At 38.9% G+C, this 144,179-nt stretch overlaps 2 protein-coding genes across 11 annotated transcripts; one reads left to right on the top strand and one right to left on the bottom strand.

The window, feature by feature from the left end:
• Positions 1 to 36,871: 36,871 nt before the first annotated feature.
• Positions 36,872 to 54,994, top strand: CDV3 (CDV3 homolog). 5 transcript variants are annotated; one of them, XM_063114092.1, is made up of 5 exons: positions 36,872 to 37,509; positions 38,210 to 38,286; positions 47,070 to 47,215; positions 51,204 to 51,357; positions 52,530 to 52,701. In XM_063114092.1, the coding sequence occupies exons 1-5, from the start codon at positions 37,270 to 37,272 to the stop codon at positions 52,678 to 52,680; spliced, it is 768 nt and encodes a 255-aa protein (XP_062970162.1). In that variant the 5' UTR covers positions 36,872 to 37,269; the 3' UTR covers positions 52,681 to 52,701. The 5 variants fall into 5 exon arrangements, with proteins under 5 accessions (XP_062970162.1, XP_062970161.1, XP_062970166.1 ...); XM_063114091.1 differs by having other exon boundaries at positions 36,879 to 37,509; positions 51,198 to 51,357; XM_063114096.1 differs by lacking the exon at positions 52,530 to 52,701 and adding an exon at positions 52,708 to 52,976 and having other exon boundaries at positions 36,882 to 37,509; positions 51,198 to 51,357.
• A 12,921-nt stretch (positions 54,995 to 67,915) lies between these two features.
• Positions 67,916 to 136,498, bottom strand: TOPBP1 (DNA topoisomerase II binding protein 1). Of its 6 annotated transcripts, none has more exons than XM_063114796.1 (28): positions 136,383 to 136,498; positions 135,686 to 135,776; positions 133,563 to 133,697; positions 131,776 to 131,919; positions 130,929 to 131,110; positions 129,554 to 129,750; positions 128,714 to 128,893; positions 127,917 to 128,086; positions 125,866 to 126,029; positions 125,465 to 125,715; positions 120,401 to 120,759; positions 119,388 to 119,560; positions 115,586 to 115,797; positions 114,007 to 114,293; positions 106,510 to 106,683; positions 106,311 to 106,420; positions 101,951 to 102,074; positions 101,078 to 101,224; positions 100,589 to 100,691; positions 99,090 to 99,282; positions 97,248 to 97,468; positions 96,524 to 96,690; positions 96,174 to 96,285; positions 92,625 to 92,788; positions 91,555 to 91,692; positions 90,160 to 90,249; positions 89,827 to 89,988; positions 67,916 to 68,661 (listed from the first exon to the last, which is right to left on the bottom strand). In XM_063114796.1, the coding sequence occupies exons 2-28, from the start codon at positions 135,767 to 135,769 to the stop codon at positions 68,518 to 68,520; spliced, it is 4,587 nt and encodes a 1,528-aa protein (XP_062970866.1). In that variant the 5' UTR covers positions 135,770 to 135,776; positions 136,383 to 136,498; the 3' UTR covers positions 67,916 to 68,517. The 6 variants fall into 6 exon arrangements, with proteins under 6 accessions (XP_062970866.1, XP_062970867.1, XP_062970869.1 ...); XM_063114797.1 differs by having other exon boundaries at positions 127,917 to 128,071; XM_063114798.1 differs by lacking the exon at positions 67,916 to 68,661 and adding an exon at positions 75,964 to 76,041.
• Between the last annotated feature and the right edge of the window lie 7,681 nt (positions 136,499 to 144,179).

Below are 144,179 nucleotides of genomic sequence, written 5' to 3'. Positions count from 1 at the left end.
ACCAAGGCCATGGGTTCAGATCCCATATAGGGATGGCCAGTTAGCTCACTGTGTGAGCATGGTGCTGACAACACCAAGTCAAGGGTTAAGATCCCCTTACCGGTCATCTTTTAAAAAAAAAAAGAATTAGCATTTAACAAGTTTGCAGGTGACACTAATACTGCTGCTCCAGGGACCACACTTTGCGATCCACTCAAATTTGATAATATTTGCTAGACACATATATTATCTCATTTAAACATCCCAAGAGCACTGTGAAGTTGGTTTCAGTATCCCCATTTTTCACATGAGGAAAGTAGAGTTCAGAAAATTTTCAGAACTTGCCCCAGGTCTATAGCTAGTGAATAGCAAAGCCAAACTTTGAATTTAGATCTGTCTCACCCCAAAAGCCATGGTTTTCTCACTATTTCAAACTGCCCCAGACACTTCCTAGAAAAGTGGACCTGGAATATTAACTGAGCTGGTCAATGTTATCAGAACTCCAGGGTTTGTGAATAAACAGGCATGGTGGCATCCTTTAGGGCCACATGCTACTACAATAATAGTTAACAGAATGGTTTAGAAAGGATCCAAAATGTAGGAATCAATGACCCTGAGCAAATCTTCCTGATTCTCTAACGCTACCCCAGAATGCAGAAAACCTCAATGCAACCGCCACGTCTGCTTTCTCCTTTCACAATGACAGAGACTGGTTCCAAATCAGTTTTTCATCTGACCATCCTCTTTCACCTTCCCATGGTCCTTCCACAACATTAATTCAGTAGAAGAAACAATTCCACGAAGATGTGTCAAAGCAAAGTCTTCAAACTTAAGTAGCTTTTCTCGAGGGAACAAAGGAATCCTATCTTCCTGTGGAATTTTTATCATTTAAAAGATTTTAATTCAGACATAAATTATCAATTTAAGAAATTCGAGAGGAGAGATCTATAGATTCTACAAAGATTAAAAGGACGATAAGGAAATTTATGGACAACTTTACACAAGAAATTTGGCAACTTAGATGAAATGGACAAATTCCTTGAAAGACGTAAACTACCAAACAAGTTCACTCAATGAGAAATATATACCCTGAATAGCCTTTTATCTATCAAAGAAATTGAATTTATAGTTTAAAACCTTTCCATGAAGAAAAATCCAGATCCAGATGGCTTCACATGTGAATTCTACCAAACATGTAAGAAAGAAATTACCACTTCTATACAAATTCTTCTGGAAAATTGAAGAGGAGAGAATACTTAACAACTAATTCTGTGAGGTAATGATTACACTGAAATTAAAAGACTTTCATTCAAGTTGAGACCAAAGACTGCTCTATTTGGCAGTGGAGGAAAATATCACAATTTTGGTAATGCTAGACAAGACATAATCTTGAGTCTCCTAGCAGCCCCATGAGGTAAGCAAGGTTCATTTATGTCTCTGTCATTTGTGTCATCTGTTTTGCAGATGAGGAAGTAGACTAGGGGAGCTCAGCCTGCACACCTCTCTTCAGGCGATCAGGAGAGGCAGGAGGACACCAGAAATAAAATTTGCCGATTTCACCATCTCCCTGTGAATGAGGTCAGAAAAAGTTGAGAGTCACCAAAGACTGTTAAAGAGGATCCTTAGAGAAAGGATCCCTTGATGGCAATTCACCTCCTGGGCAGGTTTAAAATTTATTTTCTTATTATATAAAGAGAATTTCAAGCTTATATAAAAGAAGACAGAATATAACAAAGCCCCATATCTCTTACCCAGCCCCAACCAACAACCATCAACCAGTCCTACCCATTCATCCCCCTATCTACTTCTGACATCACATATCGTTTTGAAGAAAAATCCAACCCATCGTATCATTTTACCCAGACATATCTGGATTTCAGCATCTATCTCTAAAACATTGTCTCTAGACCTCAACAATGTTGACATTGTGAGCCAATTAATTCTTTGCTGTAGGGGACAATCCTATGCATTGTAGGATATTTAGCAAAACATCCCTGGCCTCTACCCACTAGATGTCAGTAACACTGCCCCCTCCCCAGTTTTGACAACCAGAAATGTCTCCAGCCATTGCCAAATGTCCCCTGGGGGTAAAAACCTCGAAACTTAAAATTACTTCTGTAATAGATGAGGACTCTTAAAAAAAATACCTATGATAATATTCTCACATCAGGGCTGGCCAGGTAGCTCAGTTGAGCATGGTTAGAGCATGGTGCTGACAACGACACCCGTCATTCAATCCCTGTACCAGCCGGCTGCCAAATATATATATATGTACCATTATCACATCTAAAAAATTTATAATTATTTCTTAATGTAATTAAACATCCTGTCAGTGTTCAAATTTCCATTTGTTTCATAAATGTTTTAAGTAGATTTTTCTCAGCATTCTTTTTAAAATGAGGATCCGGATAAGGTCTACACATTGTAATTGGTTGATATGTCTTTTAGATACCTTTTTTTTTTTCCCTTTGGTGGCTTTTAATCTTTTATCTTTTAATCTATAGCTTTCTCCGCCTTTTTTTTTTTTTTTCAAAGAAAACAGGCCATGTGATCTACAGAGTTCCCCACAGTCTGGATTTTGCTGATTGCATCTCGAGAGCGTAGTTAACATTTTTTCTGTCCTCTCTATTTCCTGTAAATTAGTAGTTGGATCTAGAAGCTTGATCAGATTGAGGTTCAGATTTTGGGCCAGAATACTTCAAGATGGAGTTGTGTGCTTCTATCAGGAGCACCTGATCTAATCAGCCTGATGAGCAATGCCATTCCAAATCTTTCATTTTTCCTTCCTTTATTAACTAAATTCTTCGATAAAGAGAGATTTCCTCTGATGAGCAGTGCCTGAAAGACCGGATGAACAAGATTCTGAAGCTTTGACCAGTAGAAAGAGTGCCTAGATTGACAACTGATGCCAGGCATGGGCGTACGATGGAACGGTGGCAGGACTTTCTATCCCTAATCTAATTCGCTCCCCTCTTTTAGAATTGAAGGCTCAGTAGAAAGAAATCAGATCAGTAAGTGTGGGTTAGGGACGGAGTAATGTTGAATGTAATTATGCAATCAGGACAGGCTAAAAATCAAAGTGGGTTTTTCCTTTTTTGTTTTTAATAATTCCCATTGTTGATAATGTGCAAGGAAATGGGCACTTGCCGATATTGTTTGTGAGAATATAATTTTTTTTATTTTTATTTTTTATTTATTCTATAAATTGACACAACTTTTCTGGAGGACGATTTGAAAATATATATCAAAAGCCTTAGAAGTTTGTTTACCCTTTGGCCTAGAAATTCTACGGCCAGAAATTTATTCTAAGGATGTGGAGAGAGACTTAGCAAGGATCGCTCATTGCAAGGTCGGTGATAATAAAACACTGAAAACAACCTAAGTTTTTGACTATGGGGGATTAGCTAAATATTGTATGCTCTCCAATCAGTGACCTTGAGGTTATTTGAATACTACAGAATACACGAGGACATGGAAAGATGCTCATGACGTATTGTTGAGTGAAAAAAAAGCAAGTCATAGTCATATATTCAGTAAATCTCATTTTCTATTTTTAAAAGAGGAATTTATGCACATAAATATATGCATGGAAAAAAAGGTTACAATAGATATACAAAATATTAACAGAGCTTGTTGCCTGCTAGTAAAATTAAGGGTAATTTTTTATTTTCTTCCTTCTGCTTATCTGGCTTTTCAAAATTTCCCTTTTTTTATTGGCAGCTGGCCTATATGGAGATCCAAACCCTTGACCTTGGTGCTATCAGCACCTCGCTCAAACCAACTGAGCTAACCAGCCAGCGCCTTCAAAATTTTCTATAAGGAATCTCATATTATTGTTTAAGGGAAAAAAACTTTAATAACAAATACTTTCAGTTAGGGTGGCCAAATAAAATATACCATGGGACATATTTACACTGGAAAATTATTCGTTGTTTATCTGAGATTTAACTGGGCATCCTGTATTTTTAATTGTACATCTGGCAAACCCATTTTTTTTGGGGGGGGGGCAGCTGGCTGGTAGAAGGATTGAACCCTGGACCTTGGTGTTATCAGCACCACACTCTAACCAACTGTGCCAACCAGCCAGCTTGCACCCCGCTTGTAATGCAAAGTAATAAAGGAGAGTACAAGGTGCTGTACCACGATGGGCTGGCCCCTGTAAGGACAGGAGAGGAATGATTGTTCCAAGTCTTTTAAACCAGGAAAACAGAATTTTGTTGGAATAAGAAAGGAAAATCAATTGGAAAGGCATGCAGTCCTTGTCTCAATCTGGAGTCTACCACCACCATCACCACCACTGGCCGCATCCCCTTTCCACCTCCCAACCTGGATGTTCTGGAGCAAGTTACTCATCTCCCCAAACCTCAGTAATCGTGCCTATCCTGCAAGGATCGAATGAGAACATGTGTGAAGGCACTTGTGAATCACAAACTGCCAAACAGCATGTTATTATCATGTTAGTAAATTATACACACAAAGACATGTTAAACAGGAGCAAAACATCTGCCACAGACAACTGCAGAATTGTTCCTTGCAGCAGATTTTTGATGGCTCTCTGAGGTCAAAACAATTCAAGGTTTAGTCACTCCAGGACTGGACCCATATATTAACGTCTATCCGAATTGTTTTATGATCCTATTTATAGACGCTCTGATCATTAATTATTGTCGGAACACTTTGCTGCAAGTCGGTTGTTAAATTGCTTGGCGAGGAGCATGCAGTGCGTGGCTCAGAGGAAGCCTGTGTGGTTTACGAGTTTGGCAGCTCGTAACTCCAGGGCCTCACCTTATCCTCACACACTAGTCTTGGTCACCTTGGAAACTGCCCTATTCTAGATGCAGAGCACAGAACGCCCTGGCTGACACGGAATTAATCAGCAGCCGCCTTCTCTACTGGCCTCTGCTACCGAAAAAACATTAGTGCCTCTCAAGCCACTCTAAGGAGGATCCATAGTGGAGTTTTAAAGCTCTTCCGGGGGGAAATTAATACAAGAGCATAGGGTTTACAAGAAGATGGAAAAATGAAATGAGAGAGAAAAAAATTAAGGGAGAAGGAAAAAAGAAAGGAGAGAAGGAAGAAGAAAGAGGAAACCAAAAGATCAGGAGGAAAAAAATAAGAAGATTATTATTCTATTTTACAGATGAGGAAACAGACCCAGAGGCCAGAGGTTACATAACCAGTAAGTATCAGAATTGGGTTTCAAATCCAAGAGAAATAAAATTTCCTCAGGAGAAAAAATCCCCCAAGAAAATTGAATTTTCCAGATGTCCAAAAATATAAAGATATCTCCTGTGTTTATGTCCTTCAGCCAGAGGATAAATTCTGTGGAAGGATGAAAAGACACCCCAAGGGAGGGACACTTTTTAAGTGAAAATGCTCAAAGCCAGCAAAATGTGTTATTGAAACTGCGGCACTCAGACATTGTTGGTGGCAATGGAAGCAATTTGTAAAATGCACTGAGTCGTAAAAATGTTAAAAGTGTGTTCCAGTTATTATTGCTATATAGCAAATTACCCCAAAACTCAGAAGCTTAAAACAACCATGATATGATGTACATGGATTCTGTGTGTCAGGAATTAAGACAAGGCATGAGGGATGGCTCATCTCTGCTCCTCAATGACTAAGTCTTCAGCTAGGAAGGCTCTACAGCTGGGGGTATTCAAGGGCTGGGGTTGGAACCATCTGAAGGCTCAACTGGGCTGAAAGCCCAAGATGGTCCATTCACATGGATGCCAGCTGGTGCTAGCTATCGGCTGGGAGTTCAACTGAGCTGTTTCCTGGAGCATCTACCTGTTGCTTCTCTAAATTGGTGGTCTCAAGGTAGTTGGCCTTTGTGGCTGACTTCGCCCAGAGCAAGCATCTCAGGAGAATCAGACAGAATCAGGCAGCAGCTGCATGGCCTTTTCTGACCAGGCCTTGCAAGTCCAGAGTATCAGTTCCACTGTATTCCACCAATTAATGCAGTCACAAGCCCACCCAGAGTCAAGAAAAGAGGACATAGATGTCCCTTTTGATGGGACTATGGCAAGATCATGTGAGATGAGAGATATTATTGTGTCCACCTTTGAAAAATATAATCTGCCATATTCTTTGACCCAGTAAGTCTCAATTTGATCTTCAAGGAGGAATTCAATCTCCAGAAAATAATCCAAGGAGTAGAACAAGCTAAATGAATGTAAAGGTTCATTATGGCCTTATCTGTCATGAAGAAAAATATATGGCCTAAACACCCAACAGTCATGTGGGTAATTAGATTATGAAGTGCCTAGTCAATAGAATGCTAGGCAGCATGAAAAGATCTACCCTCATGTAGATTCTGACACATCCATTGGTCTGAGCTCCAACTATGCTCTTCCCTAACTCAACCACCACTGTGAGCTCTGCCCTGAGACAGCACCTGGGGCATGGTGGATACGCCCAAAATTCTGATGAGTGAATTAAACTATGTAGCAAAACAGAGGACATGTTTTCCATGTAAAGCTAAATAAAAGCAAGATACAAAAGTTACATGTACACTTTGCTCTATTAACAGTATACACTTGTGGGCCGGCCCCGTGGCTGCTCACCCGGGAGAGTGTGGCGCTGGTAGCGCTGAGGCCGCGGGTTCAGATCCTATATAGGGATGGCCGGTGCACTCACTGGCTGAGCGTGGTGCGGGCAACACTGTGCTGAGGGTTGCGATCCCTTACCGGTCACGAAAAAAAAAAAAGTATACACTTTTATACTTAGAGTCAAAGACTGAGAGTAAACAAATGATAAGTTGCAGTATACAGGACTGGAATTATAGGTGACTTTTTTCTCCCTTCTATGTTCCAGACTTACTGTTGCTTATCTTCTTTATAATAATAATTTTTTTAAATGCCAGATAGTTCAGGATGAAAAATAGGCACAGGGAGAGAGAAGAAGATGGATGTGTGGAGAGTATATCAATTATTGTACATGACAAAGCGCCCCAAAACTCAGCATCTTAAGCAATTGTAGTTGTTTGTTAAGTTCATTTGTATGATTCAGCTGAGGTGTGGCCAATCTACACTGAGTTTGCTCATGCATCTGCAGGTTGGTTGGTGGATCTTCTCTTCAGCGGGCTTGTCTGGGGCAATTCTGCTCCAAGTGTCTGTCATCCTCTTCCTAAGACCAGTGGGCCAGGAGAGTCCATGTTCTTCTCATGGTGATGGTAGAGAGTATAAAAAGACAAGCAGAAAATGAGGCCTCTTGAGACCTAAGCTCAGACCTCACACATTTTCACTTCTGCATTGTTGACATAAACAAACCCAGAGTCGAGAGATGGGTCCCATTCACAGACAGAAAGCCCTGCAAAGTTACACGGCAAAGGATGCTGATACAGGGAGCGGTGATAAGTAGGGACCAATAACATAATGTACCACAGGAAGGAAAAGGAAAATTAAGGAGTAGACTGGATGAGAAGCAGCTCGTGGGAGGAAGTTCAAGGACACAGTGGATAATAGCTGCTGTCCCAGCCTATTGCCTGCACGGACACACACTCCACACACATATGCGGGAAGCACCTGGTTGTCTACCCAGTAGCCATTGCATCATCCTTTTCAAGAATAGGGTTGGCTGGTTAGCTCAGTTGAGAAGAGCGTGGTGTTGGTAACACTAAGATCAAGCATTCAATCCCTGTTACCAGTCAGCTGCCAAAAAGAAAAAGAAAAAGAAAGAATAAATGTGACCCAGTCCCAGCCAGAGGGGATAGGGCCTGACTGGCCTAAGCCAATCATGGCAGTCCTATTTTCCTGGTCATTGATTGGTTTAGAAGAAGTCACATGATGCAGTTCTAGCCAATGAAAAGTGAGAGGAAACCTGCTGGGGGGGGGAAGGGGGTCCTAGGAAAGGTTTTCCGGCTCTTCAAAAAAAGACAAGCAAAGAGGCAGCCTTCCTCTTCTCTGTTTTGTGAGACCTGGACCCACCACTACCGTCCCACATGGCAAAGTAGAGAGAAGGAAAGAACCTCAGACTTAATGATATCGACAGCAACTGAATTACCCAACTGCCAGCACTGCCCTGCCTCTGGGTGTCCCGACGTCTGACAATTCTTATTTTCTCCAGTTTTGTCTTCTCCCCTACTCTACAAATAATTTCAGCTGCCTGCTTGGCCTCTACATGTGGATGTCTCACGTGAGTCCAAAACAGTTCCTCGTGGGATCTGGTGGGATTCCCCAAGGGCAGGACAGGAATCAGACACTCCGGAATTAGAGCATGAAAATGCAACTTGTTAGTAAGATGGCATGATACAGAGGAGAGAATACCAGTGCAGAGTCCCACGGTCCCCAGCCTGAATCTTAGCTCTGCCACATACTCACCTGAGTGGCCTCCTTATTTCACCTCCCTGGGTCTCAATTCCCGCATTTGTAAAATGGAGATAATAGAGTTGAGAAGAGAATTATACAGACGACTCTAGTGCATTGAACTATGTCCCCCCAACACTCATTGAAGCTTGAATTGTGTCCCCCAAGATTTCAATATTAGAAACAGCTCCCCCACTGTGACTGCTAAGAGGGTGGGAGATCCTATTATGCTAATTGAAAGGTGGGGCCTTGAAGAAGTGATTGGATTGTAGGACCGTGCAGTAGTGAATGGATTAGAAATGGTGGGCTGACCCCGTGGCTCACTCGGGAGAGCGCGGCGCTGGGAATGCAGTGGCGCTCCCGCCGTGGGTTTGGATCCTATATAGGGATGGCCGGTGCGCTCACTGGCTGAGTGCGGTGCGATGACACCAAGCCCAGGGTTGCGATCCCCTTACCAGTCACAAAAAGACAAAAAAAAAAAAAAGAAGAGACAGGAGAGTCTGTGTCTCCTCTTTCTCACTCTGATCTCTCTGCTCTCTCTGCTTCCACCATCTTGCAATGTGAGACCCCTGGATCACTTTCGCCACCACCAGATGGACTTTGGACTTCCCAGCCTCAGAAACTGTAAGCAATAAACTGTTTTCTTTATAAATCACCCAGTTGCAGGTATTTTGCTATAAGCAACAAAAATGGACTAATACAATGACATATGAAAATCTCCTACCACATGATGCTCAGTAAGTGTCAGCAGTTCTTTTGTTGGTTTGGAGAGAATCACAAAAATCTCAGTATGGGAAGGAGCCTGACAGGTACAATAAATGACTGTATTTCCTGGAGGATCATAGCAAGATTCCATATTGTGTGTCCTGCCCAAATAACCCATTGCTGTTCACTGCATAAGGGGCGAGACCAGCTCCACTAGACAATGTGGCAGTATTTCCCAAGGGTACTCTTGAAACTTGGCTTTCACAGGTTATGAATGAGTGTTACAAAGGGAAAAAAGAAATTCTGAGGTCAAGTAACTTTGGAAAATGCTGGGTTAAATAACACCAAAGCTGGTTTCTTTTCTGCAGGACTTCTCAGAGCACTGAACACAGCTGTGCACTTTAAAATCCTGAATGAGGGATGGAGTCTGCAGTGTTTCCTAAGCTTCTTTGTCCTGGGAGGCCTTTCCCAGCTGGGAAAGGCTGCATCAGGGAATGAGGCATCTGTCCTTGCAGCGGTGAAACCACACACAACCGCCCAAGGTCATCCTCAACCTCGAGTTCTAAACATTTACCCCCAACCATTGCATTGTAGAAATTGTCTTCTTTCCTGCTTTATCCCAAATGGTAACTTAGAAACTGCAACCACTGCTGCTCTGCAGCCTTCTTTAGCACCCCTTTTCATTCCCACTCTGTAAAACACATCTCCAAGTTCGAGGTATTTGTTAATCTTCCAAGGCTGAGAGAAGGGGGTCACCTCATCAGGACCCTGGGAATTGGTCCTTCCCATTCCCATCCTGAAGCAGGCCCTGAACACAGGCGGGCAGAGCTGGCTTTCCCTTCTCAGCTGGGTCTCTCAGCTGCTGAGTTCAGTAAATTTCTAGAGAGCTGGTTTTCTTGGGTCCTGCACTTGCCCTTTTGTATGTTAATGAACTTTAAAACCCCATGACAAGTTTTGAGACTGTAAAGAAGAGATATAAGGAGAGGTCAGGATCTGGGGCAGACCAAAAGCCTTAGCAAAATCCTGGGACACTGGGGAAGAGGTTGGGAGCATGGTTCCAAAATACCTGAGCTCCAAAGTTCACATGTAATACAAACGCAAATGAGTTATTCTCTTCTGTTGCCACCTCCCAGATGGTGAATATTTCCATCTCAGAAAATGACCTCTTATTTCTCATACAAGCTTACCCTGAGTCTTTTATTCTCAGGCGCACTGAGAAAACTATGGCCTTTTCCTGAAATCTTTTAACTAGAATGAAGAAGACATTCCCAGGATGACCCCAAGACAGGAACAAATGGCACCAATGAATCTCTGTTAAACACCTACCATGTGACAGATGCATATGTCCTACAGCCAAAGAGAAGGGCCAAGTGTACACAAATGCGTATAGCTGGAATTAATCCTAGCCAGCCCTGAGACCACCACCAGCACCTCCAGACTGTCTGCTCAGTTGTAGTTTGGGAAACCAAGCAATGTCTGCAATGTAAGGAATCTGATCCACCCAGCCTTTATCAGCCCACTCAGAGGGCTGCAGCTGCGGGTGAGGCCCTGGGGAAGGTTTACTTAAGTGTGAAGCTAGACAAGGGTTTGTTTTTCATTCAACATATTTGAAGGGAGCAAGCACTGAAGATAATAGAGAAGCTGGCCGTGTGCTCTGTGGGTGGACAAGGTGGACCTTTGCCTGAGAAGCAGGTGGCCTGGCTGCAGAAACTATGGAGTGGCATACAGCTCAGGCCTTGCATGCCCCTGAAACTGAGCTTTTTTTTTGTAAGGAGGGGGGTTTGAGGAGGAGTGGCAGCCTGCTGTGATGGGCTGGGGGTCAGCGACCCTGGCCTTAACAATGACAAGCTAGGTGATCTCACCAGGTCATTTTCCCATTCTGACTTTAGCTTCCTTGTTAGTAAAAAATGAGATGGTTGTTCTAGATCTGTCTACTGGGAATTTTTTCATTGTGGTAAAATACAATTAAAATTTACCATTACTGACATTTAGTATCTTCACAATATTGTACAATCATTACCACTATTAGTTCCAGGATGTTTCATCATCTCAAAAAGAAATCCTGGGCCAGCCCGTGGCTCACTTGGGAGAGTGTGGTGCTGATAACACCAAGGCCACGGGTTCAGATCCCATATAGGGATGGCTGGTTAGCTCACTGGGTGAGCGTGGTGCTGACAACACCAAGTCAAGGGTTAAGATCCCCTTACCGGTCATCTTTTAAAAAAAAAAGAAAGAAAGAAATCCCATATCCACTAAGCAGTCATTCCCCAGGACCCCGTCCCTAGCCCCTGACAGCCACTAGTGGGCTTTCTGTCTCTATAGATTTGCCTATTCTGGATTTTTCACATATAAATGGAATCATACAATATGTGGCCTTTTGCATCTGACTTCTTTCACTTTGTACAATGTTTTTGAAGTTCATCCATGTTGTAGAATGTATTAGTACTTCATTCCTTTTTATGGCTGAATAATATTCCATTGTAGGGCTATGCCACATTTTGTTTATCCATTTATCAGTCAATGGACACTTGGGTTATTTCCAACTTTTGGCTGTTGTGAATAGTAATGCTATGAACACTACAAGTTTTTGTGTATAAGTTTTTGTTTGAACACCTGTCTTCAATTCTTTTGAGTGTATACCCGGGAGTAGAATTGCTGGGTGTGAAGGTTAATTCCAGGTGTCAACTTGGTTAGATGAAGGAATGCTGAGAAACCCGGTTAAGCTATCTTTTTAGGTGTGTCCAGGAGCATGTTTCCAGCAGAGATTAGTATGAGAGTCTGAGTGGCCTGTGTGGGAAAGACCCACCCTCAGTGTGGGTGGGAACCATCCAATGTGCTGGGGGTCTGGAGAGAACAAAAGACAGAGGAAAGAGGTGAGTGCTCTCTCCCGCTCTCCGCCCCCCGCCTCCACTGGAGCTGGGATACACTCTTCTCTCCTGTCTGTGGACATCAGAGCTCGAGACTCTTCAGCTTTGGGGTTCCAGGACTCACACTAAAGACACCATCAGCTTCCCTGGTTTTGAGGCCTTTGGACTTGGAGTGAGCCATGCTACTGGCATCCAGTTTATAGATGGCCTACCTATCGTGGGACTTTTCTTCATAGTCACATGAGCTAATTCCCCTAATAAATCCTTCTCATATAATTATAAAATATCCTATTGATTCTGTCTCTCTGGAGAACCCTAATTAACACACTAGGTCACATGGTGATATAAGTTGTGTATGTTTGTCCCCCCAAAGCTCATGTTGAAACTTAATCCCCACTGCGGCAGTGTTAATGGAAATCCTATTATGGTAATTGAAGTGGGACCTTTAAGAGGTGATTAGATTACGAGGACCAGGCCCTAGTGAATGGATTAATCCATTGATGGTTTAATGGTGGTCATGGGCATAGTTCTGATGGCTTTAAAAGGAGAGCTAGTGGGAGGTTAGTTCTCTCTCTGCTCCTGCCATTTTTGCCATGTGACACCCTGTGTTACTGTGAAGTCACTCCTGCCAACAAAGACATCACCAGATATGTTCCCTAGACTTTAGACTTCCCAGCCTCCAAAACAAAAATGAATGTTGTTTCTTTACAAATTACCCAGTTTCAGGTATTTTGTTATAAGCAGCAGAAACAGACTAATACATAATGGTAATTCTATTTTTAACTTACGAGGAACTGCCAAACTGTTTGCCACAGTGTCGGCACCATTTCATATTCCCACCAGCAATGTAAGGGGGGTTCCGGTTTCCCCACATCCTTGTCAACATGAGAATTTTTTTAAGCAGGCAGAGCACTAAGTAATCAAACCTTTTGTTCTAATGAAACGTTTCCTGGAAGCCAGCTACAATTAGACAGATGAAAAGAAACGAATGGGGTAGAGGTGATAGCACTTCTGAGGAACCCTCTAGGGCTCCAAGAACACAATTTAAAAACCATGAACTCCCAGTAGATTTGTTAGATCCTTCCATGCTCAGAACCTGAAGACCCCAAATTCCCCTCACCCCCTGAGGTCCTAATGCTCCTCAAGATGTGGTATGGGGCCCATTTACAGAAGAATCCCCTGGTTCTTGATGAAGTGAAAATTCTGGGGCCTCACTATAAACTTATAGAATGGAAATCTCCTTGGGAGTAACCTTGGAATTTGCACTTTTTACACACTTTCCAGATGATTTTGATGCCCTGAAATTTGAGAACAACTAAGTCAGAAAGGACTGAGAAGTGAGGGGTGGGAGAGTAAATGACTGAAGTTCATGGAGGCCAAAGAGCCACCACCTTCCTGAACCATTGGGAGCTTCCTCCTTTGCTCTTAAGCGGAGAGAGGAGTTGGATTTTACTTTGGGATCCAGGTGTCAACTGGTGCTACCTCAAGGTCATCTTGGCATCACTCCCTGTCCACAGGACTGTGAAGCCCGGATCCCAAGGACAAGGACCCTCTTATGCCCCTCAGGAGCTGTGTACAGTGTTTAGGCATTTCCAAGTGCTGATTTTTTTTTTTTTTAATGATGCTTATTATGGTTACTTTTTTGAAATTATCCAATTTTAAAAATAGCAAATCAGTCCTAAAGCAATGACTGTTTATGTGAGTTTAAGCAGCGTTAGGCAATGCCTCCTTTGTGCTGAGAACCAACATCATTTACTCTGGGAATCTTGCCCAGATCTCTGTTAACTCATTCACACACAGTCTCTCCTCCCAGCCTTGTGACTCAATGAAGTTTTTCCCAGCTGGGACAGGGAACAAGGAAAACTATCATATGCAGACCCAGCCTTGGGCACTGAGCACATCAAGAATCATTGAAGGTCTCCTACTCCAGCCACTCCCCCAGAGCAGGAACCCCCCTCTTTCGGCTCTGCTGGGACTCATTTAAGAATGAGTAACTCCCCCGTTTTGGTTATTCATTGCTGTGGAACAAATCTTGCAAAAATTTAGTAACTTCAAACAATCACCATTTTATTAACTCTCACTACCATCTGGATTGACTGAGCTCCACTGAGCAGATCTGCTCCATGTGATGTCAATTGGGGCTGCAGTCATCTGAGGGCTTAAGGAGGCGTAAAGTCCAACATGGCTCATTCATACAGCTGGTAATTGATGCCAACTATCAGCCGGGAGATCACGAAATGTCTACACGTGGCCTCTTCATGTGGCTTGGGCTTCCCACAATATACCAGCAGGACTTTTAGAAAGAGTGTCCTAAGAGCAAATGTTCTAAGAGGGAAAAACGGGTTGAAAGCAGTGATTTTGGATTCAGTTCTAGCTCTAAAGCCTTGGACAAGTTACTTAATCTCTTGGAACCTCAGCTTGCCCATCGACTAAATGAAGATAACACTTTTTTCATTAGATTGACATCATGATTAAATGAGATAGTATATATACAACCCTTCACACAGTGCTCCAGAAGCAGGAGTGGGTTATGATCTTGGACACACTGACACTTAATCCTGGAATCGCCCTTGATAGTACATGCTGGATCTCTGTACTCTTTCCCAGGCTCATACAAATTCCTGAGTTGCCATCATAACTTGAAGAAAAGGGAGAGGTTCCTGTCTTTAATGGGATCCTGCAAGACTAGATGCAGAAATCAGAAACTATAACATGACTTCTTTGGATTTAGCTTCAAGGAAAAAAAATCTTACAGGTGTTTAAAGATATTTGTAGAAAAATGTTCCTTGCAACGAAGTATGTAACATGTTATCAATAGCATGCTATCAACATAACTACGTAACAATAGGGGATGGGATATAATACATCCGTATTCTTCTGGATAGTAGTTGCTTTTTAGGGTATCCAGCATCTGATCATCAATTTTTTTTTATGAGGAAATTTTAAGGCAGGAGGGAAGCACTCCTGCTTACCACTACAGAAGCGGGAAGGCAGAAATGCCCATTCCCTGCTCCCTGGCAAGCAAGATACAGGCATATGCACTGAGAGCAGCTGAGCAGGACGCTCCTGCCTAAGGCTTTGCCCACAGGGACGATTAGTGATTTTCGAGATTGCCATGTTGGTAGTGGAGCCTAGATTCCAGGGGCATAGATGTAATTGTGTAGTGGAGCAGAGTCACCTCTCTGACCTAGACTGCTTGCATTGAAACTGTGATGTGTGAGAGAAACAAGTATCTATATTCATTGAACCACTCCAGGTTGGGGTCTCTTTGTTGCAGCAGCTTACCTTACCCTAATTCTGGTGGTGTTAGAAAATGGCCACAAATTCTTTGTTGTTCCTCCCACTGAGAAGTGAAGTCTATGTCCCCTTCCTTCATACCCGGGCAGATTTGTGACCACTTTGATCAATGTAATCTGGTGGAAGTGACACTATATGACTTCCAAGGCTAGATCATAAAAGACCATGCTACCTCCTGCCTGTTTGCTAGAACACTCGCTTCTGGAACACTGAGCCACTTTGTAAGAAGTCAAACTGCCCAGAGGCTGCCACACTGTGAGGAAGCCCCTAGCTGCATGCAGAGGCCATGTATAGACACTCTGTTCAAGAGCCCTAAATCGGCCCAGGGTTCAGGTCAGCCCAACCCAGGCCCCTAACGTGTGAATGAAGAAGATTCCTTTCCTCCTACCCCCGTCCCAGCCTTTCATGTCACTCTCAGTTTGAGTCTTCCCAGAGGATGTTCCAGACATTGTGGTATCATCTCTGCTGTGCCCTGACAGAATTCCTGACCCACAGAATTTATGAGCATAATAAAATGGCTGTTGCTTTATTCCACCAAGTTTGGTGGATTGTTGCACTACAACAGCTAATGGAACACTAAACTACCGTGTCATAGATTTGGTAGACTGTCTAGGTGCCCTTCCAAAAAGTTCCTTTTTTGCTGATTAATTTAATCAGAATTGGTTTCTGTTGTTACAATCAAGAATCTTGGTTGGTATATATAATGAAATGCTGTGCAACCCTTAAACTAACAATGTAACTCTATATTAATTGTCATGGAAAGATGTTCAAACTGTAATTTTAAGTGAAACCAGTAGGTTCCAAAATAGTATGTACAGAATGGTTCCATTTTTGTAAAGTACAATTTTTTTTTTACATAAAATAAATTTGGGGATGCTATATATCAAAATCATATAGTGATCACCTCTAGATATTGGCATGATAGCTTTTTGCTTGCTCTCAACATTGTTTTCAACTTTTTCTATAATAAACATCAGTTTCTTATGTAATTTTTAAAAATTAAAAATATTTTTAAACAATAAAGCCAGGATTATAGATCCAAGAATTTGAGAGTCCTGGAAATGCCCCTCTGCCTTTGGGGATATGGTACATTTCCCAGTGAGAGACCCCAAAGCATGATCTTTAGGGAGTATGATAGCCCTGAACAATTCCTCCCTTCCATATGTATATTCCTCTCTTCTACATGTATACATGTGTGTGCTGCTCCTCATATCAAGAAGTAGTACTTACTTCCCTTCCCCTTACACCTGGGATGGCCTGTGACTGCACTGGCAATAGAAAGCATCATAAAATATTCAAGGACTTCTGATCTTAGGCCTCAGGAAGACCGGCAGCTTCTGTTTCCTTCCTCTTACAGTACTTGTTTTTGGGGTGCTCCCTCTCAGAACGCAGCCACAGGGAGGAGAACCGAGTCTCCCTGCTGACAGTCTCAACTGAGCTCCTAGCCAACAGTCAACACCAATTACCAGCCTATGAGTGACTCATTTTGGATTCCAGCCCCGTTGAAGCCCAGATGACTATAATCAATCAATGTCATGTGGAGCAGGACGACCACCAAACTGGGCCCTGTTAACCCACAGGTTTGAAAGATACTAAAATAGTGGTTGTTTTAAATCTAAGTTTCGGGGTAATGTGGTAGTCAGCCTCCAAGATGGCCCCAGTGATCCCCACCTCCTGATATTCACACCTGTATATAGTTCCCCTTGCACTTTTTACCAGGGCTCATCTGTGTGACTAATAAACTACAGCAGAAGTGATGTGTGGTATATGCTGTGGGTTAAATGTGTCCCTCAAAAGTTCATGTATTAGAAACTTGACCCCCACTGTAACAGTGTTAAGATGGTGGGAAATCCCATTACGGTATTTGAAAGGCAGGGCCTTTAAAAGTGCTTGGATCTGAGGACCGTGCCTTTGTGACTGGATTGAACAATTCATGGAGTAATGGATGTGGTTCTGATGGCTGTAAAAGGAGAGCAAATGAGAAGCTGAACTCTCTCTTGCTCCTGTGATACCCTGCCTTGCTGTGGAGTGCCACCACCACGAACAAGACCCTCACCAGAGGTGTTCCCTGGACTCCAAAACTGTAAGAAACGAATTCTATTTCTTTCTAAAATACCCAGTCTTAGGTATTCTGTTATAAGCAACAGAAACAAACTCATACAGTATGTTAGTCCCAAGATTAGGCTATAAATGATTTTGTGGCTTCTGTCTTGGTCGCTCTCCCAGATGACTCTTTGTGTGTTCTTTTCCTTCCTAAAAATCAGCCTGAGGGAACTTTGCTCTAGGGTTCCTGGAGAGCAGAGCTGGGTGGGGACCCTGGCTGCTGTTCGTGTTGTGAGCAGCCCCATGGAGAAGCCCACAAAGGGTCACCAACTCATCCTGGTGTTGCCCAGGACTTTCCTGGTTTTAGCGCTGAAGGTTTCACATCCTGAGAACCCCCTTAGTCCTGGACAAACCAGGATGGTTGTTCACCCTAGGCCAACGTGGTGAGGAACCAAGGCATCCGGACAACAGCCACATGAGGAAGCCTTCTTGGAAGCAAATCCTCCAGCCCCCCAAGCCCTGACTTGACAGCAGCTCCCCACTGAAGCTCCCCTGCAGCCTGTGAAAGACCCTGAGCTAGAACCACCATTTAAGATGATCCAGAATCCTGACCCTCAGAAACTGTGTGAGAAAATGAATATTTGTGATGTTAAGCATTTAAATTTGGGGTAACTTGTTAAACGACAATAGACATATTATATGGGTGTTTGTTACACCCCAATAGATAACAGAGGCAGAGGACACTAATGGATCATGTTCTCCACCCTGTTTTAAACAGCTGTGATGATATTTCTGTTTGGGTATTTCTTTTCCTTCCTAAAAATCAACCTGAGAGAACTTTGTTCTAGAGTTCCTGGAGAGCAGTGCTGGGCAGGGACCATGGCTGCTGCAGGTGAGCTCATTCCAACTATAATTGTTTTCCAAGTTTCAACTATGAATCCCTTGGGCTCACAAGGTCTTCTTACCTCTCTGTTTCCAAATGCTCTCTGAGGGTTGCCCTGATTTCCCTAAAGACCTGAAGTGCTTACCCGGGCTGCTTAAGCAACCTTCTCTGCTAGAAAGGATCTCTGGTATCTGGCAACATGGGATCTGTTGCAGAGCATGGAGCACAGGGTGCAGGGCCTACAGAGCCACAGATGGTTTGTGGGGGCCTGGGAGGGCCCCTCTCTGACTTCAAAATACCAGGCACCAAGGTGTCTGAGATTTCACATTCAAGTGTGATTCATTCACTTGAGAGGGATAGTGTATATTCACCAGCACCTACTTCTGAATGAGTTTATTGAAGACGTTCTTTCCTGCCCTGGGTAGCATGAGAGCAGTAGGTACTTAATCCAAGGGGAGCACAGAAGGCAGGTGGGACCTCCAAAAGCTGACCTTGGCTGCACCTCACAATGTCATGTTAGACTGACCCCATCTACAGAGAGGCAGGCTTCAGGGCTGCACAGGTGCATAGCACCCCAGATTCTCAGGGCAGGCCACTGTGCACACCCAGAGACAAAGTAGATTAAGATGCAATGAACATGCACTGAGTGTATTTGCTTCCTAGGGCTGCTGTAAGAGTACCATAAATTGGGTGCCTTAAAACAACAGAAATTTCTTCTTTCACAGTTCTGGAGGCTAGAAATCCAAAATTAAGGTGTCAGCAGGGTTGGTTTCTTATGAGGGCTGTGAGGGAAGATCTGTTCCGGGGCTCTCTCCTAGCTTGTGGTGTTTTGCTGGCAATCTTTGTCATTCCTCGGCTTGTTGTGGCATCACCTCAGTCTCTTCCTTATCTTCAGGTGGCATTCTCATTGCATGCATGTCTGTCTGTATGTCCAAATTTCCAACCTGAATTAGCACAACTTTACTTGGTCATCTGCCAAGACCCCATTTCCAAATAAGGTCACATTCACAGGCACTGGGGATTAGGGCTTCAACATCTTTCAACTGAATATTTAGTAAAAACAGTTAATATCCATGAAATACCATGATGGTCATTTTATGTACATTACTCTTAATCCTCACAACTATTTCCCTATTTTATAGCTATAGAAACAAGGATCAGAAAGATTATGGGCTTATCATAAGTTACATAGCTCAAAAGTACAGGTTCTGCAATCAGATAGCCTCGCTTCACCACTTACCTGTGAAGCCTTGGACAAATTATTTAACCTCTCTGTGCCTCAGTTTCCCCATTTGTAGAAGAGGATAATAATAATCATACCTCCAGCCACTCTAAGTTGTTTCAAGGATTTTAAAAGATAATGCACAGTGCCTGGCATGTAGTGATTACTGAACTCACTGGAGCTGTTAGTATAAGTAGTGGAGTCAAGATTTAAATCTGCATCTACTTTGCTCCAATACCTTCATTCTTTCCTCTCTGATCCAGCATAACTAGGTGTCAGGCATTTCTGCACCCGTGATCTCATTGACTCTTTATGATACCCCTACAAAGTGAATATTTCTGGCTACATTTCATGGATGTGGGAACTGAAGCACAGAGATGTAAGTTGTCTTGAACAAGGTTACCCAGCAAATAAAACATTCTAATCTAGCTCTGCTGACTCTAATATTTCTTCCACTGTGTTTACCTGTCATCCCAATGCATGAAGGGTTACAGACGTAACATACCAGAACATTTTCTTCTACCATGTTTGCTAATAACCTCTATATACCTAAGGTATTAGATTTTGAGTTCAGCCAGTGACCCATCCCAAGCCTATGACAGGCAAAGTGTTCTGTTTCCATAAGAGTCAGTTCCTGCCAGGTTCAGAAAGCTCAGGCCAGAAGATCTGCTGTTAATTCTTGAGAAAGTCCTACAGAAGAAAGATCTCTTTCTTTCTCTCTTAAACACACACACACACACACAATGCTTACAAGAGGCTTCACCCTTGGGATAAGCAACTAACCATTGAAAGGGGGTGAGTTTTATAAGATTTTTCAGGGGATGGCCAGTAAGCTCACTTGGTAGAGCACAGCACCAAGGTCAAGGACTTGGATCCGCATACCAGCCAGCTGCCAAAAATAAAAACAAAAAAACAAACACAACAGAAAAGATTTTCAGTTAGGAAGCCTGAAAAGTGAGAACCAGCTGCTAGGCCCAGACCAAAGCTGGCAAACCAGTACAAGGGAAGATTCCAAAAGGCAAAAATGAAAACAAACAGACAAAATAAATGCAAACACCTCAGAGATGATTTCTCTCAGGTTTCTTGGTGTGATGGTTTGAATGTCCCCCCAAGCTCATGTTGGAACTTAATCCTCAGTATAGTGTTTGAGAGGCAGGGCCTTTAAGAGGTGATTGGCCCATGAAGACTATGCACTCATGAATGGATTCATCCATTCATGGGTTAGAGCTAATGGATGAATGGTTATCATGGGAATGGCACTAGGGGTTTTATAAGGTGAGTGTGTTTGGAAGTTCTTGCTCAGCCCTCACTATGTGAAACCCTGTGTCATCATGGGACTCAGTAGAGCGTCCCCACCAAGGAGAAGGTCCTCACCAGATGTGACCCCTGGATCTCGGGCTTCCCAAGCCTCCAAAACTGTAAGAAATAAATTCAGTTTCTTTATAAATTTCCCAGTTTCAGGTATTCCACTATGAGTGACAAAAACAGACTAACCCACTTGATCAGGATAGAAAGAGGGCTAATGCAGCTAAGGCCCCTGGCTGGGCCTTTCTCTGGTCTTCCCTCTGCCACCTCTGTCCCGCTGCTCTTCTTCACCATGGTTCTGTTCTACAAATATCAAAGGACAGCCAGCACTGCCAAGTGTCTACCCACAGGCCTCATCTGGCCTTCAGACAAGTTTTGTTTAGACTGCACTGATTTTTAAGTATTGTTAACATATTAAACATGGCAGGTTTTACATAAGAATCTGGCTCTTTTTTTTTTTTTTTTTTTTTGCTTCTTTTGAAAAATCAGAGGTTCCTGCCAGGTGGCTCTGGATTCCAGAGTGCTAAGTGCGATCCAGATTTGAATACAGGCTGCCTCCAAGTTGATTATTTTTATACCCTGACCACTTGACTCATTTATCTTCCATGCCTGGCCCTTTCAGGAATTTGAATTTTTCTTTTCTTTTTTGTTTTTTTTTTTTTAAAAAAAGATGACTGTTGGGCCAGCCCGTGGCTCACTCGGTAGAGTGCGGTGCTGATAGCGCCAAGGCCCCGGGTTCGGATCCCATATAGGGATGGCCGGTTCGCTCACTGGCTGAGCGTGGTGCTGACAACACCAAGTCAAGGGTTAAGATCCCCTTACCGGTCATCTTTTAAAAAAAAAATAAAAATAAAAAAAAATAAAAAAATAAAAATAAAAATAAATAAAAAAAGATGACTGTTAAGGAGATCTTAACCCTTGACTTGGTGTTGTCAGCACCACACTCTCCCGAGTGAGCCACAGGCTGGCCCTGAGTTTGAATTTTTCACTCCAGACCTACTAAGACCTTACTTCTGCCTGTCAAATAAAACAGATCTTGCCTTAACCTAGCATTCAAATTTCTTAAAATCAAGGTGTTGGCAGCATTAAAATAACAATAATAATTATTATTTTATTTTATTTATTTTTTAAAATTTTTATTGATTATACATATTGATTATACATATTTTGGGGGTTCAACATTGAGATATGTTTATCAAATCAATATTACTAGCATATATATTGTTACAAATTGTAATTATTCTTTATGCCCCTTGTCCAATCTCTCCCCATCCCCCTCTTCCTCCCCTTCTCTCCTCTAATTGCCCTAGATTTCTTCTCTCCTTCTGAAAGAATAATGGTTACTCTGTTGATTTGCTGCCTAGATGATCTGTCCAATGCTGAGAGGTGTGATCACGTCCCCCAATATTATCATAGAGCAGATGCTTCTTCTGTCACTCTGGAATGGGCTTTGTGGAGAGAGACATCCTCTTCTTTTCTTTGGTATCTGCTGGTGACTCTCCTTGTGTCAATGTACTCTCGTGGCTGGCGGACCATCTGCGTGGTGGTTGTGGTGTCTAGCCACTTTCACGGCAGCCACAGTTATTATGGTGGCTGTCGTGGGCCACCAAATGAAGGTGATGTTTTTGGCATGCTCCTTGGAGCTGGTGGTATGCCAGGTTGTGGGAAGAGGGTCCAGTCCCCAGCTTTATGCCTTGGGACCCTGGCCGGGCCCTGAGGCACTGGTGCAGTGTGCCTTGTTGTGGGAAGGGGGTCTGGTCCTCTTCTCCATGCCTTTGGTCCCCGGCCTAGCCCTGAGGTGCTGGCGCAGTGTGCCTGGTTGTGGGATGGGGGACAGAAACAAAATTATTTTGCAGCATGGCTTATGCAGACTTACCACCCATGACTACACTTCATTCCAAATTTATCTACTCCTTCATCCTCTAACAGGTCATCGATTTTCCCACATTAATGGCTTTTGTAGTGCTTTTTCACTTCCTCTAAGATTGCCTCCCACCCCAACTTGGCCTTGGAACTCTTCCACATCCTTAAAGATCCATATGAAGGCCTTTCAGAATCTCCCAAACAGATATAAGCTTTCTTTCCTTTGATGCTCCAAAGCAACTTATTTTTTGAAGTGCTTGCTCTGGGATTTTCTCAACTTCCCAAATTTGCATATTTTAATTTCTCTTCCTGGAATTCACTTCTCTCTTCCTCTGCCTGTTGAAGTCCTAATTCCTCTCTTCTCATTCACAAGTCACTCCCTCTGGACTTCCCCCTCTATTACCTGAACAGAATGAATAGAGGGGAATTTGTATAAACATATAGTATGCAAATATATGTACCATCTGTATACATCATACATAACATAGCAGTTAGAAAATGGTTTTTGGAGACAGAAAGCCCTAGGTTCAAATCCCAGTACAACCATTTACTTGATTTTAAACAAATAAATGATCTGTCTCATTTGTCTGATCTATAAAATGGCATGATAATGATAAAACCTACAGCAAAGAGCTGTACTGAAGATTAGTTGCAACACAGCTAAACTATCAATAAAGGTTGACTAGTGTTTTTATCGTTTTGGCACTAGTTTCCTTGTGTGATTGTTTGTGGGTATCTAACTCAACTACCAGCATGTGGGCTTCAAAATGGGGACTGTGTCTTATTTCTCTTTCTAGTGCTCAATACACATGTACTGAAAGAAAAACCAACTTGCAATTATGTGTATATTGGCTTCATGACCTCTACTTGAGGTTGTCACCTCAGTCTTTCTTTTCATGATATAATTTCCATGTTCCTCCAGGGCCTGTTTCAGTGACTTTAGTAGGCCTTCATAAACACTTAGTGAATTATTGAATGGAATTCTTGAGGTGCAATTCTCAAAGACCAATGAGGAACAGGAATCTGTGTTGAATACCTGCCATGTCCCAGGCACTGTACATATATCATTTCCTTTATTTTTTATTTTTTATTTTTTTATAAAGATGACTAGTAAGGGGATCTTAACCCTTGACTTGGTATTGTCAGCACCATGCTCTCTGAAGTGAGCTAACCGGCCATTCCTATATAGGGATCTGAACCTGTGGCCTTGGTGTTATCAGCACCACACTCTCCCAAGTGAGGCATGGGCCGGCCCTATATTTATATATCATTTCCTTTAAAGAGACATGTCTCATTTAATCCTTACCATCGTGCTATAGGGTCATTATACTGTTTTACAGATGAAGACACAGAGGCTTAGAAAGGCCAAGTAAACCTATGAGGTGTCAGAGTCCTAGTTCTTTCCCTAATGCAAGAAGTTTTCTGTCATCATCCAGTAAACAGGATGAAATTTCTCAATCTGTGTTTTAAACTGGAGCTATGGTTGCTATAAATAGGGCTGTCCCTGCACTTCACTCCTAGACCACTGCTCTGCTGTTACAAATTTTGAAATGGTTTGTTTTCCTCCTTGTCCTTCCCTTTTTTCCTTTCCCAGGAGAATGGAAAAATCTTCCTTGCAAAGAGGCTTGGAAGGAGAAAGCTACGATTAACACTCTCAGGGCACAGTGCAAAATGTAAGTGTGGGGCCCCTTATTCAAAAATTATTAAGAATTTCAAGATGGTGACAGGAGAGCATTTAATCAAATGTCCAGGTGTAGAGCCTCTCTGAGAGCAGGGCCCTGGGCCATTGCCCATGAAGGCACGCCCTGCCCTAGGCTTTAACTCCCTCTGTCTTCAGAGATCAGAATCAAAAGCCCCTTGTCCTGCCCAACTTTCCAAATATGGCTGCCATTTATCCTCCCATCCCTGAATGCACTAGCCACTCCTCTTAAGTAGAGATGGACTTTATTTCTCCTCTCCTTGAACCTGGACTGGCCCTGTGGCATGGTTATGCCAATAGAATGTGGCCTACATAACTATGTCAGTTCTAGGCCTGGGCCATAAGAAGTCTGGCAGCTTTCACTCACACTTCTTTGAAATTCAGTTGTCCTGTAACAAAGCTCAGGTTAGACTACTAAAAAAAAAAAAGCTCAGGAGAGACCACATGGAGACAGAGGAGGCCACCCCTCAGCTGTTCATGCCACCCCAGTTAAGTCACCTGACATGTTAGGAAAGCTATCTTGGTCATTCTCACCCTAGCCAGGCTCCCACCTGAATGTGATCACATAAATGACCTGAGCCAACACCACATGGAGCAGAAGAACCACCCAGCTGAGCACAGCTAACCACAAAATCATGAGAAATAATGAATCCTTGCTATGTAGTCACTAAATTTTGGGTAATTTGTCACATAGCAGCAAAAAATAAAAATCTTCCCACCCCCAAGTCCTCTCCCAACTCTACACTCCACGTTATTATAATTTCCAAAAGTGCCCTGGGTGAAAGGAGAACTGTGAGGGAGAGAGATTCACTTGCCTCCCACTGGCACAGTCAGCCTAGCAAAAGCAGCCTTAGCAACCAGTTGCTGGAGACCCTCAGCAGGTCATCTAAGTTTGAGAAATTGTTACAGGGGCAGACATAAATCTTTGGGGTGGGGTCCAGGAGAGGGGTCCAGGGAGATGGAGTGACTACAACTGACCTTGTTTCCCACCCTCAGTCATCTTCCTCTATCTCAGCCTGATAAGCACAGAGGCTGGGCTTAGAAGCTTTAGCCAGCTCCACTTTTAGTTGTCCCTGATGGCCATCTGTTCCTTCCACATTTGATGCAATGCAGAGCAGGATTAGAGCCCACAACCATTGTCCAGATTGGCTGGGACATGCCAGGAATGATCAGGACAGAGGAAAACCCCAAGAGGCCTATAGCGTCTCCTCCCCCAACATAACACTTGGCCTGTGGCTGGGTGAGCCTGACTTGTCTTGCAGGAGTTGACTGAAGCACACCTGCTGTGTCCAGATGCTGGCCAGACCATGCTGACTGAGCATGTCCTGCAGTGGTTCTCAGCCTCAACTGCACATTAGAATCATCTGGAGAGTTTTCAGACATACTCATGGCTGGTGTCACCGCCAGAGATTTGGATTCCTTGGCTGAGGAGAGGCAGGTGAAGGGCAGGGGGATGGTCAATAGCACAAAATGGAAAGAAGGAACTGACTCTGCAGTCAGAACAGGCCTAGATTCAAATCCTGACCCTTCCTCTTAATAGATGTATGCTCTCCCTGATCCCCAGCTTTCTCATCTGTAAAATGGGTGACTATTATCTCCCTCTCCAGGAGCTAAGGGAAGTCAGTTGCTGTAGAACAGTGATTAAAACTAAAGACCCTGGAGGCAGAGAGAGTGGGGTTAAAAATCCTGGCTCTAATCCTTCAAAACTATGAGACAAGGGTATATTATAAACAACTGTATCCAAAAAATTTGTCAGCTTAAATGAAATGAATGAATTACTTGAAAGACACAAACTACCAAAAATCACTCAAGAAGGAACAGGTAACTAAACAGCCCAATAAATATTACATTGAATTTGTAGTTTAAAATTCCAGGCCCTAATGGTGTCACTGGTAAACTCAGCCAAAACTGTGGAAGAATCTAGGTTATATGTTTAAAATCTCAAAAGATGGAAGTAATCAACTTACCCCTGCCTTAGCTACAGGGCACTGGCATGGACTTTTTACCTTCCTTACATATAACTGGCTAGTGACATTGGGCAAATCCCTTCACTTCTCCGTGCTGCAGGATTCTTAGCAGGAAGATGTTAAGATTTGGAAAATTCTCTGCTGTGCCTCATTCACTAGGGAAAATATATGCCTGCTTGATGCTGGAGGGGAAGCAGGCAGACTCCTGAACAGCAGGACCTTGCCCGGGGCCAGTCACTGGGGGCCCTTCCACAAAAGTACAGCAGCCTAGCAAGAGAAAGACTTGACCAGTGGTTTGACTCTGTAGTTAATGATACAGATTATTTGGAAAGGGAAGGCACATTTCTAAGCACTTTTCATGTGTTATCTCTTTTAATAATCAAAAAAAAAAAAAAAAACCCAAAAGTGGGCAAAATTATTATCCTCATTTTAGAGATGAGAAAACTGCAGCTCAGAAAATTTAGGTGCCTACCTGGCGTAAGGTCACCAGCACTGTCTGACTCCAAGACTCTGCTACCTCCCATGGTAACTGTACAGTAGCATCACTTTTTTGTTTTCTAAAGTCCAAAGGCCAGGGCCGGCCCGTGGCTCACTCAGGAGAGTGTGGTGCTGATAACACCAAGGCCCCGGGTTCGGATCCCATATACGGATGGCCGGTTTGCTCACTGGCTGAGCGTGGTGCTGACAACACCAAGCCAAGGGTTGAGATCCCCTTACCGGTCATCTTTAAAAAAAAAAAAAAAAAAGTCCAAAGGCCATAATTTTACTCTCTCCCCTTTGCCCAGCTTGCTTCCTTCTCTACCAACATTTGCATCTCTGAGCATCGGGAGCTCCCTGCTCAGCCTGGAGACAATTCCAACCCAACCAGAAACCAATGGCTGGGCATCGTCCCCAGAGGAAAGCCTTTGATGATTTAACTTTATAACAAATATTAATATTAACATCACCTTTCAGGCAGTTGCTGAGGTAGGTCAAAGACGGATGCAAATTCTGCAATATTCCTCCCCTTGAGATGTGGGGGTCTATGTCCCCCCCTCCTTGAATCTGGGCAGGTTCTGGGACTGCTGGATTCTGTGCTGGTTTCCAGGCCCGGGTCTTAAGAGTCTGGCAGCTTCTTCTTCCTGTCCTTTGGGCACTCGCTCTGGAAGTCCTGATCTGCCATGTAAGAATCCAATTGCTGCAGAGGCCACAGGTAGGTGGTCGGGTTGGTAGTCACAGCTGAGTCCCTTTTCCAGCCACCCTCACTAAGGCTCCAGACCTGTGAGTGAGGAAGGTATCCTGACCCTCCACACTTGCCCTGTAGCCAGATAAATACTACTGAGTGCCTCAGTCGGTTCCACGCAGAGCAGAACTGCACAGCTGAGACCTGCCCAAATTCCAGACCTCCCAATTGTGAGAGACGATAATGAAAAAATGGTGTTGTTTTAAGCCACTGAGTTTTAGGCCAGTCTGTTACATAGCAATAGATAACCAAAACAGTTGGGAAAATAAGTCTTTAAACTCCTTGATTATTTTCTTCAAATCCTTTACAAAATAATTTTTTAAATATATACATACATACAAAAATTCACATACATAGCTTAGAGAAGTGAGAGGGAACTACTCTTTACTGAGCTCCTAATTTGATTCTGCCCAGCACTTTTATGTGCATTGTCTTATCTAACACTCAAGACCGTCCAGTTTATATTATTATCCACATTTCTTTTTTTTAAAAGATGACCGGTAAGGGGACCTTAACCCTTGATTAGGTGTTGTCAGCACCATGCTCACCCAGTGAGCAAACCGGCCACCCCTATATAGGATTCGAACCCATGGCCTTGGTGTTATCAGCGCCACACTCTCCCGAGTGAGCCACAGGCCGGCCCTTATCTACATTTTTTTTTTTTTTTTTTTTTTTGGTGGCTGGCCAGTATGATAAGACCTCATTTTTTTGTTTTGTTTTGTTTTTTTGGCAGCTGGGTGGTCCGGGGATCTGAACCCTTGACCTTGGTGTTACAAAACCACACTTGAACCAGCTAAGCTAAGCAGCCAGCCCTATCCACATTTTTAAAAAGGAGAAAACCAAAGCCCAGAGAAGTTAATGAACTTGCAGATGATCGCACAGCTCATGAGTGGGAGAAATGGGAACAGAAGCCCCAGTCTGCTCTATCCAGCTAGAAAATCGACGTTCTTGTCACCATCTCATGTTCTTGTCACCATCTCACATCCCACACCACTTCTCTTGGCTCTGGTATAACATCATATGTGGGTTTTCATGTTGCTACAAAGCCGTCAAAACCGTCCTTTTAAATGATCACATACGATTCCAACTACAGTTTATGTATCATTCTCCTATTTTGAGTACTTGCATTCCTTCCAAATCTTTTTGCCATTAAAAAGGAATGTTAAAATAAACAAGTTGCATCATGTTGATATAAAGCAAAAATTCTAGAATGAGGGGTGGGCCACTCTTGGGTTTCTTTGGTATTACCAGTAATCTCATCTGCACAACTCCTCTTTCAGCCCCCTCCCCCCTCATCAGCTCCCTCCGCCTGCCCGCCTTAATGAACCCGGTTACCCGGTCACCAAAGCACAGTGTCCTGGCCGTGTGGTGTTGCAGGGCAGAGTATACAGAAGGGGGAGAAAAACAACAGCCTTAATATTCACATGCCATTCAGGCCAGATGAGTTAATCACCTTTTAACAATTTAATGCAGAGCTCATCAATCTTAAATAGCTTGGACAGCCAGGGAAAAATTAAGATTGTCTCAGGATGCTTGCTGGTTTTGAAAAGATTGTAAATCCTCTTATCTCAAAAGGGCTAGGTGAAAGATCTGTAAATCCTGTTAAGAATTTTAGCTTTTATCCTGAGGGCAACGGGTAGCAGTCAAATAGTTTTAAACAGAGGAGTGACTGGCCTGATCAGATTTTTTGATCTAGAAAGAACACCGGGACTGGCTGGTTGGCTCAGTTGGTTAGAGCACAGTGTTATAACACCATTGTCAAAGGGTTCGGATCCCAGGACCAGCTAGCCACCAAAAAATAACAAAATAAAAAAAGAACACCTGGTTCAGAGAGTAGTTGTAGGATTTAGTGATTCATGGAATGAAGTCCTCCCAGAAGGGAGGACTTCAGCATGACCCTAGGATTCTGCACGTGTCAGCTGGGTGGGTAGGATGAGGAGCAGGAATGGGAGGGAAGACAGGGGAGTAATTCCCTTCTGGGCCAGTTGAATTAGGGGTGTCTGAAGGCAGGGCCCATGGCAGGCTGGGATTTGTCACAAAGAGGCTGGATTCCAGATGCTCATTCCCCAGGGCTCTTGCTGGCTGGCTACTTAGTTACATGGGCCCAGGCCCAGGAGGGAGATTTCTGCAGGCCAGGCCAGCCCAGGGAATTGAGGGTTCTGGGAGGCCATCGCTGGCCTAGCAGGAGAACTGGGGACACTGAGGAAGTGCATGAGGCCATGAGGACTGCTAAACCCATGAGACCGTCAATCTCTTCCTTCCTGCATAGGGAATTCTGGACTATCCCATCATCAGGGGCTGTTTGAGGTGAAGGTTATCAAGTTCATGGAGCTTTTCAATTCAAGGGTTCTTACTGACTTTATCCTTGGAGGTAAGCACCACCCCAGGTGTAGCCTCAGGAAAAAATCCCCTGATCCCTCCCCTTCCAAAAAGCTACAGCCAACAGGAGACAGGTGCCAAGGTGACCCATGGTGATATGGGTGGGCATCAGTGCTTTAAGAGGTGCAAAGACCTAGACAAACCTGGAGAAGGCAAAGTTTAATCCCAACAGTGGGCATCTGGGAAGGTGCACAAAGTGATGGGTTTTCCTCTGTGCCCTAAAGAAAAGTTGACTTCCACGGGTGGATAGGAGGGGGTGGGGCATTCTCAGAAGAGGGAATGGCTTATGCAAAGATCCAAAGATGGAAAAATACACGGTGAGGGAACTTTGCAGGGGTATGATACTTTCTAGATGTAAGGAGATACAGTTGTTCATATTGCCCAGATTCACAAGACTGTGAGGATCTGGGACAACATCCTAGCCCTGGCTCTGAAGACAACAACATCATCAGTTGCAAAATAGAAATTTCCTGGTGACATTATCTGGGGAAATGCTAGGAAGCTCAGTCCCTAACTTGCCCTGTCCCCGATGCCTAAAAGCATCTTTTCAGAGCCTTAAAACGTGCATCTTCGGCACTAGCCCTGTCTCTCCTTGTGTCTTATTTTCCTCCCTATGCCTTTCCACTTGCCTTCTTTCTATTTAAGCCTTTAGAAGAGGAGGTAAGTTGCGTACAAAAAAACAACCTTATAACACACTAAATGTATAATAATATCTTTCTAAACAAACCTGGTGTCCATGAGATCTTCAGAGTGGCCTGAGTCTCACGGGTAAAGCTAGATGGTACAGAGCAGGCAGGGTCCAGCAGAGGACCTGACAGGCAAGCCCACAGCCCTAAATGAAATGCAGGAAGGTGCAAGCCTGTGCAGGGGGCTCTGGCGACAGTGTTTAGAGTGAATTGGACTGAAAGCACAGGAAGTCCTCGGGGACCTCAGAAGGTTAAAGTCTACCTGCACACACAGAGTCACCTTCAATTAAGGCTGGTCAGACAGACCAGACGCCAGGTAATTTTTATCTAAATGTCATATTCAAGGGTAAGAGAGATTTTCAGGCTTCACATTTCCTGCACCCAGGAAATAAAGCTCCCTTTTGTGTGGGATATCCTGGGAAATAGGACTGAGATATGACGATAACTGGTCTTGCAGCAATTGCAGATTTGCTGTGATACGGCAGGACAGGGCAAGGGGAGGTTGGGGTCTGAGCTGCTCTCCACGGAAGTGGGGTGAAGGGAGGAAGAGACACAGCACCACTGAGAACATTTAATAGACTTTGTCATTTCACTGAGAAATTATAAGTTGAGTTACTCTTCATTGAGCTGTGTTTAGAAGCAGGTTCAATACATAATATGTAATTGTATCTATTGATTCACATAAATTCACAGTGGTTTACAAATACATGGCACACACTTTGTTCCTCTAGGGCCAAGACCCACAGATGCCCATAAGGACAAGATTTGCCAGCAACAAGGGAGAAAACCCCAGACAGCCTCACAAAAAAATTCCAATTTCTAGCCTTTTGGCATTCCTCAGGCTGGGCTTCCCGTTGCATGAAGAGGCCCATCTGAGGCCAGAGACAGGTTGCAGGCCAGATCCCAGAATCACACTATCTAGGATTAAATCCACACAAGCCATCAAAATGGGTTCGTCCTCTGTGTAATTATTCTACAGGAGGCTAATCAATGATTACCAGGGCTACCCTTGCCCTTCCCTCAAGCCCAGGACTGGGGAATAGGCCAGTAAGTCCAGGTCTGTTTGAGCTCCCAGAAAGTCTGAGTGAGAAAGAAGGTAGCAGAGTGGCCCTCAGGCCAGAGCTACAGTGTCACCAGGCAGACAGAGCACTGTGTAGTGGCCACTTTGTGGTTCAGCCAGGCTGAGGTCATGCACAGTTTCGCGTGAGCAGTAAAAACAATATGTAATCAGAACATTTGAGAGAAGAGCCCCAAGTGCCAAGCTATGTCATGTTTAGTAAACTGCAAATACAAAGCATGAACCTTTAATTCATTTTTTTGTTTTTTCATTGCCAACGAATGTTTATTGATGATCTATTATGTAGCAGTTACTCACTCAGAAGGCACTGAGGATCTATTAATAAATAAGCAACAGGGTCAAAGAGGACAGATAAAAGGGTTGTCATCAAAACCCCCCATATAATTATAAATCAGGATTTTTGTCACCATCATCCATAACATTCATTGTAACATTAATTGGGTTTCCTATTTGCCAGGCACTGAGCTGAGTGGTCTTAAATCCTTCCCCTCATTTAATCCTCACAACCTCACAAGGCAAGTGCGTTTATCATTTTCACTTTCCAGATGAACAAACAAGATGCAGAGAAGTTAACTGACTTGCTAGGAGGAGGCAGAGCTATGACTTGAACACAGGACTGACTCCGGAAAGCATGCACTTGAGCATAAAGAGTAGGGTGCCCCAGAAAAAGTAAAGGACTTGCCTTCAACTGGGCATGGGAAAGGTCTCCCTGCACTTGCTACACTCCCACCCTCTCCTTGCTTTTTTCAGCCCAAGGAAGATGACAGTACCATTGACCTACTGACCTGGTAACCAGGACTGGGGAGGCTTTGAGTCACAAGCAGAAAATGCCAGACAATTTCACATCTACTTGCTGGGTCATGAAGTAGGATCAGGAATGGAGTTGGGGTCAGGGGCAGGATAATCGTGCCTTGCCAACATAATTATATCCTTTGTACTCTGTGATCAAAATGATTGAGTCAGAAGGTTTTGCTTTGTGCCAGAATCATTTCACTGGCTCCCAAAGAGGCCACCCAGGACAGTTTTTCCTTGGTGAATTTATCACAGAGCTGAACCAGGTCTACATCCAAGTCAGCATCTTGGGAGCTCACCTCCCTGGAGAAGCCTGACTCCCAACAATCCAACTCAAGAAGGCTGAAGTATATAACCACATACTGGTATACTCATTAACAGCTGATATCAGTCCTTTGGTAACTGGAATGCTCCTCTCCCAAACTGGGGCACCCTTTTCCCAGTATCAGTAATCCCAGGGAGCCAAATTAGTCATCAGTGGGCTGGTTGGTGAGTGTATCCCAAGAGTTATGAGAGACAGACATTTTGAGGGCTATTTAACGCAAGTCAGGGTGGGGCCTAGTGAATCATCTCTGCCTCACAGGAGGGCACATCTGTGTGAGCCTCCCTTTCTTGTTTCTCTTTCCTGGACAGTGGTGGGTAATAAGTGCCAACTTCTGGCCTCTTGGCTTAATCAGACTTTTTTTCCCTTCCTCTTTCTATTCTCCAGCCTTACCCCTCATCCTTCAGCTCACACATTCTTCATACAATAAAATTGATTAGGTTTTACTGATCACTCAGTTGTCACCACATTCCAGCCCCCTGAGACACATCAGGAAAGTCACCTTGATGGAAGGGCTGGTTGTTCCCAAGCTCTTCATTCATTCACAGAACTTTTTGATTTATTCTCAAATATATTAGGTTGAACTTTATGAAATTGTTGTTTTGTAGGTCAAAAACAAATAGCAGCAACCTCATGTGGTTCAGCTACCAGCAAACCAGACCCATTGAGGGTGGGTTTAATGAGCCTGACTCCCTTTCCCAAGCTTTGGTGAAGGGTGTGTGTGTGTGTGCATTGCAGTGGGGGGGGGGGGGGGCGGATAATGCATGGCAGCCCTTTCTCTCTTTCTGGAAATAAGCTCTCCTGAGTAGTCACTGGTATCTGGGGTCTTGCTCCTCTTGCTGTCCATGCATCTTCCAACTAGGGCCTTAATGCCAGGGATAAGCTCAGGAGGGACTTGAGTTTGAGAGGTTGAGGGAGAAAGTTGAATTCTTTGTTATATGTGATGGAGTTAGCATGTGTTCAGAAGCCAACAAGGAAACACTCTTTTATTTTTTGGTAGCTGGCCAGTGTATTTTTAAAAATTTTTTGGCAGCTGGCCAGTACAGGGATCCAAACCTTTGACCTTGATGCTACAAGGCGGCACTCTAACCAACTGAAGGAAACACTTTTAGATAGTCCATGGCCCAACAGATATATATATATAATCAACTGTTTCAATAAAAAAAAAAAAAGATAGTCCATGGTTTGTGCATTCCTCAGCTAATGTGGAAAATTAGGGATAATGACATTTTTCATTTTAAAAACATCAATCAAATGTTTGTGTGATGTAGGCTGTATGCCAAACACTATTCCTACCTTCTAGAATTTTCAATGTGCTATAATTGTATGTACTTGTGAACCTGCTTCTAGCTATCAGCTTACTGTAAGTTCTGTGAGTGTGGGGCTATATCTGACTAACTTATCCTTAACTCCTAACATAGGGCCTGACATATAGTAGGTGCTCATTAAATAAATGTTTTATATAAATAATGACTGAATAAAAAAGGGGGGCTAGTCAGTTAGCTCAGTTGTTTAGAGCATGGCGCTAAATGAAATTGGTTAAACCAACAAATCATGCAAATACTGGGAAGGCATCATATATACCAAATTAAAGGACTCTGGGCCTGTGAGATTCAGGAAACTAAGCTATTTGTAAGATCAGAAGTGACCTTCCCAGAGGAGGTGAACTGTAAGTAGTTGCTCCACAGTTGGAAAAGGGAGGAACAGCTCAGACAGTGGAATAGTCTGCCTCACAGATGTTAGAGAGGAAGCCGCAAATGAAAAAAAGGATCCTAGCCACCCATTTCCTGGTGAGCTCTTTGGCCAGCATGAGCTGCATTCCTTTGAGCTGAGCATGAGTGGAATTTCCAGCCTAGGTAGCAGAATGGAACTTGGAACAAGTAGCTCAGCAGAAAAGAACCCTGGGACAATGTGGCTGGGCCCGGCTGCCCTTTGCCAGCTCTTGAGCTCACAGAATATTGGAACTCAGCAGGCCTTGTTGAGGGAGATAAAGGATGTCCTTTGGATTGTACCGCTTCAGAGGACCCAGAGAGAAATTTCCATATTCAGACAGCATTAGGAACCTTCAAAGAGGTGCTAAACTACCTGGGAATAGTCTGAGTCCTCATCATTTTTCAGTTTTTCCATCTGGCAAGGACAAGTGAAGGTCTGTTTTGCTTTAAGGATGGGGAAGACACCCTCATCAAGAGAGAGCTGGAGGATGCTTCAGGGATGGGGGCTGGGTGATAATGAGGGGATGCTGATGGCAGGATTCAGGGCACTGTGTGACCAATTTGGAGGAGGGTAGCAGGGGAGATTTAAGAGGAGCAACTGGAGGGAATAAATGCTGTCAGTTTCAGGAAGGGGATTCAAAGAGGAAGGGACAAGCTTCACAGAGGAGAGAATAACTACAGACAATGACACAAGTACAAAGACACTGGTCTCTCTACTGGCCTGATTGGAATTTCTCACACATGATCAAGTTCTGGGAGCATGCCATCAATCACATTGAAAAATGTAGTGGGAAATTCTGCTGTGTCAGCCCTGAACTGTGTTCCTTCTCTGTATTTTCTCAAGTCATTAATTCCTTTAAGACAAAATGTATTGATGGGGACCTAAGAAAGGAGAGACCGTGTTTCGATTATTTATATCTAGACCTTCTTTTCTAGATAATAAGTAAGTTGAAGGCAGGAACGACAAATGACTCACCTCTGAATAAGGCGCATTGCTTTAAATATAGCTAAATAATTGCTTCATAGATGAGGAAAGAAAGGAGAGAGAGAGAGGAAGGGAGGAAGAAAGGAGGGAAGGAAGTAGGAAGGGAGGGAGGAAAGAAAGAAGGAAGGAAAGAAATTGATTAGACATGTTAAGGCAGGGCAGTGCTGCTGGGCAGTACTGAACTTGGCTTGCATCACAGGAAGAAACGTGGTGTCACAGAGGGAAGTTACCTAGGGACCTATCCTGGGTGGCTGGAGGCAGTTTATGTTTGGGGACTAATATATAACCTTGTTGTTGGCCAAGACTAGGTCTTTGATTACCTTCTTTCACATATTCAGAATTTAGTTCTTTAATAGCAGTGGAGATGGGAGGTAGGAAAAGACATTTAATGGGAAAATTGTAAAGGAAAAGACAGAAGTCGCTTCATTTACTGAGTTCTATCTACCCCATAGGGCTACCAACATAGCCTGAGTCATTTCCTCAGTGGTTGTTACAGCTCTCTCCTCGCCCTTAGAAAGAGGAAGTGGAAAGTTTAAAGTCTCACACTAGACCACCTTTTTCATGTACACGTATCCACTTCATTCTCAATGCCCTGAAGGTACTTACATGCTACAGTCAGGTTCAGCATGGTCATTTTGGTCTCCACCTCAATTACGTGCCATTCCCCTATTTTATCAGGGATAGAAGCTAAGGACAAACTGTGGTCATCATCCAGACTCAAGTCAGGGCTGGGGCATCCTTTAAATGTATTTAAAAGTCATTTATCTCGCATCCAGTGCGTGTTAAGCAGTGTTGGGCAGCTAACAGGTACTCTCTTCCCGTCTTGCAAGAACTACGAGGGGCTTGGTCGTCATCTAGAAGAAGGCGGAGTTCAGACAAAATCAATCCCCTTCTATCTACCTAATGGCTTATTAAAGCTCTTTTAGTAAACGGTACCTAAACTTCAAGCCCACGGCTCCTCTCACTTTCAAAATACTCATCCTGTAAAACTGAAAGGCAGAGACTGCTAGATCACAGAGGGTTTAGGTACAGAGACAAGCGGAGGGGTCGGGGGAACAATCTTTAACACAGTGGGCTTAATTCAGCGTTTTTCCGTTTCGCGAAAGTTCAAACGACTACAACGCCACAGTTGGCTCTGGGCTGGGAGACACACGTGAGCCGTACGCATGCGCTCAGACCGGACGCACCCGCCCCTCCGGCCGGACCTCTTCAGCCAAGTCACCAACCAGCCAGCCCTCTAAATGCCCGCCCTTAAGGCTAAACCCCCGGCCAATTGGGAGGCCGGAGTCATTAGGCGCATCACTTATTTTGCATACGCCCTCCTCTCCCCGCCCCCACGCCAGAGCCCCGCCCTATCTAAGGTTGGGATTGTCGCCTAAGCGCTTCATCCTGGCACCTGATTGGCTATTTAGCCAACCCCGCCTCCTTCTCCTCCCGCCGCCCGCCTCTCCGCACTCCCACAGCGGCGGGCGGAGCTAAGCACGCAGGCGCGGGAGCTGCGTCTCTCTTCGGGCGGCCCGCCCTCCCTGCTTCCCGTCCCTCCCCTCCCCGCCCCTTCTCCCCTCCTCTCCGGGCCTGCGCGCGCGCGTCTTCCTCCGGCACGCGCGGGCGCTAGCCGAGCACTCTCGCCGGAGCCTCTGGCCCGCGCGTTCCTTTCCCCTCCGGCTGTGGGGCTGGCGGGATCCTGCACCGCCGTCGCGGCAGCAGCGGCAGCCCCGGCGGGCTCGGGCAGCGGCGGCGGCGGCGGCTCGCGATCCCCCGGGCGGACTGTACCACCACCCGCCGGCACGCGGGGGGAACGGCCCGCCCCGCCGCACACGCCTTGGCGACCCCGCGGGGCTGAGGCGTCGCCGCGCCCGGCAGCGTGAGCGCAGAGCCGGCCTCGACCCCGTGCTCGGAGCCCCGCGGGCAGCGCCCGCCGCCGGCCCCACCCATCCGGGCCGAGGAGGCCGCGGCCATGGCTGAGACGGAGGAGCGGAGCCTGGACAACTTCTTTGCCAAGAGGGACAAGAAGAAGAAGAAGGAGCGGAGCAGCCGGGCGGCGAGTGCCGCGAGCGCGGCGGGTGGTGCCGGCGGGAGCAGCGGAGCCGCGGGCGCGGCGGGCGGTGGGGCCGGCTCCGGGGCCCGGCCGGGCGACGGCGGGACCGCGGGCGCGGGGGCCGCGGGCCCCGGGGCCGCCACCAAGGCTGTGACGAAGGTAAGGGGCAGGGAGGCCGACCTCGGGGCCAGGCGGCGCGCTCGCGCCCATGTGCCCGCCCCCGCCTGCACGGGAAGCGGCCGGGAGGGGCTGCGGGGGCCGGCCACGTGACCAGGGCTCCGCACGTCGGGCCGGGCTCGGCGGCACCGGGACCCCTGCGACACCCAGCCCGGACGCGGCCCCTCCACCGCGCGTCGCCCGTCTGGAGCCGAGACCCGGGCTGCAGCAGCTGCAGTGGCCAGCACAGAGCAGCACTTATCGGTGACGTCTGCGCCGAGTAATTTGCTGTGCTGACTTCGGCCCAGGAGTTTGAGCTGAATTTTCTCTTTTAACAGTCACGTAGTGGCAGCTCTGTGGGCATGACTTGGTCTCCAAGCCCGTAAAAGAAAAAAAAAGTCTCGTGGCAACATTGAGGTAGATATTTGGTTGTGGAATTGCTATTGACTTATTCATTCGGCTTTTCCTAGTTGCTTTAAAGCAGTAGCTCTTGTGCAGGAACCCGGAGGAAGTAACAATGTTAGACTGCTGGGTACGTTTGTTCTCCAGTGCCAACTTCGGGATCAGGCAAGGGCTTTGCCGGGAGAAGAGTCCATACTTACTTTAGGTTCCATTTCCCCCACCCTCAACTTCATAGTCAGATAATGGTTTACCTGTAGGTTTACAAATAACTGTAACTGGTCACATGGTATTTGTTCCACAGGATGAAGATGAGTGGAAGGAATTTGAGCAAAAAGAGGTTGATTACAGCGGCCTCAGAGTTCAAGCAATGCAAATAAGGTATGGTCTGGTTACACATGTGTTTAGATGACATTTAGGGATAGGTACTGGAAACAAGTTAACACGTTTGGTTTTTCTTTCTTCTTTTTTTTTTTTAAAGATGACTGGTAAGGGGATCTTAACCCTTGACTTGGTATTTTCAGCACCATGCTCTCCCAAGTGAGCTAACCGGCCATCCCTATACAGGGATCCGAACCTGTGGCCTTGGTGTTATCAGCACTACACTCTCCCAAGTGAGCCACGGGCTGGACCTCAAGTTTGGTTTTTCTTTAGCCCCAAAGCAGCATCATAGTAGCCTTGTGCTTTAGATAGGCTTATCAGGACTCTAATGGATTATGTCTATCCTTGCTCCATGTAGGCAGTCCTTCTACATGCTGATCAAATTAACTGCCAGCCCTAAAACCCTGTGAGAACTTGCCATCTTCCAGTTCGGTTAGGCCTTTTTATTTCAGACAGCTAAAATATGTCATTTCAAGGTTTTTACGTTCAGTATTGGTGGTTGGACTTAGTGTTTCTTTTTGTTTGAAGAATGATATGGATGTTTTTCAGATCCTCTCCAGTAGGCAAGTTCATATATATGAGGGTGCTTCAAAAAGTTCGTGGAAAAATAGAATGAAAAGATAATATAAATCTTTCCATGAACTCTTTGAAGTACCCTTGTGCTTTTGTAATTGAAGTACAGCATGCTTATAGAGAGGTACAGATTTTACAGGTTCTCACAGTGAAACCACCTTTGTAATCAGCACCCAGGTCAAGGAACTGAAGGGTGCTGGGAGAGAACAAGGCGGCCTCCTGACACCTTTCATTCACTGCCTTCACCCCGAGGACAACCACTACCCTCACACCATAGGTTAATTTTCTCTAGAACTTTATAGGAATGGAATCATATATTCTAAGTGTGTTATTTTTAAAGTTCAAGAAACATAGTAGTTTTAAAAATTAGATTGGTTGGTTTGGAGGATTTGAAATCAACATTTTATCAAGTCCAATTTATGGTAGTCAATTTTTTTTTTTTTAAAAGATGACTGGTAAGGGGATCTTAACCCTTGACTGGTGTTGTCAGCACCACGCTCAGCCAGTGAGCGAACCGGCCATCCGTATATGGGATCCGAACCCGGGGCCTTGGTGTTATCAGCACCGCACTCTCCCGAGTGAGCCACGGGCCGGCCCTATGGTAGTCAATTTTATATAATAAATAAATGCCATATTTTGAGGGGCTTGAAAAGTAGGAAAAACAGGTGAATATATGGTTCTATTGGTTTAAGATTAAAAATCCTTTATTCCCAGTTTAAAGAATGTGAAGGTACTTCAAAAAGTTCATAGAAAGATTCATATTATCTTTTAATTCTATTTTTCCATGAACTTTTTGAAGTACACTTGTAAATGATCTTGATGAACTGCCTGTAGTTTGAAGTTTGCAATTTGTATACAATGCCAGTGACTGCATGGCACAGTGGAGGAAATATTTTCCTTAACTAAAAACTATCTTTTGACCTTTCTAGATGGCAATATATTGTGGCCTTAAATAACTTTCTTTAAAAATCAGGGCTAATATTTTTGACATTTGTTGAATACCTACCACAGCTAGACCTTGATGTCCTAAGTGTTTTCACATCAATTTGTGAGCTTAACCAATGTGAAACCTCCTGACTGACAGTGGGAAACTTTTAGGAAATGTGGTTCTCTACCCTTGAGATTCCTTTGTGGTAGTGTTAAGTAGAAGTGATTAGACTGGAGTTTGATTCCCAACCACTTGTTGGCTTCCTTTGTGTTTTAGATGTTTTTGGAGAGGTATAGTTTAGAAAATACCCCTGTTATCTTTCTCCTGGGCTTGACCTGGAAAAATGGGGGAAGAAGTGATATGAGGTTTTTACCATTTGAGAGAGAGTGTGTGTGTGTGTGTGCACGCACGCACGCGCGCGCGCAGGTTTTTGCATACTTAAATGACAGGAGGGGGACAGTGTTTAGCCATGTGGAACTTAGGGGGCAGGAGTAGCTTAGTGAAGGGCGTAGCTTTCAAGTTCACTGAAAGTTAGAAGTTGATTTTGTCAAATTATGGAGAATATTTAAACAGAAGCTATGTTTTCCTGTCATTGACCATAAATCCCCTGTTCATATTCAGGATTATTTTAGTCTATTTTGGCTACTCCTGAGATGATGAAACATTTCTTAAATACCTTAGGTAGTTCACCCTTGTGAGGAACCTAAGTAAATCTCAGTTTGAGTATTTAAGTTCTGCTTGACCTGAAGTAGGCCAGCTTTTATATTGTGTTTTTTTTTTCGTTATTCTTAGCATCTTGTCTTTGCCTCTGAGAGGCCATCATATAGGTCCTCAGCTAATCTGCTAACATTGAAAAACATTCCCTCTTCAGGAAGCGGCTTTTGTGGGTCCTCATTAACTGTTGAGTCTGGAGTCTGTTTCTGTGGCCTTCATAAATCATTCACTTAAGGGGGATTTAACAACTTCCAGGAAAGGCTTGAATGAGAAACCATGTGAGGTTTAATAATAATAATAATAGTAATAATAATAATAATAATGACCGAAATTTTCACTTTACTGAGTATCCTTCTCAACCTTGTATTAAATGTTCTTGACAGTGGAGCTCAGTAGAGTGGGAATCCCCAAGGAGAGAGATGCTGGTTCATAGGAGTGGGCTAGGTTACTCACGTAAAAGGGAGGGAGTTAATAATGTGGCAAAAACATGAACTTTGGGGAAAGACAAATCTGGGTTTGTAATTTAGCTCTGCTGCTTAATGCTTGTGTAGTCTTGGGCAAGTCATTTTACTTTTGAATTTTGGCTCTTACCTACAAAATTGAGGCTACTTAGGATTAAGATTTCTTTGAACAGTGTGCTTATAATAGTAATCATGGTAGTTTTTTATGTCTTCAGTCCATTATATTTTTCTGTTTGTGAAAGACACAGCTTTGCTATCTCAATATAGGACGAGGGGAAAGGAAGCTTTGGAAGTTGACTTTAAATATCTTGTATTTCTCAATCTACAGTTTTAATTTTCTCCCAACTTTTTTTTGTTTTCTTGGCAGCTGGCTGGTACAGGGATTGAACCCTGGATGCTCTCCCAACTTTTTGCTTTGAAAAATTACAAACCTCAGAAAAGTTACAAGAATAGCAAAATAAATACACATATACTTTTCACTCAGATCCGCTATCTTTGCCACATTTGCTTTATCTTTGTCTTTCCCCATATACTGAGAGTTTGCAGCTATTAAATACGGTCTTAAAGTTCTTGAAACTAGTAAACATGCTGAGCCTTTATCAAAGATAAGTGTACATTTAAAGGGGGGAAAATTTCAGTAGTAGCAAACTTACTGTATTACTGTTCTATCTTGTGTTTACCATCCAGCTCAATATTTGGTACCCAGAGTACTTCATGTCAAATTTTATGTCTTAATAGGTCATGTCATTATTCTAGACAGGTTCTCGAAAGGGAAGCCATTGAGATAGTGATAAAGGGGCCTGCCACTTGAACTTAGATTTCTGGTTGATTGTAGGACCTGTAGGCCTCTCCCATCTTTCAAGTGGATTTTTGGGAGAAAGAAAGATTTCATGTAATCGTTGAGGTTACAAAATGTTGAGCATTTGTCGTGTTTCAGTAAAGAATTAAGTTCTTGGAACCTAGTGTACTAGGAACCTTCTTGGGAAGACAACTCAGTGCTAATAGACACCAGTAGATTGTTCCAAAGAGATGTGCAGGGTGCAGCAGAACACAGAAGAGACACTTAGTCTACCATGAAGGGGTCTGGAAAGATTCTTTGGATGAAGTGCAGTGACTTCTTAAGCCTTCAGGCCAAGCATAGCTCATCAGGCCATTTTTATCACCCCATTTTACTGTTGTGACAGTGGTCGGTATAAAAGCCTTCAACAGCAGCTCAGTCAAGCTTGGTTTTTGTTTTAGCTGCTTCCCCCTAGTGTTGGGGAAAGGGAGTTAGGATGAATACATTTTCTTGTCATGTCCCTTGAGGTAAGGAGATAAGAGAATGAAATTCTCAAATTTCAAAATGAAGAAGAGGTCACTTGAAAGAAAGTTGGCTTTGGAGTCCCACTGATTTGGCTCTGCTACTTTGTAACCCTGGGGGAGTTATTTCAATGTCTAGGTATCAGTTTCCTCCTATGTACAGTGGGCCTCCTCCTTTCATTGGTGTTACTGTTATTGTGAGGTTTAACTTTGTAAAAGTGGGTAGAAGTTACCTGGCCTAGTAGATATTCTGTAAATGTACCTTTTCTAGCATCATTAATCCCCCCCACCCCACCAATAGTGCCTTATAGACTTACACGTGTTTAAGACAGTATACTTTGAATTGTGGCAATAAATCTATGGTAGCATTCTAGTATTTAAAACATAAAACTTAGCTGATAAGAAGCTACATATTATATTTGGGTCAAACAACGAATTTTATCCTAATTGTCTTCTGTGGAAATGACTGCAACATGTTTCTTGTTTTGACTTCGGCATTTGGAGAGTTGACACTTTCTGGAATATTTAAATATGAAGAAGTCATAAGATATATAAATTGTTTCTACCCTACATTTAGTATTGTGATATTTAGGCAAGGCTCTTCGCATCTTTGGGCCTTAGTTCCTAAATTTGTTGGATGAAGTGTCTTGATTAAACAATTTCCAATGTAGTTCAGCTAATATTTCAGAACCTTAGGAACCCAAAATATTAAGTTGTCTACTTGTTCCTTTTGTTATTGGTATCTCTAATTAAACAGATCATGCTTATTTTTTAGTAATATTTTATAATCTAGACATTTTTAAATTTGTGGTTATTCATTTTTTATTTTCTAAGGACAAGAAAGTGGTAGGAAGACACTAGATAGTAAAGGAAACTTCTTTTACTTGAGATACTGTCAGTATTCTATCAGACCAAATTGGAGTGTTGTTTTAAAAAATTTTGTTGGGGGGCCAGCCTGTGGCTCACTCGGGAGAGTGCGGTGCTGATAACACCAAGGCCACAGGTTCGGATCCCATATAGGGATGGCCGGTTTGCTCACTGGGTGAGCGTGGTGCTGACAACACCAAGTCAAGGGTTAAGATCCCCTTACCGGTCATCTTTTTAAAAAAAAAAAATTTTATTGGGGGGCCGACCCTGTGGTGCACTCGGGAGAGTGCAGCTCTGGGAGCGCAGCAGCGCTCCCGCCCCAGGTTCGGATCGCTCACTGGCTGAGCGCAGTGCGGCCGGTCACAAAAATGACAAAAAAATAAAATAAATAAAATAAATAAAAATAAATAAAAATTTTTATTGTGATTAGAAAAATATGTTTTTTAGAACATCTGAAAAAATATAAAAGCATAAAGAAATGTATAAGATATATCCATAATCTCTTCAGTTTAGGGATAATTAGTGTTAAAGCTTTTTGGTTTTTTGTTTTGTTTTGTTTTGTTTTGCTTTGCTTTGCTTTTCAGTTGGAGATTGTTTACTGCAAACTAGTAACTTGGGAGTATGGATATATTAATCACCAAATAGTAAAGTAATTGGGGGGAGAATATATTTTAGAATTAAATCTTTAGCATTATAGATTATCTAATATATATTTTATATATACAAACGTACACACACAAAATTGTGATTTAGTGTTTCAAAACGTAAATGGCCAACTGAAAACAATCACACTATAGGTATACAAGTAAGTAAGTGCCATGAAGGAGCTTACATCTTTGTGTGGAACTTTAACTCCCTCTCTGGCGTGGATTGGATTTCTGACATTACCAATTAGTTGATTGTAGCTAGGTGAATACCACCCCTATTTTTATGCTTGAACCTAGCAAATCACATTACAATGTAATTTACATTAGCATGGCTTCAAAAGTGTAGCTTATTTTGGTTATTTTGGGTTTGGGGGACAATTCTGATGTTTGAATATCACTGTTAGACTCCTGGATAAATTATGACCTTCATATTCTTACTTGGTCATTTATCTCACTTAATAAGCTTTAGAAAACAAGGTCATATTGGTATGTATTAGAAATCCATTTAGAAAGAACATGTTTTCTCCAAATGAAAACTACTTTTTTTCCCCATTATAAAGGTGGTATATGAAGGTACTTCAAAAAGTTCATGGTCCAAAAAACAAAAGTTTGTGGAAAAATTGAATTAAGAGATAATACACATACTTTCATGAACTTTTTGAAGACTCCTTGTACATATTGCTTACACAGTAATTCAAATGTATATTAAAAAGCATGTAATAGCAAACGGTGCTAGGCACTGTTCTGAGTACTTTATGCCTATTAACTCATTTCATCTTTGTAATGGGACTGTGATCCCCATTTTACATAAGAGGAAACTGAGGCATAGAGAAGTTAAGTGCCATACTCAAAGTTTCCTGGCAGCCTTGATTTTAATCAGGCAATTTGGCTTTAGAATCTGCTGCTAACTGCTTGCTTCATGAGAAAATAAAGTCATGCATTCTAACCCCCAAAACAACTTCTTACAACATTTGAAAAAATTGTTCTAGATGTTTTTGTATTAATATTAGGTGTATAGATTTTGTTTTAGTAAGTTATTGGCTTGTAGGACATGAATATCACTTCCATGTCAGTATACACCTAACATTTTAAATGCCTTCATAGGATTCTACTATGTGTTAATGAGAAGGAAAACTGAGGGGTGGCTTGGTCATATTTTTCAGCTTTTCTTCCTCTCAGGTATAGTGTTTGGGTGGGACAGGGGAGGGGGCGGGGAGTGCAGCTGGCTGGTACAAGGATTGAACCCTGGACCTTGGTGTTATCAGCACCACGCTCTAACCACCTGAGCTAACTGGCCAGCCCTCAGAATAGTCTTATGTAAAATCTTGCGATTCAGGCAGATTGAATGTAAGTCTGTTCCCCACTCCCCTTCCTAATTTCCACCCTAGTCCTCTACATTCTGGAATCATCTCTGGTTGGTGGACAATTCATATGATGCCGCCATCATCTTTGAAATTTTTTTCTATCTGTCTTCAAAGGAGACCATCAAGCTAGTCAAGACATTTGTCTTAAAGCCAGGACATGTCTTGTTTTAATAGAAGTGGAAGGAGATCATCCTTAGGTGTCCTTTTGCAGAAACCAGGAGAGGCTGTGATGTTCCCAGGGTCGCATAGAGTCAGGGTGAGGGTCATCTGTATATTGTTATGGCCATGATTGTGGATCAGATATCCAATAGAGAAAATGTCTAAAAGAGTGAAAAGCCACGGACAGAGCTTTGAGGACTAGCCATGTCTTTTTTTTATATAGGGAGTTGGGGAGGAAGGTAGTCAGAATGGTGGAGATTGAGAAGCTGAAGACCTAGGGAAAACCACCATTGTCATGAAAAATAATTCTGGGAAAAAGTTAGTAGTCTCTGCCAAGTGTATCATCAGTAAGGTCAGAGCTGTAAAAAGGATGTTTGATTTAGCAGTTATGATACTCAGTATTCCTGCTGTCAGGCCAGCAGTAGACAGACAAGGTATGTATGTACTTGGTCATTTAGAACACTCAGGTTTCATAAAATAGTAATAGGTAATACAGCAAAAGGAGAAATAAAGATGCCTTGGAGAAATTATAGATTCTGACTCAAGTCAGTTTAAGAGTACAGAAATAAAATTGGCATAAAAAACACTGCAGGCAGTCTGAAGATGATGTATTACCATTGAGGGTATCATTTGCATGTATGATTACTGCTAAACTATAGACAGTTTGTGTATTTTCCTTTTTTCTTTTCTTTTCTTTTTTTTTTTTTTTTTTGTAACAAGTGACAAATATATGTCCGATGTTATGGGCTAGTTCTATATGAGGGCACTTCAAAAAGTCCATGGATAGATTTGTATTACCTTTTAATTCTATTTTTCCGCTAACTTTTTGAAGTACTCTCATATTTCCTGTGTCAGACAGTAGAGATCAGCCCTAATGAAATCTGTAGCACTTACGCAAACACTGGACACAGACTTGTTTTCCTCTGTTGGAATGTGAATTCTAACTTTTTTTTTAATTCTTATTTTGAGAATACTTTGTAACATGTACTAAAGGATTTGCAGATAAAATTATACAACTTTTAAAAACCCTTAATTTTCTCACTAAAAATATGCTTGTTTTGTACACTTTGGTCCTAGAATAGTCTTGTAATTGTGCTTTTAATTATTCAAGTCACCCTTTTCTCTGCATTTTAGGTTATATCATCCTCTCTTCCCTCCCTCAGTTGCTTGAGCCAGTATCTGGGGTCCTGCTCTTATTTGAGGCTGCTATAAATAACCATGCAGATTGTCACATAGGCATACCAGTATGTTAAGTATTTCTGAATTTTCTTGAACATATGAAGTGGTTTTCAAAAAGGAAAGTAGAACTATCAGACTGAGTGGTTTTCTAAACCATTTTTAAGCAACGAAATCCTTTTTTTTTTTTTTTTTTTTTTTTAAAGATGACCGGTAAGGGGATCTTAACCCTTGACTTGGTGTTGTCAGCACCACGCTCAGCCAGTGAGCGAACCGGCCATCCCTATATGGGATCCGAACCCGGGGCCTTGGTGTTATCAGCACCGCACTCTCCCGAGTGAGCCACAGGCCGGCCCCGAAATCCTTTTTTCACGTGAAGTCAGATGGAAGTCCCAATGTATGAAATGTGTATAAAATCTCTTCTTTCCCTCCTCACCCACCTCTCTTTTTTTAAACAAGTGAGGCATTTAGGCTTTGAAGAGGTTAAGTGACTTCTTCAGTGTCACACAGATAAGCATTAACAGAACTAAGGATTTGGACTGACAATTTTCCCGGTGGTTCTTTAATTGCATTCACTTGTTTGTTTTTCCAATAGTGAAAAGGAAGAAGAAGATAATGAAAAGAGAGATGATCCAGGCGATAACTGGGAAGAAGGTGGAGGTGGTGGTGGTAGTATAGAAAAGTCTTCAGGTCCCTGGAATAGAACAGCTCCGGTACAAGCACCTCCTGCTCCAGTAATTGGTAATGTTAATATTTTAGTTTCAGAAAGATGTCTAATTTTATGTCTTGTCAACTTTGAACTAAATGCTTGCTTGTGGGATGAGGGGAAGTGGGGCTCCTTTCCATTCCTGGGAGATTTAAGGTCTTTCAAATCCTAAATAAAAGGAATTTGGAAGGTAAGAAACATTTGTTCTGTAAGCTGCTAAAATTTATATGTAGATAAACTGACCAATTTAAATATTTAAACATTTATCCTAATTTCCTCCTTAAATATTAACTCCTGGCTAATGGGGAAAAGGGTAAGGAAAAAGTAAAATTCATTTACTAGAATCCAAGCTACACTTCATTTAAGATTTTTAGTAATGACTAGAGCTCAGCCTTATAACACCAAGGCCAAGGGCTCACTCCCCATAGCGGCCAGTTGCATCCCTCCCCCCACCCAGATTAAAAAAGACTCAGTTGGTAATAATTACCAAAGGTTGTATTTAACTCCAAAAGTTTTCATAGGAGAAGAAATTCTTAGAGCTTTTATCATGTTAAGACACTTCTGACAGCTGATAAGGAGTGTCAGGCACCATGTGCTCTACTCGTGCGTGTCTTTTTTTCCATTCTCTATTTTACTCTCATGTCTTGAAGCATGAATTCTCAGCAGGGCCGATTTTATTATTCTCCAGGGGATAAAATAAAAGTTGGTTCTTTGGGGATGAAGAAATCTTAGATCTTAACAGTGGTTTGTGGCCCACCAAAGGGTCAAAGTAGATAAACAGTAGATTTACAGTATATCTGTGGTATAAAATTTCATGGAGTTAGTGGCAGCTAAGAAAAATGTATAAAAGGGCTCCTTGAGAGGGCAATAATGAAAAAATGTTAGAGAAGCACTGCTTTAAGGCAATGCATACCAAATGCATTATTTTACTCAGAATAGTATACAGATAACAAATCACCCCAAATCTTACTATCCAGAATCACAGGTAACTATGTTAACGTTTTTGCATCCTTTCTAGCTTTTTGCTGCATATGTTTTTGTCCATCTAACTTTTTTTTTAACTGCTATCTGTCATTGCACCTAAAAACCCCACTGCATTGCTATGTTCAATGTCCAAGTCTCAGTTCTCATCTGATTTGTACCTGTCAGCAGCAGTTGACACAGTTGGTCACCCCTCACAACACATTCTGCTCTTGGCTTCCAGGACACCAGTTCTCCTCCCTCAATGGTTGTTTCTCAGTCTCTTTTGCTGTAATTGCCTCCTCTCCTCTGCCTCTAAATGCTAGACTGCTCCAGGGTTCACGCCTTGATTCTGTTTTCTGTCATCCCCACTTCCTTGGCAGTCTTGTCCGTGTGTCAGTGACTCTCAAGATTTATATTTTCAACTTGGATCTCCTGAACTCCAGATGTGTATATTTTAACTGTCTGCCCAGCATCTCAAACGCAACGTGTCTGAAACTGGACTCCTAATCTTCAGCCCCTCATGCGTCTGCTTCACCCCCCAGCCTCTCATCTCGGTGCTGTTCTTTCAGTGACTCAGGCCATGGACCTTGGAGTCATCTTGATTCTTTTGCTGCACACCTAAATCTAATCTGTCAGTAAATTCTTTTTGTATGGATTACTGAGGTGGCCTCTTACGTGGTCTGCCTGTTTCTACCCTTGTTCTCCCCACCCCTCTCCCTACACCCTCAATCTGCTCTCTCTTCCCAACACAGCAGCCGGGGTGGTGATTATTTATTTTATTTTATTTTTTGGCGGCTGGCCGTTTTTTTTTTTTTTTTTTTTTTTTTTGGTGACCGGTAAGGGGATCGCAACCCTCCTGCGCTCAGCCAGTGAGCGCACCGGCCATCCCTATATATGATCTGAACCCACGGCCGGAGTGCTACTGCGCTCCCAACGCCGCACTCTCCCGAGTGAGCCACGGGGTCGGCCCTGCTGGCCGGTATTTTTAAAATATGACATGACATGTCACTGTGCTGGTCACAGACCTCAATGGCTTCCCCTCTAATGCAAGGAAGCAGAAGTTCGCAGTGACTTAAAAGGCCCTGTACATCTGTTTTGTGGTCCTCCCTTTTCTGACGTCGTCTCTTATTGATTATTAACTTGGTCCTCACTCACTGCTCCTTAAATATACTAGGCACACTGCTACTGCAAGCCCTTTGTGCTTAAGCTTTTGGCCTGTAATTCTTTCCTTTATATCAGGAGTTTGCAAGCTTTTTCTGCAAGGGGCCAGATAGTAAATAATTTAGGCTTTGAGGGCCATACAATCTCTGCTGTAATCACTCAGCTCTCCTGTTGTATTGAAATACCAAAAGGTGCTGGATTGAATATACCACCGAGTATAGCTGTGTTCCAGTAAAACTTTATTTACAAAATCAGTTGTTGGGCTGGATTTGGCTTTTTTGCCAACTCTAGCCTATGTGTATATCTCTTTCCAGGTCTTTGCTCAGTTTCACCTCATCACTGAGACCCTCCCCAGTACCACCCTGCCCATCCTGAGCTTCTTTCACAACCCTGCTGTGCTTTTTTTTTTTTTTTTGACTGGTAAGGGGATCACAACCCTTGGCTTGGTGTCATCCACACCATGCTCAGCCAGCGAGCGCACCGGCCATCCCTATATAGGATCCAAACCCGCAGCCTCGGCACTATCAGCACCGCACTCTCCTGAGTGAGCCACAGGGTCAGCCTCCTACTGTGCTTTTAATCTTGGATATAGCACCTGTCCACTGTTACTTACTTTGTTTCCTCCCTTTCTATTACCGTGGTCCGGTAGAACTTTCTGTGACTGTGGACTAGCACTGTCTGGCTCAGTAGCCCACATGTGGCTGTTGAGTACTTAAAATGTGTCTGATGTGACTGAGGAACTGAATTTTTAATTTTATTTCATTTTACTCATTTTAAAATAGCCTTACATGTTTAGTAGCTAGAATATAAGGTTCATAAAGGGAGGGGTTTTTGTTCTGTTAACATTTGTATCCCCAGTGTGTTGCTTGGGTGCTCAGTAAATAATGAAAGCATATATAAGCTTTCCCCCATATTATCAAAAACTATATAAAGTAGTAAGCCTTTATACTGATATTCAAATGGCTTCATTATATTTCAGGTAATAAATGATGATGTGTAGATATTTACTTGAAGTTTTTGATACGTGGGAAACATGTATATAACACTGAATCTATATTGAGGATGGGAAAAAAAAGACAGGAAAAAGCTGGAAGGCTGTGTCCCCAAATGTCAACCATGGTGAAAGGGCTGTTCACCTGCTTAATCTTTTCCCTGTTTTACCTATGTTTTCAAAGAAAAGAAAAAAAGAGGAAGAACTTTAAAATCTATTGATTATGTGAAAGAAATGAAATAATTGTTTATTTTTTATTTAAAAAAATTTTTTTTGTGGCTGGCCAGTATTGGGATCTGAACCCTTGAACTTGGTGTTACAAGGCTGTGCTCATTTTTATTTTTGTATTATCATCTGTATAATTTTTAAAATAACTATACAGGCATTTTATTAAACAAGTTCTTTACACATGGCATTTAATTTACCAACCAGATAAAAAAGTGATTATCCTTCTTTACTGATAGATAAACCAAGGACTTAAAGTGCCATATTCTGAAAATCAGTCTCTGGTGAGACCTATCTCCCAGGTCCGAGCAGATTCCTTTCCCACTTCCAGTAACTTGGCTTACAGAACTCAAACAGTTTTAAATTGTCCATGGAGGACAATTTTTGTCGGGTTTTTTGTTTGTTTTTTGGCGGCTGGCCAGTATGGGGATCCGAACACTTGACCTTGAAATACTCTAACCAACTGAGCTAACCGGCCAGCCCCATGGAGGAGGAGTTAGAACACTACCCCGGAAATTAGAATGTTTTCACTGTGAGACGTTTTTTCTGACCCAGAAACTCTTCCTATATCAGGAATTTTTTTTTCACTATAACTGTTAAATGATTGGGAATGTAGGAATAGCTTATTAAAATGCTGAACATTTGAATAGTTTCTCTAAACTGTTGTAAAATGTTAGTTACAGAAACCCCAGAACCGGCAATGACTAGTGGTGTGTATAGGCCTCCTGGGGCCAGGCTAACCACAACAAGGAAAACACCACAAGGACCACCAGAAATATACAGTGATACACAGTTCCCATCCCTGCAGTCCACTGCCAAGCATGTAGAAAGCCGGAAGTAAGTACTATCATTACTGCATTTGTTTGGGACCTCTATCCCTTGGGCAGGGAGTGGGATAGAAGGGATGTGAGGGGGATTACTCCTTCCTGGTAAAGCCCAGGCTGCAGCTGATGGGCAGCTGAGAACCAGATCAGCACTATATCAATGCCCAGGAGGGAGGAAGGGGTGAAGGGAGGGCACTGAAGACAAACTTTGCTGTCTGCAGAAATTTCTCTTATCCTGAATTTATGTTGTTTTGTAGTGACAAGTCTCATTTACTTAAAATTCTTTATAGGTACATTATTATGGGCTTATGTTTCTTATAATATGGAAACTAGATATATAAGAGCAATGTTTTATTGTATTCCCAATTAATGTGAATAGATGAAAGATGTTGGCATTTATAAATCTAATATTAAAATAATCTTATTTCAGCAGGTCCTTAAAATGAATGCTACTGGAGTTAAATGACCACATATGGCACAACTACATCTTATTTAGGGACATGAATTTTAAAAAATAAATAAAATGGGAAGAAATGTAAATGATATCAGATGGAAATTTTTGGGGGGTGGCTTTTAGAGTAAATCCCAGCCTTTCCACTTCTTTGAGAGTTGGCTTGAATTTAAACCTTCACTTGGACTTGCTCCTCTGCTCTATCCTACAAATGGATAAGGGACCCTCTGGGAGGGCAGTGACATCATCACACTCATCTTTCTTTACCTGGTCTAATCTGCTAATCTGATCCACTCCAAAAAATACAAGTGAGGAGAAGTCATTGAATAATGAGTAGGACTTACAGGAATGAGAAAATCTTTACCATTACTTATGCATAAAGAGAGATGTGTTATCTTTTATTTGCTGAAAGTAAAAGTGAGTCTTAGAATGAATGTAATTACATAGCTTTTAAACTTAACCAGTTTTCAGGTTGGTCCCAAAATAGACTTGCAGTTAATACTATTTAGTAGAAGATAGGACGATAGAGCTTCAGTACAGTATTCTGTTTTTCTGTTCAACTGAAGGCTTAAAAACTATTTGATAAGGAATTTATATACCAGTTCTTCCCTCCTGTTCCTTCCTAGGATTCTTCTAAAGGGTGGCTTTTTTTTTCTTTTTGACTCAAGGAAGAATATTTTCAAAAAACATTAATGAAGAAGAAATATTTACTGACTACATTTCTTTTCCCTTAGGGATAAAGAAATGGAGAAGAGCTTTGAAGTAGTAAGACACAAAAATAGAGGTAGGGATGAGGTTTCAAAAAACCAGGCCCTTAAACTTCAGCTAGACAACCAGTATGCTGTGCTTGAAAATCAGAAAAGCAGCCACACACAATACAATTAAAGAATGGTCTTTGCTAACCCTTCTAAGGTAACTAGACCACAGCCAACCACCATGAGCAGCCATTTGTCACCTGAGCTCTGCTGGATCTACAGCAACTGATGCAGAACACTCAATTTAAGGGACCAGCCTGATTGCGCTATGGAAGTTAAAGTGTCACAACTGCTCTTTGTATATTGGATTTAGGAGAATTTTCATTGTTATATAAAGGTGTGAACTAGATTCAGCAGTGTTCTTTCATAATTACTCTGCAAATACAAAAACACCTGCAGCTAGTGGTCATTTCAAAATCTTTTTATGTTCAGATACTGAGCCTTCGTAAGGGTTGACTACCTCAGATTTGCTGCATTCATTGTGGACTTCATGTGGATCACAACTTCTGGATAAGAAGGTTACAGCTATTAAGTGTCGATGTGAACCTTGAAACCAGCTCTACTGGATTCCTATCAGAAATCCTGCAGAAAGTCAGCCATCTGGGTTCTGATCTGCTGTAAAAGATGAAGATTTAAGTGACCTTAATTAACCTGTCCTGTGCCCCACCCTTAAGGAATACTCTGTAGTAGGCTGTGGCTATATTAGACTTCCTGGAACATGCTGCTCTCAAAAGAACTGGTGTGTTCAGATTATGTAGGGCTGTGATTTATAATTTAAACTCTTGTATTCTGAGGTAACCACAAATTAAATTCAACCAAACTTGGGTCTACTGAATGAGAAAGGGGGTGGGGGAGGGAATAATCTTGTTTCTTTTAGTAATTTTTTATTTGGATAGCGCTTTTTCTGTGTTCCATATTAAGGCCTTTTTTTGCTTTGAATTGGAATAAGTTCTTTGACAGCATATTGCTTGGTTAAGTGAGTAACCTGAAATATGCATTAGAATTGTGAAATGTGGTTTGAATTTGCCAATCCCTACAGTGGAACCAAACAGCCTTTTTTTATTTCTGGTTGGCCAGTGCAGGATCGACCCTGGACCTTGGTGTTACCAGCACCACACTCTAACCAACTGAGCTAACCAGCCAGCTCCCAAATAGCCTTTGATGAAAGGGCAGTGGATGCTGGGGGCTCTACTCAAGGTGCTGCTAAAGCCTCTAATCAGGTCTAAAATGTGTCGTAAACTGCAGTGGAAAGAGTATGGTTTCCGCTCAGCTACAGGATTCACTGATCTGTCCTTATAAATTCAAAACAGTGTGAACAAAACCTCATCAAAAGCCCATTTAAGTTTTATGGATCTTGCATGATCTTTGATAAGAATTCCTTATATACTTGTGTCCCAGATTTTTAGGTATTGGACGTTCTGTAGAGGCAGCGATTGTCCCAGCTAGCTCGATTATCAACCTTTTGGTGTGTCTTTATGTTGTTCATTTGGAGAATCAGGGCAAAAGACAGGTGATATAGCACTTCTGTTTTTAATAATTACAGCTTAAAATGTCCAGTTGTTTTTAGTTCTTAAAAGGGACACGAAGAAGCTACCCAGGAGTACCGAAAAGTGTCTTTCCACCTAATGAGACAGCCTGGCAATTAATTTCCTAGTTTTGAGTCTGTGGTTCAATAGAAATATTTCAAGGTGGTACGTGACCACTTGGTGTAGAGTCTGGGTTTCTCTGTAATGAATCCCTTTGCCAAATGTAGGACATGCAGACTTTATCCTGGCAAGATTGAAGCAGATGGCTGAGTAAAGCTGCCCTGATGTGGGAGCGCTTTCCTGCAGGAGTTCAGTCTTGGTGAAAGTGTCAGTCAGAAATTGGACTCGTAGGAGGGTTACGGTATCTCTTGACGGCACCTGCCAACCACTTCTGGGCAATAATGTTGGCATTATTTGAGGTGGCCAGGCAGGTGTCCTGCCTTCTGATATATTTGGATGAATAGCTGAACCACCCAAGGGGAAGTGGGATGATTAATGAGAAACAAGGGGATTCTTGGTTAAACTGAAGGCTTTATTTGGGAACCAAAAACCTTAACAAATAATCTCTTGGACCTTGAGCCACATATTTTCCCTGAAAAGTATGGGTTTTTTTCCCCAGCAAGATCTTATTGGGAGTAATGCATTGAGGAATGAGCTAAGACGAATACATGGAGGTGTTACTTAATGGCATACTGTACTAGAAATCTGAAGACCTGCAGCAGATTTAAATTCCAGCCCTCGTTATAACTTTTTAAAAGATTGTGAAATTATCAAAATGCACATGAATCAAGTTTTAATAAACTGTATGATGGGTGGATGAGGCTGTCCAGTGTATCATTTCTTTGAATTCTCAGGCACGGTTTGGCAGTGCAAGAACTCTGTAACATTAACAAATTCAATAAAAAGTAAATATATGTATTTTGGAGTGTAATTGTTTTTATTCTAAACCCTTAACCTATACTCTGTCTTTGAAAATGAATTGATGTCAGGGCCGGCCCATGGCTCACTTGGTACAGTGTGGTGCTGATAACAGCAAGGCCATGGGTTCGGATCCCTATATAGGGATGGCCGGGTGGCTCACTTGGGAGAGCGTGGTACTGACAACACCAAGTCAAGGGGTAAGATCCCCTTGCCAGTCATCTTTTAAAAAAAAAAGAAAAGAAAATGAATTGATGTCATGCTGCCTTTGCTGTTGGAGAGTAATCATGCTCTCAACTCAGAAGTGTACTTTCTGTTTGCGAAATGTTTGCACAGTATTCAGAATGTTAGATGTGGAAGAAAAGAGGCTGCAAAGCTATGATAGATATTTTTTATATCTGGGAAAACTATTGTACTATTGTCTTTGTTGTGGTATTAAATTTTGATACTTTACATCAAGGAGTGATGGTTGGTTTGCTCAGTTGGTTAGAGCACAGTGTAATAACACCAAGGTCAAAGGTCCTGATCTTTGTACTGGTCAGCTGCCTTATATAAATAAATAAATAAATTATAGCAAGGGAATCTACGATTTTTATTTTGTAGACTAAAGATTTGAGGCTTTGTGCCTTGAGAAGCTTACATGTTTTTCAAAATAGCAGTTTTAAATTTCAGGATTTAGTTTGGGTTATAGTTCCTAAATTTCTAAATTAGTGAAAGTATATTTCAAGTCATTTTTGGTAATGAAGTTTAAAAGTTTAATGTTAAAAATTTGCTATTTGATTATTCTTTGTACTTGAGGTTCTTTTTCTTGACAGCCCTAATTGAAATAGAATTTACACCTGCAGAAACTCACACTTATCTTCCTTCCTTTAATTTCTTCCATAGTTTTATTAACCAAACTTTTTTTTTAAAGTAGTTTTTAGTGTATTCTCAAAGTTAATTGCTGAACATTTTTATCACCCCCCCAAAGAAATTCATACCTATTACCAATCATTCCCCACTCTCTTCCTCCCCGCACCCCTTCACCTCCTAGTCCTCAGCCCTAGGCAACCACTGTTTTATTTTTTGTCTCTAGATTTCCCTATTCTGGGCATTTCATATAAACAGTGTTATATGATATATGGTCTTTTGTGACAGGCTTTTTTCACTTAGCATGTTTTTGAGGCTCATCTGTGCTGTCACATATACCTACCTCATTCTTTTAATCACTAAACAATAGTCTGTTGTATGAATATATACCACATTTAGTTCATACATTCATCACTTGATAGGCATTTGGATTGTTTCCAGTTTGTCATGAATCGTTGCACTGAACTCCCGTGTACTGTACAAGTCTTTGTGTCAACATGTTTTTCGGGTATATAACTAGGATTGAAATTGCTGGATTATGTGGTATCTTTGAGGAACTGCCAAATCCTTCCAAAGTAGTTGCACCACATTTCGCTCCCACCACCGATGCCTGAGGATTCCATTTTCTCCATATCCTTGTTATCACTGCATTCTAACCTTCCTTCTGGGTATAAAGTAGTATTGTTTTGTTATGAATTCCTGTAATGACAAATGATGTTGAACATCTTCATGTACTTTGTGGCTATTTGTATATCTTCTTTGGAAAAGTGTCTATTTAAATCCTTTGCCAATTTTAGGTTGGGTTGTCATTTTATTTATTTATTTATTTATTTATTGGCGGCTGGCCAGTATGGGGATCTGAACCCGTGACTTTGGTGTTATAAAGCTGTGCTCTAACCAACTGAGCTAACTGGCCATGAATTGCAAATATTTGCTTCCATCTTTTCCTTTTCTTATTAGTGTCTTCAAGCACAAAATTTTCTATTTTGATGAAATCTAGCTTTCTTTTTCTTCTGTTTGTGCTTTGGGTGTCAGACTATGAAACCACTGCCTAACCCAAGGTCACAAAGATTTATGCTTGTTCTAAGAGTTTTATAGTTTTAGCTCTTCCATTTAGGTCTGATCCATTTGGAGTTAGTTTTATGGTGTGAGTTAGAGGTCCAACCTCATCATTCTTCTGAGTGTTATCCAGTTGCCCAACACCATTTATTGGAAAGACTCCTCTATAGTTCCTACTCTTTATTTGACACACTAAGTATTTTGCTTATTTATTTCTGTTAGAATGTGAAATTGGTTTGGGGTAGAAACATGTAGGTGGGGAAGTCAAAGGATGGGGGAGTATGGGATACAAGTTGTGGAGAGGTCAGGCTAAGTAAGGTGTGGTAGATGGCAAAAAAAAATGAAGAATTGAGGTCGGTCACTATATTTAGGGAATGGAAACTAATGGGGGTAGTCAGAGATTGGAAGGTGACTCAAATTAGAGTATCTCATGAAGAGGTATTCTAATAACTAGTGTCCTGAAACTGCGTGTTTGTAATGGTTTCCATTCATCAGCTACTGTAACTCGGTATAACTGGGGCCTGCAGAATGCAGGTAAGAATTGCTGTTCTTTGGCATGGTTAAAGATAATAAATATTATGAAAGCTATTGAATAAGAAATAATTGTTTAAATAGTAATACTTGTAATATGTAAAATAAATAATTATGTCCATGTCAGGGATTTAGGATATACATAAAAGTAATCATTAAGGTAGTTCAGGCCTTTTGAAATTGAAGCCCAAGTGAGAACTAGAATTCTCTAGTTACTACAGTAACTGGATATAGTAACACAGAAGCTGGGTAGAACTTAAGTTGTCAACTTCAAAAGTCTCCAATGCCTCAACTGAACTTTTCAGGGATCCAGTCAAAGTATGCAGCAAAAAACTTATGTAAGCATAAGGTCCTTTGTCTCTAAATATGATGGAAAATAGTGTGTAAAGTATAAGGGAAATGGCATCCACAGCCTGTCTTACTAGACTTGAGCAGAGAGCTTTAGTATCAGGTGAGAAGTTGAGTTAACTGAGTAGGAGGCTGTCACTTTCTCACTAAAAAGGTAGCAAATTTATCAGGGGATGACGTTAAAAAGTTTATTGCAAGTATTTAGTGTGACATTCTACATTTTGCATTAACATTTTAGGAAACATGGTCTGTGACAAGTTTCTGTTTTTCTTGAGACCAGACAGCAGTTTTTGACCCCAAGCTCTGAAGTTTTAAATATTTATGTTTTTTATCTTTTCTTACCCTGTTATGAGAGTTGTTGGTAATAATTTTCTATACCATCTCTTTTATCTTCTTTTGCAGAAAACTCAAACTTCTATTTTTTTTATTTTATTTTTTTGTCTTTTTGTGTAGGAAGGCAAAATGTGCAAAATAAATCATTGATTGCCTTGAATGTTAGCATATGCAAACCCAAAACATTGCCTAAGGGGAGAGACTTTGTGTCCTTCCTTTTTAAAAACCAAACTTTAGACTGAGTGTATCATTCCCTAAAAAAGACAGCAGCTGAAATTTTTTCTGTATGAGCAGTTTCTTCATAAAAAGTGGGACAACTCTACAAGAGTGTGTCCATGGTTCTCATACTGATGCCTGATTCCCACCCCCAGTCATTCTGATTTAATTGGTATGGGGTGTGACCTTAGCATAGGGATTTTTTTAAGTACCACAGTTAATGTGCAGCAAAGTTTGGGAACTGCTGGGTTATGTCAAAATAAGAGATATTAGCCCCCTTAGTAGGAATTTTGAAAAGTCAAAGGGCTAGTTTAAGTATGTAGGAAATCACTGAAATTTCATTCTTAGCCCAGAAAGGATAATCATATTTCTAAATGTATTTTTGTTTTTATTTATTTTATTTTTTATTTTTTTAAAAGATGACTGGTAGGCTCGGCCCCGTGGCTCACTCGGGAGAGTGTGGCACTGGGAGTGCCGAGGCTGCGGGTTCGGATCCTATATAGGGATGGCCGGGTGTGCTCACTGGCTGAGCTTGGTGCAGACCACACCGTGCCAAGGGTTGCGATCCCCTTACCGGTCAAAAAAAAAAAGACCAGTAAGGGGATCTTAACCCTTGACTTGGTGTTGTCAGCACCACGCTCACCCAGTGAGCTAACCAGCCATCCCTATATGGGATCCAAACCCATGGCCTTGGTGTCATCAGCACCACACTCTCCCGAGTGAGCCCCTGGCCGGCCCCTCTAAATGTATTTTTGAATACAGGCATACCTCAGATACTACAGGTTCGGTTCCAGATTACCACAATAAACTGAGTATTACAGTAAAGTGAGTCACATGAATTTTTTGGCTTCCCAGTGCAAATAAAAATTAAGTTACACCACTCTGTAGTCTATTAAGTGTGCAATAGCATTATGTCATCTTTAAAAAATAGTACATACCTTAATTAAAAAATACCTTAGAGCTAAAAAATGCTAATGATCATCTGATCCTTCAAGGAGTCATAATATTTTTGCTGGTGGAGGGTCTTGCCTCGATGTTGATGGCTGCTGATGGAGATCAGGCTAGTGGTTGCTGAAGGCTGGGGTGGCTGTGGCAATTTCCTAAAATAAGACAACAGTGAAGTTTGCTGCATTGATTGACGCTTCCTTTCGCAAAAGATTTGTTTAGCATATGTTTGATAGCATTTTACTGACTAAAACTTCTTTCAAGGCTGGAGTCAGTCCTCAAACCATGCTGCTGCTTTATCAGCTAAGGTCGTGGAGTATTCTAAATCCTTGTCATTTCAACAGTGTTTACAGCATCTTCACCAGGAGTAGATTGCACTTCTAGAAACCATTTCCTGCCACGTGAAGACAGAGCAATACACACACACACAAACAAAAAACATTTTTTGCTCATCCATAAGAAGCATCCATTAAAGTTTTATCATGATGAGCTTGCAGCAGTTCAGTCCTGTCTTAAGGCTCTACTTTTTTTTTCTTTTTCTGACTTGTAAGGGGATCGCAACCCTCGGCACGCTGTTGTCAGCACCCTGAGCGCACCGGCCATCCCTATATAGGATCCGAACCCGCGGCCTCAGCGCTATTGGCACTGCACTCTCCCAAGTGAGCTACGGGGCTGGCCCTTACGGCTCTACTTCTAATTCTACTTCTCTTGGTGTTTACACCACATCGGTAGTTACTTCCTCTACTGAAGTCTTGAAGCCCTCAAAGTCATCCATGAGAATTGGAATCATCTTTTTCCAAACTCCTGTTAATTTTGATATTTTGGCCTCCCATGAATCACCACTGTTCTTAATGACATCTGGAATGGTGAATCCCTTCCAGAAGGTTTTCAATTTACTTTGCCCAGATCCATCAGAGGAATCACTATCTATAGCAGCTACAGCTTTATGAAATGAATTTCTTAAATAATAAGACTTGAAACTCGAAATTACTCCTTTTCCATAGGCTGCAGAATAGATGTTGTGTTAACAGGCATGAAGACAGCATGAATCTCCTTGTATATCACCATCAGAGCTCTTGTGACTAGGTGCATTGTCAATGAACAGTAATATTTGGAAAGGAATCTTTTTCTGAGTAGTAGGTTTCAACGGTGAGCTTAAAATATTCAGTAAACCATGCTGTAAACAGATGTGCTGTCATCCGGGCTTTGCTGTTCATTTATAGAGCAGAGGCAGAGTAGATTTAGTATAATTCTTAAGAGCCCTAGCATTTTCAGAATGGTAAATGAGAACTGGCTTCAACTCAAAGTCACCAGATGCATTAGCCCTTTGTAATAGAGTCAGCCTGCCCTTTGAAGCCTTAAGCCAGGCATTGACTTCTCTGTAGCTAAGAAAGTCCTAGATGGCATCTTCCTATACAAGGCTGTTTCACGTACACTGAAATCTGTTCATAATGTAGCCACCATAATTAATTCTTAGCTAAGTCTTATGGATTACTTGCTGCAGCTTCTACACCAGCACTTGCTGTTTCACCTTGCACTTTTACATTATGGAGACAGCTTCTGTCCTTAAACCTCATGAACTAACCTCTGCTAGCCTAAAACTTTTCTTCTGCAGCTTCCTCACCTCTCTTGGCCTTCATAGAATTGGAGAGAGTTAGGGCCTTGCTCTGGATTAGGCTTTGGCTTAAGGGAACATTGTGGCTCATTTGATCTTCTATCCAGAGCACTGAGACTTTCTCCACATCAGCAATAGGCTGTTTCACTTTCTTATCAGTCGTGTGTCCACTGGAACAGCTCTTTATTTCCTTCAAGAGCTTTGCCTTTGCATTTGCATTCACGACTTGGCTCACTGTTTGATGCAAGAGGCCTAGCTTTTGGTTTATCCTGGTTTTCAACATACCTTCCTCTTTAAGCTTAATCATTTCTAGCTTTGATTTAAAGTGTGAGAGACATGCAACTCTTGAACACTTTTTACTTGAACACTTAGAGGCCATTGTAGGGTTATTAATGGGCCTATTGGGGAGGGGGGGGCAGAAGCGGCTGGCTGGTACAGGGATCCAAACCCTTGACCTTGGTGTTATACACTGTGCTCTAAACAACTGAGCTAAAATAACCAGCCAGCCCAGTTGGCCTAATTTCAATTTTTTTGTGTCTCAGGGAATAGGGAAGCCCAAGAAGAGGGAGATAGATGGAACGGCTGGTTGGTGGAGCAGTCAGAACACACACAGCATTCATCAATTAAGTTTGCTATCTTATACGGGTGTGGCTACTGTTACCCCAATATAATTATAGCAGTAATAATAACCTCTGACCACAGATCACCATAATGGATATAATAATGAGAAAGTTTGAAATACTGTAAAAATTACTGCAATGTGATACACAAAGTGAGCACATGCTGTTGGGAAAAGCGCTGATAGATTTGCTTAACACACAGTTGCCGCAAATCTTCAATTTATTTTTTTTAAAAAAGCAATATCTGCAAAGCGTAATAAAGCAAAGTGCAATAAAATGAAGTATGCCTGTACTGTTAAATGAGGAGAAATGGATACTGAAGTTGGGGGGAAAGACCTGTAAGCTGAAATACTAAATTCTTTTTATTTTAATGTACACATTTTTGTACTTCAATAGTTGTCAGACCATTCTTAATATTTCCTCTCATTTCTGAGATAACTACCTAATTAATATAATTTCTGTAGCTATTCATTTTCCTTCTGTAACATTACTTTCATTCTCCTCAATTTGTCTCGTGACAGTGAATCTTCTGACCATTGCAGCGGAGTCTACTCACTGTTAATCTGCACTACACGACTCCTGGCTACTTTTAATCTGCCCTTGCATTATGTTGCTTGGTTACAACACCTCAGGGTTTTAAGGTTTCTCTAGAATTCTGCAGTTCTCCCTGGTGATTATGAATTGAACCATAATTAATTTATCAGAGACAAGCTTCAGCAACTGCAGAATCCTACAGCTCATCTGCTTGGGAATTAGACCTCAGATGCTTGAATGGCCTACACTATTGGTCTGTGGTTCACTTTACTCGCCAGTTTCTGCCTTTTAAAGTTCACGTGGGTTGCACTTAAGCATCTTGCTGTTGGGTGTGGGGGGGGTGCAGCTGGCTAGGGATCTGAACCCTTGACCTTGGTGTCACAACACTGCACTCTAACCAATTGAGCTAACCAACCAGCCCTTCGTTTTTCTGTGTGGCTTGTTTTTTAAAGCATCTTTTTTTAATGGGATTTGGTCAGGGAGCGGAATCTTTTAGGTTTGTCTTTGGTTTTAACTTGCTGGGACAATTGTGGCTTTACTCTTGGATTTCTGATTTTACAGTCCAAATTTATGCCTTTAATTAGAACAGAATTAATTGGGAAATCAGGGACTGCCAAACTCAGTGGCACCATGTAATGGAGGTGAAAAGCAGGTCTCAAGCTTCTATTACATTCCCTTGTTCTCCCCTGACATCCTCTTCTTTCTCTCTTTTTTAATATCTTAGTTCCAGCCTGGCAAGTGTTAAATCATTTATTAGAATCTTTAAAAATTATTATATAGTATTTAAACTTGGGCCAGACACTGTTTTCAAACGGAACAAATGTTTACCCATTTAATCCTGGCAGTCCCTTGAGGAACGGGAACGTAGGTTCTGAGAGGGTAAGTTGCTTGCCTGAAGTCCCAGCTAGTAATGAAGGAGCAGGATTCCAAGCCAGGTGTTCTGGCTCCAGCATGTTCTTACCTGTGAGGCTTTGCTTCCACTCCTCTCCCTAGATTTAAGGCTAGAGAAGGAAAATGGGTAACAAATGCTACTTCGAATTTGACTTTAAAGTGCCCTTTGCCCTGTTCCCATCCCAAGGTCTTCACAGCCTCCTTCTCAAAACAGCAGAAAGTTCTTAATGTTGAGGTAAGTTGTACCATCCTGTTTTTTAATTGCTGAGGGTGGAATTTTAAATTTTTAGAATGTTTTACGGTGAAAATTTGCAAATAAAATAGTACAGAGAATAGTATATAAATGCCCTTGAACCCATAACACAATTTCAATAGTCATCACTCTGTGGCCACTCTTACTTCACCTGTGAACACCCTCCCCATTTCGTGGGTTATTTTAAAGCTAATCCCAGACCTATTTCATCCATAAATATTTCACCAATGGATAAAGACTTTTTTAACAACCAAAATACCATTATCACACCTAAAAAACCCATTTCTGTAATATCAAATGTTTTATTGGTGCTAAATTTCTTATCTCTCATGGTGCTTTACAGTTTTTTTTTTTTTTTAAACAACAGAATCCAAACAAGTAGGACCCAGTGCATATAGTCTTTTTTAAGTCTCCCTTAATTTCCCCACCTTATTTTTCTTACCGTTTAGTTATTGAGGAAACCTGGTCATTTGGCTTGTAGAATCTTCCATATTCTGTATTTAGGTGATTGCTTTTCTACATTTCCTGTAAATAGGCAGAGTGCCAATTACTATAACCCTAGATCAAGCTGAATTCATTGATATGGATGCACTTACTAGAGATTCTGGGTTTCAGTTATTCACCCATAAAGGCTCTAACAGCTTTCTTGGTTTGTTGGCTGAAAGCGCAGACTCAGTGGAGGCCTACGTTTAATGAAGTTGAGATGCCAGAGCTTCCACAGCATGATGTGGAGGAAAGATTAGGCTTAGGGAGATGGGAAGGTTGGAGTGCATTTATCACATGCAACCTGCAAAACTCCAAACCGTATCCTCTGAGAAGGTCCAGAAGACACTCCCTTAAGACATTGAGAAACATTAGTGTAGAAATACATTACCTGCATCATTAAAATCTCTATAGTTGCTCTCCTTCAGAAGCCAGGTATGACTGTGCCATTGAGATAGATGGGTTCCCTGATTTCAGTGAGCATGATGGGATCTCAGAGTAGCAGAGGCCAAGTACATCACTTAACTGGCTCCATAGTCAATAGACTGTGTAGTCAGTAGAGGGCACTCTAGAGACACTGAAAGGCTACAGCAGGACGAAGGGACTTTCCTGATCTATTTTCCAGTGGCAACTGGATCAGCATGGGTAGGTAGAGCCTGGTAGTATTTGCTGTGGCTGCCCTCATGGTTCAGCAGTGGCCCACACTCTCCTGCAAGGTTCTCCCTACTACAGCGGTGGCCCATGCCCCTGGCAAGATGCTACTGTGGCCTAAAGCCTCAAGCAAGTTTTTTCTTCACCATATAATTTGCTCTGAGGTATGAATGTCTTGGGGAGAGGGGTGCTGTCCTCTTCCAAGTGTCCAGGTTCCTTCCCTCCTTACTCTCCCTGTATTAGGTAGTAGTTACTTTCTGTGGGTGCTACTTTTATATATATATTTTTTATCCCTTTTAGTAGTTAATTGTCTTTTACTATTTAACAGGTCTTTACGTTATGCGGTTTCTGTCTCCTGACTCAGTGTTGACTGACTGTAGGCAGTAAGATCTGGAAGCTTGATCAAATTCAAGTCTAATTAATGGGCGTAGGGGCAAGAATACTCATAGATGGTCTTGTCTACTCCTATTGCATCACAGATCGATGAGCTTAAGTGTTAACTTGACCCACCGTTATGAAACTCCCCATTTGCCTTTTAGGTAACGGTTTTTGCTGTTATTGACGATCACATCTCGATATATGATTTCATTAGGACTTATAAACTAGTGTGCTTCTGCCATTTATTACCTGGAATTATTCTACAAAGGGCTTTTTCCTCAATTATCAGGTTATCCTAAAATGCAGTTCATTCTGATATGGTAGGATAATTGCTTGATTTCTCCCCTTTAATCAGTTTCTAATGCTTTTAAATTTTCTTTAACATTTTTTAGGCTTGAAAAAACCTACATTAAACAAATATCTGTACATTGCCCCCTCCCCCCATACCTCACAAATTAAAAACACTGGATAATTTTCACTGTAGATTACCAGATGTTAAACAAGCATGAGATGGCCCTGCCAAATGGCTACTACTACTCACAGGGTGGTAGAAAAAACAAAGAGCTGGATGCTTTGCCTGTTGACAGAGCTAGATTTAAAAATGTTTTTAGATCTAGATTTTAAAAAATTTTTTAGGGATATAGAGCAGGTGTCAGCCGACTATGGCCCACTCCCTATTTTTGTACTGCCTTGAGCTAAGAATGATTTTTACATTTTTAAAGAGTAGGGGGGGAAATGCCACAAAGAGCCGGCCCACAAAATTTAAAATGTTTACTATATATACTTCTACAGAAAAAATTTGCTAACCCCTGATATAAAGTAAACTATGTATTAAAACAGCTCTGGGTAAGAAGTATACCTGTAAAATAATAAGTATGGACCATTATCAGAGGAATGATTTGTGACTTTTTTTGAATGAGAAGTCACAGATCTAAACTCTAGAACTATGAGCTCTTTTTAAAATGCACATATACAAAATTGTGGCTATGTCCAATCCCAGGCATCCTGGCCCCAAGGTTAAGAACCTGTACATTGTAATATTATATTAGTTTGCTTGGACTGCCATAACAGAGTACCACAGATTGGATGGCTTAAACAACAGAAATTTACAGTTCTGGAGGTTGAAAATCCAAGATCAAAGAGCCAGCAGGGTTGGCATCTGGAGGCCTTTCTCCCTGGTGTGTAGACAGCTGCCTTCTATGTCCTCACAGGGCCTTTCTCCTCTGGGCATGTGTATTCCTGGTGTGTCTTCCTGTTCTTACAAGAACACTAATCCTATTGAAATAGGGGCCCATTCTTATAGCCTCATTTAACCTTACCTCCTTAAAGACTCTAGCCACAAATACAGTCATGTGTTCCTTTAAAGACAGGGTATGTTCTGAGAAATATGTCATTAGGCGATTTTACTGTGATGTGAACATCAACAGTGTACTTACACAGACCTAGACGGTAAAGCCTAGTACACACCTAGGCAATATGGTACAGCCTGTTGCTCCCAGGCTACAAACCTGCAGTGTGTTACTGTACTGAATACTGTAGGCAGTTGTAACACAGTGGTACGTGTATATCTAAATATAGAAAAGGAACAGTATAAAAATGGTATGATAATCTTATGGGACCATTGTATATGGAGTCCATCACTGACTGAAATGTTATTATGCAGCACACGACCATACAGTTATGTTGAGAGTTAGGCTTCAACCTGTGAATTTATTCAGTGGGACACAATTCAGTAACAAAATAAATACTAAATCTGAGTCTACATTGACGATTCCTGCCTCTATAAGTTTTGAGAGATTATGTGTTCTAAGTGGTTTGCTGTGGAATCCCAGGGACTACCTTAGGCTAAGGCTTCCTATTTTTCTTATTGTTTTTTTTGGGGGGGTGGGGGGCAGCTGGCCAGTACAGGGATCGGAACCCTAGACCTTGGTTATCAGCATGACGCTCTTCGCTAACTAGCCAGCCCAGGAGTCCTATTTTTTGAATTAGTAAATGTTGGTGATATCAGACTAATGCACAAGAAAATTCGTGGAGGAATATATGGTAACAAAATATCACAGATTAAAATTCAGAAGCAGTTCTGAGGAGAAGCTATAAATTAGAATAATCAAGGAAAGTTTTTTTTTTTAATGAGAGAACTATTTATGTTTGGAATTATGTGCATGTATATTCTTTCTGGCATTAGGACATTTACAGGCTTAAGAGCCAAAGCCAAAAACTAAAAACAAAGAGCCAAAGCTGGAATTTAAATAGTTGACATAGTGTGTGGGCAGATGCTGTAGAGTCAGGAGGAGAAACTGAGATCTGGAGCCTTAAAATTATAAACTGTGTTAAGACCTGAACTAGGAAATAGTTCATAATTTTGGCAGAAAAGAAAACGGTAGATTAGGTAATTTTATCTGGGATCGAGAGAAATAGGATTGTAACATTTTACCAACAGTGTGCTCATCAGGAAGTTCTAAGGAATTGAGGGCCGGCCCATGGCTCACTCGGGACAGTGCAGTGCTGATAACACCAAGGCTGCGGGTTCGGATCCTATGTAGGGATGGCCCGTTGGCTCACTGGCTTGACAACACTAAGCCAAGGGTTGAGATCCCCTTACTGGTCATCTTTTTTAAAAAATAAAATAAAAAGAAGTTCTGAGGAATTGAAACTATTTCATAGAATTTTAAGGTGTTAGAATTCAGGGAGACTTATTGCCAGTCTATGAAATGATTCAGCTCTGATAAAACCAGACCCACGTAGTTTTTGTCTGGGGGAATGTCAGGGTACAGTTTACATGATAGTGCTACCTATTTCTCTGTGTAGAGTTTGTATTGGCCTAAACTGTGAACTAGCTCAAACCTGAAAACTTTGAAGGGATGTCCAAGTTGAGGACTCTCCCCTTTACTGTTTGCCATTCAAAGAATCATTAGGAGTTGAACAGTTTATATCAAAATTATGGTCCTAACTAATTCTGGTTTGTCCTTTAAACAAGATGAGGTAGTTTTATAACTTAGATGATCGTGGTAACTTTGTAGTGTTTGCTGTTTATATTTAGCATGGTGAAGGCTAATACAATTTAGTAGTTCCAGTAAACATCAGAAATGTAACTAGCAATTCACTTTTCAAGCTAAGTTTTACAAATCTTTTATTGCTTCAATAGGAGAATGGATGCCAGAGTTTTTTCTTTTTAAAAATTTATCTATCTGAACACATCTTAATACTAATTTGAGTACTACTTTTATTCTTTATTGTCATATTTTCCAAGTTTTGACACCCAAACTTGGCAAACATCATGGAGATTTATACAAGCATACATATACATATATACACACTTTTAAGATACACACTTTTAAGTTTTCTCATTAAATCTTGTACTCAGGCTCCTGTTAAAAAGAGGTAAAATGGCAAGAAGATAAAAATCAGGGAAAACATGAATAAATCCTAATTGACAACTCTTGTTATGCATTAAAGGCAGACATTTTAAAGCAAAACCTATCACCTTGCTAAAACTTCCGCTAAGCTACAGCCTCAGATTTACAAGAAAAATAAACAAAAAGCACCTTACACACTTTAATGTGGTTTAACAAGCTAGCTAAGGGGTTGAATTTTGTTATTTCAGGTAGGTTTCAGATTTTTTATTAAGAAACAGTTAATATTTCAGTGATTAAATCTCAGGTGTTAAAAACTTCAAGCGGGGTCATCATTACACTCTGAAACAAAATTCTTCAGGTATTTGTTTCTAAATTACTACAGAAATCCATCACAGTAACATTCAGGCAGGCTTTTAATTTAAAAAACATTTACTGTTTGGTAACTAAAGAATAGATATAACTTAGTTTACTCTAGGTCGTTTGATTTTATTTTTCTCTGTAGAAGTTTTCCTCTTCTGTGATAATCCAGACCCAGCTTCCTTATTATTCTGAAGAAATGAAACAGCTTCTGGTAGACAGTAATTTTCTACACAAGGAAGGGATTCCTATAAAAGGACAAATAAACAACATGGTTGATTTTTTTCAGATTTCAAACACCTAAGTGATCAGGTAATAAATTCCTTTACTCTTTTCCCCTCTCCCTGCAACATGTACTCATGTACTGTACAAGTGGAGGGTTTTGAAACAGAGGTGGAAAGATCTCTGCTCTCTCCCATTAATTCCTTCTGTCTATGGTGGCCTTCTATCTGTGGCTCCCAGGGCCACCATGGAGGTCATCTGTACTTCAGTCCCAGAGGGCATGCTTTACTCTGCTTTTTGGCAAGAAAAATTTAAAGGAAAATGCATATTCTTTCCTAGACTCTTACAAAGAAAACCTTTGTCTTGCACTTCTCACATTTAGTGAACAGACCCTGTGGGGCAAAGACTCACCCTTTATCAGAAAAATAAGAATATAGCTCAGATCTTAATAATAGTTTCATCTGTATAATACGAATTAAGTACAGGATAAGAAAATATGGAAAAATAAGGTTAATAGCTACCATTTAAGTGTGAGATATTATGCTTAGTATAATATTTTTTAAATCTTAATTTTTACAATAAACAGGTTAAAAAAAAAAAGTCACATAACTAGCAGGTGACAAAACCAATCTGCAGCCTGACTCTAAAACTCTGGTAGTTTTTTACCTCAAAACCATTTTCCAACATCGAAAGAAAGGATTTTTCCCCCTTATTATAAGTGTAATAAAACTGAATTTTCTGGCAATATGGTAGACTAGATAATCTGAAAATGAATCACCACAAAATACCCAGTAAGCACCTTTTGACTCAGTCTTTCCACAGGTAACAATTATAAATTCTGACCAAAATACATTAAAAGCAACTACCATAAGACAGTGAGAATAAACAAATCAAGCAAACCTAGAGGAGAGCTGACATTTGGAAGAGAAAGAACGGTATGGGGTGAATTTCTCCCTTTCACTTTTTTTTTTTTTTTTTTTATGGCTTTTAGTCTGACGGTAGGCTCCAGTCTGTGTCATAAAGGCTGGCTAAAACTAATAGAAAAAACCCTGCAGTCTTAAAGGCTTGAGGAACCGGACAGTATGGCAACTACAGCACTGGAAAATAAGGTGCAAAAATCCCAGAAAGGAGAGGGGTAGAAGGAGTCCCAAACAACTATGAACTCTGTGCAGATCTCTGCTTGACCCCTAAATCATGTATGTGCAGAGAAGACAAGCTGAGGCTAAAGAAACAACTGAGGGCCAGCCCGTGGCTCACTTGAGACTGTGGTGCTGACAACACCAAGTCAAGGGTTAAGATCCCCTTACCGGTCATCTTTAGGAAAAAAAAAAACAAAACGGATTTGAGCTGTCATTCACTGCAGGAGATCAGTTAAGTAAACTGCCTATTAAATAAAACAGTCCTCTTGAAGGAACATAACAATGCAGACTTTCTACAACTTATTCATAATGTCCAGGATACACCCCAAATTATTCCATATTATGAAGAAACGGAACATGACCCATTATCAAGAAAAACAGAATCACTCCAAATAAAATGAAATACTTAAGTATAAACTTAACAAAACATATATCGGATCTACATGCTGAAAATTACAAAATGCTCATGAAAAATCAAAGAAGACCTAAATTAACAGAAATGCCATGTTCATGGATTGGCAGACTCAACATAGTAAAGATGTCAATTCAAATAGATCTGTTAAGTTTTAAGCAATTCCTATCAAAATCCCAATAAGGTTTTTTGTAGACATTAACAAGTTTATTTTAAAATTTATAATAAAAGGTATAGGGGGGTAAAAAGAATAAAAGGATAAGAGCCCCTAAAATAGCTAAAACAATCTTGAAAAAGAGGAATATGTAGAAGCCTTGATATTAGGGCTTATTAAACACAGCTACAGTAATTAAGACAGTGAAGAACTGCAGAGGAAAAAATACATAGAACAACAGAACTCAACAGAGAACCTAGAAATTACAAGGGCACTTCAAAACATTCATGGAAAAATAGAATTAAAAGATAATATGAATCTTTCCATGAACTTTTTTGAAATAACCTTGTATTTCTGGTAGTACCCTCATAGACCCAAGCAAATATGCCCAAATGAATTTTGACAGAGATACAAAGGCAACTATTTGGAGGAAAGATAGTTTTTTGAACAATGGTGCTAAAACAACTGGAAATTCTTTTTTTTTTAAGAAGATGACCGGTAAGGGGATCTTAACCCTTGACTTGGTGTTGTGAGCACCACGCTCCCCCAAGTGAGCCACAGGCCGGCCCCTGCACCTGGAAATTCTTAGGGAAAACCCTAAAAGCAAACAAAACTCCTCTGACCTAAATCTCACACCTTATATAACACTTAGTTCAAAGTGGATCATAGATGTAAAATGTAAAACTGTGAAACTTTTAGGAAAAAATAAAACAAAGCTTGAAGACCGAGGGCTAGGTAAGACCTGACACCAAAAGCACGATCTATGAAAGGAAACAACAATAAATCAGACCTCATCAAAATTTAAAGCTCTTCTCTGCTAAAGACCCTATTTAAGAGGATAAAGTTAAGAGGATAAACAGACAAGCTACAGTCTGTGAGAAAATATTCACAAACCACATATCCAAAAAAACTAGTATCTCAAACAAAAAACTCAGGGCTCAACAGTAAAAAAACAATTCAATCAGAAAATGGGCAAAAGACAGGAAAGAGAAACAAAGGGCACATCCAAATTAGAAAAGACGAAGTCAAATTGTCACTGTTCACAGATGACATGATCCTATACATAGAAAAACCCATAACCTCTATCAAGAAACTCCTAGAGCTGATTAATGAATTCAGTAAAGTTGCAGAATACAAAATCAATACAGAGAAATCAGCAGCGTTCTTATACACCAACAACGAACAAGCAGAAAAAGAAATCAAGAAAGCAAGCCCATTTACAATAGCTACCAAAAGAATAAAATACCCAGGAATAAATTTAACCAGAGGTGAAATATCTCTACAATGAGAACTACAACATTCTGCTGAAAGAAATTAAAGAGGACACCAAAAGATTGAAAGACATTCCTTGTTCATGGATTGGAAAAATTAACTTGGTGAAAACGTCCATAGTATCCAAAGCAATCTACAGATTCAATGCAATCCCCATCAAAATACCAATGACATTCTTCACAGAAACAGAAAAAAAAAAAACAATCCTAGCATTCATATGGAACAACAAAAGACCCCGAATAGTCAAAGCAATCCTGAGCAAAAAAAAATAAAATAAAATAAAACCGGAGGCATTATACTACCTAACTTCAAATTATACTAACCAAAACAGCAAGGTACTAGCATAAAAACAGACACATGGACCAAAGGAACAGAATAGAGAATACAGAAACCAACCTAGGCACTTACAGTAAACTGATCTTTGACAAAGGTGCCAAGAACATACATTAGGGAAAAGACTGCCTCTTTAGTAAATGGTGCTGAGAAAATTGGATATCCATGTGTAGAAGAATGAAACTAAACCCATACCTCCTGCCATATACTAAAATCAACTCAAAATGGATTAAAGACTTAAGTATAAGACCTGAAACTATAACTCCTAGAAGAAAACATAGGGGAAACACTTCAGGATGTAGGACTGAGCAAAGACTTTATGAATAAGATCCCAAAAGCACAGGCAATGAGAGAAAAAATAAACAAATGGGATTATATCAAACTAAAAAGCTTCTGCACAGCAAAGGAAACAAAAATGAAAAGACAACCTGCTGAACCGGGGAAAATATTTGCAAACCATACATCCGACAAGGGATTAATATCCAGAATATATAAGAAATTCAAACAAACTGACAGTAAAAAACCAAATAATCCAATTAAAAAATGGGCAAAGGAGCTAAATAGATATTTTTCAAAGGAGGACATACAAATGGCCAATGGGTACATGAAAAAATGCTCAACTAATCATCACGGAAATGCAAATCAAAACCACACTGAGAGATCATTTCACCCCAGCTAGACTGGCTATTATCAAAGTCTGAGAATAACAAATGCTGACAAGGATGTGGGGAAAAGGGAACTCTTCTACACTGTTGGTGGGACTGTAAATTAGTACAGCCTGATGGAAAATAGTATGGAAGTTTCTCAAACAACTAAAGATAGAACTATATATGATCCAGCAATCCCACTTCTGGGTGTATACCCAAAGGAATGGGAATCATCATGTTAAAGGGACACCTGCACTCCCATGTTGTAGCTCTCTTTGTGATATCCAAGATATGGAACCAACCTAAATGTCCATCAACAGATGACTGGATAAGGAAAATGTGGTAATATATACACAATGGAATACTACTCAGCCATAAAAAAAGAATGAAATTCTGTCATTTGCAGCAACATGGATGAGTTTGAGAAAATTATGTTAAGTAAAATAAGCCAGGCACAGAAAGAGATATACCACATGTTGTCATAAGTGTGAGTTAAGAAACAAAGAAAGAAAGACCATAATAAAATGTTGAACTTGCAGAAGAAGAGAACAGACTTGTAGTTACTAGAGATGGGATGGGGATATGGGGGAAGAGGGAGGGATAGGGAGTAACTGGGTAAGGGACACAAACAGTAATTACAATTTCTAATGATGAACATGCCAATCATCACATACTGTACACAAATACCGATAGTCAATTCTGTACCCTATAAATATGTATAAATAAAAATAATAAAAAATAAATAAATTTTGGAATAAAATCAGATCTCAAAGGTAAGGAAAAAAAAATAGGCAAAAGATATGAAAAGACATTTCAATGAAGAGGATATAAACATGGCAAGCATACCAAAAGATGTTCAACTTCATTAGCCATTAGGAAAATGCGAATTAGAATGACAATGGGATATCAATACGTGCCTACTAAAATGACTAAAATAAAAAATAGTGATTAATACCGAGGTCAAGTGTTTTATACCTACACTGGCAAGCTGCCCCCCCCCCCCAAAAAAAAACCCAGGAATAAATACTGTAACACTAAATGCTGATGAGGATACAGAGAAACCAGATCACTCATACATTAGTGGTGGGAATGTAAAATACGGCTAGTCTGGAAACACTCTCTTGAACATTTATCCCAGTGAAATGAAAACCTATATTCATGTAAAATCCTTACACAAATGTTCACAGCATCTTTGTTCACAATAGTCCAAAACTGGAAACAGCCCAGATGTCCTTCAACAGGTTAATGACTAAACAAATTGTGGTATATCTGTACCATGGAATACTACTCAGCAATAATAAGCAACAAAAGATAACATGTAACAACCTGGATAAATCACAAGGGAATTTTGCTGAGGGATAAAAGCCAGTCCCAAATGGTTACACACTGTATCGATTCCATTTATATGATTTCATTTATATAACGTTTTAAAAAATGACGATTATAGAAATGGATAACAGATCAGTGGTTGCCAGGGGTAATAGGTGGCTAGAAAAGGAAGGTAATAGGGAGGTCGATATGGTTAAAAGAGGGCAACATGAGAGATCTTTGTGGTGACAGAACTGTTCTGTATCTTGATTGTGCTGGTGTATACACAAACCTATACATGATAAAACTGCATAGAACTAAATGCACACACACACACACAAGTACAAGTACAACTGGGGAAACCTGAATAAGCTTGGTGGACTGTATCAACGACAATATCCTGGTTGTGATATTGTACTACAGTTTTGTAAGATGTTAACATTGGAGGAACTGGATAAAGTGTACACGGTATCTCTCTGTACTATTTCTTACAACTGCATATGAAACTACAGTTATCAAAATAAAAAGTTTAATTAAAAATAAAAGTCAAGAGAGAACATCCTATTCATGACCCACATGTTAAAATAGTAGACAAAGATTTAAAGCAACTATTATAACTGTGCTCAGTGATGTAAAGAAAAATATGCTTGAAACAAGTAAAAAGAAAGCTCAGCAGAAAAACAGAAACTATAAAGCAGAAAAAAACATCTGAAGAAATAATGGCCAAAATTTCCCAAACCTGGTGAAAGACAAAAGTCTGCAGATTCAAGAAGCCATGCAGACACCAAGCAGGATTAATACAAAGAAAACCACACTGGGAAATGATCATAAATGGTTAATGAAGAGGAAATCCTGAAAGCAGCCAGGAAAAAATGACACATTACATACAGGGGAACTGACATTAACTCTAGATAAGGAACTGTATAGGTAATCTGTATAGCACACAGACCTACCTCCTTATTCCCCTACCACCCCCCCAAAAGAGGGCTTTAAAAAGCCAATGGTGGGGGTGGGGATACACACACACACACACACACACACACACACACCCCTATATACGTAAATTAAAAAAATAAAAACAAAAATAATAAATTTTAAAAACCCCAAAACAAAAGCCAATGGATAAAATGGAATTCTAAAAAATATTAAATTAATATCAAAAAAGTAAGAAAGGAAGAACATGAACAAAGAACAGAAGAGACAAAAATCCAATCATATCAATAATTACATGATGAACTAAATACCCTAAAAGAATACAAAAGAAAAAAAAAAAAAAAAAGATACCATAGCACAGAGTAAACAGAAGGTCATATTAACATCTGATAAAGTATACTTCAATACAGAGTAGTCCCAGAAATGCATGTCATAACAATTAAAAGGATCAATACATGAAAATTACATCAACCATAAATGTATATATACAACTAGCAACAGAGCTTCAAAATACATGGAATAAAAGCTGCCAGAATCAAAAAGAAAAATAATTCCATAATTATACCTGGAAGTTTTAAAAGAATTAAAATGATAGAGTATGTTCTCTGATTACAACAGAGTTCAATGAGAGATCAGAAACAGATAAAATCTTATATTTGAGAATTAAACAACAGATGATGGGTCAAAAAGAAATCATAAGAAACATTAGAAAATATTTTGGGACTGGCCAGTTAGCTCAGAGGCTCAGACCCCAGGTTAGAGCATGGTGCTGCTAACAAGGTCCAGAGTTTGATCCCTGGACCGGCCAGCTGCCAAAAAACAAAACAAAGTATTTTGAACCGATTTAAGAATGAAAATATGTCATAAAATTTGTGCCATGCAGCTAAAGCAGTGCTAAAGGGAAACTTATAGCTTTAAATATACATATTAGAAAAGAAAAAGTTCTAAAATCAATGTCCTAAAATTCTACCTTAAGACACTAGAAAAAATACAAAGTAAACTCAAAGCAGAAGGAAATAATTATGAGCAGAATACAATGAAATAGACACTAGAAAACAAAAAATTAACACAGCTCAAAGTTGGTTCTTTACTCTCTCTGCTCTCTATGCCATTTTCGTAATGTGACACCCTGCTGTCACTGAAGTCACCACCAAAAAAAGCCTTCATCAGATGTGTTTCCTGGACTTCGGACTTCCTAGCCTTTGGAACTGAAAAACAACAACAAACAAACAAACAAACAAAGAAACAAAAAACTTCTGGTCAAGATGGCGGAATAGACGGTCCCTAGCTTCACTCTCTCCCACAAATCAACTGATTTAAACAATATAAACATAACATCAAGTGCATATGGAATGGGGAGATGTCCAGCACGGGAGGAAGAAGCTCCGCAGAGAACACATGCCCTGCAGGGCCGCCGTCGCACGATCTGGCAGATAGGCTTCACTGCCGCCACCCGGCTCCATTCCCAGCCCGGCCCAGCGCACACAGAGTGGGGAGACGTCTGGCAGGGGAGGCAGAGGCTCTGCAGCAACCACACACCCTGTGGGGCAGCCACTGCGTGATCCAGCAGGTAGGCTTCACCGCAGGCACCTGGCTCTATTCCCAGCCCGGCCTAGTGAGCACGGAGCAAGGATACATCCGGCAGCGGAGGTGGGAACTCCACGGGGACCACACTGCTGCTGTGCGATCCAGCAGCCCAGCCCAATGTGTACGGAGCACAGAAACGTCCAGCAAGGGAGACAGAAGCTCCGTAGAGACCACACACCTTGGGAGGGGGGGGCTGCCACTGCGCCATCCAGCAGAAGGTAGGCTTCACTGCCGCCACCCGGCTCGATCCCAAGCCTGGCCTAGTGCGCACAGAGCAGGGAGACATCCTGCAGGGGAAGGGGAAGCTCTGCAGAGACCACACACTCTGCGGTGCCTCCGCACATCCCAGCAGACCAGGCCAGGGCGCACAGAACAGGGAGAAGTCCAGCATAGGAGGTAGAAGCTCAGTAGTGACCACACACCCTGCGGTACCGCCCCGTGATCCGGCAGCCCGGCAGAGTCCAAGCTGACCAGAGACGTGGCTCCCCGGAGAGGCCCAAGAACCAAGGCAACCACACACACAGGCACCAGTGGCCAACTGAGCAGTCACTGAGGTAGCCATACCAAATTGGGAACCAAGCAACATCTTAGTCAGTCAATAGTGTCAAACCTGTGGACTGTGAAACTCCCTGCCACAATGAATAAACATCAAAGAAAAGATACCAAAAATACGAAAAATCAAGAAAGTACACGACCAAAGGATAATAACTCTCAAGCTCTAGATCCTATAGAACAAGAAGCCCTTGAAATGACTGACAAGGAATTTCGAGTGATAATTCTAAGGAAACTGAATGAGATACAAGTAAACTCAGCTAGACATCATGATGAAATGAGGAAAAGTATACAGGACCTGAAAGAGGAAACGTACAAGGAAATCAATGCCCTGAAAAAAATGTAGCAGAACTTGCTGAACTGAAGAAGTTACTCAGCGAAATAAAGAACACAACGGAGAGTTTAATCAGCAGGCTTGCAGAAGTTGAAGAGAGAACCTCTGAACTTGAAGATGGGCTGTTTGAAATAACACAAGCAGACAAAAGAAAAGAAAGAAAAAAGAATCAAAGGCATTGAAGAAAATCTGAGAGAGATATCAGACAACCTTAAGCGCTCAAATATCTGAGTCATGGGTATTCCAGAAGGGGAGGAAAAAGGAGATTGCATTGAAAACACATTCAACAAAATAGTGGCAGAAAACTTCCCAGGTATAGGAAAAATCACAGATATTCAGATCCAGGAGGCTCAAAGATCTCCAAACATATTCAACCCAAAAAGGTCTTCTCCAAGAAATGTTATAGTCAAACTGGCAAAATTCAAAGACAAAGAGAGAATCTTAAAAGCTGCAAGAGAGAAGCATCAAATCACCTATAAGGGAGCCCCAATCAGGCTAACATCAGACTTTTCATCACAAACCCTAAAAGCCAGAAAGGAATGGGATGATATATTCAAAATACTAAAAGACAAAGATTGCCAGCCAAGAATACTCTACTCTGCAAGGCTATCCTTCCGAAATGAAGGGCAAATGGTATATTTCTCAGACAAACAAAAACTGCGAGAGTTCACCACCACACGACCACCCTTACAAGAAATTCTCAAGGGAGTACTGGGTTTGGTTCCTGAAAAATAACTACCACTGCCATAAAAACCCAAGAAAAATCAAAACCCACTAGTATAATAAAAATGGCATTCATGAAGAGAAAACAAACAAACAAAGGGGCTATATACAACCTAAGGAACCAACAAACACAGAAAACAACAGTAAATCAGAAAGCAAGGAACAAAAGACACCTAAGACAACCAAACAATAATCAATAAAATGGTAGGAATAAATCAACACTTTTCAATAACAACTCTTAATGTAAAAGGCTTAAATTCCCCAATCAAAAGACACAGACTGGGACCGACCCCGTGGCTCACTTGGGAGAGTGCAGAGCTGGGAGCACAGTGGCGCTCCCGCCGCGGGTTCAGATCCTATATAAGGATGGCCGGTGCGCTCACTGGTTGAGCGCGGTGCAGACGACACCAAGCCAAGGGTTGCGATCCCCTTACTGGTCACGAAAAGTGACAAAAAAAAAAAAAAAAAAAGACAGACTGGCTGACTGGATTAAAAAGGAGGAACCAACTATATGCTGCCTTCAAGAGACCCACCTCAACCATAAAGACTCACATAGACTAAGAGTGAAAGGATGGAAAAAGATTTACCATGCAAACAGAAAAGAAAAACGAGCTGGAGTAGCTATTCTTATATCTGACAAAATAGACTTTAAAATAAAAACCATAAAAAGAGACAATGAGGGACACTATGTAATGATAAAAGGACTGATCCATCAAGAAGACATAACAATCATAAATATGTACGCACCCAATCTTGGAGCAGCCAGATTTATAAAACAAACTCTATTAGACCTAAAGAAGGAAATAGACACTAATACCATAATAGCAGGGGACCTGAACACCCCACAATCAATATTGGAACGATCATCTAGGCAAAGAATCAGCAGAGAAACACAAGATCTAAACAATACTCTAGACCAGTTGGACTTGGCAGATATCTACAGAACATTCCATCCAATAACCTCAGAATATTCATTCTTCTCATCAGCACATGGATCATTCTCCAGTATAAATCACATATTAGGTCACAAATCCAGTCTCAACAAATTCAAAAAAATTGGAATTATCTCATGTATTTTCACGGACCACAATGGATTAAAATTAGAAATCAATAACAAACGAAATTCTGGAAACTATACAAACTCATGGAAATTAAACAGCATTCTACTTAATGGCATATGGGTCCAAGAAGAAATCAAGCAGGAAATCAAAAAATTTATTGAAACTAATGAAAATAATGATACATCATACCAAAACCTGTGGCATACTGCAAAAGCAGTATTAAGGGGGAAATTTATTGCATTAAATTCTTACCTCAGAAGAATGGAAAGATGGCAAGTGAACAACCTAACACTTCACCTTAAAGAACTAGAAAAACAAGAACAATCCAAACCTAAAGTTAGGAGACGGAAAGAAATCATTAAGATCAGAGCAGAACTGAATGAAATTGAAACCCAAAAAACTACAAAAGATCAATGAATCAAAAAGATGGTTTTTTGAAAAGATAAATAAAATTGACAAACCATTAGCATGGCTAACAAAACAAAGAAGAGAGAATATTCAAATAACAAAAATTAGAAATGAAAAAGGTGATATTACAACTGATTCATCTGAAATACAAGGAATCATTCGAGACTACTATAAACAACTATACACCAACAAGTTAGAAAATATGGAGGAAATGGATAAATTTCTGGACACACACAAGCTCCCAAAACTGAGCCACGAAGACGTAGAAAATCTGAACAGACCAATAACAATAAAGGAGATTGAAGCTATTATCAGAAGGCTCCCAACAAAGAAAAGCCCAGGACCAGATGGATTCACAGCAGAATTTTACCAAACATTCAAAGAGGAATTGACACTGATTCTCTACAAACTATTCCAAAAGATTGAAACAGATGCAAATCTCCCAAACTCATTCTATGAAGCAAACATCATCCTTTACCAAAACCAGGTAAAGATATAACCAAAAAAGAAAACTACAGGCCGATATCCTTGATGAATATAGATGCAAAACTCCTCACTAAAATACTAGCAAACAGAATACAGCAACACATACAAAAAATTATTCATCACGATCAAGTGGGATTCATCCCAGGGATGCAAGGTTGGTTCAACATAAGCAAATCAATAAATGTGATACGCCATATTAATAAAATCAAACACAAGGATCATATGATCATCTCTATAGATGCAGAAAAAGCATTTGATAAAATTCAACACTCATTCATGACAAAGACCCTCTATAAGTTAGGTATAGAGGGAAAGTATCTCAACATAATTAAAGCCATATATGATAAACCCACTGCCAATATCATCCTGAATGGGGAAAAGCTGAAAGCCTTTCCTTTAAGAACAGGAACCAGACAAGGATGCCCACTCTCACCACTCCTATTCAACACAGTGTTGGAAGTACTAGCCAGAGCAATCAGAGAAGAGAAGGAAATAAAGGGCATCCAGATTGGAAAAGATGAAGTCAAACTGTCCCTGTTTGCAGATGACATGATCCTATATATCGAACAGCCTAAAGCCTCTACAAAAAAACTCTTGGAGTTGATAAATAATTTCAGCACAGTAGCAGGATACAAAATCAACACACAAAAATCAGTAGCATTTCTATTCTCCAATAATGAACATGCAGAAAGAGAAGTCAAGAAAGCTAGCCCATTTACAATAGCCACAAAAAAATACTTAGGAATAGAGTTAACCAAGGGTGTGAAAAATCTCTATAATGAGAACTACAAACCACTGCTGAGAGAAATTAGAGAGGATACAAGAAGATGGAAAGATATTCCATGCTCTTGGATTGGAAGAATCAACATAGTGAAAATGTCCATACTATCCAAAGTGATATACAAATTCAGTGCAATCCCCATCAAAATTCCAATGACATTTTTCTGAGATGTGGAAAGAACTATACAGACATATATATGGAATAACAAAAGACTACGCATAGCCAAAGCAACGCGGAGCAAAAAAAATAAAGCTGGAGGCATAACACTACCTGACTTTAAGCTATACTACAAAGCTATAATAACCAAAACAGTATGGTACTGGCATAAAACAGACACACTGATCAATGGAATAGAATAGAGAATCCAGAAATCAACCCACACACCTACAGCCATCTGATCTTTGACAAAGGCACCAAGCCTATTCACTGGGGAAGGGACTGCCTCTTCAGCAAATGGTGCTGGGATAACTGGATATCAATATGCAGGAGAATGAAACTTGACCCATACCTTTCACCATACACTAAAGTCAACTCAAAATGGATTAAAGAATTAAATATACATCCTGAAACAATAAAACTTCTTAAAGAAAACAAAGGAGAAACACTTCAGGAAGTAGGACTGGGCACAGACTTCATGAATATGACCCGAAAAGCATGGGCAACCAAAGGAAAAATAAACAAATGGGATTATATCAAACTAAAGAGCTTCTGCACAGCAAAAGATACAATTAACAGAGTTAAAAGACAACCAACAGAGTGGGAGAAAATATTTGCAAAATATACATCTGACAAAGGATTAATATCCAGAATATACAAGGAACTCAAACAACTTTACAAGAAAAAAACCAGCAACCCAATTAAAAAATGGGCAAAAGAGCTAAGTAGGCATTTCTCTAAGGAAGATATACAAATGGCCAACAGACATATGAAAAAATGCTCAACATCACTCAGCATCCGGGAAATGCAAATCAAAACTACACTGAGATACCATCTCACCCCAGTTAGGATGGCTAAAATCCAAAAGACTCTGAACAATAAATGCTGGCGAGGCTGCGGAGAAAAAGGAACTCTCATACATTGTTGGTGGGACTGCAAAATGGGGCAGCCTCTGTGGAAAGTGGTATGGAGGTTTCTCAAACAATTGCAGATAGATCTACCATATGACCCAGCTATCCCACTGCTGGGAATATACCCAGAGGAATGGAAATCATCAAGTCGAAGGTATACCTGTTCCCCAATGTTCATTGCAGCACTCTTTACAATAGCCAAGAATTGGAACCAGCCCAAATGTCCATCATCGGATGAGTGGATACGGAAAATGTGGTATATCTACACAATGGAATACTACTCAGCTAGAAAAAACAATGAAATACTGCCATTTGCAACAACATGGATAGACCTTGAGAGAATTATATTAAGTGAAACAAGTCAGGTACAGAAAGAGAAATACCACATGTTCTCACTTATTGGTGGGAGCTAAAAATAAAAATAAATAAATTCACACACGCACACACACAAAAAATGGGGCGGGGGGGGAAGAAGTCATAACAACTACAATTCCTTGAAGTTGATACCACAAGCAAACAGAAAATGGGCCACAATAATCAACCACATTTTATATCGACAAAATAAAATTTTTTTAAAAAAAAAAAAACGGAAAAGAAAAAAGAGAAAAACCAAATAAATAAATAAATAAATAAATAAATAAAACAAGGTTGGTTCTTTAAAAAGACCAACAAAATTGTAATTCCTTAGACAGACGGATTGAGAAAAAGAAAGAACACAAATCGCCAATATCAGGAATAAATGAGGGGTTTATCACTACATTAAAAGGATAACAAGAGAATATTATGAAGAACTTTATGTCAACTAATTTAACAACTAAGACGAAATGGATATATTACTTAAAAATACAAGTTATCAAAACTGACACAGGATGAAACACCAAATATGAACAGCTCTATATCTAATAAAGAAAATTTGTTATTAGAAAAACCACCCCATAGGGCTGGCCCATGGCTCACTTGGGAGAGTGTGGTACTGATAACACCAAGGCCACAGGTTCAGATCCCTATATAGGGATGGCTGGTTAGCTCACTTGAGAGAGCATGGTGCTGACAACACCAAGTCAAGGGTTAAGATCCCCTTACCAGTCATCTTTAAAAAAAAAAAAAAAACTTGTGGGTTATTTTTGTCTTCTATTTTCCAAATTTTCTGAAATTAATATGTATTACTTTTGTAAATAAAAAGCATTTTAAAAACGCCCCATAAAGAAAATTCCAGACCTTCAAACAGTCAAGGAAGAAATAACCATGTTATACAAACTCCTCTAAAAAAACCAAGGAGAGCACTCCCCAACTTGTTTTATGATGCTGGCAAAATCCTAACACCAAAATGGGACAAAAACAATACAAAAAATGAAAATTACATACTAATAGCCCCCCTGAAAAGAGATGCAAAAAATTCTTAATCGAATCTAGTGATAATTATTAATAATAGATAAATTACAGCATAATCAAGTGGGATTGTTCCCATGAATCCAATGTTAAATTTAAGATTTGAAAATTAATGCAATTCACCATAGCAACAGAATAAGGAAGAAAAGCTATATAATAACTTCAATAGAAGTGGAAGAAACATTTGACAAAAGTCAATTTCAATTAATGATAAAAAAAAATCTCAGCAAACTAGGAATAACAACAGGGAGCTTCTTCAATCTGGTAATGAAATCTATGAAAGACCTATAGCTGACATATTTAATGGCGAAATACTGAATGCTTTCCACCTAAGATAGGGAATAAGACAAGAACGTCCAATCTCACCATCTCTATTCTGTAGCACATTGTCCTAGCCATACAAGACAGAAAAAAATAAATAAATAAAAATAAAAGGAAAAAATAAAAGGCATAAGGAAAAGAAAAGGAAATGTAAAATTCTTCTTGCAGATAAAATGATTGCTTATGTAGAAAAACCTAAGGAACTTACTGTACTAAAAGTGAATTTTAGCAAGGTCACAGGGTATAAGACTAATATACAAAAATTAATTATATTATTAGAGATTATCAGCAAATGGCAGAAAAATGAAAATCTAAAAATTTCCATTTACAACACCATAAAATAGGAATAAATTTAACAAAAGACATACAAAGCCTCTACACAGAAAACTACAAAATGCTGCTGAAAGAAACTTTTTTTTTTTTTTTTTTGCAGCTGGCCAATACAGGTGTTATACACCACACTCTAACCAACTAAGCTAACCAGCCAGCCCTTACTGCAGAAAGAAATTAAGGAAGACCTAAATAAATATACATTTCGTGTTAATGGAATAGAATGCTTCATATTGTTAAGATGTTAAGTATCCCCAACTTGATCTATAGAGTCAATGCAATACCAATCTTAATCACTATGTTTTTTTTTGTAGAAACTAACAACTTGATTTTAAAATATACATGGAAAGCAAAGGACATAGAATACCCAAATAATCTTGAAAAAGAAGACTAAAACTAAAGTCTTAAATCTAACATCAAAAGTTACCATACAGCTACAGTAATCAAGACGGAATAGGACAAACATAAAGATAAACAAACAGATAATGGAACAAAACACAGAGTTCAGAAACATACCCATAAAATATGACGATTTGATTTTTTATAAACGTGCCAAAGCCTTTGGTGGAAGGGAAAATCTGTTCAACAAATGGTGGTGGAGCACCTGGATACTATATGGAAAAAAATAAACCCCAGCCCCTACATCACAGTGTAAAGAAAATTAATTTGAAATGGATCACAGACCTTAACATAAAAACTACAAGTATAAAACTTTTAGAAAAAAAAAATTAGAGAATATCTTGGGCGCCTTGGGGAAAACAAAGTCTTCTCTAGACAGGATACAAAAAACAATCACGAGAGAAACATCATTAGTCATCAGGGAACTACAAATTAAAAATCACAATGTGATCCCACGTAAAACTATCAGATGGCTAAAAACCAAATCACTGTCAACATCAAATGCTGGCGACAATGGAACAACTGGAATTCTTATACACTGTTGGTGGGTATGTAAAATTGTAACAATCCTTTTGGGAAAAGGCATAGCAGTTTCTTAAAAAATTAAATACATACACTTCTATAATTCAACAATTCTATTCCTAGATATTTGCCCAACATAAATGAAAAAGTATGCCCATAAAAAGACCTGTATGTTTTTAACAGCTTTATCATTAATAGCCAAAATGAGAAACAGCCTAGGGGTCCATCAATAGGAAAATGAATAAACTGTGGCATATTCAGGCAAAGGACTACTACTCAGCAGTAAAAAGGAATGAACTACTGATATACACTACAACTTGGATGAATCTCAAACATATCATGTTGAGTGAAAACCAAACAAAAAATAGTGCATACTGTATGATGTATATGAAGTTCTAGAACAGGCAAAACAAATACATGGTGGGAGGCATCCAGACAAGATGGCAGAATAGACAGTCCCCAGTGTCACTTTCTCCCACAAATCAACCAATTTACATTTAATAAAAAGCAACAAGAGCCAAGCTGGGGCTGCTAGAGCTCAGGGGAAGAGGAGGAGAGACCTACGGAGTGCATGAAGACGGGAGAAGCCAAGATGAGAGAAAGAACTGCTCCGACTGTTTCAAGCCCCAGCCATGTCTAGGCTGCAGCTGCTGAGTGCACAGAGCAAGAGCTGACAAAAGTGGCCTGCTGTGCTCTTCCTATGAAGTTGCTTGGAGGCGGCAGGGGAGTAGAGGGCCTTGGGGGCCCTCAGGCCAGCAAGACCACTAATAGGGTTCCCAAGAACACATATAGGAGCAAGGAGCCACAACAACTGAAAAAGGAGCCACTCAGAGGTCGGCGAGTTATTGCAAGGGACCAGAGCATGGCCCGTCCCATGGGAAGTGATTGGAGTGTGGGTGGAGGGGGAGATGGATCCCCAGGGGAACAATGGGGCACAGCAAAGACAGCTGACCTGCCCCCCAGTCAGCGCAGGACCCCTCAGTGGAGACTAGTCAGGAATATAGAAATTCAGGGGGAGCAGTTTGCTGAAAAGACTCAGGCCCAGACCAGAGTTTGTACACAAGCCAGGTGTACAGGAACTCACAAAACCCAGAAGTACCTACGAAGTCAACCATTAAAACCTGAGCTGCACAAAAAGCCTTCCCCAGGGAATCAGGAGCAAAGTAGCAATTCAGCTCAACCACAGGGCTCAACTGCTGGTCCCCACAAGAAGTTTCCCCATTTTAGAAGGAAGCAAAGGACAACAAATTAGTTCCAGTGCAGAGTTTAAGTGGTAGGAACAGTGTATAATCCAACACAGAACTGAAAGAAAAAACGAAATACCCAGAGACCAGAAACAAAGTTTGATATTAACTAGTAAAGGTTTCACTTCACCAAAGAACACCTACATGTCCCCCGACACCCACACCTAGCCCAGTGATGACCACCGAGCTGCCGTAGGAAGTGCCCCGGGCTCCCAAGCCAGGGTGGTGGGGGCCGAAGGCTTCAGCCACACATCCCTAACATCTTCATTCAGTAGCAATGACCAAGCACCACTGGAAGTCCCCCAGTCCCCCCTGTAGAAGTGAGGGGAGTGCCATGGACCTCATCCACGTCTCCTCTCCTTCCTCCTCCTCCCACCCTATTTCCTTCCCCCTTCTCCTCTCCCCCTCCCACCCAACTACTCCGCAACAATATCTTAGAATGTAAAAACAGATGGAGCCGGGGACTGACCCTTCCTCCCACATCAAGCACACCGCTACTGCCATGGGGCCTGCATGGAGTCCTAAGGCATGGGGCTGGGGACTGGCCCCTCCTCCCACAACCAGGCAAGGAACATGCCAAAAACACCACTTCCATGTGGGTGGCCCACCACAATAACCACGGATGCTGCAAAAGTGGCTAGACACCACAACCTCTGTGGAGATGGCCTGCCAGCCACTGAAGTGCACTGACACAAGGAGAGTCACCAGTGGAGACCAAAGAAAAGAAGAGGATGTCTCTCTCCATAAAGCCCACTCCAGAGTGACAGAAGAAACATCTGATTTACGATAATAGAGGAGGACTTGATCACACCTGTCTCAGTACTAGACAGATCATCCAGGCAACAAACCAACAGAGGAACAGTTCATCTACCAGATGGAGAGAACAAATCTATGGTTATTAGAGGGGGATGGGGAGGGGGATGGGGAGGGGAATGGGAGAGATTGCATAAGGGGTGTAAAGAATAAGTATGATTTGTAACAATGAATATGCTAATAAAAAATTTAAAAATTAAAACACAAAAAAATAAAATGTCAATTGTATAAACAAATAATGTTAATTGTAGATCTGGGAGGTTAGGTATACTATTCACTGTAAAATTCATTCAACTTTTTTTCTTCACAGTAACATGTGGCAAAAAAAAACCCCAAGCAGATTTTTAAAAGAACCAACTTTTAGAATGAAGAATACACTGAACGAAATTTAAGAGTAATACAAGTTTATTATAGAGAATTAGATATGTGCATAAAAATATTTTAAGGAAGTAGGTAAATAATGTTAGCAATCTCATCAGTGGCCACCACTATTGATATTGTGGCATATTTCCTTCCAGGCAGTCTTTATTTATTTATTTATTTTTTTTAAAAGATGACCGGTAAGGGGATCTTCACCCTTGGCTTGGCGTTGTCAGCACCACGCTCAGCCAGTGAGCTAACCGGCCATCCCTATGTGGGATCCGAACCCGGGGCCTTGGTGTTATCAGCACCACACTCTCCCGAGTGAGCCACGGGCCGGCCCAGGCAGTCTTTATTTTTGAGCATCTTTTTCCTTAAAGAGTTAAGATCACACTGTACATAAAAATCCAAGGTTTCTTTGTTTATTTTGAAGTAAGTTTTTTCTTGCCTTTAAAAAAAATCTTCATAGACACAATTTTTAATGGCTACACAGTATTTCTTTATATGAATGTGCCCCTTTACTACTGGTTATTTAGGTTTTTTTCCACTTTTCTAAGTCAACTATTTGGGAGCACAAATACTGCTTCACATTTCAAATTATTAGGGGATAGTAAAAGTCAGTTGTTAGTATCCTGACTTTCCTATATCAGGGTTCTTGATGTTGATGTATGTTCTGTTGGTTTAGGATCTGTCGAATAGTTTTTTCAGGAAGGGCACATAATGGTATACTTGAGCCCTTGCATATATATTTATTTCTCAAAATTTTTTACATATGAAAGAAAGTTTGACTAAATATGAAATTCATAGGTGACAAACTTTCCCCTCAATTATGTAGGTGCTACTGCCCAGTCTTGGTATTTTAGAACTGCAGGAAAGAGACAAGTTTGGTGTTTTTTGTTGTACATTCTTTTTCTGGGTTAGATGTGCATGGGATTCTTGTAGGACATTTGTTTTCTTCATCCTTGTAATCTAAAAGTGTTTGGGTAAAATATGGTATGGGAATCTCTTCACTCTTCTCTAAGTTTGACTGGAATGCAGTGAACCCTTTTAATCTTTATGTAAATGCTGATCAGCTAGATCAGAAAAGCTTTTTTCAATCTTATATCTGATTATTTTGTTTCAACAATTCTCATTTGTTCTCTGAAACATCTGTACTGTTAGACTGGATCACCAGACTTTCTTGACTTGACAAGTATTTATTGAATACTTAATTCATATGCCAGATAATTTGCTAGGTCTTAAAATGGTGAAAGAAAAAAATCAGTGTAAAATCATGATTAAAAGCATGGGATCTGGGATGAAAATGTCTATGCCTTAGGTGAGTGATCTTGGGCAAACTTAAATTTCTACAAGCCCAATTTTCCTCATCTGTAAAAATGGGAATAATAATAATAATAATATACTTCAAAGGGTCATTGGAAGATTATATAAAATAATCCATGTATAATGCTTGGCAAATGGGTGCTCAATGAACAGTAGATATTGTTATACATGGAACTAACGTTCAAGAGTTCTTCCACCTCTTTTATCTTTGCATCTCTTCATTCTTTTCTACTATATTATATTTTTGTTTCTCAAATATGTCTTCTATAGCATGCATTCCAGTTTTTTTCTGCAATGTTAACTTGAAAACACATTGGTTTAACCATTAATGTTCATTGAGGGCTGATATAAAAATGAAACCAGAATGCAGAATACAAATACTTAGCCTAGCACAGTATGGGTGATCAATAAATATTGGTTCTGTCTAGAATGACAAGGAATTCCTGGACAGGATAGGATATGGTAGGTAGGATTCTCTATATCCCCTCAACGGGTAAACTTAAAACCTCATATGTCTCAATAAACTAACCTTTGTTACACGTTACTTAGGTGCTTAAGGAAAGTTATTACTGAGTTACAAACTCCTAATCAGTATGCCCACTGCTTTATGACAAAGGCTTCACATTTGTTTTAGGCATTCTTTCTATTAAATACAGAGCAATCCCCAAACACAAGCAACAAAATCACGAGGCAGGCTGAGTTTAGGCTTTCCCCATATTTCTATACCATTTCCTTTGAAATCCTCCATAGTAAGATATTTATGATTATGTGTCATGCCCTGCTGACTCCTGATGCCCTTTTAGGCCCTCTGGTATCACGAAGATTTATCTTTGCCCATCCATATCACACAACATAGGCCAATTCTGAACATGAGTGTAGTAAGCCCTTATAGCAACTGCTTAATTTACCACAGTGTCCAATACAGGAATTTCTTATATATCAATGCAAAAGGTCAAGAAAACTAAATACAGAAACTTGCAAAAATGTTTGTCCTTGCACTCCTGGAATCAATTTCTGCTTTCTTTATATACTAACATTTTAAATGGCACTTCTAAAGCTTTTAGAGGCACCTAGATTTTTACATCCTAATATTTAACCTCCAAGCTAAATGTTTACATATGTCTTCATTATTATAAAAAATAGAATGAAACTTTCAGGGGTTGAATAGAGGAGAATAACAAGGACACTAACATTCTATTGATAACAAGCTGAGGGTTTTGATGTGTAATTACTTATCTGCACATATAAGCACCTATCTGATAATAAAGAGGTCAAGGACAGAATCTCACAAACCTGCATAAGATAATCAGCAATGTATTCCGTTTTCAGGCAGTACACATTCTGGGCAGCAGCTTCTGCTACGTTAAATCCTGAGTCATCTGGTTTCAGTTTATTAAAGTCAGAAAAGAGATGAGTGGCCTCTTTAAATAAAGGTACAGAATGACCAGGTAGCACCTAATAAAAAACAAGAAGAATCAACCTACCAGTGTCCCAAAGAAGTTCAACTGTATAACATGTACTTAAGGATTTCCAACTCAAAAAGTAGAAAAAATGAAAAACTGATCACAGCAAGCTTGGTTAGATGATAATTCATGTAAAAATTCAGTAAATTTATTCAATACAAACCTTTGCTCCTCCTGACTGAAGAAGGCGTTTGAACCCTGCTTCTCGGGACTGATCAACATGTAAAATAACCTTCCACCCGCTAAATGCCCCCTACAAATAAAAAATAATCAGTGTTGAAAACACTTGGCAAATAAATGACAAAACAATACAGATAATGCATAATTTTATCTGTAGACTCAGTTTTACATCAACAAAAATCTTATAACCATTACTTTTGCCACAGTATAATTGTCTCTGGTCAGAATACTCTGAAACACAGATATGGTATCTGGTACACAGTAAGTAATAAATACTTGAGGAATGAAAGAAAATGACTTAATGATTAGGTAACAATAAAACAAAATAGCTTGGTTTACGTTTAGTCTTTTCCAGTATTTTTTTCTTACAATTAATCAATGACAGCTTAAAACACAACTTCTTAGATTAGATAAGCCTTCGTTGCATTTCTCATGAGAATGTTTGCAAATTAGAAGTATAAAATATTTAAGTAGGAAATAATTAACAAAAGCCAGTGAAATTACTCTGAAAGAAAGGGATTCAAGGCTAGCAAAGTATTGGAGATATTAGAGAACCTGGAATACAACATGAAAGATTAAATAACAGCTTTATTGAGATGTAATTCCCATAACATATGGTTAATGGGTTTTTTTTAAATGTTAAAAATAAAATACAAAGGATTACAAAGAAAACTATTTGTTGAAGGTTATCAAAACATTAACAAATTTGTGATATAATAATAGATGTGCTTTATATTAATGTACTAAATCACATAACCTAGTGGAGGGTCCAAGAACTACCATAATCTTAAAGTAGTAATAAACATAAACTGTATTTCAAGATACTTACAATTATAATGCAAAACAAAAATATCTGATTTCTGTTGGTACAAAGTCACAGGTAACTGTTGAGAGACTTGTGATTTGTTGCCTAGACTTATAATTAAAGAAAATGCTAACTTACAATTAGAGGTTAGTAAAAATAAGGATGTATTTTTTCCTCCATCCGAAGTATTTAAACTTCCTGAATTTGATCTACAAACTCCTTTGGGAAAGTCTGTGGATCCAGGTTAAGAACCCCTGAAACTAGATTCAGCTAGATGCTGAAAAGATTCTTTGGAAAGAAATACAGTATGGGTCACATTTTATATACATAAATTATTTTTTAAAAAGCCATCAACATTATACATATCTTACTATCAAACATCATTAGAAGACCTAGGAATTAACATTAAACTCAATTTAGAATACCCAAACCAAGTATATCAATCAAGGGATAAAAGACAAGTAAAATGTTTATTTGGCCAAGCACATTCTCTTAAAAAAAAAAATCTGGAATAGATACAATATTGAATGCCATTTATATTACCCATATAATTATATACTCATATGTTAATACCTCAATAATGCCTGACTCTTGTCTTTGCTGGATTTTTTTCCTCCATCTCATTGCTGCAAGTGCTAGTCTTCGTTGCTGTATACTGATTCCAGTCAAAACATCAAGTATGGAACTACTTCCCCATTCATAGTCTTCTTCCTAGAGAATTAATTCAACGAACTTTTGAGTTCCTACAATACGGGGAGCCACTGTGCTGCATACAAGTTTCTGTCCTCAAGAAGCCCACAGTCTAATAAGAGTTAAAGCTATACATTCAACTGTTATAAATACAAAGAGTACTTGAATAAGCATTTTATGAGCATGGAGGAAATGTAGATTAATTTGACTTCATATAAAAGTCAAGTATACCTGGCTTTTTATTAGAGATTAGAAAAATATCGCATACATTTCTAAGAAACAGAATGTTAACTACATCTTGGCAATTGTTAGTATTTAGATTACTGTACTTGGCTTCACTTGCTATAAGACTAGCACAGTGTTCTCTATCTTTTGTATCCAAATTATAACAAACCAAGTTCAGATGAACAGGAAATTTTGAACAAGGATTTAGTACTGAGATAGCAAAGAATTTTTATTAATTATATTAGATCTGATAATGGCACAGAAGGACACATTCTCAGAGAAGGTATGTACTGACAGCTTGATTATTTGTCTATGAAAGAGATCCCCTAAGGGACCCCGATTGAAAACTTCAAAAACTAGATGGTAGATACTACTGTGATAGTCAGGTAAGAACCAAAATACTCCAAATAATTAGTTTAATATTTAATGGGCTAGTAGTAAAGATAAAAGCTGCTAATAAGATAATCTTGAAACTTTTTAATGTTAAGAGAATGTAATTTCAATTAAGAAATACTAACATTCAAATTAAATAATTTAAAAAGTGAATAAAACAATCTGGCTGTGTGATCTGTATTTTTTTTTTTTTCCTTTGTTATTGAGAACCTTATGAAGTTGATACAATCTAACTGGTCATATTTGTTATTTCCATTACATGAACGGTCAGTGTATGTGCTGGAATCTAAGACATTTAAAGAAAAATAATCCTTCTTTTGAACGTGGATACACACCTGCACAAAGTGTCCAGCAGTCCTGCATGCTTCAAGGTAGGAGCGATGAAGCACCCACTTCCCAGCTGCCACTGAGGCTAAATATTTCTCATTTCGAAGTGGTTGTCCCACAACAATGTGTGTACAGTTGGGATCAAAGCACTGCTTCTCTATCACTAATCCACCTTAAATAGAGAAAAATTGGTTATACTTTATTGATTCTTAACTTCTTTCTAGGAAAAAATGTAATCTCTACTATGCAAAGAATTATTTATAAACAAAATGCACCAAATTATCTAAACCAAAAAAAAAAAAACCCTGAATGATAATTGGTTTACATTTTTGTAAAATACTGTTAATATTTATTATGAAAATTTAAAACAAAAGTGCATAAAATAGTAACATGAACCCATATACACTGGCTACCTAGTCCAAAATTATTAAAATTTTAACATCCTTACTTCAGTCTACTCCCATTTTTTTGCTTAACTATTTTAAAGCAAATTCCAGACATCATGTCACTTAACCCCTATGTATTTAAGTATGCATCTCTAAAATATGGGGAAATTTACTAATACAGCCACAATGCCATTATCAGATCTAACATAATTAATAAAGATTCTTTGCTATCTCCGTACTAAACCATTGTTCAAAATTTCCTATTTGTCTGAACTTGGTTTGTCATAATTAGGATACAAAAAGAAAGAATATAAACAAGGTCCACATATTGAAGTTGGTTATGTTTCTTAAGTCTCTCTGAACTACCTCAGCAATTTTCAAGCACTAAGTATGGGTAATCAAGGAAATAAAGTAAAAAGGGGGTATCTGCAGACTTAAAGCAGAAGGAAATTTTTTGTGAGTGGAGATAAGCTCAGCAGACCAACGCAGAAGCTTGGGAGGAAAACACACACACTAGGTAAATAAGAGATGAAGCAGCAAGTGGGAAAAAGTAGTAACTAAAACCTCTCCTCAGACATACACATATGAAGCCTGACTTTGAGGAAAGGAGGCATAAGTAAATATAAGCTTATGTAAAGCATAGCTTTTGATTTGTAGCTTATAGATTAACTGGACTATGGTCAGGCAGAGTTGTATCAAGAATGTGATAAGATTTTAACAAAACATTAAAACTCTAGTCATGATTTACAAATTACTACTCTAATAATAATAACAGCAACACTTACTTTATGCCAGCACTAACTTTATACCAGTGCTCCAGATTACTAACTCATTTAATCCTCACAATCTATGAAGGTAGATGACTATTATCTGCATTTTACACATGAGTTAACAGGTACAGAGTAACTTACCCAGGATCACAAAGTGACAAAAGAACAAGAAGGTAAAAATCCCATTCTAATATCACTATCCAGTGCTATACAACAAATTTATTCTGTAACCCACACGTAGACTAATTGATTAATGTATATTAATTTGCCACAGTTGCTTCATTTTTATTTATTTATTTATTTATTTATTATTTTTATTGAATCAAAATTGATTATACATATTTTGGGGGCTCAACGTTGAGATATGTTGATCAAATCAATATTACTAGCATATATATTGTTACAAATCATAATTATTCTTTATGCCCCTTGTCCAATGAAGGTTTGGACACAATATCTATTACAATGTCTCTCTACATTCTGATATCAGAAACCCTCTAGAATCAGATTCTCAATTCCAGCACAGTCTGTACTCATCTGCATCTATTTTCTGCTCTCCTCTAGACAAATTCTTTGCTAATTGCTACTACCTTGCCCAGTTTGCAGAGATGGAAATATCTATAGGGGATGCTTGAAGCCTTTCATTTTGGTGAGTTTTGGGTAAAACTTAGCAATTCTGACTATAACCCCATCTAACTTATCCAAGAAAAGAAATATAAAATTTCCAAGAAAAGAAATATAACTTCTCAAGTGTACAACTGTATTTCAGAAATCTTTTAAAAAATCTGTATCACAGTTCTCCAAATCCTTAAAAGGACAGCACTAAATAACATTTCATCTTTTCTTGATGACATAGAACCACTATTAAAAACCACCATTATAGGCCGGCCTGTGGCTCACTCGGTAGAGTGCGGTGCTGATAACACCAAGGCCACGGGTTCGGATCCTATATAGGGATGGCCGGTTTGCTCACTGGCTGAGCGTGGTGCTGACAACACCAAGCCAAGGGTTGAGATCCCCTTACCGGTCATCTTTTTTTTAAAAAAAAAAAAAACCACCATTATTTCTTAATGTTTTCTCTCTCCGTGTCAAGCTATTGGATTAAGTTCTTTTACTGTAATTTTACTAACTCTATAGAGCCACTTTGTCCAGTACCATAGCCACTAGATACATATGGCTACCGAAGCACCTGAAGTGCAGCTAGGCCAAATTGAGATGTACTGTATGTGTAAAACGTATATCAGATTTCAAAGACGTAGTACCAAAAAAAGTGTAAATTATATCACTGATATTTTACACTGATTACATGTTGCATGATAATATTTTCAATACTAGGTTAAATAAAATACAGTTGTCCCTCTGTATCCATGGAAGATTGGTTTCAAGACCTCCTGCAGATACCAAAATCTGCAGGTGCTCAAGTGCCTAATATAAAATGGTGCTGTATTTGCATATGTCCAATTCTCTCATATACTTTAAATCACCTCTAGTTTACTTGTAATACCTAATACAATATAAACAATTGTTATACTGAACTGTTTAGGAAACAAGAAAATAAAAGTCTGTACATGTTCATTAGAGACACAAAATATTCCCCCCCCACCGAATATTTTAGGTTCAAGGTTGGTTGAATCCAATGAGTGCAGAACCCATGGGTAGAGAGGGATGACTGTATATGTTTAAAATTAATTTCACCTGTTTTAAAACGTGGCTTCTAGAAGATTTAAAATGAATTATGTGACTCATGTTCTACTTCTCTTAGACAGTACTGCTACAGCACACCAGGTTACTCTGGTAAGCTGCCTCCAGAATGATGTCAGGAGAGCCTAACAACTAGTGGAATAAGAATAATGTAACATAAGGAGGAGCTCCTCTCTGAATATTATTATACTTCCACGTTCATTAAAATGTGGTTTTATTTACATTGTAAGCCCATAATTTCATCATTGATTTTGTCCAAGGTTTCATCAATGAACCTTGCTCAGAGCAGCACAGGAATTCTTAAACCTTAACTTTCAGTTTAAATCTTTAAATCCTTAATCTCTACATCTTTAAATCCTATGACCTACTGACTTTAGATTTAGATTACAGCTTTATAAAATCAAAGCTGTAGGGCCGGCCCATGGCTCTCTTGGGAGAGTATGGTGCTGACAACACCAAGTCAAGGGTTAAGATTCCCTTATGGGTCATCTTTTTAAAAAAAATAATAAATAAATATAAATAAATAAATAAATAAAATAAAAGCTGTAATGCCAACTCAGTGCATAAGTAAGACAAGTTACCCATATTCTTTTTCTCAATTTCTAGACCTTACAAATGATATCAATACTGATGACATTTAACTTCTAAATAAGATTACTTACTATATGGGATATTTCTTATTTAAGTAAAATAATAGTACCTAGTTTCTCAATCAGATGACAATAATCAATACGTTCTTGAGGATTCAGAGATGACAACTGAAATATGTACTGTTTTTTTGATTCTTCATGAGTTTCCTCTGTTGTTATAATCTGGAATGGAAGAATTTTATTTTTAAAGAAATTAACATTAAAAAAGCTATCAGGTATCATTCTTTTACAGTGACATTTAGTTCAGTCTTCTGAGTTATCAAATATACAAATAGTAATAAAATGTAAAGAAATGCAGTTTTCAACACTGATGAACCCTTGACGTTAATATCAACAAATTTCTAATACAACATAATAGCCATATCCAAAAGCCATATCACCATACCAATGACCAACAAACCTTTTCTCTAGGGTGTGGAGCCACAGGTGGGTTGGCTAGGGGGAAGGCAATACTGGGGGCTTGAGGCGTAGGGATCAGGTGGCTGTCTTTTACTGGAGTTTCCAGTTCTTCAGAGATCAGGTGTTTGGGGGCTTCAGACACACATACGTTTCCAGGATCACAGACAGCTGAGGGCAATAGAATGCTGCAGTGTGATATTATTCAAATACAACTAAGTACAAATTCTAGAAAATATTCTCACCTGTTTCAGCTAAGATGAAATTAAACACCAACTCTTACATGCAAAAGTAGTGTCTTATTTCTAGATTAAGGCTCAAGGAAGAAAAAAAGTAGGGGAATTCAGAAAGGACTCATAAATGCGAAGAGCAAACATACATATGTGCTGGGTGGAATTCAGAAAACTTAAATGAAAGTAAGATGATAGGGAGAAAAAACAAGCATTAACTGCACAAATGCAAAAGGGACTGAAAAAATGAAAGAAGAGTGATGAAAATCGTATCTGAAAAATGCCTAATTCTAAATTTCCAAATTTAAGGACCAAAATATATTCTTTCAATTTACAAATTGTTTTTCTGATTCTTAAGTTTAAAACAAAATGAGAAATATCTAGTAAGTTTTTCATCTGCATGTACAATTCTGAGACCCACAATACAGTTATCTGTTTATTGTAACAAGGTCAACATGTACTTAATAAAAACAAGGAAACTAATTTCTTTCTCATTACCCTGTTCGGCAATTTCTGAATCACGTAAAGTCTCTTGGAAAGGAGAGTCCTCCAATTTTTTAAGGTCAACCTGAAGCTCAGAGTATTGTGTGGGACAACTAGGCCACTGCAAATTGCTGGCCAGCCTTGCTCTCTCTTCTCTTGCAGTAGGGTCATCCCAAATGATCTGTTCATTTTGGGAGGGCTCTGTGTTGACATCAGGTACTGTCTGACGAGACTGCCTAAGGAACAAGAGACAATTTTAAATAAAAAGATAACCATAACAAAATGCAAACTCATAAAATCCATAAGTTAGACTGTAAAAGTTGTTATTCACCTTTATATGCCCAGCATTTAGTACATAGTAGACACTTGGAAATATTTATTGAATAAATGAACACAGGGAAATTTTTTCATTTAAAAATATTTCTCCCAGAAACTTAATGTTTTAGGCTAGACTATTAAACACATACTTTGATTGTATGTCTTTACAGTTAAAATTTCAAAAGGGAAAGTTCAACACGGGCATCAATTTTTTAAAAATTCTAAATAATTACTGCATTTAAAAATGAGATTTCTCTTAATTATATAGGTTAGGGAAACATGGTAATGTTTAGAAAATTGGTCAAAGTAGCTATATTTTTATCACGTGAAATTACAAGAACTATAATTACATAGGAAGCTTACCATAAAGGCTGCTTTATAAGAAGGTCCTTTTGGCCCTTGGTAGCCAAAGTTCCCCGAGTCTAAGGTAGACCAGCCATATAGTGAATTATAATAAAATGTGTTTTATGGTGTAATCATAGTGATCTCCACTTGTGAGTAAACAGAATTCCACTATTTTAGGTCTTCAAAAAGTTCGTGGAAAGATTCATATTATTTTTAAATTCTATTTTTCCACGAATTTTTTGGAGTACCCTTGTATATATTTATTCTTAGTAAAAGTAATTTACCAAAGCTGATGGTACCCCCAAAGAGTTTCTTTGCCTCAAAAACAGGAAAGATATGCTTTTACTCTCAGGGTATATTTATTTACTCTGACTTGGCACAGGATTCAATTTCCCTATAACGATAAAACATGATCTGAAGTATATTAAACAAAAAGCAACTTTACTTATTACTGGGATAAAGAATTGGCCTCATGAAATATATAATTAGCATAAGATAAATGCATAGTTCAATCAGTCAATTGAAAATATAAGTCCCATGATGCTCATCATACAATTAGAGATTTTTCTCCTATCAGGAAAAGATGAAGTTATGCAACAGAACTTAAGTCCCATTACACTAAGAACTGTAATGACTTTTCCTAGAAGATAAATTTATAGAGAATAGAAAGTTCCAATAAGAAATAATTGTTTAAAATTTTATATATATGTACTTACTGTTTAATACTAATACTATTCTATACTAACACTAAAGAACAGAGAGTACTGCTCACTGAATCTCTTTCAAATGAGGCACACTGAATCTTAAAATCATTTCTTTCTCCGGGGAGCCAATAAAAATATTTACTCATGCCTCACTCTGAAGCAGGTACTTGGTATGGCACAAACCTCTGTGTCTGCTTCTTGCCTCCAAGTAAGAATTGTAGAAGTGCTTGGTGTGAGAGAGGGGCAGAGGAAAAACTAGAAGGAGAATCTGGCCAGCAGAGAGCCAAAACCAACAGGTAATACTGGAATATATTTATTGTTTGTGGTACATAAGGCCCAATAGTAGAACTCTTTCACTGGTCTTGATATTCTAAACTTCTTCTTTACTAATTAAGCCTCATTTATGGAACTGAGTTAGCAGGTACCTAAATAAGGAGCTACCTTTCTTTCAAGGCATCTAGTCTCTCTGCCATCAGTGACAGGTACACACCTCAGTGCTTCTAGGACTCTGCTTCGTCCACTGCGAGCAGAGCGAGTGCTATCAGGGGTTGAAGAGGCACTGTTACATCCACTTCTTGAAAGGGAAGTCCTCAGCCCTTGGGGCTTCACTATTGATGTTGCAGACATTATCTCCTGCAGCTGCTTTTGGAAGTTCTCTCTCATCTCCAAGGTCTGTGTCAGGGCTTGAAAAAACACAAATACACCAATAAAGGAAAGTTTCTCTTTTTTATCATATCTTACTCATGTTAACTATTTTGTCTGGATCGGATTGAACACAAATTGATACACTTGACATTTACTGAATACTTACTACAGGCTATAGCAATGTACTAAAGCTATACAAACTGTAGAACATAAAGGCAGCCCATACATGAAGACTATATGTGAAATAATCAGGAAGCCTTCAAATACATTTCATTAAGACCTGATGACTCCTTTTGAAGAGCTTCCTGTCTGCTTCTGACCCTCTTTCATGGTATGTATTATACTCTGAGATGCATTACGGTAATCTGTGTGTCTAATTTTCTCCAACGGCTCTTGAAAACAGTCCACAACATGTTTATCTTTGTTTTTTTTATAGACTAGACACTAGAGTACGTATTAAACACTTTTTGAATAAACAGAGTGAGACTAACTAAATAGGTAAGTCATAGGAAAAGTACTAGAATGGTAGCATGAGTAAAAAAAGTAGAAGATATTAATCTATTAAAAAGAGGACACCTACATATATAAGGTTATTCAGTGTAGCACTATTTCTAAGAGCAAGAAAGTAGAAATAACTAAAATGCCCATCAACAAGGGATGGCTAAATAAAGCAGGGCCATCCGTACAATGAATACTATATGTTGCCAAAAAAAAGTTTAAAAAGAAAGACTGAAGAAGCTCCTTATCTTCTGATATGAAACTCCCCAAGTTGAATCGTTATAAAAAGGTCAAGGTATAATACAGTAGGTATGGTAGTCCACCATTTATATCTTTTAAAAGGTAAGGAAGGAAAAGACATTTATGATTGTATATGCATAAAACAGCTCTAGAAGAATACATAAGAAACTAATAACACTGGGAGGCTGGGCAACATGGGTGGGAGAAACTCTTCATACCTCCTTCTGTACTTTTAAAATCATGTAAATATGTTAAAATATATTATAATAGACCTTCTTGAAAATTAGCGAAAAGAATCGAACCAAAGAACAAATTTTTAAAAAATCACCAACTCTACCTACCTTTAATGGAATTAGAGCTGTAGACACTAACTGTAAAATACCCAGTTCCATAAATTTCACAAATTTCACACTTAAATCACTTAGAACTTTGCAAATTATCACTTAGTGATCAGCATGGAACCTCAAATCAATTCTCAAATATATGCTTTGTTCGCATTTAGCAACATAGAAAATAATTTTATTTTTCCATCTGATGTAAAAGAAGTAGTCTATATAAAAGATACATATTTGTAAAAAAAAGTTTTTAATTTCAAAAATACTTTACCTCCTTTAGAATCATTCCCTCTATTTTCATTTGATGGTGCTGATTCTTTATTACTGATGGTGATATTGTCTATATCACTTTCTTCTAATGGCAAATGATCTGGCTATTGAAGGAGAAAAATTACAATTTCTCAAACCAAGCTATTGTGTAAGGTTTCACAGCAATACAGTCATGCATTGCTTAACAACATGGATATGTTCTGAGAAATGCATCATTAGGTGTATTTACACAAACCTAGACAGCATAGCCTACTACACACCTAGGTCATATGGTACAGCCTATTGCTCCTATGTGAGTAACGTATTGTGCTACATCATTACAATGGCTAACAACATCACTAGGCAATAGGAATTTTTCAGTTCCATTATCATCTTATGGGGACCACCATCATATATGTAGTCCATCATTGACTGAAACGTTAGGCAGCACATGACTGTATACAATTATACATTCAGCTTAGGAATAGAGAAAGGTATCCATAATACCTACCTCATCATCCTTTGTTGTAGAACCAGCTGACAGTGGTCGACGATTACATAGTCTATCATCTTGCACTGCACTGATATCCAGGCTCATTTTGGGATTATAAGTATGTGGATAAAGAGATTCAGGAAGATGTTTATACTCTTGAGCACACTGCAATACAATGGTGTACTTTAAAAGGAAGACTGAAAAAAATCTTAGTGAATAAGAGATGTTAAGTAGAATAAGGACAACCAATACATTATGTTGTAAAGATGGAAAAAGTTCAGGAAATCAAATTTTAAAAAGTAGTTTATGCTAAAAAATTCCCATCATACAAATGACAGATTGTCCTCACTTTTTAAATGTCATATCCACTAAAGCATAAAATGAAATTCTATTTCTGTGTTTTTGCCAAAGTTATCAGCTACATTCCATGGGGCTGGAGGTGGGGGGAGGGACAACATAGTTCTAAACTGTATTGGTAATTAATTCTCCTCAAATTATTATAAAATTTCCATTCGTATCATTTTTAACTAGTGAAAGGAATAAGAAAGCATACTCATTAAAGATTTGTTTAAGGAATAAAGATCTTTTTTTTTCTTTTTTTTTTTTGTCTTTTTCGTGACCGGCACTCAGCCAGTGAGTGCACCGGCCATTCCTATATAGGATCCGAACCCGCGGCGGGAGCGTTGCTGCGCTCCCAGCACTGCACTCTCGAGTGCGCCACGGGCTCGGCCCAAAGATCTTATTTTAATGCTAAAGAAATGAAATGTACATAATTAACCAAGATCATCAAACTTGTTTACGTAAACTGAAGCTCTGACTCTGTGCTCTGATATACAGTTTGTATACATTTTCAATTAACAGAGACCGGAGGGAAAAAAAAAGACTGCTTACATCTAAAAGCCAGTACTCTGAAACAATATGTACTCCTCTTTCTTTTACAGATTTATACTCTCGATTAGTGTCATTTGGCCGCCCTTGATAGATGAAATGAGTCACTGTTTCATCGAAACTCCACCTGAAACAAACACAAAAAATAAGAGAAAAGGCCGGCCCGTGGCTCACTCGGTAGCGTGCGGTGCTGATAACACCAAGGCCACAGGTTCGGACCCTATATAGGGATGGCCGGTTTGCTCACTGGCTGAGCGTGGTGCTGACAACACCAAGCCAAGGGTTGAGATCCCCTTACCGGTCATCTTTAAAAAAAAAAAAAAGAGAGAAAGAGAAATATTCACATAAACCTTAAGATGATTATTCACTGTGAGCAGAATATTCTGACATTCACAAAACTTTCAGATCTGAAGCAAAAACATTAAAATGACAAGCTCTACCTTTTTTGACAAATTTTTCACATACAAGTATATCTCTAGGTATATAAATGCAGAGAAGGATACTCTTTAAAATATTACGTTCTTTTTTATACTTTTATGCATTGTTTTAATTTTCTCTTTTATAATTAGTATCACTTTATGGTAAAAATAAACGTATTTTCAAATTAACAAAATGGCAAAGCATCCAATCTGTTCTCCAGTTATTGGCAGTCCCTATCCATTGTATGTCCCACAAAAGGCTATGTACTTAGACATCATTTCATCCATTTCTCACAAGAACCCTAAAACTCTGGCATTATTATATCCATTTTAGAGATAAGAGACTGGGGGACATAATTAAGTACTCTGTTCAAGGATATTCAGTAAGTAAGTAGTAGATCCAGGTTTCAAAATCCATGCTCTTTTTTTGAAAAGGGATATCTAGCAACTCTGGTAAATTTATTTGTTTTTGGTTTTTTTTGCGGCTGGCCAGTATGAGGACACTGAATCACAGTGTTATAAGGCCATGCTCTAACCAACTGAGCTAACCAAGCAGCCCCACATACTCTGTTATATTATGCTATGATCTCCTGATTCTTCCCATTCAATATTCTCCTGACTTGGGAAAATAATCTAAAAAATGTAAAACATGTCATCTTTCAAAAGATCTAGTAAAAATCAAAGAGAAGAAATAAAAATTATATTTCTAAATATAATCACCAAAATAAATAAAAATTTCTCCTTTTGGACACTTAGAACATTTTCCATTTCCTAAATAAGAAATATCTCTAAACCTTTTATATAAGCCCAGTTAAGAAAATTAAGTAGTAATATTTTCTCCTAAATTACATTATAAACATCTCTATTTCCTACTATTCATGTATCCATAAAAATAACATTAAAAATACACCTTGCCTAATTCAGCTGTCAGTCCTTCCTACTGTCTCTATTTCCACTTTTGAGGTAAATTATATTTACTTAAATAAGTTCAAATAAATTATCAAGATAATTCAGAAACATAGAGCAGTATTTTTGCCTGAATCTGGTTTACTATTCAACTCCACTGCAATATGGAAACTATAAGTTTTACTCCCTAGATGTCCTTCAAGAATAGACTGTCAGTGGTTGTAGATGATTTAGATCAGGGATTGGCAAATTTTTTCTTAAAAGGTCAGATGGTAAATATTTTAGGCTTTGTAGGCCAAGCATTCTCTTTCACAACTACTCAACTCTTGCCTTGTATGTGAAAGCAGCCACAGACAACATGTAAATAAACAGACATTGCTGTGTTCCAATAAATCTTTACTCACAAAAACAGATGACTGGCCCTCCAACCCTTGGTCTAGATCAGTACCTTTAGCAAAAGTATTACTTTACTTTAGAAGATATTTTGGAAATTTGTGGGGATGATTTTTGTTACAATAATGTGTACGCTGGAGGGGGCTACTAGCAAGTACGGGGTAAGGACCAGGGATGCTAGTTATTCTGGGGAACAGTCATACATAGTTATCACATATCCTGCATGATTTTCTAATGTCCCAACAAATTCACATAGGTAAAAAAAGTTGTTTATAATTAGATGAGTCTAGAACCTGTTTTACATATAAACACAGTACTTTTTGCAGCTTTAATATATACTAATATACCAGAAATACAACTACTATGTAAATTGATGGAAAACTGTACTTTGCTTAATTTGGAACTTTGCAAAATCATGAATAGCTTTTGGTGAAGTCATATTACCAACAGAAATGCTACTCATGGTATCTGAGTCTCCATTACATGTCTCAGCCTTGTGGCTGTTGCATTTGAGGTAATTTTACATAGGTATGCAAACATATTAGTATTTCATTGTCTTCTGGTATACAGGCTCAAGCACTTACATACTGAACATATATTCCTCTATTATTGTGCAACTTCTACTTCTATGCATCACAGAGCTCTATATTGACTTTTATTTTAAAAAATTATAAAAGTAAATAGGCTACATTTGTGAATTTCATTTTGGTAGAGAGAATGTTACACAAATATTTATAATAAAATGGGGATGCTGCATCTGATGTGTTGAGAAGATCTGGCCTAGATATTTAACTATCTGAAGGCAGGAAACAGTATCAGATGATCTCTTCTGGATGGTGAGGTCCTAGATCATGGAAAGAAACATCTGGGACAACTTCACTTGAGAACTAATTACCCTATGTACACATAAATACTGAAACCCCTGCATTTTATTAAAAAGTTCTTCCCTTTTATCAATTACCAAGTTTGAAAAATCCATTTCCAGAAAAGATTTAATGCAAATTTAAATGAATGCAACTGACGGTTAAATTCTATTTAGGAATTTCAGCAAAAAAATTCTTTTTATTAAGAGGCCCAACATAAATCTTATAAAAATATAAATCCTATATATTCCCGTTAAGTCTTACATGAAGTCTCATACAAACAGAATACCCAAGGAAGCATTCAATTCTAACAAATAAATATATATATATATACCCTCACAGGGCTATTGTGAGAATGAAATGAGATAATGCTCAGCAACTGGCAACAGGCAATATAAATATAATAGGTAATTATATAATAATATACATACTAGGTAATACAAATATTTGTAAGTAGTTGTAAGTAAGAAATCCTCACTATTCCACAAAAGATGCATCAAACACTAAGATTCTTATAAATATTACAGATAAATTTTATTTTCCTGACCTAATTTCTTTATCAAATAGAAAAGTAACTGAAATAAAACTTACCAAAGGGGAAAATGAAACTAATCATATTCCTCAAACTGTTTGTCATTTATAAAACCAACCATTATGCTATCTATGAATGTCTGAACACATGTGATCAACAAAGATAGTACTGCAGATGGTGGAAGAGTATAGTCAACTCAGGACTGGTTGGAACAGGCAAGAGTCTCCCAATCTTTGATACTGATGCCAATTGTGCTAGGGACCTGTCTCCAGCTTAGGCTGTCAAGTGGAGGGCAGATCTGATTATCTAGGTCTCCAAAGTCTTTAAAATGATATGAATTAAAACATAACTAAAAAACACCATCTTAATTCAGGGGGATTGCTAGAGTGCTTAGCACTACTCACAGAAGGGCTCTAATCTGAAAATCACTAAAGTAAAGATAGCTTAATCTCACTTCCAGATGTATTACTAGACTACAAACTCCTTGAAGACAGGGTACTACAGTTTGAATGACCCCCAAAATTCATTGAAGCTTCATCCCCACTTTAACAGTGTTAAGAGGGTGGGAAATCAGACTATGGTATTTGAAAGGTGGGGCCTTTAGGAGGCGACTGGATTGTGAGGACTAACCTCCCATAATGGGTTGATCCTTTCATGGACTAATAGACTGATGTTTTAATGGGTTGTCAGGGAGTAGACTGGGGGCTTTATAAAGGAAAAGAAGAAAGCAGGTGAAAATGCGCTCTTGCTCAGCCCTCACCACGTGATTCCCTGCATCACCACAGGACTACGTAGAGAGTTCCCACCAAGAAGAAGCCCCTTACCAGATGTGCCCCCTCGACCTTGGAATTCCCAGCCTCCAAAACTGTAAGAAATAAAATTTGTTTTCTTATAAATTACCTAGTTTCAGGTATTCTTTTATAAGCAACAGAAAATGAACTAAGAAGGATTCTTTTAGACTATACGGATCATTCATGGATCCTAAGTTTCTAGAATAGTCAGTAGCACAAAATAGGTTCTCAAATATTTGATAAATATACCTGAAAAAATACACCTATAATAGTGACTTGATATGTGAGAAAGTATTTTCAAAGGATGTGATAAATTAAAAATAAATTGGAGAGATTTTGTTGATGATATGACACCCTAAAAGGCAAAATAAATGTTTCCTTACAGATGCTCACAGTAGCATTAGGTTTCCTTATAAATCTAGGCCATATAACCACCAAACAGAAAGATGTGCCAACTACCTGTAATCTGCTCCTAGAGAGGCTGCAATCCCATTTAGTTCACTCTGCTTCTTACTGAGTTTTTTACTAACACATACCACCATCTTTTGAAGTGGCTTTGGAGCTTCTTCCTGGCCATGGAAAATTTAAAAAACAGATCAGCCATTATTGCTTAAAATGTTTTATCAAAACTTCCTTTTGATAAGAGAACTAATTCTACCTTCCCTGATTGGGCATCCTTCAGTTGAGGGCTGGCAGAAAGAGCAGCAGCATTCCGGGAGCTATTTGCCAAAGCAAGTTTCAAGTTTCTGACAATGACTTCTGAGAGTGGTGTACTCAGTTTCCTTCTCGGTTGGCCGGCACCTCCTGGAGTTTCCAAGGCTGCAAGTGCATCCTATACATATGGAGGAGGAGAGGGAAAGAGAGGGAGAAAAGAAGAGAAAAAGGAAGAAAGGGGGGAAGAGAAAGCCAGAGGGGGAAATAAGGTAGAGAAAGAGGAAAAGGAAGGAGTGAGAAAGAAAAATAAAGGGGATAACCCTCAAAATTAATGGATTACAGCTTTATCCTCCTCTGGTTTCCCTCCAAGCAACAATAAAAAGAATGAACTATAATTTATATCTACATTTCATGAAGAAAAAAAATTCTATACTGTTCAGTAAATTGGTATAAAGAGATTAACAAACTTACATTTTCAGCAGTGCTTGCCATGTTTACCTGAATATTAGAGTCAAAGTTGCGAAGATAACAAGTAAGCAAGGATGAGTATAAGAAATACATGAATTATAAAGAAGGTTAAAAAGTCAGAATGAGCTGAAAATAAATTATGAAAAATCTTCAAAAGTACAAAATATGCTCCTGTTCCCAAGTCACTCACAGTTCCCTCTTGAGAGTAAGCTACTTTACTGATGGTTTGTTCATTTTCTTTTGCATCTGCGTAATATTCCATGTATATATCAGAATGTTATTTACCTGTGTCCAACTGATGAATATTTAGGTTAACAATCTTTTGCTAGTATAACGATGCAATAAATAACCTTCTGCACACATCATTTTGCACATGCAAGAGTAAAGGGAATATTTTAAGCAAAATACATGTACTCATGTGGACATTCTCATGAGCAAAGTGTGAGAGTATGTTTCCAAACATGCTCGACAAGACTGTAGGTAATCAAATTTTTCTTTTTTGCCAATCTGAGGTTAAATCTCTTTATGTGTGTATAATATTTGTATCTAATTTTTTGTGACAACTATCTGTTCCTATCCTTTGCCCATTTTTCCATTGGGTTGTTAGTGTTTCTTTATATTCACTTGTATAAATAAATTTTCATATTCATTTGTATGAATTTATATGTGCACCTATCTTCTATGATATATTATTCACACGTGTTCCCAATTTGTCATTTGTCAAATTTTTGCCATGGAGGATTTTTTAATGACATCAAATACATATGCATCTTTTCTTTTTTCTTTTTTTAAAAAGATGACTGGTAAGGGGATCTTAACCCTTGACCCGGTGTTGTCAGCACCATGCTCTCCCAAGTGAGCCAACCGGCTATCCCTATATAGGGATCCGAACTCGTGACCTTGGTGTTTTCAGCACCACATTCTCCCAAGTTAGCCACGGTCCAGCTCTAAATACATATGAATCTTTGATTTATTTTGAGGTATAAGTTATAGTTAGAAAGGCCTTCCCCACACAGAGATTATTTTTAAAAAAACTCTCTCATGGCCTGTTTCGGAATTTTTAAAAAAAATTGGGGAGGGGAGGGCTGGCTGGTATAGGGATTGAACCCTGGACTTTGGTGTTTTCAGCACCACACTCTAACCAACTGAGCTAACTGGCCAGCCCTTGTTTTGGAATTTTTAAGGCTTCATTTCTTGTATTTAAATATCTGGCCATCTAAAACTTATTCTGATGTTAAGTGTGAGCTTTAATTCCAATTGTATTATCAGATGGCTACCTAGTTCTCTGATTTGAATGCCTATCTACCCAGCTGTCTGATCTGAATTTCTTGATCTATGAGTTGTAATCTTGTGCATTGATTTGATTATACATATGACAATAATACAATTTGTTTGACAGTAATGCTGCTTGAATTACCTCAACTTTATAAGAGGTTTTAATAATTGGTAGGGCTAGTGCTTACCCTCAATTATTCTTTTCAAATTTTTTACACTATTTCTGCTTGCATTTTTAATAGGATCTACATTACCTTTACAGATCTTTACAATGCTTAATCTACTTTGCAAGAACATGGAAAGTCTTTCTGTGTGCTAAAGTTTTGGTTTTTTAAATCTTAATAGTACTGGCCAACCACAAAAAAAAAAAAAATTTAGAGGATTCCTCATACACAAAAGAAATCAGAAGCTCCATATGACATCTTCAGCACCTGTGCCATGAACAATGCTTCCCTCCTGGTACTTTCTTCCACTTAAGCACTAGATCCCAACCCCTCTCACCAACTCAAGAATGTGGCTCCAGCAATTCCCCATTCTCTCACTGGCATCACCAGTTGGATCTCTACTGGATCAGTCACACTGGCATACAAACAGGTATTTCTTCTGTCTCAAAAACAAAGCAACCTTCTTTTGATCCTACTTTGTCCTAGAGCTAAAATCTCATTTCCTGGCTCCCCTTTACAGTGATACTCCTTAAAAGCATTGCTTATACTCAATGACATCAATTCTTCTCACATTTCCTTATGAATCCACACCAGCTTTTGCCTCCATCATGCCACCAAAACCCTTACTGTTATGATCACTGACCTCCATAGTGCTAAATCCAGGGGCCAATTTTCTGTTCTCACGTTCTTGATCTTTGAGCAGCATCAGACACAGTTAACCCCTCCTTCCTCTTTGAAATACTTTTCTTATTTGGTCTCTAAGACAATCTCCAGGCTTTCTTTCTCCCTCACTGTTGGCTCCTTCTCAGTCTCCTTTGCTGGTTGCTCCTCTAAATGTGAGGGTGTTCGTTGGAACTCTTTTATTCTTTGCCCTCTCCTACTCTCTTGGTATCTATTCTCATATGGCTTTTAATAATACCTAGAAACTCAGATTCCCAAATTTCTACCTCTAGCCAGACCACTCGCTGAACTTCAAGCATTATATGCAAATGCCTATTTGACAACAATACTTGGATATTTAACTAACATCTCAAACTTAATGTGCCTAATATATGAACTCTTGATCTTTAGGTGCCAATCCCAACCTGTCCTACTCAACTCAAGTTGACTGGCAGCTCTGTTCTTCTAATTTCAGACCAAAAATATGGAGAAGGAGCCAAATTTTGAACATTTAAAAACCCACCATGTATTGGGGAAAATTGAATGAAAATTATTAACATCTAGATATATCCTTGTAAAACTATTAGACTTTAAAGATAAAACAAAAATCCACATGGTAGGGGTGGCCTGTGGTTCACTTCGGTGAGTATGGTGCTGATAACACCAAGGCCACGGGTTCAGATCCCTATATAGGGATGGCCGGTTGGCTCACTTGGGAGAGTGTGGTGCTGACAACACCAAGTCAGGGGTTAAGATCCCCTTACTGGTCATCTTAAAAAAAAAAAAAAAAAAAATCCAAATGGCCTCCAGGCAAAAAGATGAAATAACTTACAACAACAAGGTAATTAGACTGGTATCAGATTTTTCAAAAACACACACAAAGCAAGGCAGCAGTAGAGGGGTACTTTCAGGAAACTCAAGGGAAAAAATTGCAAACCAAAAACAGTACATCCCTAACACTCTGTTTAAGGATCAACACCACAATGTTTTGTATGTGCAGAACTCAAGGAACACTGTAAACATGTGTCTTTCCTAAGGAATATACTAGAGGATGAATTCTCTTCTCCCAAAAGATGACAAAGTTTCACAACAGACAGTAGGCATTTCATATACTCAACTGTAGAGTTAAGACCAAAATGAAGGTGAGGTCCATGGGTTGAAGAATATATAAAATGCAACTAAAAGCAGTAGAAGAGAGAAAAGGTGGAAATAGAGTAAGATCACTGATTGCTACACAGGCAATAAATTGGAGTCAAAAGACATACAGTAGTCTCCACTTATGCACAGTTTCTCTTTCCATAGTTTCAGTTACCTGTGGTCAACTGTCGTCCAAAAATAGTAAATGGAAAATTCCAGAAATAAAGACAGAGAGGGAGATCACTTTCACATAAATTTTATGTGAATTATGTGTTATAATTGTATACTGTTATAATTGTTTTAAGTTGTATATTGTTATAACTGTTTTATTAGTTACTGTTGTTAATCTCTTATTGTGCCTAATTTACAAATTAAACTTTATCATAGGTATGTATGTACAGGAAAAAACATATATATAGGGTATATATAGGGCTCATGGTTTCAGGCATCCACTAGAGGTCTTAAAACGTATCCCCTGTAGATAAGGGGGAGACTACATAATTTAAAACTGACAAATAATAAAAGGTTAAATAAGGGAAGGGGGATTAAGAGCAGTATAAAAAGTATTAATATGAAGGTAACCATGAAAATTTTTAAAAAACCAAAAAACCCACAATTCTTTTCTAAATACCAAAAGAGAAAAAACAAAGAGGGCACACCATGTAAAAATACGTAATATAAACATACATAACATTCACAAATTAATTTCAACATAATACATGACAGAGCTGAGACCAAATCTAAGTGAAATTAAATGTGAATAGGCTGAACTCACCTAACTGAAATAAAGATTGTCAAAATGGCTTGTAAAGTAAAACCCAACTCTAGGCTGTATGGAGGAGATACACTTAAAACTCAAGCAATCCAAAAAGGCTAAAAATGAAGGAATGCACAGATTTATGAGGCAAATGAACAGTAAGAGGGCAGGGATTAAAAATCCTGATACCAAAGTAGACTTCAAGCCAAAAAACATTAAACAAGAGAAGGGACACTTTATGTTAAAAGCCACATTCCACATTCCAACTAACGTCAGTTATGAATATCTATGTATGAATTAAAACAGCAACTACTTATTTAAACAAAAGCTGCATGAGATTCCAGGAAAAATAGAAACACACCAATATAAAAAGCTTGAAAATACCATTTAGTATGAGATAGATCAAATACACAAAAAATAGGAAAAGATATGAAAGATCTAAACAATGTAATCAGTAAGTTAGATCTTTTGGCTATATATTGAATGTTATACCCTCATGATAGAGAATATCTCAAGGAATATTCTCAAATATCAATCATATACCAGGGCACAAAGAAAACATTGGTAAGTTCTGTAAAGTAAAAATATTACAAACACTCTGACCACAATGCAATAAAATTAGAAACTAAAAATGAAACAAATATTAAACAATCTTTGGGTTAAAGGGGAAACACAACACCAATTAGAGAATTTCTGAAAAATAACAGCAAAAACACTACATTTCTGAGTAAGGGGTATATGGGTATTCCTTGTACTATTTTTATTTTGCAATTTTTCTAAGTTACAAGTTATTCCAAGTAAAAAGTTAAAAAATAAAACAACATAATACCAAGTGTTAGCAAAAATAAAGAACACTGGGTGCTCTCAATATGAGGTACTTCAAAAAGTCTGGAAAAATAAAATTGAAAGATAATACAAATCTTTCCATGAACTCTTTGAAGTACCCTCAAATACTATCGGTGGAAGAGTATGAACTGGTAAAATCACTTTGGTGAACTCTCAAGTTTGTCATTCTCTACTAACGTTTAAATGTAACTCAGCAATTTCACTTCTAGGTGTATACCAAATGGTAATGCAAGTGCACATATTCCAAAAGACATGCAAAAGAATGTTCATAGTAATATTATTTTGTAAGAGCAAAAAACTAATAATAATCACCATTTAGTAATCACCTAAATGCCCATAAACAGTAGACCAGAAATGTAAATTGTGTGTACCCATACAATGGAATAAATAAATGAACTACAGTTACATGCAGCAACATGGACAAATCTAAATGAAGGTTGAACAACAACAAAATAGACTCAAACAAGCATAACAAAACTATAGTGTTAGAAATCAGGAGTGTTACCTTTAGTGAAAAGGGAGGAAGCAGCAATGGGGAGGGAGCATGAGGAAGGTTCTATGCTATTGGCAATGGTCTCTATCTAAACATGTATGGTGGCTTTCCAACTGTTAACACTATTTCATTTAGCAGTATGTTTATCGCACTTTTCTGATGTGTGTCAATTAAAAATGAAGCTTAAATAAGATGTGGGTTTAATTTTGGGGGAGGCCTAATAGATTGCCATTTTTTAATTCCATGAGCCCTTCTATGTTTTGAGTAAAGAATTTAATATACCATATTACATCAGTTTGAAGAACCACTAGATTATAAGATGAAGCATTACTTTATGTACTACCAAAAATGAAAAAGAAAAGAAAAAGAAAAACTGCTAAATAAACTATTCCTATAAACACTGAAACCTTGGAATGTATTTTTTGTACTAAGACTATTTCAGAACTACCAGCCTTTCACTGAAACTTTTATAGCAAGGCATCTAAAAAAGAATGATCTGCATGACTGTAAATATTTCTATTTTCTTGCCTACTGAAAGTATTTCACTTACTACCCAAAGAGTCTGTGAGCTATGAGACTTTAGAGATCATCTGAATTTACGCCATGATTTTACAGATGAAGCCCACAGAAGTTGCTTTAAAAGGCAGCAGGAGACAAAGAAGAGGACTGATCCCAGATCTCACAGTTCCCAAGACAGTGACTTTCCTGTTTCTTAAAGCATTAGGAGCAGAGTGTTAATCACAATACAAAATGTTACTTCAAAAAAGATTTCATGTGAAAGCTCTGGATTTTGAGTTTTATAATATTAAAAACATACTTTTTTTCATGTGGGTCACTGGAATCTGATCAAAGATAAAGACATAAATTAGCTTGCAGAAAATTGTCCTAGTTATCAATTAATATTTACTTTCTGAAGATGAACAATCTGAAAACTTTATCTGCTCCAAACAACAAAATTTTTAATAGTAAAAATTTTTAATATGTTGCTTCTTAATATCCTATGAGCAAAACATCAACAGATGAATGGGTATAATAATTTGGCAAAGGTTCATGGAAAAGAAATCATAGACAATGGTTTGAATAGCCACTTGAGAGGCCAGAAGCTACTAAAGGAATAGTGAAGAAGATATCTCTGGGAAATAAATTAGGAAACCACTTTAAAAGGTAATATTAGCCCCTGATTTGCAAATGAATTTTTTCAGAAAGAGAGCCATACTACACTGCTCAGAAAATCAGACTCATCTGTTTCAGGAAAATGATTGAAAAGTAAGGTGATAATATAGACATTTCCAGAAAGCAAGCCCTGGGTGCACTCCTAGAATCAACAAGTAAGTAGCAAAGTGTTTATATTATTTTATACTTTATAAAATGATCTCATCATACTATTTCATTTGATCCTTACAATAGATCTGTGAGTTTTCTGAGCGTCATTATCCTCTTTGTAAGAAAGAAGAAACTGATGCTCAGATATGTCACATGATCTGCCTATAGTCAGATCACGAGAGATCTAAATCTTGAACCCAGGTGTCCTGATTTCATACCATATATATTTTTGGCTGTTACCTCAATCCTGGGTGTATGCTGGGGCACAATACATATTGGGACTCAATAATATAAATCTACTTGCCAACACCTCTGGAAAATTTACTACTACAAACCTTAGAGGTGATACAGAATTTGCTTTAACTTTATAAACCTTACCTTCACATCAAAAGAAGGCTTGAAGAGTTTATCCTTGGACAGAAATTTTGACGGTGTATCTAGGTGTAATGAGGGCTCCTTCTGAAGTGGCTGTCCTACTGCTGGGGAGGCTGAAACCTGTCCGGCATGTTGTGAGATCACAGCATGGAAAGCTTTACTCTGAAAGCAGTTCATATCTAAAGGTGAAACGGCTGTTTTTCTATGTGTTTTCAGGTGTATGCCAGGATGCTCTGGAGTATCTGGATTTAGATTCACCCCATTTGTTATTTCAGTTTCCAAATTAAATTCTAGAGATTCAAAATGAAAAGAAACAAATATGAGCCACTATGTCCACTTTTTTTCTCTAAAGAGGCATAATAGAAGTGATGTTTTTATATCTTATTATGAGTTTTCATGCTAATTCTCAGGTACACTTTAAACCACAAGTTACATACCTACTTTCCAAGAGGCAAAACAGATGATATCTTAAAATATATGTTGAGTTAGACAAGCATATTAACTGAAACACACAGTTAAAGAAAACAGATTTCCTATTTCATCTGTTAAACCTTGAAATGGTTTCAATAAACCTAATTACCAAAAATTATATCAATAAATACCATCCTACTCATTAGCAGAGTAAAAAGAAAACCTCAACTACATATACTCAGAGTTAACTACAGTCAAGGTTTTGTAAAGTCCTTAATGAAATTTTAATATGACCTAAACATCACACTGCTTCAGCAGTAAAATTTCCAGTCTGTCTGGGTAAATAAGTAAAGGCTCTGAGAGGTATTCCCTAGCTGCTGATTTCTCCCTGAAGTTTGCTCAGGGATGCCACCATCTTATAAGAGAGACTACTGTATTCTCCCACCCCTGCTGTCTACATTTTCTCAACATTTAACAAAAACACTTACTAGATGGCTACTCCATGCCAGGCCCAGTGCTAGATATTGGAAATACAGAATTCGTAAAACATGCATGGTCCCTGCTTTTACAGAGCTTATAATTTAGCAGGGAGACACAAAAGTAAACTAGCATCACAACACTGGGATAAGAGCTATAAAAGGGATAATAGAGAGTGTTATGCCAAAACAAAATGTTATAGCAAGACAAAAGCCATATTGGTGAGTAAAGGAAGGCTTTCCAGAGAAAGTGATACCCTAGCTGAGAAGTGAAAGAAGAGCAGGCAAGTGTAAGGCGGTCTGGAGGAGACACACAAAAGCCAAAAAATGAGAGGAAGAGAGAGCACATTAATTACTTGGTGTGTTAGTCTGACCCATAGAAGGAATCAACAGTAAATGGGATCTAAGCTCACATCTTTAGAGCTCAAACACTGAGGGCCTAGAATGTTCCTATAGTTTTGTATCTTCTAACCTTCAGATAAGTGCTACAGTTGCTAGCACAGATACAAATTAAACGTTTGTGCTGTGAATGCACATTCATTTTGCCACCCAATAATGAATGTCCAACAGTGGCTCACTGCACCCAATGTGAAAAGGAGAAATCAATGACCTCTCCTAAAAACAAGCTTTGGCACATTCATATCCCAGAAACTATCAAGTCGTAAAAATACATAAATACAAATAAAAGTATTAACCTTCTTTAGGTGAGTTTTCAATCAGAAAATGGCTTTCATCTGCTCTCTTTCCCATTCTAGCAGTCTCCAATAGCCAAGCTATAGTGACTGCTGGTAAATTCCATTTCTTTGAAGCTTCATATTTAGAACCACCTGGTTCTTTCAATACAAGATGTGTACTGGCCAACATGCCTTTCTTTGCATTGGATTTGCGAACAAAGAATTCTTGAACACTGAAATGTATATTTAGAGAAAAGCAAATGGTCATACACACAATCAGCCAACAAAGAACAAAGTTTTTAATTCAATAGTGTAGTTACAGTTCATGTGAGTATAAGATAATACACACTGATGAAAATTGTTTATTCTCTCTTAAGCTAATCTCACAAATTCTTACTGTAGAATAAAAATGTATTGCTATAACATAAAAACATAAGTAAATTAGACTTTCAAAGAATAGACAAAAAAATTACCTACTTAATTAATCATTACCCACCCACCTTGTGCTTTCCTCCTAAAAGGAGGCATGGAACAATTACAGCAGTAAAGTATATAAATAACACACTGTATCTTTTTAACCCACTACAACTTCCCAAAGCACTTTCACATAAAATCTCATTTAATCCTCTATTTGTGAACTATCAATATTCTACAGACATGGGAAAAAAATACAGAGAAATTAAGTGACTTGCTCAAGATCACAGGATATTAAACACACAGAATATGGGGCAGAAACAGAAGTCTACCACTTGAGACATAAACGGAATTCAGTCTTTTATGACTTCTGGGTTTTATGTTCTAGTTCCTGACTTGAAAAATCTTCTAATCTCCCAAGTTTTCCCTAGTAATTTTATAGTTTCATTTTCTACACTGAACCCACTGATCCATTCAGTACTTATTTTGGTATGAGATATGGCTTCGACTTTATTGAATCCTATTTACTGAGTAAGCCCTCTTAATTTTCAATGTCACTTTTGTCATAAACCACACTCCCGTTTGTATTTGAGTCTGTTGCTAGACTTGTTGATTCACTGAAATTCCTACTTAAAACCATGCTGTTATTTAATAAGGTTTACAAAATATATTTTAATAGCTGTTAGGGTTGGTCCTATTTATTCTATTTCAGAATTTTCATGACTTTCCTGCTTGCTAATCTTTTCATATGAATTTTAGAATGTTTGCTTAGTGCCCTCCTTAAAATATATTTTATTGGTACTTTTATCGAGATCACGTTAAATTTATACATTAGCATAGAGGATAATAGAAATCCTTTATGATTATTTGTCTTCCTTTCCAAGAACATGTAGACCCTTTTTACTGTTCATCTTAATTTCTCTCAACAGCAATTTACAAGTTTTCTGTAGCTCTTCCAAGTTTCATGTTAAACTTGCTTTTGTTTCCATTACCTCTTCTAATTGGCTGTTTGTACATATGAAGGTCACTGATTTCAGTATATTAATTTTCTGCATAGCCACTTCAGTATATTTTTCTCTGAGCACTGATTTAGTTGTATCCAATGGAGTCTGTTGCCATGTTTGTTATTTTCAACAATTTCAGTTTTTTTTAAAAAAAAACTTTTCATTGTTTAATATAATTCAAATACAGAACACAGCAAAAAAGGAAATATACAGCTTAGCAAATTACTGTAAGGTGAAAAACCTTATATCCACCACACATGCCAGCCCTCCCAGAACCTCTCCATGTGCATACAATCCCCCTTCACTCCCTCTCTTAATAGTAGCAACTATTTGGACATTTATGGTAATAACTTCTTTACCTTTCTTTAATTACATTCTGTATCCTAAAACACCATTTCTAGTTTTTTGTTTTTTATGCCTTTTAGCCTATAGGTTCTCCCTTCTTTCTCCACTTCCTGTCTCCTCCATATCTGTTGAAGACACTGGATGATTCATACTGTAGAGTTATCCGAGTCTGGATTTTGCTATTGCATTACTGTGGTGTAGTTTAACATGTTACTCTTCTGTCTGTATCGCCTATAAATTGGTAGTTGGATTGAGAAGCATCTTCAGATTAAGGTTTGATTATTATTGCAAGACTACATCAAGGTGATGGTGTATTCTTCAGGAGGCTCATAATGTCTGGTTGTCTCTTTATTGTCATTAACTATTGATGATCAGTGTCTAGATTCTTTCATTCATTAGGGGTTACAATCTCATCATTCCTACTTTATCTGTTGGAAAACCACTATAAAGGGAAACTGCTTTATCCACTATCATGTTACTCGACAGAGATTATATAGGAAAGGCGAATAAATACTTGCCAGCTTTCAAAATAAGGGTTGCTTTCCTGGCATCTTTAAAAGGTGACCAATTACCTTAGTTTGTTTGGTATCATTATGAAGTCATGATTTCAACATTATTTGATGTGTTTGGATCCACTGAGGTTATTATCTTTAATGATACTTAAATTTTCCCATCTTTGGCCAGTGAAAGAACTTTTGACACCACGCTCCTTAGTAGTCTTTGATAAAGACCTTGCTATCTGGTTTGACAAAATGTTCCAACCTCATTGGTACATTTTCTCCCCTAGTTCTGAAAGTAACCACTTTTTCAAGCTTTCATTTCTTTTAGTGGGAAATGGTATTTTAAGATTACAGTCTGAGCACTGGGGTTGCTTGTTACTATTGGGTTGAAAACTGTTTCTAAGTTTATGAACTGTTTTGCCTTCCTCTTTGAACTAACAGTTATTAAAAACTTTTAAAATTTCTAACTGATAGGGTCTTTTCATTATCAGTTTCTGCTATTCATTTCTAGTTTTTTAACATTCTGATGAGAGGATGTGGTCTGCACTCCTTCTACTTTAGGGAATTTACTGAGGTTATGTTTATGGTCAATTTTTATTTTATATATAATTTTTATAGGCAATGTTTATGAGGGTTCCACAGGCATCTGAAAAGGTATTTTACTGTTTCTGGGTAGATATCTAATTAATTATGCTATTTGTCCATATTCTTCCTTGTTTTCTGTCTTTCTGACCTGTCATAAAGTAAAAGATAGCAATTAAAGTCATGGCAATTACGCATGTTTCTGTTGATTCCTCTACCTTTTACTTATATCTCCTGTTATCTTTGTTTTATGAGTGATAATGATGCTCTATTTGGTACACATATTTTTTTTTGTACATACATATTTTATCTTCAGTGGGAATAACACTATTTAAAGTGCTGTTCTTTTTCTCATTTAATGGCTTTTCATTTGAATTCAAACTTACTTATCTAAGAGCAAAACTGCAAGCCCTTTTTATTTTGTTTGTATTTACTTAACATATCATTTTTTTAAAGGCACAGTCAGGTTTTGCTTTATAATCTAACCTAAAAGTATTTTCTTTTTAATACAAAAGTTTAGTTCATGTATAGCTATTGATGTAAGTTTTCTAATTTTTTAAACAGTCACCATCTAATGTTCAATTAGGAGTTGGACCAATATGGATTTTGGAAGTAACTTTTAAATTCATTTTATTTCTCCCAAAGTATTCATTACTCCTGCTTAACATTTGTATTTTTGGCTGAAAATAAGAACAATGTATACTGAAAAACGAATAAATTATCCATAGCAGCATTCAATATTCCCTTCCCTAGTGGCTAAGCCAATAAAGCATTAATGTCTATAGTCTTAAAAGTTTGCCAGGCATCCATCTAGTAGCATCCTCCCCTCTGCCACCTTGAGCCATTACATACATACACCACAAACCATCTATATATAATAAAGACACCCAGCCAAATACTATTTTGAATGCTCTCCAGTATGTCAAAACAAATAAAAAGTTCCTCCAAGACAGCAGGTGTACAAAAAATATTACATACCATGCTCCAAGGTGATTTGCTAAGAATATCAAAGAATCTTTTTCTGCTCCGGCACACTGGCTGAATGAAATAACACAATCCTCTAGCGGAGTCGTTCCTGTCATTACTGGGACTGGTGTGAAGAGAGGATTTGACTTTGGATCAACTAAAGTCTGATAGTCTATACAAGTAACCTTTTAAAAACAAGAAAAACAATAGAGCCAATCTGAAATAAGCAACCAGTGATCAACACTGGTTCAGTTACAGTGGCAGTAATTTTAGTTTCAATAAAAAGAAATTCTGCTCTAATACAAACTTGCGTAATCTCATTCTCAATATATTTCAAATTATAGTATTTAAAGAAATATGTACACATCAACTCATTACATTAGGATATTAAAACCAGTAAGATTCATCAGTGGAGTAATGAATATTGCTGTAAACTCAATTTCTTCCAGTGTATTAGTTTATAATATTTGTCTCTTAATTCTTGGAAAGTAAAATAAATAAACAGATAGATAGATAGAAAATAAATAATAAATAAATAAATAAATAAATAAATGGTGGAATCACCAGTGATGAGCTAACAAGGTGGGATAATACAAAAGTGCATGTCATGCTTTGGTATGAGAAAATAAGGAAGACAAATAGTATGAGATGACCTGCAGGGACTTCCTAAAAAGGAATATTGCTGCTGTGGCCTCTAAGAAATAGTAACCTCTACTCTACCAGGATTAGGGCCAAGAAGCTTGCACATTTTCATTTTTTAAATTTCCCTTGCACACCAAGGTCCATAGTTCAATCCCTATACTGGCCAGCCACCAGAAAAAACAAAAACAAAAACAAAAAAACCAACCCAATAAGTCAACAAAAATAAAAAATAAAATTTCCCTTGCTAAAAGCAAAATCCAGACAGTGTTCAAACCCAATCACCAATTTTTGAACTGCCTAAGAACTAAACATTAACACATTAACACTCCTGGCATTCAGATATCCTTCAGTACTGTATTTCAACTGTTACAGTGTTTCCTTACCAGCCATGTATTTGTAACAACTTCTCCCACAGTTGCTTCTACCTCACACCCCAGCAAAGGAACAACAGCATAGTCAGCAATACTTCTGCTTGGAAGGGATACAACTTTTCCAGCATTTTCTCTTATGATGTTTGCAATATTAGATTCATTTTCATTTCTAAAACCTAAAACAAGGAAACTCTTTTGGCTAAATAAGCCTTCTTCAGTAACTGTAGAAATGTCCGGGAGGCAATGACTGACAGAAGACTGGTTTTCTTCTTGCAGAGAAATGTGATTAGAATCATTAAAGGGTTCAATATGAGCAGAACCATTACAGGGCACAACTTCAGACTTCACACCTTCAGACTTCTTAGCTTCAACTAAAAGAGAAAAAGAAAGGTTTTCTAACAGACAATTTATCTCATAGTTGAAGTTTATTTCCAGCAAGGATCAATTAATGAAACATGGAGCCTGAGATTTTTGACCACACGTACAAAACTAGGCTTAAATGTACACAACGAAGAAGGGACTTGGATCCACCCATCTTCAGGGTTACCAAGGATGTTATCAGCATCACCATTCTTCCATTAGGAAGGACAACAGCAATCATGTCTAGTTCTCAGTATTCCCAGTGTACTAGAAACCTGAGTTAATTGAAAATTATGAAGCTCCCCAATAGGTCTGTTTTAGTTCCAAAACTGGTTTAGATAGTTTACAATAGAACTGAGAAAATATCATTAAGGGAAAAAACAGAATTAAGAAGTTAAGTGGTGTAGCTATCAAGCCCTTAACATGTAAATAACTGTATAAAGCAATAATAAGAGAATTATTATTATTTCTATTTCAAAAATTCCTAAAATGTTTCATATTGAAATTGGAGCTTCTTAGCTTCTATATGGATTTCTTAAGAGAACAAGTGATCAAGGACCCAAGCAAATGGTCTCAACTGTTTTTACTTTAGGATAAAGTTGGCTGATAAGTAGGTAGCAGAAGAAAAAAATGTAGCTATATAAAAATATAAATATCTATTAGAGACCAAACTAGAGGGAGGGGCTGGGGGGGGTGGAGATGTGGTGAACTATCGTGTACAAAACTATGCTATCTACCCTTAGTGAATCATTCTGCAGTATGTGCATGTACTGAAACTACACACTGTACCCCCACAAATATGTACAAATATATATATATATTTTTTTGTCCTTTTTTGTGACCGCGCCCAGCCAGAGAGCAAACCGGCCATCCCTATATAGGATCCGAACCCGCGGCGGGAGCGTCGCTGCGCTCCCAGCGCCGCACTCTCCCGAGTGAGCCACGGGGTCAGCCCTATGTACAAATATTTTTTTAAAAATTTTTTAAATAAAAAAATAAATGTCATTAGTTAAAATCTACAGTCCCAAATATCCAATAAACATTGTCAAATTAAGGAAAAGAAGAAAAACTTAGTATGTTTCTGAAAACTCTGTGATGCTGTGTTGGAAAACTATAGCCTAGGGGCCAAATTGGGCCTGCAGCCTGTTTTTGTATAGTCTGGGAATTAAGAATGGTTTTTACATTTTTTTTAATCGTTGTCAAAACAATACAAAACAATATGTGATGTGACAGAGACAGGATGTGGGTAGCAAATCCTAAAATATTTGCTGTCTACCCTTTTAGAGAAAATGTTTGCCCTGTTTATGGGATTCTAATAAGGGTACAAACCATTCATTCATTCATTTATACAGCCACTGTACTTAAGTGCTTTTTACATGCATGTAATGCTCACATAAAGCTAACTATGAGGTTGATACTATCATTATATTTCCTTTCTCCAAAAGTAATCTCAGGCTTAATGAGGTTATGTAACTTGCCTACAGTCACATAGTTATTCAGAGGCAGAAATGAGATATGAACCAAATTTCCATCTGACTCCAGAGTCCACAACTCTGTTACAGTGTCATCTTCTTACTTCTATCCTTATCTCCAATAGACATTAGCAATTTAAAATGAATTACTGCAATATATATTAGAAATTTATGATTCCTACTTAATACAAGAGATTAAATTGCTCTTTTGACACTCTTAGGAAACGTAGTTTTATTTGGAGCATTTACTGATCAGTTTCAGGAGAGTTAGGGTTCAGTTTTACAAACTCTTTGACCCTCAGTTTCACACTATAAGGAATAAGGGAAAATAACATATTTACAATATAGAGAGATACTCATGAGAATGAATAAGCTTAGAGGGGAATAAAGATGACATGACCCTATAAAACATTCTGGAAAGTTGGGGTTTTTTTTAACAGTTTGTTAAAAATGTAAGTGGAAAAACAATTTTTTTTGCAATGACAATTATTTTGGAATCACAACTAGAAGAAAAAACCCCACAACTTTGTTTGATGTCTATAAATTGATGGTGAGATGGGAAGAAGAAAGAAACCCAGTGGAATTTTATTAGACTACTGCTGAGGGGAAAATACAATTTGTTTCTCCTATACTCTCACAACATATTTCTATGACCAAATGTAGGGGGAGGTTTCCCCACACAACAAGCAAGCAATTCTCCAGCTAGGTGTCCTTTAATTCAATTAAATCCTGACACTATCTACTTGGACATAGCACCAGATCTCACAGATTGAGGGCTCTGCCCCCAACTTCAGATTCCAGTCACAAGTCTGGATCTCTGGAACTTCTGATCAACCAGCTATAAATCAGGGTTCTCATGACCCCATCCTTGATTTTATATAGTAATGTATAAAAGGTTAAAAGATTAATACATATAGAAGAATTTAAACTAGATTTTATAATATAAAACCTACTAATATAATTTACCATTTTAAAGGAGAAAAACCATATCATCATTTTAACAAGTGTGGAAAAAGTACTTAATAAAATTCAATACCCAAATCAAAGACCTAAACATAACACCTAAAACCATAAAACTCTTAGAATGGGACACAACTTTAAAAAATTCATACCCAAAGCAATCAACAGAAAAGTTTAAATTGATAATGAGACTTAAAATCAATATTCAAAACATCAATTTTCTTATTTACCAGCAAATGTAATTTTAAAAGATATGTTAAAATATCAAAAAACAAATAAACATAATATAGACAAAACAAGAAAGGAGGAAACTAAGTCTAATATAGCATGTCCAGGATCTTATGAATATAGTTATTATACTTTACTGAAAGGTATTAAAAATGATAAAATGATATGTTGATATTCCGTATTTATGGATAGGAAGTTTTTCCTGTTGTAAAAATGTCAATTCTCCTCCAAATTATAAATCCAATACAATTCCAACCAAATGCCCAGATTGTTTTTTGGGGACACTATCAAGTTAATTAGAAAAATTTGTATGGAAGCAAAGAGCCAAGAATAGTCTGTAAAGAAAATTGGAAGAGTCCTTTCATCTTAGATATCAAAACATATTACAAGGCTATTATAATAAGTTTTTTAAGAGTAGTATCTCAATGGAACAGAAAAGAAAGTCTAGACAAAGATCTAATATATAACAAAGGTGTTGGTGAAAATTAGTGGAGAAAGGATGGTCTGTTCAATAAAGTGTTGAAAACAACTGATTATCCACATGGATGAAAATTAAATTAGAATACCACATCAAATACAAAAATCAACTCCAGGTGGACTAAAGACATAAATGTGAAAAAACAAAAGTTTAAGACTTCTGAAGAATACAGAGAGAGTAACCTTTTTACCTTAGGGTAGGAAAACTTATATTAAATATAAAAGCACAAACCACAAATAAATAAATTGAAAAATTCAACTACTTTAAAACATTATGGCCAAATAACACTCAAAATGATGCTCCATCTCATTAGTAATCATAGTATGAAATTAAAACCACAATGACAGTTTTCTAATGATGGATATGCTAATTATCCTAATTTGATCATTACACATTATACACAGGTATGGATATTTGACTCTGTACCCCACAAATATGTATAATCAATTATGTTCCGATAAAAAAATAACCACACACACACTATGAGATCCTACCTCACACACATCAGATTGGCAAAAATTTCAAGTCTTATAATACCATATGCTGGAAGGAAATGGAACAACAGGAACCCTTACTCACTGTTGTTTGAGTGTGAACAGGTAAACTAGGCCAAACACTCCAGGAAGCAATTTGCATAATGTAAGAAAGTTGAAGATGTACATATCCCACGAATCAACCATGGCATTCTTGAGTGTATACACTAGAAAACTCCTTGCTTATCTGCACAAGGAGACATGCATAACAATCTCAGCAGTACTGTCTGTAACTACAAAAAAGGGAAATGACAAAAACTGTCCATTGGTGAGAAAAAGGACAGACTGTGGTACATTCACATCGCAGTGTGGTATATTCATAACCAGTTACTTGGATTAGATAGATTATCTTTCACGTAGGGTGGGGAGGGTAGCAGAAAAGTACATACCATATACAGCATCATTTACGTAAGTTAAAATATACACAAAATGAAACAATGTATATATTGTTTACAGATACATATGATGCAAACTATAAAGAAAATGGGGGAGGGACTCACAGGAGGCTTTTGGCATAGTGGAAATGTTCTATTTTTGATAGACAGTAGGTACATGGTCGCTCATTACATTGTTCTTTATATCTTTTTTAATATATTAAATATTTCACAGTACTTTTCTTTAAGAAAAAATCCTGTTCATAACTTTTTCACTAGCAATTTACCTTACCACACTGATAAGACTACATACTGGTAGTCCACAGTGCAGCACTGTATGCATTAAAGATCACAATAATACGGTAGGAAGCATTTGTTAAAAGGTTTAAATAAAATGCTCATGTTATCACAAACTCACATGCAAACAAAGTAATGCCTGTATATATAACAGATCAAAATGAAGCCAGTTAGTTGGAGAGAGAAGAGAGAGCTGAAGAGTTCAGAGCCCTATGGCTTTGCCTGTTCGGAAAAAAGTTAAAAACATAAAATTTTAAGGGAAGAAATGATTAGTTTAACTTAAAATCTAGAAAACTTGGCAGAAATCATAGTATATATATATTTGGCTACTAAAATATTTTTTACTAACTGCAAATACTATAATAATTTCTTACCTACAGTGGAGTTATTATTTACATATTGAGAAAGCAGATCTTCATCAGCTTGCTCATGTTTTTCATTGGGAGCAAAGTCCTTCTTAGAGACACTGCTGTTGTTTTTTTTTAATAGAGCTATTTTACTTTCAGGTTTATCTGAAACTGGAATTTCCATTGGCTGGTAGTTAGCATGGATATATGGTTCTTCGGGAAGCATATAGCCTTTACTAAAACACTCCAGCAACCACTTTGCTCCCACTACATGAGGCCTACAAAAATAGCACATAGTTATATATCAGTTTAAGCTATAAAGACCATAGTCCCACCTGCCACGCTGTTCCCATAGTTGAATAAACAAGCAATTTTAAGAAAAATCATTACATAGCAGAAATTGCTTTGAATAAAAAACTGACAAAGACCTGTGGGCCGATTTATTCCAAAACTCCTTCAATTCATCATCATAATCTCCCACAATAACATGAGTTACATCTTCGTTAAGTTGATTAAAACGAACTCCACCTCCACTGTTAATAAGCCTTCTCAGTTTATCTAGCTTTCTGCCACTAAAACCGCAAAGATAAATCTGTAAAGAAAGAAAATATTTACTTCAATGTATTTATGATGCTTTATTTCTCTCAATAGAAACAAATTTGTTAAAAACATATACCTAAATCCACTGTGTATAAATAAGACAACTTGTATACATTTGAAGATATATTAAGAAGTGAGGTGTATTCTGAAACTTTGATTTTTTAACAATTCTGTAAGTTTGACTTTTTTTAATCACTTCTTCACAATTCCATAGTGTTATTATCTTTCACAGTACTTTGAGGCTTTAAATGCATAGAAGCCAGAATCCAACATCTTCTGAATGTTAGTGCATAACAATTTCTAAAATGCAGATACCTTCTTAAATTCTGAAGGCCTGCTTTTAAACCTTAAAGTAATTAGAGAAATAAACTATAGTCAACTGTCTGAACTCAAATTGAGTTTAAATCCTGGTTTTCAGCTGTCAATGATTAACCACATGACCATGGGCAAGTTCCTCAAGCTCTTTAAGCCAATTTCTTATCTATAAATTGAGGTATTTTTTTCACAGAGTTGATTAAACAAAAAAAATATGTCAAAGGGTTGAGCACAACGCTTCAAGGATTGTACGCATGCAACAATTTATCTTTAACTATCAGAATGTATATATTTAAACCAAAGAATATAAAAATATTTTTCATTTCTATTTTACACAAGGTGTCCTTAAAAAAAATGTAATGAGAAATCTATTCCTAACCGCATGTATCCCAAGCTAAAATAAATCATCTCCATTACTAGAACGTATTTTAACAAAAATTAGGAATCATACAATTCCTACATGTAAGGAATAACTAAAAGTCATATCTAGAATTAATATAGCCTAGGATAAAAGATCACACAAAACACTTTCTGTTCCATCAATAAGTTGATAAGTTTTATAAGTACAGAAGGGCAAGGTAGACTCCCATCTGCCCTGATCAGGATCAGTAAAGGACCCTTCTCTTCATCATTTGACCCCCAACACATATGAAATGCAGGGACTGTATCATGAACACTCCTTAAAAAAAACTTAAACATCTCCAGTGTTCAAATATATAAGTAAAAGGTTCATACTAATAAATTTATTGAGGTATTTTACCCTTATCATCAAGGAATAAACAATTATCATCATCATAAAAAAAAAAAAAGGTAAGGTAATTTGCCCAATTTCTCTTAATAAAATAGGGTTAAATTGTTGCTACTCTGTGAGACTTAATACATAGCCTAGTAATTCTACAAATACGGATATATATAGTGTTCAGATCTAAATCTACAAATGTACAGCATATGATATTTCTATCAAGGAACTTACAGTTATGCAGACACTGAAAAATTAAATAATCCAAAAGATACTAAACAAAGCAGTGGCTCTAATACAGACTTTGGAGTAGATGACCTACCACTTAATGTCTGTGTGACTCTGAACAAGAATTTTAATCCTCTAAATCTTAGCCTCAATATCCATTTTAGAGTTATTTGTGGGAACTGAATGAGATTATATATAACATATTAACATAATATATATGAAATGATTAGCACAGTGTCTAACACACTATAAACACTTAATAAATGATAGTATGAATGAAAATCCAGTAAGTGGTTCAGAAACTAAGTACTCTCAAAACATAGTAGATGGAAAGGTTACTATAGTATGGGAGGTTTCAGAGAAGAGTTGAAAACTGAAATGAACTTTGAAAAGTAACAGATGAAGGTACTTCTCAGGCAGAGGGGCCCTCCCAGCCAAAGGATGAACATGGCCTAGTGAGTGCCATCTTCTTAGCCAGAATGAAGGATTTATGTAAATAAAGAACAAACCCAACTCTGAGGGATCTCTTCAAAGTCAGGCTAGGAAGTGTTAACATACATTATCACCTAGTGCATTTACTACATAATAAAGACGTACCCGACAACCATCTAATAAATCTTCAGGTGCTTGAAATGTACTGGTATCCAGATTTTCTAAGTTTTCAAGTGTAGACTCCAATTTGCTATTAAGAACTGAATTACATATCGATTCATTTATGCAACTTGCATTTATGTTGGAAATATGGCTGACATCTGAAAGAGTACGACCTATATATTAAAAATAATGTATAAATTTATGGAGATAAAATAATGGTTACATATTTTCCTATGGATTAACTTTTCTTACAAACAAAGGGCTATGAACAATTTCCAAAGTAAGATTCAGAGGTTTTTACTAAAAATCATGGTGGCAAAGTATAAAAAGGGAAAATGAAATTAAGGTTCATATCTTATTTAAATGAAAATATATTTAATATATTTTCTTAACAGTGGTTTGTTTCCCATAAAAATCTGAGGTTGCTAGCTTTAAGGTCCAAGAAACATACATATAAAAAAAAAATCTTACAACAACTTTCTGCCAACCTGGCACCTACAAAATAGAAACTTTTAAAAATTTATTCTTTTACTTTAAGTCTCTACCCATGTGTGTTCTTAATTTCTTTGATCATCTCTTGCATTACATAAGGGTATGAAAGAAAGCAATCATTCATTCTAAAAAGAATTATCAGGAGCAGTTCTGGACTAACTTTTTATACAATTTGGCTATTTTGTTATACAATTATGCCTAGAAGCATAGCAGGAAGGAGGGAAGGTCCCTACTATATCTCAGTTATCCCATTAACAATTCTTACATCAAAAAAAATGATTGTTTATTTTAATTTCAATGAGACTTACTATCAATTGTGCTGATCTGGCCAGTAGGAGTTGAAGTATCAGGCACAGTCTTTGCTTGTGGTCTAGGTTCTGTCTTGTATATGGATTCATCCTGACAAAAACCTTTGTCAACACTGTCAAAAAACCATTGTGTGGTCACACACTGTACATTCCATCTCTTCGCACATTCATATTTCTGACCTATTGTGTTCATTAACAAAGAAACCAAGATAGGCAGAAAAATGCAAACCATTAAAATCTATCTTTGCAGAAATATTCAAATTATAATAAGTTATTTTAAAAACCTACCAACAACACAAAGTTAATGTTACCAGTAACTACTCTTTTAAACAGTATGCTACATAGTGTATTAAAAAGTAGTATTTTAGGTTATCACCTAATGTGTTGTATAAATACACATGACATGTGAGGGGATTTATCTTTTATACAAACTGCATAAAAACGGAGCCAACTGTGGGGTAACTGAAATAATACTGGACTTGGTTTGCAAGTAGGCTCCAAAACAATTTCTTTAAACCAGTTTCTTAATCTGTAATCTTCTTTTAAGTATTTGGTAACTGTGTGGGAAATTTTTTTTAAACAAACCAAAATATCTAATGTAAGTTTAGATAAAACATCACTGCAAGGTTTTTTCATTTATTCAATGATCTGGATAAACACTAGGATGGTCATGTAATTCTTCTACAGACTGTGACCCAAACCATCTTTGCAAGATTTTAGGGAAAAAAATATCAAACTAAATGACCATATCAGAAGCAAAAGCTATTCTGTGAAGATTTTTAAATATTAAATACCACAGAAAATTTTGCATTTGTCCATTTACGAAACACAGTTTTTTACCTTTTGGTTCTTGTACAATGAGGTGTGTACATTCATTCATTTTCAGTTGTCCCACGTATTGACCTCCATGCTTAACTGTGAGTTGCTGAATTGACTTCCTTTCTGAACCACACACGCCAGTCACACAGATTACGCAACCAAGAAAGACAGGACACTTGAAGTCTTCCATGTTTATATCAATGTAGCTAGCTATTTTGCTGGGAAAACAAATGGTAAAAAGTGAACATATTAAATATACCAGATAGTTTTACATTTACCAGAAGAATAATGACAAACAGAAATATCACTATTGCCTTCCTCATTTTTTAGGATTTATAATCATTTTCAAGAAAAGGAGAACTGACACACTCAGAATAAGACTACCTACTCAACTACCTTAATACCATGTCTCTAATAAAAAGTAATGTTTCAGATACAGTCTCTCAAATAAAACTGTTCTAATGCAAAAATACATATTTCACCAACTCTAGGCCATTGCTGGTCAAAGTGGTATATTTTCAAAATTATAAGTATGAATAAAGGTTCTTTAGTTGCTTAGTAGAGAAATGAACTTCTTAATCCTTCTATTTTCCTATGTAAGTAAAAACAATGATTTTTGGCAGAAAACCAACAAAAATATCATTCTGTTGCCATGCTAGGCAGATGTGCTGATGAAGTAGTCTGGCTGGAAATTAGGGTGCTGATATTGAGACATATTTAGGATGTGCTGAATGCTGTTGTAAACAAACCCAGAAAAATGCCAATAAATTAGTATTCCAATATAAATCTGTGGTACCTGGACTTATGGGTGTTAGTCTACAAGGGAATTTCAGGGGAAACTTAAATGTGCCTCTTGAAACAGGCTTTAAGGTCCAGGAGGGAAGGGATGCTATCCTCTTTTGCTTACTACATATATCTAACGTCTAGCTCAGGCCAGATGCATAAATGGGCTCAATTAACATAAATTGAGTGATCACGATCTCAATTGATAGCTTAAATATGTTTATATTCAGTCTTATATATGCCCCCATGGGAGGGACTATGACTGCCAAAATAGCTAATTTATTCTAATTCATATAGAATAAGAGCTATAGTTGCCAAACTTATTTTCTCAATTACTTTGAAACATTTACTGCTGAAAACTTTATTATCAAAACATTTCTTACCTTGTAGCTAATGCTAAACCCATAACACATTCTACCTGTCAATTTATACCTTAATAAGAGCTTGTAGATTCTGCTTTTGTTTTCACTGAAAAGAGTAATGACCCCACATTTTTGTCCCTGAATAACAAATCCCAAAAGGATACCATAAAGCTTCCCCTATAAAAACTGAGTATATTAAATTGATTGAACTCATCATTTGTTTAAATTTAGAAAATATATGTCTTTCTTACTTCTCTTGTGACTTCTCCCAAAGTGTTTTTATCCAAGAAGGAAGCAAAATAGGTTTCTTTAGGTTTGCAGCAACTAAATATTTTTTGCTACCAACTTCTCCTGCAATAAGGTGAGTTACTGTTATATTAAGGTCTCTGCATACTCGTCCGCCCATCATTTGTACATATTTATGAACTTCTTCCTGCAGCCCCCAAAAAAATATATTAATACTGAAACAAATAATATCTCTTGCATTTTTATACTATATCCCATAAATATATTTTATTGTTGACAACCTGAATACACAAATGTTTCTCACCATTATAAAGTTAAATAATTAACCAAATTACTTTTTGGAAGTAACATAAACGTGAATTATAATTTTAAAAATAATTATTTTTCTATATTTATCCCTTAACTCCATGAACTTATTAAAATACGCTGCTTCTATAATAAAGATTATACTTTTACATGCTACACATGTATTTTTTTTAAAATAACATAAATATATCTATATAAATATATAAAAAACATTTTTACATAGCTCTCTTTCAGAATACTTTCTTCAAAGATTATCCAACTATTGTGGAAAAATGTTATTCGAAAACATGCTTGATCTGTAGGAAAAAAAGTGAGTTTCCTTTTAAATTAAGACAAAAAACTTCAATTAACCAGTTTTCAACAAAACATTTTCCAACTAAATTCCATTTATTTAAAAAAAAAGAATACACTTGTTGTATATCGACCTTGGTTAAAAGTCACAAACACTAAACGCAAGGTCTCTCAAGGTATCTCCTCTGAGGCGAAAGATTAAGTGCAGTGATAGATGAATCAATCAATCATCCTGATATTTCTCTCAACACCTACCCTTTTGTCTCTTTCCAGGCTTGTACAAGATACAGTTACATCAGACATAACCAAATTATAAACTGGATGTTCAGCTCTTGGGACACATTGCTGGTGGTGTATACAAAATATGACTACTTGAGGACCAACAATTCTGCAGCCAAGCTACAAAAAAGAAAAATATTCAGTAATATTTACCAATTTTTTACAGAAGTTGATGACCAGTACAGAAATATCACCAAATTGTTATAGAAAAAAATAAAGACTATTATATAATTTCTCAGATACACTATACATTAAATAAACACACATACACAAAAGCAAATCAAACTATGCAAGCTATCAAAAGAAATAAGCTCTGAGAGCCTCTCTCACCCAAAACTGCCATCAAAATTTTAATCTCTGAAACAAACACAATCTTTTTTTTCTTTGGCAGCTGGCCAGTACAGGGATCCGAACCCCTGATTTTGGTGTTACGCCACCACCTTCTATTCAACTGAGCAAACCGGCCAGCCTAAAACAAACACAATCTTAATGCAATAATCTTATCCCATAACAATTAGGAAATATCCACATATACTTTTCAAGTGAAGCGCCTAGCCAATGAAGTGGTTTAAAAATACAAGAGCCTAGAAGTAACCCCTCTCTAATATATCTCTTATGTCACAATCCTAGCCAGTTTCTACATTTAGGTTTTAAATACTTTGCACCTCAATGTCTTTCCAAAGGAAGACCCATGAAGATTTCTCCTAAGATAATGCAGGTTAAACTCAAAAAATGACTTTTCATTTTCACTGACACTGAGTTAAGAAAGGTGATAGTCTTCCTCAACATCAGCACACGCAAGCCAGACTAAAATGCCGACAGCTGCCAAAGTCACCACTGCACAACTGACTTAAATATCTACACACAGGTAAAGGATCACTGCTGTCTTTTTGGTCAGCCATAAGAAAATGAGGTGTTTGGTTTTTTTTGTTGTTTTTTTTTTAAAGATGACCAGTAAGGGGATCTCAACCCTTGGCTTGGTGTTGTCAGCACCACGCTCAGCCAGTGAGCCAACCAGCCATCCCTATATAGGATCCGAACCCATGCCCTTGGTGTTGTCAGCACCACACTCTCCTGAGTGAGCCACAGGCCAGCCCAAGAAAATGTTCCCCCCCCCCCCAAGAAAATGAGTTTTTGATGCTATGTTTTCCATCTGAGAAGCAGTGGTATTTCCAAAAGGAGGCTAAGACCAACAATGTCTTGGCAAGGTAGGCACAGACCTTCCATTAATTGCACAGATACTGCATCTACCTAGGCTTCTATGTTTTCTTCTCCTTCAAACAAGAATCGCTTTGTAATCTGGATGGAATTACAGCCAGTTTACTTTTATTTCAATGCTTCTCTCTTGTCCAGACATCAAAAAAGTAATGAGTCAGCAGACTCTAGAATCAACAAAAAGAAATAAGACGGCTCATTGGTGTATTAGCAATACTGATCCCCAAAATGTTTTCTTCTAGAATATAATTTCTCACATCCTATGAAAGGTATAGGAACTAAAATTCTGTGTGCAAGCGCACACAGGAAAGACAGCAAGTTACCAAGCACTATGTTGAGGTCTTTTCCTACTTTTTATTTCTCCTTGAAATATCTTGCAACCAAACTGAATTTAGGTATAGTAAATCCCATCACTAAATTATAGGTTCACTTATACTAAATGAAGCTTATACATAATACTTTATGACAAGTAAAGAATTTATGTCCACTAAAGCAAAAACAAAACAAAAAAACAGACTACCAAAGGAACACACTAGAAGTTAGCAAACCTTTTTAAGGTGATCAAAGACAACACCACTAAAAGGGTCACAGATATAAAGTGATCTATCATTCTCCTTTATCTTCAATGCCTCTTCTTCTGTAATAATCTGAAGATACTCTTCTGATTGAAATTCTTTTATTGACTGAAAGAAAAAATTAAACAAGAATGTACCTGAAATCAGTCCCCATCTTTAAGACCTATCAACGCTGTTTTCAAAATCTGTCTCAAATTAGCCTTTCACTACTGAACGCTATCATCATCTCTTACCTAGACCTCTGCAGGAGCTTCCCAAGTGGTCTCCTTCTCCCTTCTTTGCCCTAAATCCATTCTCCACACAGCACTTAGCAATCTTTTTAAAAATACAAACCAGATCACGTCACTCTCTGCTCAAAACCCTCTAATGGCTTCCCACCACACTCAGAATAAAATCCACATCTCCTACCACGGCCTACAAGACCACACAATCTGACTTCTGCCTTTCTCCCCACCCTTACCTCCTACCTCTCATCTCCCTTACTTACTTTACTGTAGCCACTCCACCTTTCCTGCTAAGCCTGGAACAAGCGAAGCATAAGCTCTTTTAGGAGCTTTACTCTTGTTCCTGAGGCAGGGAATACTCTTCTCCCAGGTCTTCACCTGACTTGATCCCTCACTTCAGTCAGGTCTGCTTAAATGTCACCTCCTCAGAGATGCCTTTCCTGATTATACTTTCTAAAATACCCTTCCCCTATCCCTTTAGTCTATTTTATAAAGAAAAGTAACATTGATATTTTATATACATATAGTTTTTGTCTCTCTCTCCTATACGAATAAAAGTTTCATGATGTATCTTGTTTGCCACCACATCCTGACACCCATTAAGCACTCAAATGTTTTCTGAACAAATTTTGAAGTCCTTATGTTAAATACAGTGATCCTTTTAAAATGATCAGTCAGATCATGTTACTCTTCTGACTAAAACCTTCCAATGGCTCTCCATTTCACTGAGAAAAAAAAAGTCAGAATTTTGAGGGCCTACAAGGACCTACAAGACCAAAGCCTTACTCTGTGAAGCATTCCTTAATACTATTCCCCTATCCCTTGCTCACTACACTACAGCCACACTAACCTTGGACAGACACCATAAGCACTTTCCCAGGGCCCTGTATCCAGTTATTCCCTGTCTGAAAACTTCTTCCCCAGATATCCCCATGGCTAACTATCTCACCTCCTGCAAGTTTACTCAAATATCTTTTTCTCCATAAAGTCTACTCTGATCACACTCTATTTAAACTTTTAACCTTACCTTCTCCTTCTCCCCCAAGAAACATCCTGTGGCTTTCCTTATCCTGTTTTGCCTTTTTCTCTTCCCATAGCACTTAGCATCTTGTAACATACTATATAATTGACTCATTTATCACGTCTGATGAATGTCTACTTCCTCTTGCTAGAGTAAGCTCTGAGTGAACAGAACTCTTTGCCTACTCTGATCATTGATGGATTCCAAGTACTAAAGCAGTGCCTATCAGATCGTGGATACTCAATAAATATTAGCTGGATGAATGAACTTTAAGGAAAACCTGCAAACAACTACTTTTCAAACTTTAAGGTGCACTGGGGATCCTGTTAAAAAAGCAGATTCTAATTAGTGTGGGTTTGGGCCCAAGACTCTGTCTGCATTTCTAACAAACTCCCAGGCCATACTGATGCTGCTGGGATCTATAAATAGCAAGGCTCTCCACTACCCCTACTATCAGCCCACACTATACTGTACATAATGAAACATACTTTGAACAATTAACCAAAAAAAATTGAAATGACAAATATATGACTGACTTAAATTTTTTTTAGCACACAAAGGACCACTATGGTTAGTAGTCAAAAGAAAGCACCTTAAATTCCAAGAACTGCATGTCAGCCACATTCAACAGAAATGTTATAATAGATTTCAAGGACCCCCAAATACATAATAATGACATACATCAATTCAAAAATATGTAACGATGATATATGTATATTAATGTAAACTACAGTAACACTATTATGAAATAAAATACCTATTTCTAAGACAAAATCCAACAAATCAAAAAATACTTTAAAACAAAAAAATGAATTCACAGCATCAAACAAGACATTTTCAACTATTCTTACCTCAAGAGCTTTAAAAAAACATTCGGAATTGTCTGAAGACTTTAAAAACTTCACAAAAAACGGCTCTTTGTCATTTCTGGACATTTTCGAACTGTCAAAATAAAGGAACCATTAACAAGAACAAAAACACATTATGTATGAAGTTAAACGTTTCACGCACCTATTTTTCTGTGCAGACAAAAATGCCTAAGGATAGACATTCTGGCCTTGCCCATGAATTCATCCATGACGTTTTTAAGAAACCCTGGAATGTGGGCAAAGTCAAGGAAAAAGATGACAAACCAATCCTTGCAAATCACAGAACGAAATTAATGTCCTTGAACTGAATACATTGAGGGCCTTTGTTCTGGGAGCTCTAAACCCCTTTCTCCAATTGCACTTGCTTTAAGGATACACAAAGCGCATCTATCCCTGCGGGTACCCACGGCCCGCGAGTTTTGTTCATCTCTGGGTAAAAGGGATGCTAGTTAGCAAGGCCATGCCCCGCAAAAGGCCAGAGGCTCCTGCTCCCCAGCTCCCAGAATAAGGCCTGGCTCTCGGACCACTGAAGCCACGTTGTCTCAAGCGTCAAAGGCGCACCCGCCGGTACCAGGGCCGGTTACCAGGACGGGAAAAGAAGGCCCCGACGGCCAGAGGAGGCGTCGCGACCCCCAGTTGGGGCGGGGAGGAAGCTCGGTCCTCACTGAATCTCACTCACCTCGATGGAGCGTGGGAGTCTTCGGGCAGCGAGTTGGGGAGTGTGCTGCCCGCAGGACGGCGGCTGGGGTCGGGCGCCAGCCCGGCGCACACCCCGCCCCAAACCCGGCGGCGATTCCAGCCCGAAGCAAACGCAAGAGAACCCGGAAATTGCCGAGGCCTGGAACCGACTTTCGCGCCAACCGCGCGGCAGAGCCCGCCTCTTCCGGCAGAAGTGACGCCACCCGCCGCTGCGTCAGGAAGGAGGAGATGTGAAAGGGGGTGGGTGGCAGCCCACGAGTGGTAGGGTTCCCGGGAGGATTGTGCACGATCTCCTGGGGCTTAGAGTCTTGAAAGGCGGGCCTCGGCTCCGCAGGAGGAAGCCCCTAGCCGACGGTTCAGGGGGATGGGACCACGGGCCAGAGTACTCCTTTAGTAAAGCCTCGCGGGGAGAGGATTTCCCCAACAGGTACTTATTTTACACCTGCCTTATGCAGGGCACTGCACGGTAAGCCATGTGTTATCTAAAACAACCCCATGAGGCAAATAAGGGTATTTCCATTTTACAGATGTAAAAACTGAGGCTTAGAGAAGTTCAAGGTCACACAGCTAGTAAATGGTAGAATTAAGACTGCATCCAGGTCTTTCTGACTATGCACTGCGTTGTTTTCCTTACAACATGTCAGGAATCTAATAGTAATTGCTTACCACAGCCAAAAGGTCTAAAGGGAAGAAAAATGCTGGATAACTTGAATTACACAGCTAATGCAAAGGGATCTTTGCCAAAATCCTCAATGGTTTCTGCCCCTTCAATGTGCATCTCCATTTTCTTTCTCTGCCTCTGCCTCAGTTCTGGGTAAGAACCTGATATTTAAATGGCAACGAGCAGATGGGGAAGGAGTAAAATAGGCCTACAAAACTTTAGTGGATTGATAACCAGTGATAAACTGCTCAGTTAGTGCTTTTTCTCATTTTATTCTTGACTATTGAGATTGAGAGAATCACTGGATTGAGTATTGTGAGAGTTTAATGCCATGTACCTCGTTTTTTTCCTTTTTAGAGCCTAAAGGTGGTAATAAGTAGCTTGAGTCTAAGTATTTGAATACACCCATGGAAGGTGACAAAGATTCTTAGCTTTTCCAAACTTTACTCAGGCTCCTGAATCTCTTCCTAGACTTATCTGTGCATTTCTTTGTAAAATCCAGTTATAACTCTCCACCCTCAATGTCTGATCAAGTTCCTCGTCCTCCACCATCCCCAGGTGATGTCTGATCACCCTGATGTGTCTTCAGCAAGAATCCTGATAGGTTGGTTTAGCCAGAATCACCCTTATTCCTCATGTTACCTCTTAGTAATTTTCCATCCAGTAACCCTCACTCTGCTCCTTGGGTGTAAATTCCCACTTGCCTATTCTGTATTCAGAGTTAAGCACAATTTCTCTCCCCCAATGCAAAGTCCCATTGCCATAGTCTCTACAGCTATCCTGATGGTCCTGAATGAACTCTGCCTTACCATGCTTTCAAGTATTCTTGAGTAATTTTTTCTTTAACAAAGGCGAGTTGGAATCAGTAACACACTGGAACTCACTCCCCCTGTAGTTGGGGAGAGGGTGATGAAAGCCTTAAAAACAAACAAAAATTGCTAGAGCTGGGGGAAAGAAGAGAAGCCACAGTTAATTAAGATACAAATCTGTCCTGTGATATTGATATTTGTAGGGTACTTTACAGTTGACAAAGGACTCCTGTTTGCACTATTCCCACATTTACTCTTCAGCAGCCCTATAGTATGTGGGCATTATTGACTCACATTATCTACATGGGGAAAGTGAGGCTCAGGGACTGTGTGACTTGTCCAGGAGGTGGCTGCACCTGGGCCCCCGGAGAGGTGGAGTGACTGGAAACCCCAAGCCCCTCCTGACACAGCCCACTGCTCCTCATCACACACTGCCTGCCTGTCTCTGGATGAAGGTCAGCACCGGGGCATGAGCCCATTCCTAGCATTTTTCGGACAAAGTAGAGGCCTCACAAGAGGAGGAGGGAAATGAAATCCACCCTTTAGTTTGTAGCCTGCTGGAACTTCCTAGAAGGAGTTGACTCTTATCCACCAGTAGGGGGTAAGTTCTCCCATCTTGTGTCTCCAGATAAGCAGAGAGGGTCTGAATCTGTCCCTGAATACCCAGTCTAGGAAAATAGATAGAGCAGTGATTCCCAAATGTGGTCTCAACCAGCAGCAGCAGCAGCACCTGGGAATGTACTAGCAATGAAAATTCTTGGGCCTGATCTCAGGATATATTGTGTCAGGAACTCCAGGGGTGGGAGTTTTAACAAGCCCTCCAGGTGATTCTGAGGCACATTAAAGTTTGCTTGGACAGCAGTCCATTGGGGAAGGGTAAAAGTGGTTTTATGGATTTGTGGTTCATGAAGATTTTGGTGAAAATAGAGAATAGTTGTGATGTGCCCTTAAAAGCTGGAGTCTGGGGATTAACTTTCCCCTCACCTTCCTGACAGTTAGGGCCACTTCCCTTTTTCTCTGGCACTTCTGTCACCTAGAGCCAAACACTGCAGAACCTTCTTGGGGTGGGGTTAAAGGGAACTTTGTCTGTAAAATGAAAAAACACAGGAAACAAATATGACAAAATAGATACTTTTAAAATATGGGTAACGGGAATATGAATATTCGTTTCTTGTTATACTTTGCCACATAGATGGTATTTCTCAGAGTTTTAAAACTAAAAAAAAATTTTTTGAGTGATACGAGTTTTATGTTGAAGTTTCCAATACTGCAAATGAATAAAAATGTATAAATAAATGGCTGTATAATTTAAAAGCAAAATTAGTAAATGATCTTTATTATTGCAGAAATAGTCTTTGAGTGGCAAAATATTTGTTTAAACTGTTGTCTTTAGTAACCTGGAAGGTAGAACATAGGCCTACTGAGTCTGCTGAGTTACTGAGTCTACTGAGAAGAGGAGGTAAAATAGAATGTTAGCAGCACATGTTGGTTGCTACTGGCTGCATTTGATTAGGTATTATAAGAGAGAGACAAGCTTGAGGAAGAATTGGTCTATTTGCAAACAAAAATAAAAGGGAATTAAAAAATCCAAAAAATGTGAGATTTTACAAGGTTCAAAAGCTGACTGTATCTAGGCCCTAAAAACAGGAGATAAACCTGAGAGAGGTTTTGAACAACAAATGCCCATTATAACCCATCCATGTGGGAAAGATCTAGTTAAAGAGTATGGTCCTCTCACCCAAGCTGGATAGACACCACCAATTGGGAGAGAGCAGTATGGGCCTAAGAATAGCAATCAGGCTTGAGAAGTCTGTCTAGAAAAGAACTGTGGGTGGCTACTATTGGGGGGGCTACTACTCTAGGAAAATGGCTGTACCATGGCTTCCTGGCAACTTTACATATATCCATATAGGCAAAGGCTTGAATTGCAGTTTATCTAAGCCTTAGTAGAACACCTTGTGATCCTTATGGGAGACCTCTAAGGAGCTGCTGTGAGGCTGTCTCCCACTCACCTCTCTATCTCCCCTGGGTCAAGAGAGAGCTTCTCGTCATCTCCTAGGTTCTCATGAGATATGGGGCTTTCTTCCCCATTCCCCTCAGAATAGAGCTGCAGCATATAAAGGCACGTAGCTGCCATCTAGATCTGGCTCCTCAGCAATGGAGTATTCCATAACTCATGTTGCAGTCATCAGCCCCTTTTGTTTCAGTGTCATCTTTTTTGGTATATGGGACAAGGACCCAAGGAGCTGGCACCTTTGGCTTATTCTTCTTTTTTGCCACCTATGGAAGTAACATATGGTCTAAATCTAAAACCGTCTCATCCATCTTCACCAGTGGAATCAGGTAGGCCTTGCCCTTGACCTTGTATTGTATGTGTGAGGTTGACAACTACCATATGAAACTGACTGGAAGCAATAGATCTGAAGGTTACAAAGATTTTGAGATAATCGCTTTCTGAACCAAACCAGAAACATGGAGTATTCAAACGTTGGTACAATCCTCAAGCTTGCACACCAGGAAGTGGGTGAAAAAACTCATACAGCTTCAAGGAGTGCAAACTCATACCCAGTTTAGATGTGGCTAGAGAAGAAAAAGGAAGACAACCCCCATCCCACCCTCACCCCCCCAGCCAGGAAGGCACCAGGGACCTTGGAGAGTAATAAGCAAAGGAGCTCCTTTCAGAGAGTAGAATCTGAATCTTCTAAGAACCTCCAATTGAGAACTCCCAATGCCTGCCCAACTTCAAAGATGACACTGGCTAACCCCAGCTATGGGTCTCCACTTCTCCCCTTTCTGAAAGGGAGTTTTGTTGTAGTTATTCTGTCCTGCCCAACCATTGTGTATCAGGTGTGTGCTCAGGCAGGGGGGAGGGACAGAAACTTATCTTTTCGGTCAATATGTTACTGGTGGATTCTGGCAGAGACCATGTAGCAGACCCTGAGTGTCCCACCCATATTCCCTCACCCTTACCACGCTTATGCACATCAGGAAACTTACACCTGCCAGCATCTGCGTTTCTTTACATGAAGGCATTCTCTGGCATCAGGAGTCTGCTGTGCCACCTGAACAGTAGGCCATTGGGGTGGAGCATTTATGACCCATGGGATAAAACCTTTAAACAATGACTGACAATGGAGCTGGTTGTATTAGTCCGTTTTGTGTTGCTATAACAGAAATACCTGAGAGTGGGTAATTTATAAAGAGAAGAGATTTATTTGGCTTACGATTCTGGGACAGCTGCATCTGGCATGGGCCTCAGGCTGCTTCTACTCATGGCGGAAAATCACAGGCACCCAGCAGGTACAAGCAGATCACATGGTGAGAGGAAGCAAGAGAGAGGAAGAGGAGGTGCCAGGGTCCTATAAACAACAAGCTCTTGCGGGAACTAATAGAGCGAGAACTCACTCATTAATCCCCCCGCTCCCAGGGAGAGCATTAATCCATTCATAAGGGATCCGCCCCCATGATCAATCAGTTTCCAACACTGCCACATTGGAGATCAAATTTCCACATGAGTTTTGGAGGGGACAACACATCCAAACTCCATCACTGGTGTACAAAAACCCTTGTTTGCATGCCCCTTAGATGTGATATTCTACTTTGGCTCCAGAGTTTCCCCAGAGGAATTAAGCCCCAATATCCACAATGGTAACTGACTGGTTAACACATCCTTTGGATGCCTTTCTCTCCCTGTCTCAATTCCCCACTTTCTTTACTTATCAAATAAAGCATTTGAAAAGTCTTGTCTAACACTCTTTTTTCTGGGGGGACTCAAACTAAGATGAAGATCCAAGACGTGTGCCCACCTTTCATAGTGTTGTGCTGTTGCTGGGAAGTAGTTGCCCAGCCAGAGATGCCAGTTCCCACCCTACTTACATCTAGGTGGAGTCATGTGACTGAGTTGTGACCAAAAGTAAATAGGTAGAAGTGATGTCTATCACTTTCAGACCTGGTCCATGAAAACTTGCACTACCTTCCACACTCTTCTTTATTCTGTCTGTCTTCTGAATGTCAACACACAGAGCAATCTTGGAAGCCACATGTTGAAAATGGCAGAGCTTCTCGTAGTCTGGACCTCAATGACTGAATGGAGCTGTGAAGGTTAAACCCCCCACCCCAACCACTACAAATCACCACCACTGCTGCCAGTTGGACTTTATGTTAGTAAGAAGTTAACTTCTACAAAGCTAAACCATCGAAATTTTGGAGCTTTATCTGTCATGGCAGCTAGTGCTAACCTAACCAGTTCTGAACTTAGCAACAGTTTCAACAAATGTGTTGCCCCTGCAAAACTTGTTTTTATTACAAGTTTCCTTGGAAAGGGGAAAGTATGAAATTGCTCCAGAGACAAATGCCAGAGGCCTCCTGGGGAAGAGCATGGACTGCAGAAGCAGGCTGCCTAGTTTGAATGCCAGCTCTCACACCTACTGGTTACCTGACCTTGGGCAAGTTGCTTAACTTCTCTGTGCATCACTCTCTACCTGTATGCAAAGGGGATGACAATAGCATCTACCTTATAAATTAATGTTTGGAAGGCACTTAGTACAGTGTCTGGTACACAGTTAATGATGAATTTACAAATCCCTAGTTTTCCAAAGACCATTCTTGCCACAAAGTCTTTAAATTGTTTCTCACAATGGATCCTCTAACATTCTGCTCTGCTATTTGTGAGAGTTTGCACCAAAGCAAAGAGATGACTTCAGCACTTTGGATGTCCTTTCTTTGCAATCTGACTTTGTCCCTGTAGGAATTTTTAGAGTTTGCTCCACTCTGGGGTCAGAAGGCAACTTAACCCTATTGGATTTGGGCTTTGTTAGCTTTAGGTGGATCATTAACGTTGGGAGAAATGGTCACCTCTGGGTGCTATTTGATTTTTGTCCACAGGCCTGCAGAGGAGATTGCTTAACCCATATTTGAGACATTTATGTGCACTTATTCATCTATTTGAGATTTTCTTTGAGCCCTCTCTTATATGAGGCACTATTTTCCAACCTAGGATTAGAATATTGAACAAGAAAAAAGTGATCTCTGCCCTCAGAGACCCTGCTTCCTTTCAAAAGTATGAATAAATAAAGGAAGAGCCAGGACAGTTATAGATGAGTCACTTATGTTCACAAGGCAAGAAGCATCTGGCTTTGCCTGAACAGAGGGCCACTGCTGGATTACAGAGAAACCATCAGAGCTTATGGCAGTCTCAGGACTGGAGAAATAGAAGTGAAAGCAAGATCCCAATGAGAAGGGAGGTGTAGAGAACTGAGCATGATAAAGGGCCAGTTTTCTCCATAAGATACTTGGCACAAGTTCCATGAAATGGGAGATAAAAAGATAATGCCACTCCTTTGAGAGGCTCCAGTAAATGTACCAAATGTATTAGTTTCCTGCTATGGCTGAAATAAATTACCACAAACTTCTTATCTTACAGTCCTGAAGATCAGAAGTCTGAAATGGGTTTTACTGGGCTAACATCAAGATGTTAGCAGGGCTATGTGCCTTTCAGCAGGCTATATAGGTGAATCCATTTTCTTGCCTTTTCCAACTTTAGAGTGGCCCACTTACTCGGCAGGTGGCCTCACCCTCTTCAATCTCCCAAGCCAGCAATGGTGGAGTTTTTCTCTCACTGCATCTTTCCGACACTATTCTCCCTCTCTCCTCCACATTTAAAGGACCCCAGGTGGGTGACCTTATTGACCCATCTGGATAATCAACCAATGCATTTCTAAATAGACCGTGAGTTGAATAAGAAATCACAAAATTAGAGTACATTTTGAACTGAATGACCATGAGATTATAATATATCAAGAAAAAGAATGCTTTATAGGCATATATTAGAGTGGAAGAGAGACTGAAAAATCAATGATTTGAACTTACTTTTTAGAAAACTAGAGAAAAAACAAAACCCAAAGAAAGTCAAGAGAGCAGAAATCAGTGAAATAATAAATGAATGTACAACAGAGAAAATCAACAAAGCCAAAAGTTGATTCTTTGAGGATGATAGTAAAATAGATAAAACCCTGGCAATACTGACCAAGGAAAAAGAAAACATAAATTACCAATATCAGCAATGAAAAAGATTACAGTAAGGATCCTCCACACTAAAAATGCCCAAAGGTAATATCATGAAGGATTTTACATCAATAAATTTGAAATTTAGATGAAATGTACAATTTCTTAAATAACAAAACTTACCAATACTGAAACTTGAAGAATCAGAAAATCTGAATATTTCTCTAACTGTAAAGAAACGTATTCTGTTACTGAAAACCTTTCCACAAAAAAAGCTCTAGACACAAGTGGCTTCACTGGTGAA

Source organism: Cynocephalus volans, chromosome 11, assembly GCF_027409185.1.
Source record: "Cynocephalus volans isolate mCynVol1 chromosome 11, mCynVol1.pri, whole genome shotgun sequence".
In the NCBI taxonomy this organism is placed as follows: Eukaryota; Metazoa; Chordata; class Mammalia; order Dermoptera; family Cynocephalidae; genus Cynocephalus; species Cynocephalus volans.
The sequence above is the reverse complement of the archived record's forward strand: the minus strand, read 5'-3'. Positions and strand labels throughout refer to the sequence as shown.

Bases quoted from the DNA above. Each gene is read 5' to 3' on its own strand.
- CDV3 (XM_063114091.1), top strand. From the start codon at position 37,270: ATGGCTGAGACGGAGGAGCGGAGCCTGGACAACTTCTTTGCCAAGAGG. The intron at 37,510-38,209 runs GTAAGGGGCAGG...TTTGTTCCACAG, and splicing joins CCACCAAGGCTGTGACGAAG to GATGAAGATGAGTGGAAGGA. The intron at 47,216-51,197 runs GTAATGTTAATA...GTAAAATGTTAG, and splicing joins ACCTCCTGCTCCAGTAATTG to TTACAGAAACCCCAGAACCG.
- TOPBP1 (XM_063114796.1), bottom strand. From the start codon at position 135,769: ATGTCCAGAAATGACAAAGAGCCGTTTTTTGTGAAGTTTTTAAAGTCT. The intron at 99,283-100,588 runs GTAAAGTATTTT...TGTTTTTTCAAG, and splicing joins AGGGAATGATTCTAAAGGAG to CCCTGACACAGACCTTGGAG. The intron at 96,286-96,523 runs GTTTGTTGGTCA...CTTCCATTCCAG, and splicing joins CTCCACACCCTAGAGAAAAG to ATTATAACAACAGAGGAAAC.